General features: G+C 33.4%; 1 protein-coding gene across 1 annotated transcript; it reads right to left on the bottom strand.

Moving 5' to 3' along the window:
* Positions 1–37,453: 37,453 nt before the first annotated feature.
* On the bottom strand, positions 37,454–78,512 carry LOC149425136 (lachesin-like). Its single transcript, XM_089650974.1, has 9 exons — positions 78,372–78,512; positions 70,434–70,544; positions 68,441–68,547; positions 65,792–65,977; positions 61,385–61,577; positions 57,335–57,463; positions 54,934–55,053; positions 41,787–41,957; positions 37,454–39,785 (listed from the first exon to the last, which is right to left on the bottom strand). Exons 2-9 carry the CDS (start codon positions 70,492–70,494, stop codon positions 39,442–39,444), a joined length of 1,311 nt encoding a protein of 436 aa, XP_089507100.1. The 5' UTR covers positions 70,495–70,544; positions 78,372–78,512; the 3' UTR covers positions 37,454–39,441.
* Between the last annotated feature and the right edge of the window lie 65,667 nt (positions 78,513–144,179).

Raw genomic sequence — 144,179 nt, 5'->3', positions numbered from 1 at the left:
TTTTTTATTTTTTATTTTTTTTATGAACTAAATAATAACATTATTGAAAACCTAAGATTAGTTGAAATGTTTTTTAACAATCTAATCTTAATATCTCACTATACATGAACTATCTCCAAACAGTTTTTCCTGTAATAAATTTAACGTTTCATTACGGATCAAATAGTCAAGCGTAATTCGAAAAAAAAAAATTGCGTGTAGCTACCGATTTATCACATATAACATATTTTCTTTGACTTTGATTTCATTTTTATAAGAGCTTTTAATTGTGGTTATACAAAACACGTATTTTCATGAAGGAAATAATTTGTCATGACGCTTATGTACCGCAATGAATATATTTTTAAAATTATTTCATGGCGTAAATTTATAAGATAATTATTAAATCTTATTCATTTTAAGTTCTGTTTATTTGATTTGGTAATAACATATTATGTACTATATAATACCTGTTCATTTCATCCATTTTACATTCCATAACGTAAATAACTTTCCACGCCAGTAACAAGCCCGTGTGTGACATCTTTAGACTAGATGATTTATTCATGAAGTCTCCAACAAGGAAAAGGGGAAATTTTGAATAAAAGGTAATTCTAATGGAAACACAAAAGTAACATGAATCACAATTTTTGACTCTGCGTACTTTCGAATGAGACATATCAATTTTATTCATGTGGGAACGTACCGTATTATAATATTATTGTATGGGTACATAAAGTTTGATTATTATATTGGAATATATATTGAAGTAGGCAATAGCTTGTGGCAAGTGCCTTATCTACCTTACTATTGGTGCACCATCAGATAATTTTTATAATTGTTTTGTTTGCCAGTTGTTCAAAGAAACAGTAAGTAAAATGAGATAAATACGGCAAGTATGAAGGTTGGTGTAATAACGTATTTGGTGTAATTACTCTCATATAGCGAAAAGCTCGGAACGTTTTCAGTAGATACTTCTCGAGTTACGAATTTACCAAAAACTTTTTTGAATATGTCTTCCTGATACGTGATAGTGCTTCAATATTGTTAATAATGTCATAGAGCGCTTTGCTTTGCACTTCTAAAACGTTACAGAATTCATTTTTATTTATTTCATTTTTATATACATATATATATATATAAAAAAATGACAGTGCCTAAAATTAATTAGCGGAATGTTTTTCTGTTCTCTCTGAAAATCACAGTCAAGAGTCAAAAATCAACGTAGGCGATCGTAAAATATATTGTATGAACTCCAAAGTGCGTTATATATCCTTAACACTTCCTTAAAAACCTACTTTTAAAACATATGGGCATATTCTCTAAATCAGTTTTCCACGTCGCAGCAAGGTTCGCTGCCACCGAGTCGTTATGCATGGAAAATTCTAATACTTTTTCGAGAATTATTGACTCAGGAAGGAGACGACACTACGTGCCAAAGCTGCTTTATGGTCTGTTAACACGAGGCCAGTGTTTAATTGAGTGATTTATTTATTAATCTTTGGGAAATCAACAGCCGAATTTTATCAATTTACAATTTTTTTACATTATTTAAAAGATACAACCAATTACATATTTGCTCCTTGTGATAAGAAATTAACAGAACAGAATTGCATACAATAAAAAAATCAAAATTTTATAATATAACTCACTCAGCTCAGCCATACACAATTAATCAAGGTACTCGAAATCATAGGAATCCGTGGTAAACTTTTTAAAAACAATTTAACAAATATAAAAATGTATGTAAAGATTTTGAATGTAATGAGTAATTTTAGATTTATTAAATCAGGAGTGCCACAAGGGTCCATTTTAGGACCAAAATTATACATTATATATGTAATTGCCATGTCTAAACTTTTTAAAATAGCCCGTAGATTCATTTTTGCTGATGATACTGCACTAGTTGTCTCTAATGAAAACCCTGAAATAGCTATTCAAGAATTACAAATAGACTATAACGAGCTACTTAAATGGTCTCATGATGTAGGAATAATTATTAATGTCATAAAAACTAAATGCATGTTTATAAGATCACCGAGCTTGAAAATGTGGAACTTACCTAAAATAACTGCACATAATTTTGAATGTATACTTAAAAAAATTAATAATATTTGCTGCTGTGAAAAAATTGATTTTACAAACGAATATACTTAACTTGGCATAATCGTTGACAGTAACTTTAAATGGGACAAAAGTGTGAACAAAATTTGTAACCAGCTTCGATGTTTGGCGAGTAATTTTTATAAATTAAAATTTGTATTGCCTCGATGCACTATCAAACTTATATATCATTCTATGGTCGAATCAATACTTACATATGGAATTCGAACTTGGGGACACTCGAGTAATATTAATATTAAATACATTCAAAATTTACAAACTGCTATAATTAAAAAAATTGTTAAACCTAGCATTTACAAACAAAGAAACAACTTAAAATTACTGTATGGCTCTTAGGGCCTACTTCCAATTAAAGGGCTTCTCTGGTTTATTATAATTATGGATAATGCGGGAGAAAATGCGTAAAAAAAGTCATTGGTTCATAGTCACAAAACAAGATTTACTAAAAAAAGGCCTAAAAATTCCACTAATATCAAATAAGTATGGTAGCAGAACACTTGACTATTTGATACCTATGATTTATAACAAATTTAACGAAAACTTTAACTTTAAAAAAAAAAGGAACGCTGCCCTAAACTGACAAAAAAGTGGTTAATAAATGAACAAAACGTTTATCTATCCTAAACATTATATTTGGTATTAATATTTAAAGTTAAGCTAACGTGTATTATGTTATAACATTAAATGGTAGAACCTACAGACAAGCTGATTGTCACAGCTTTGTGGGACTACCCATATCTTATATTGTATTAAATGTAATTATATTCAATTTAATAAATAAATTAAAAAAATAAGAAAACAAATTCATAACAGAATTGTAAAGACAACAACAGAAAACTTACAAATATGTTACAAAAATACTATTTTATTATCCTTTTGTTTTCATTCAGCTTGCAATTGACGATACCAATTTTCATAGCATGTTATAGTGGCATGGTTTATTCATGCTAGAATTTTGGTAACGTTTTTATAAAATATTTATCCATTTTGAATAAGACAGAAAAGCGTATGGAGCGCGCATGTACATTAAGATGAACTTACGAGTATCAACTCGGGAATAATGCATCTATGTGATGTCTTCTCAAACTCATTTAATCAATTATAATGATAATTATAATAAGTATGAGGCTGCCTAATTTAAAATTATTGAATCTTACAAATGACTTGTAACAAAGATATTTAAATGAATTGTTTTAATTGTTTCGGTTGTGTCAATATGTAATTTAGTGGCCACTACATAGCTTTGACGGTGACTTACTAACTGGTACCAAAACACGCGGACGGGGCCTTAAAATCAATTAAACCTTTTAGTTGCCACTACATCTCCCCAATAAACAATGGCATCGTGTAAACAGGCCTTTATTGAGCCAAATCTGCATCTGCAGAGAAATAGCACACTTCAGTGGACGTGTTATTTCAATACTACGAAATTAAGGCAATAAAACACTTACGTTGGCTTGTGTTCAGTGTAAATATATTTTGAAAATAATATTTTTATGTGTCGAGATATTTTTATGAAATAAAATTACTCGTTTTACTATAGTAGAAAAACCTAGTTTTGTCATTTTAACATGTTGCTAAACCATTTAACATTTTAGAATCTTAATAAATACACGGATTAAAAAAATAATACACGTTTATCGCTCATTTGGCATCTTTGAGTGAAATTAATTGAACCTTAATACATTAAAAAACTTCCGATAAATTACGTTGAAATATTTGAATCTGTTTTACTGGCAGATTTTTTTGAGCTTCTTAATTAATTGACGTTTCTTAAAATAACAGCTTTATGTGACTGACTAACACAAAGTGTTGCAACTGGTACATACGCTGGCGTCGTTCCACGGGTTTGATTGTCTGCAAACTTTGACCTTAATTATAACACTATCTACAATATTACAGATTTTATGATGATGATGGTGATGATGATGGTGATGGTGATGATGATGATGATGATGATGATGATGATGATGATGATGATGATGATGATGATGGTGATGATGGTAGTGATGACGATGATTATGATTATGGTGATGATGTTGTTGATGGTGATGATGGTAGTGATGATGATGATGATGATGATTATGGTGATGATGATGATGATGATGGTGATGATGGTGATGATGATGATGATGATGGTGATGATGGTAGTGATAGTGATTATGATGATTATGGTGATGATGATGATGATGGTGATGATGGTAGTGATGATGATGATGATGATTATGGTGATGATGATGATGATGGTGATGATGGTAGTGATGATGATGATTATGGTGATGATGATGATGATGGTGATGATGGTAGTGATGACGATGATTATGATTATGATTATGGTGATGATGATGATGATGATGGTGATGATGGTGATGATGGTGATGATGATGATGATGATGATGATGGTGATGATGGTAGTGATGATAATGATGATGATTATGGTGATGATGATGATGATGGTGATGATGGTGATGATGGTAGTGATGGTGATTTTGATGATTATGGTGATGATGATGATGATGGTGATGATGGTAGTGATGATGATGATGATTATGGTGATGATGATGATGATGGTGATGATGGTAGTGATGATGATGATATGGTGATGATGATGATGATGGTGATGATGGTAGTGATGATGATTATGATGATTATGGTGATGATGATGATGATGATGATGATGATTATGATGATGATGATGATGATGGTGATGATGGTTATGATGATGATGATGGTGATTGTAATGATGATGCTGATTATGGCGATGATGATGGTGATGATGGTGATGATGATAATGATGGTAATGATTTTTACCACTCATTAAAATATTTCGATTTTTTTTCTCACATGAAATTATAATATTTGTACTCGTATCTATCGAAGCTATTCAAAATGAAAATACAATGATTATGTTCTTCCTTCATTATAACAAGAATGGATGTGGAGCTTATAAGCTTAAAAGAATAATAGTGAGACAATCGTGCACATAAAACTGAAAACTTCTTTCGTTTAGATTTTCCAAATAAGATCGTATGTCTTCCACACAAACTTTATTTGACGTTAGTGGAATTGAAGACGTGCTTCTATTTCACCTTTAATAATGTGAATATCTTAACATACACAACACATTTCTTTCGTTGACTTATTTTTCGTATTACTTATTTATTTTCTATGATGTTCAATTCACACAAATTTTTTAGTAGAACTTTCAATTTAATGAAACATTTTTGAATACATTACCATTAATGAATAATTATTTGCTGTAGAGTCTGCATACAGGTAAGCGCATAAATTAGATAAGTAATAGTAGCATTATTATTTGTATTACCAAACAAACGACTACCAGACCTAGCATATCGGATAACTGGCGTACGTAGGACTGTTTCGTATTATGAACATTATTTTGTAACTCCGTAACAAAGGGTTACTTAGGACAATTAGTGATTAAAGGAAAACTGTTAATTTTGAGCGAGTTTTATTTATATTAGCATTGGTTCAAAAATACCCAATAAACCATTTTTGTATAAATAAATTACAAAAATGAATATCACACATTAAAGATTAGTGACAAGGTGTGTTAATTGGTTAGATTGTCAACCCTGCAATATTTTTAGGACTTTTTTTGCTCTATAAATTGACCATATAGACTTATGTATCAGGTAGATATACAGGGACAAACATGTTAAAAGTGTTTTCCTTAGTCCTGTTCTTAATGTATTCCTAAGCAACTGATCTATTCCCCTTGCACACTTTTATATTACATAAATATATTTAATTATTCTAGTTTTGCCGCATTCTCGTGGTGTATTGGAAAACAGCAAGTATATAGGTATCTACTTATTATTTAGTTTTAAATTTCAATTAGTTTAACTTGTTGTTATTGATGTTTTGTTTCGAAACAACGGATCAAAAGCTTAAGAAAACTAAGTAACCATTTATTTCAAATAATATTTTAACATTTTTCTTAAACATTGGTGCAACGTTACCCTACGTTCCCAGTTATATAGCGATACATACACGGCCGCGAGGAAAGCAAGCGCCAACTAAAGTATCTATGAATTTAGCGGCAGATGGCGCCATTGTGCTAGTTTAAATTCCTGCCATCCAAACAAACGAACCTGCCTCCTGATATACCTAAATAACTTCCACAGTTACTTGTACCCGCGTATAAGATTTTTAAAGATGCCTCCAGTGCATAATAATCAGCTTGACTTCAAAAATATTATAGAGTTTGAGCAACTTTTAAAATTTTAATATTCTTAATCGTTTGTTGTATTCTTTTCGAAAGTAATAGTACACAAATATAATGAGCGCTTAACAGTTTACAAAGTTTAAGAAATAAGTAACAAACGATTGCTACTGTCGAGTATTCCTAAGTTAATGAAGTGTACTAGATCTTCTATACATATCGTACATACGAGAATGAAAACGAATCAGCTAGTATATTTACTTGTGGCCGGGATGATTCTATACTCGACCAGGCGTAAGTGTGCCCTACATAAAGCGGCTATGTCGAGGTCCCTAGTCAGTCTTCAAGCCCTCTCCGAGACCCATTCAAGCGTCCAGCTGCAACTGACAACGGGCGGCCCCAAGCGCCCGCCCCAGCACCCGCGTACTGGGCACGCGCACCTCGCTCCGATCTGGTATCTACAAGCGTACCCAGTTTCGCATGCGGTTCGAGCCCATCGTTAGTTAACCAGGTCCACCACACCTCCGGCTCTTTCCTCACTGGAACACCTAGAAGACCCATGGTCTTCACCACCAGTGATTCACCTACAAGTCCGGTCTCCGCTTCTAAGCATTCGAACTACCTTCTTCACCTCACTCTACCACCGTCCATCTCCGCTAATGCATTGTTGACCATCGGCCTGGTAAATTCATCACCGGCAATGTCCACCAAATGCGTTGAGCATCGGCCTGGAGTCATTGGAACATCATCACATCTACAGTAATTTCAATAAAGGATGAGATATTACACACCATCTTTCATTCGTCTCGTCTTCTTGCCAACACACAAATTACAAATGTTTCTGTAGAATATCCGGGGAGTGATTATATAAATTTTACCGGGCGGGGTTAGCAGACGATAGAATATGTGTGTACATGTGAATGTGTGATGTGTCTGAATTGTGTTAAGTTGTGGTGCGTTGTGAGTGCGCATTGATTAAATTACCAGTAATGTTTTTTTTTAATTGACCGGTGGGAGTTAAAATTTATGTCGAGAGTTGAGTTATGACAAAGAATATATGATAGAAATGAACGATCATGTTGATAGTTGATAGGAGGAAGATAGGAAATAGTTGATAATTTTGCGAAAATGCTAAATGCGCTCATCTCAAAAGAATACTGACATTTGCAGTTGACTTATATGAATATTTGTACTAATCTTGTTGTCAATTGAACAGTGACATTTTTATATTTGCACAGTGATTCTGCCTTTTAATTACGTAATGGGACATTGATTTTAATTGGATTGTCTGCGAAATAAAATGTGTACATATTTTCATTATATTCATTTAAAGCTAAGAAAATTTTACAAACAAGTCGGTGCGCGTGGCCTGATCAATGTAATCAATGTTGGTCAAATCAAGATTCGTAATAATAGATATACTATATGAAATTAGGTACGTGGCACGATGTATGAATGTGGACAAAACAAAGGGTGTGCACTAAGAGAGAGGAATTCAATAACGTGATTGATAGTTATTCGTGGTAATTGAGTTTTTGACTAGCCATATTCACATTCCTTTTTTTATTGTTTGACACCTCACAAGAGCGCCCCCTATCTGCACAGTGTAAAAGAGCTATGTTACAACGCGGTTGGGCAATGTTGTGTGGCAGGTTAAGGTAGAGGCTGCAGCAAAGAATTTATTGATGCGGGTCTCAAAGAGACCCGGATTATATGAAGAAGAAACAACAGATGCCGGTAATTCGTTCCGGTACCGGTGAGCAATGCTGCTAGCCCCTTAGAGCAGGCTCCATTAACATACCCGTAGAATAGACTCAGTATGCTGACATTGCGTCTGTGCATTAGAGATGGAAATCGGTCTGTTAACTATGGATTGTCAAAGAGACGGACCGTCCTCGTTTGCACAGTATCACGCAGGTTTATTTAGTATTGTTGGCTCCAGCCCAGAGCTAAAATTCCTCACAATAATGATTCTTAAGTAGAATTAATTGTATTAAAGCTTTCTTTAATATTAAAGTCTAACTTTTAATATCAACGAGTATTTGAAAAATCTATTTCGAAACATCTCAAGCGACCCTTGATTTTAATCCTACGCTTGATACATTATTTAAGTGAAAAGTGTCCCTTCTCGAGAGGGAAATGAAAAAGAAAAATGCGTTGTTTATGTTTAAAAGATTAGGATAATATAGCTGTATATTCACGGATCATTAAGAAAGTGATATACTTTCAACATTTAGAGCACGAAGGACACACATTCTCTTAACGTGTATTCGCTAAATAAAACCATTTGGCTAGCAAAAACCTTTTCTGATGCGGGTAATGTCAAAAATAAGTGGGTAGCAGCATACGAGTATATATACACCCAAGGACTTTCTTTAACAGATTTTCTGTATTTTTTTCAAGACCAAAGCACCTTGATAATATTTTTACTAAGCTCTTCCTACCAACACTTTAAAGCTTTTGTATGAGACAATTTGTCAAAAGAACACACCAAAATAAACCCAGTGTTTTCATATAATATTATAACACGTGAATGAAATTTAGAAAAGTTTTCCTTCGCTGCTATTTTTTCACTGTTGGTAAAACAGACAAGTGTTCAGATAAAATAATGTTGATTTGAAAACCAAATTCGTGCCATGTGGGCTAACATTTGAAGGGGAAAACTTGTTTATTCCACAAGAATAAAGAATTTTAGCAATAAAACACAACATAAACGCACAAAAAGCCAATAAAAAGTTGAAAAAAAAACTCGTGTCACTTTGCCATCGCTCAATATTTCATACAAGATAGATACTCAAAGAGAATTTTGATAAGTAGCTACATTTATTTAGACTTTCCAGGAAAGAAAATGAAATGTCCTCTCCCTGAAATGCCAAATTAGATTATGTTTTTTTTTGCGTTTGTAATTCTGTAATGAGATAATTTAATCCAAAGCGTCTGATAATGTTTACCCGAGATTTTTTAATGCGAGAAATAAAAATAATAAACAGCAAACGCCGCAAAGACTTCTGGAAACATTTCGCGTTTTCAGGAAACTTTTAAAAACTTTTCACCGAGCCCTGGCAGTAGGGGTGTAGCCATTATTCAAATATATTATTTTAAATATCTTGACACGTTTACTTTCGTAATCTTTTAACATACTTCTTTGCGAAAATGAGGTCAGAGGGAGAAAATTTTGTGAAATCACTGTACCATTCTACTAATGCATGGTAATATATAACATTGGCTACCAACGCAATGAAGCATTCTCATTTTTTTGTGAAATCACTGTACCATTCTTCTAATGCATTTCAATATATACATTGGCTACCAACGCAATTTAGCACTCTCAATGTTTTGTGAAATAACTGTATTATTATTCTGATGCATTGTTATGTATAACATTAGCTACCAACGCAATGTGGCACTATCAATGTTTTGCGAAATCACTGTACCAGTCTTCTAATGTATTGTAATATATAAAATTCTAGTCCAGGGTTCATTCTTGATGAATTCAATAAAAAATCTGTGCTAGTAATTACTTTGAAAAAGCATATTTATTTGAACACGGATTTTGCTTTAGGTACTAGTTCGGTAATTGTTTTGTTCTATTCATCGGCCAAATTTAGCTAAATTTGTCCTAGTCATCCTCATCAGCCAAGGAAGTCAGTGAAGACAAGAAAGGTAGATGACATTTTAATATTGATAAAATATTCTTTACTAAATTACAAACAAATCAAAAGCAGAAATGTATTTTTCAAGATGAACTCGAAGATGAAGATGAAGATTTCATGTAATGAGGTTAACATCCCCAAAGATCATACCAGCCCTGTAAAAAGTTATTTATCTCAGGGTCGGTGCAGAGTTAATATTAAAAAAACTGAAGAAATTCACCCGAACAATTTTTGGCTTATCGTGGCAAAGAAAATAATTTCTCTCAGGGCCTTTGTCATATTTGAGGATGCTGTGTGGAGGGTCTTTTTTAAGAAAAGGAAGGAGAGGAAGTTCTGGGAAGGAAAAGGGTATAAGGGGTGGGTAGGAATCTAGGGATCAGTGTGTTCGGGAATGACGGACGTATGAATATATCCTTCCCGCTGCGGCGCAAGGCGATGGGTCGAGAGATCAAAGGGTCTCCCCAAACCAGCCTCTCCCGATCTGGCACGCCACGTAGCTGATGGGCAGCCGCATCCTGAACACACCTCACCAGATGAACCAGGGCACCTGCTAAATCACCAAACCTGGGTTGAACTATGGCAGAGGTATTGTTTATCCAATAAATAATTCCCAGGGCGATGGTACCCAAACCCACCTCCAAATTTGTAAAAAAAAAACATACGAATGTTAAACACGTAAGATTAAAATGATATATTATTTAAAATAAACCCGTGAAAAATAATATTTCGCATAGGAGCAGTTACATGTAAAAAAAGGCTTGCAAAAGTTAGACATATAAATTACACTATACCTTACTAATAAATGTGATTTAAATTTTATACAAGAAAAAAAAAAATTGTTTCGTAAATGGCTGTTTATTAGATGTTTAAACTTTAAAACTCGGTTGTTTAAATAAATCCATAAATGAAAATCGGTATTTTTCAAGTCCTACTTAACAAACTATAACTGAACTGTTTGCCGCAAATCATTACCGATTTACGAGACATTTCCAAATCGAGTTACGAAGACTTGCAGGCGGAATCTCGGCTGTCCCAGTCTCTGCTGGATTCTAATCTCGGATACCTGGCATCTGGCGACGCCTGCCAAGCCACGCAAATCGAGTTTATAGTGACGGATCTGCGGGATACGTTTAACTTTACCTAATTATTATAACATTTCAACTGAATTACTTTTAGGAAAATGGAACTTTTGTAAGCGGGGGATGGTAAACGGATGATTTTCTATTTTGTAATTTTTTTTACAAGATGTAAAATAAATAGCTTGGGATGGGAATACATGAATAACCATGTGTTTTATATAGAGACGGATGTGATGGAGATGTTTAACTTCACATATTTTTTTTGAAGGATTATGTCATGTAATTTGAATTACTTTGTGGAAAATTGAACATTTGTAAGCAAAGGTTTTTGAATCGATGATTTGTTTTATTTTTGTAGTGGAAATTTGTTTCAAAATGTAAAAATAACGTCTTTGGCTGGGAATATACGGAGTACCGTGACTTTTTGATATTTTGTTAAGAGAGAACTGCAAATCACAGCTATACAGTCTCTGCTTGAAGCAGTCGATATCGACTGCTTGCAGCAGTTTTACCAGTTAAGACTAGTTCGTTAAAACGAACGGTATTATAAGATACAGATGTTGAGACCTAGCTATTCAAATATAGTCAAAAAATATGGCAAAAGCCATTGAAAGCAACGTTTCAATCTCTTTCTTTCACCAGGGGGACATAAAGAGTACATACTACAACGAACGTACTGCAAATAAACTTCACAATATGTTTATGTAAATATTACGTATAAAATACCCCATTTATAATGAATTAATTAAAAATAATTTTCTAAGACCCCCTGATCGTATCTTAATCATTTATCCACGGTTCGTTACTCATTGAGAAAAATGAGTATTGCTGATTTATTAAAATCCTGGTATCGAAATTGCAGGCCATTTCCAAATATACTTTTAGTACATTCATAATATCAGAACACGTGTTCATCTACCTGCGTTCTGACAATGTTCAATGAAGAAATGCGAAAATATTAGAATTTTTATTAATACATGTTCTGACGTTGCGATAACACATTCGTGTTTAACTGAAAGTTTGTTGTCAGAAAAAGTCATATTTATAAAAATCTTAGGACCGGTTTCAGGTTGTATAATATATAATATTTATTATCAAGCGAAATGTGTTCGCCTCATATGTTTAACCTATAATTTTTAATCTTTAAATATATAGGGACTAAATGAAAAATATTAAAATAAGGAATTAGTTTTGAACATCATTTATCACTTTTTTATAAAACTATTGCGTTCGAAATACACATACGCATTTCTAATTTCCTTACTATCGTACACATTTTTTATAAAACTATCGTGATCGAAATAAATAAATACATTTTAAATTTCTTCATTATTATACAAACATTTTATAAAATTATAGTGTTCGAAATACATTTTTAATTTCCTCATTGTGATGCACTATTTTTTAATAAACTATGGGTGATCGAATACATAAATACATTTTTAATTTCTTCATTATCATACGCTATTTTTATAAAATTATCGCGATCGAAATATATATAAATACATTTTTGATTTCCTCATTATCAAGCACTATTTTTTATTAAGTAATCGAATCTAAATACATCTTTAATTACTTCATTATCATACTCTATTTTGGTAGATCACAAGGTATTCATTAATATTCAATTAAGTACGAAGTGTTAATTTAGACGCCATTAATATGTCATTATTGTTTATGCGATCAAAATGAAATAATAAACCAATTTGCTAACAGAATATTATGTCCGCATCATCAAAATGAATCTGTTTTAAACGGTGAATTCAATCGACATTCATTTTTATAAATAGGTCACGCATTGTACTAAATTATTTTGCGATTGGAAATAAATTTTAATCAACCGAATAATATCAACCGAGAAAAGGCATATACACAACTTTTTTATGATGATATGAAACGTGAAAATAACACATTAATTTGTGCGAAAATATTTAATTTTGTAGTAATATCTTTTTTACTTGTATCCATCAATTTAATATTTAGTAATTGAAGAAGATAATGTAAATAAATCTATACGAAATATGAAACAGAATAAGACAAAATAAATAAATAAGGTAACGGTTGCAACTGGGAAACGAACCCAGGATCTATGTCTTACCGGCACTTTGAGATTAAGGTCTGATTATTTTACGTAATTTTTGTCGATTTCTCAAAATTACCAATATTACTTCAAATGACAAAAATATATGAATTACGAGAATTAATAGGGGTTTTCCCAGTCAGACAGAGATCCTGGGTTCAATTCCCAGTTGCGACCGTTATCTTTTTTTTATATTTAGTGTCTTGTTCTGTTTCATGTCTCGTTTCAGATTAATTAATGTTATCTTCTTCTCTAGAGAAAATATTTAATAACAATAAATCATAGGTAAGAATCAACCAGTTTTTGTACTCAAAATGCTTTTTACTTAACTAATATCAGGTAAGCCAGTTAACTCCGAAAAATCTTTGGTTATGAGAAAGCTATAGCATTTCTCAATTAGCTTTAACATTAATAGAGGTAAAATAAAAGGAAAATGTAATAGCGCATCTATGGATCTTACGTTTTCCTATTTATTTTCTTATCGCGTTAATTAATAAAGTAGCAATTTTACCCGAATCTCTTATATTAAAATTGATAAGTTTACACATTTACACAACGAATGTATAAACGATAATAATATAATACAATGTGTAATAAATAATAATTAAAAACAATAATTTTTTTCATTTCTGGTAAAAATATATGAGTATGTTGGCTATTTTCTTTTGCTTTTCACGGTCGATGTAGAAACATTCGCATTCGCAAATTATACAAAAAAAACTTTCAGGTTGAAAAAGAGATAGAACTTCACACATTAATATAATAACCAACGTAACTTTTTTATATATCCTTTCTTTATACCCATTTTGACACACGTTCTACAAATTCAAATGAGTTTTTCTGTTCTTTTCTTTCTTTCAGTTAAAGAAAGTTAGGAACTTGCACAGAAGCTGAAGAATTCTCCACAAAAGTAAGTTCAGCGCGTTATCACATATTATGAAACTATGCATGGATAGAAGATGACAAAAACCATTTACGTATATTATGAATGTGTAAGTGTAGTGCAATAGAAAAAAAATAAAACAAATATATCACTTTGCGTATTAATTGTAATTCAAATGTGAGTTCAAATATGCGACTAAAAGTTCTGGCGATAGAAATTAACTCAATGAATTAATATTTTTTTGTTCTGTTTTCAATCGAAACATTTCCAGATTTGGGAACAAATTGGTGGGCTCCGAAAAACATAAGCTTTCAAGAAAGTTCAGACAGTTTGACTTTATCTTTGTTAGATTGCGCCACACTCGCGAAATAAGACAATTTTCATTTTCAAGGCTGTCCTAATAAAGATTTTCTATGGTGACTAATGAAATCACTAACAGAGTGTACACAGCTCAGAATCCAGCCCCCAAATTTGATTTGAATAGTGGGGCGCAAGTAGTGTAAACTATTTGTTGGCAATTAAGGATAATTAGCATGGAATATGGCTATGGGACGAGGCGCAATTGCAACGCCAGCTACTGCTACTGAGTGCAAACGGACGACAACAACACAGGAGGTCATTATCTGCCGGTAGCGGGCGCCGCGCCGGGCAGCGGGAAGCGGGTATAGCGAACGAGCGAGCGGCGGGGCCCAGTACAGCGCAGTTTGGGTCGCGCTTGCTATGGCGAGTGATTAGGTGGAATGGGGAGGGGTTTTTGGCTTAGGGCAGGGATGACCAATACGCGATGCAAGCCGAAATGTTTCTGTTTTGGTTTAACACTAGTTAAACGCCGGTCAATAATAGTTTTTCTTTTGACGTAGGAGAACTGGTGGAGGTCAAGGTGAGATGCTAAGGTTATTTAGCTAGTCGACGGCATCGTGAGTTACTTGGTTTAGCACGGAAACTGATGAAGGAGATATTTTATGTTAGAATTTATCCACATACACACAAATCAGAACCGTTGGTACTCCATTTGTGAAGCGCACATCTCGCACGTATATGGTCAGCTGCTGTTACGGATAAGATTTAACAAGGTTTTTTTTTTATTTTCACTTCTTCCGAGGGAGAGAGAATTCTTAATTATTATTAAAAATTATTATTAATGTTTGCTTATTAAAATTTATTTCTCAAAATTGGTTAAATATTTCCTTATTCATAACATCTTACAATAAAGCAGTGCATTTAATTTATTTATGAAGTCTTTAACCAATTAATTTCTTTGTATTGAATAAAAATAATATCTTTTCCACATAGCTCGAGATTCAACCGCATTGAAACAAAGTTAATGAAAGAATTTCTGTACTAATAAGTAGCTTCAAAAAACAATTTTTAGAACTGAGATTTTTCACGTAAATGTAAACAATTAGTTCCTTTAGTGGAAAGATTTCGTGCACGCATTTCACCAAGATGTTAAAAATAATAAATTATTGCACTATGTTAGTAGAATGAATCGATTAAGAAAATGTTATGGTAATGTTTTAAAAATATAAACAGAACTTTATTGTGCAAATGACAAAATGATGAATTTTCTGGATTTCAGTACATATAGAAGTTTTTCATGGCATTGGAGATATCGTGTTAATTTCGTTATTTGTTGGTAAATTAATTGCATTTGAAAAAAATAAATAAAGGGCGAGGATGTAAGGTCAAGTGTACAATACAAAAAAAGTTTGTAATCGTTACAATTAAGTATTAAATAATTACAATAATATTCACAATTATCAGGAATGAGGAAAAGCGCAAAAGTGAAAACATAATATCTTAATATTTCTCTTCCAATTTTACACTTAACTTCAAAATAAAACTGAACCACATTAGCGAATGAAAAAATTAAATAGTCCATAATAAAACTTACGTTTGACGAGTCAACATTGTGTGTTTACTAGTAAGAGTTTTGAACTCTTGTTCAAAACTGCAGCGCACACGTTTTAATTCACTCAATCTCAACAATATTTCCTTTTTGCTTTTTGAAACTCAACCCTAAATACGAATTAAACCCAATTGTAATTCTGTTAGCAAAATGATTTTGATATTCATCATCAGTTGTATTATTATATATTTTTTTGAATATTAATTTAATAAAAATGTACCACTCTTTGGGAAAATGCTTTCTCTGACATAAGAGTTCAGTGAACCTAGTGTTTATTTTGACAATCATCGTGAGATATTTCACTTTTTTTTTTCTGAATATGAGTTATGCAAAGATATATCTGCAATTTTATACGTATTTTCGTCATTTGCCAGTTCTTTTTTTACGACCTGAAACATGTTTCTTTTTGGATGGTAATATGACTGAGAAAATTTTATGTAGGTACTTAACATTAAAAAAATTAAATGTAAAAATATTTTCCTTTTGAAAAGTTCTTACCTTATTTTATCTTACGAATGTACAAAGAGATTTTTTGTACATTCGTCTGTTTTTTGTAAGTCTCTTTTCGCACAATAAAAAATCCAGTAAAATAGAGCGTCAGCTGTCTGCGTTATCACCCTTATTACCATTTTCGCTTTATCGATCTCGAATTAACCGTTACGAAACCTTTAAAGATTGATTGAGTTTTTTACCCCTGAGCTATCGTGCCAGCACAAATACATGAACGAGACAGAGATTGAAGCCGAGAGATAGAGGGTGTAACTAATGATAGGGAAGGAAAGCTGAAGCCAGTGGACAGAACGTAGGACGTAGTGTATAGTATAGTCCGCTTAGACATAGTGGCGGTTAGACGAATTTAGTACCTGGATGCAATAACGACCTTTGTCCGCTTAGGTCGTTTTAGAATTCAACTGATCATTTTAATGAACAGAATTCTGTTTCAACCAATCTCTAATAATATATTATTTAAGTATATTAACATAGACGGAGATAGAGTTATTTTTGAAAGGCATTTAATATGTACCTATATGCATTATATTATTGAGCGTATTTTAAAGTGAATTTTTGTAACAATTTTTCCGTAATTTGATTTAGAGCTGTTTATTGACTCAATCGCCAAAAAGGCATTTCACATTGTTTATTATTACCAGGTTGGTAGCCTTAACAAAAAAGTGGGTATTTAACTAACATTAACAGTATTACTAAAAAAACTACCGCACATTCGTTAAACGGTATTTTGCTACACAATGAATAAAGAATGTGAAAGTTAAAATTCGAGTTGGTACCAATAAAAAATATCTTCGAATCTGTTTTTTTTTTAATTTGGCAATAATGTTTAATCTCACGAGCACCGAGTTTACAATACCTTTTCTCATTGTTTTAATAGAAATTATAACCGAATATCTTATTGTAAAGCACAGTACCTCATATTTTGGTTCGTTATGGGTACGATAGATAGATACGGTTATTTTTCTGATAAGTGTTTTAAGAAAATCGGTACACCAGTATGATTGTCAAACAGATTGCGTCGGACGTGAACGATTAATAAAATATAAATTTTAAAAATTTTCCTTGTTTTTGCACTTACATCGTTTTTGGAATCAGTTGCTCAATTTAGGGGAGTATGCATGGAGAGGATGTTGTAATTTTCAAGCTTACGTAGAATCTGCTCTGGCCGAAATAAATAATAACGTAAGTTCGCCCTTTCAACTCAAACATATCCAAAGTGCGCCGTTTGTACTACATTATTCTGGCGACAGAAATTTAAGCACCTAATGCAGGCTTTGCATCGCAGTGAAACGGAATGAAACATATTCGTACGTATTTTATGATGGAGTTCCGCTAGTTTGTTCAGAGAGTACTATAAGAAGGGCTATAAAGAATTCATGACTGTATTAAGGTTCAAATAATATATTATGCTGTTAGATTGGAGTAAAGTAAACTTTTTTGTACTGAGTAGTTGAGAGCGTGGCTAATGAAATGGAGAACTTGCTGAAGGCATGACAAATGAATTGAATTAGTTACGGATAGTTAGTTAAAGGCGTAGCAAATGCAGTACCTTGTTGATTATGTAAGAGCTTTTCGATGTTTGGTGCTAGGTAGGTACTTTTCCATATGTTTATATTTTGGTATCACATAATTGTCCCAAATGCCTGGAGCCAGTGGGATCATGGAATCCCCTAGTCAGGCATGGGGAAAACTTACTGATATAAAATATTGCTAATTTTTTAAAAATCGGATCGAAATATTCGAATTCCGTTAGTGAAAGTGACTGCAGGCCTTTAACGAATAAATTGACAGATTTCCTAACAAAGTATCAGTAAAACAAATCAAATAATATAATGTTTTATGAGTACCTACGACGGAGGACGTGTTCATAAAAAAAAACAATTTGTCGCAATTCGTCATTATATTTATCAGGAAAAGGACACCTGCATGAACATGAGTGTTCCGATGTATTCCTGAATGGACTGAATTAATATTTTATCAGGAAATGGATTGTCATCATGTTTTTAACAGGATTCCAATAAATTGCAAGACTGAATGGCTTGAGGGAGATCGGGAAGAGGAACGTTGCAAATTACCTAGCTTTCAGATCGGTCACCAAACATAACTAAAGCCCCTTTACAGCATCGTTTCGATTCGGAATTGTGATCTTTCACCATGTTACTACTCTGTTACTAACTCAAATATAGTAAGTTATATGATTTTATTTTAATTGTGGATGTAATAAAACACATTAAATATTTGCGAACGCTGGGCTTAGAATGCAGGTCCACTGAATTTGATCGAAGAACATCTCGGCCACGAACAATGTTTTTGTAAATCAATAATTTTGACAAGTCGAAAAACAAATAGAATTAAATAAAATACCACAAGGCTTTCGCAAAAACAAAATCTTTCGGTAATAGTTAATTGGTCTCGTAAATAGTATTGTAATAATTTAATTTAAATAACAAATATTATTGGGTTTCAATCAAACTATTATTTGAATTAAAAAAAATTATTCTTCACACAAACACAAAATGATACACGTCAACCTTTTGGAACTGTAGTGCTGATAAATAGTTGTAGTTTCAATACCGCGCAATAAGTGTAGTTTTAAGAAGTCTCCATGGATGGAAGTAGTAACGCAATATGACAGAGACAACATCTCGGCCATACCTGAATGGTTACGAGTACAGTCAACGATAGCTGATCTTCAGGCGATCATTTCAGTATGAGTTCACTCCCGCAACAGAATAACTTCCTGTAGAACGGACGTAAGTTCAGTTAGAAATTCATTGTAATAATAATAAACTTACTCGTTATCTCAGACAAACGTAAGTAATTATTGAAAATCTCCCATCATCAGGTGTATACCTAGATAAGAAGAGAATTAACAGTACACTACAGAAACAGTTCATCTCTGTATAAGGATCAGCGCTAAACTCACCTACAAGCAAACTTTTAAAACTGGGGTTGAAAAGAGTTGCGGCGTCAAGTGTTTTGATAGCTGTAAGAGGATTAACTCGACCACAAGAGTTTAAGGCTGTTTAGCGATAGCTTTCCGTGATTAAAAGCCACTGAATCCGCTAACCGTAGGTTAATCAGTAAGCTTATTTGTATACACATTTAGGTTTTTGTTATTGAAATTGTACAATCATAATATTATAAAATCTGTACTCACAATTGTTTGTTTATTGTGTTTATGGACTATTGTTCAACAATAAAAACACAAATAACACGAAATGAGAAAAAAATAGAAGTAAAAATTCGGTAGGTACGTACCAATAAAAAATAGAAAATTAATGTTCAAATATGTATTAAAAATATAATCTCAATTCAATGTTTGAATAAGGTTTTGATGAAGAAAATAGAAAAAAAACTGATGATGGACAATGTGGGCTGTTCGAAAAGTAGAAAAAGCGCAACACGTCACAATAACCCCAAAATTAATCACGATAATCCTTTTAGTCTTAAAAATCTCAAATAATATATAAATATACAAAAAAATTATTATAAAATTTATATTATTAAAACTGACAAAAATCAATTGGACTTGCACCTAAAACTTCAGGTAATACTTGAGCTACATTTACATTTACAAAACAGAATACAAGAAAGCTTATGTTAGATTAACTTTATTTTATTATGAATAGAAAATTGTAAGAAAGTTTTGAAAGCATTTTAATCCATAAAAAAGTCATGTAAAATGGAATTCTACCACAGATTTAAAGCTTTTAAAATTAGGTACATTGGCTTGGGTTAGGATAGGATATGTATATGTACGAGTAAATTATATTAATCAATCTTTCAAAAGTCCTAGATGTGACCATATCCTTTTCTGATTTTTCTGTTTCAAATTTTTGTTTAGAAATCGCTAATATTGTCTTCATTAATTAAATATTACAATTTGAGGTTAATAAAGTTATTCCAAAAAATAAAAAAAAATAATTTTTCCATTTTTTTAATGTTCTGTTTTGTCATGGAACCCCAAAAGTACTCGTACATTTTTATTTTTTATTTTAAATATATTTATTAAACAGATAAAAAATTAACAGAGTAAAATCAATAATGTTAACAAAGATAATTAATACAAATAGTATAATTAGTTTTCACTGCTTTTGATTTTTTAATGTTCCTCTTCTAGAAGAGTGGTGAGTATCAAGATGAAGAATATAGTGTTTGTAATTATGAATATTAAAATTTATAATTAATTACAAAGATAGTTTCATCATTTTGGTATTTTTACATTGATCTTCTCTTTAATTGCTTTTAGTAGGTGTTTATCGTTTTCTATTGTTCTGATATTTTTGGGTAGGCTGTTGAAGTATTTTTCCCTAGATATATGTAATGATGTTGAGCAAAAGCGTTTTTACATTTTTGTGTTGGAAATATATAATTTAGACGGGTACAAGTTTCATGATTATGGCATTACCAGAACCAAGTTAACTCGAAACACCAGTTTTTGTAGATAGGCCCCTGTGATCATAAATCCCTGAATAGAAATTTCGCACTACAAAACATTTTTTATGGACCTGATACTTTTTTTCTAGGTTTATGTACTCATGAAAAGTTCTTCTGGATTTCGGCAAAGGCTAAGATTTAATCTTCTCGCAATATTTAATTAAAATACATTCAACCAATGATGCAATAATAAAATATATATAAACGCGCTGTAGAAATCTTAAAAGGACGTTAATTGTAGGCTTTAATTTTTTTTAGTTTAAGTACTAAACTGTTACGCGACACGTAGGGTTGTGTGCTACCTCTAAGTAAATTGTTTTACATAAATACTGAAATATCGTGTGTTTGATTTTGTCATTTTTTTCGATTGTAGTAAATAATACAGTTGTGTCCCGTCCGAATATTTAACGCGCCGTACAGAAAATGCAAGGCTGACTAGAGGAAAGGTCGCAACAGTCAGTGCTGTCGCCAACTAAATTTCACTGTTTAAAAAAGTCTGATCACACTGTTTGTTTATAAAATTGCGGTAAAACAACACACAAACAGCAGTAACAACGAGTATAACAAAAATCGCCGCCCTTTGCAAACTGTTGTATCTCGGCACGTCGCAATCATTTGTGCCCTCAAAATCCGTCTAGATTTGTAACTCTAGTCAGCATTGAGTTGAAAACGCCATCCGGTCTAATCGTTTATTTACATATATTTTTTAACGTTATCTGTGTCATACATAAGCAACGTTTGAATTAAGAATTAATTGGTGTTTAAACGTAAGGGCATTTCTTGCTTGCCACATTTTATCTTAATTTTGTGAGACAAAAACAAGTCTAGATATGTTGTAACGTCTTTGTCTATAATTATGTTATTCTAAGTGATCAAATTTTGAAACCAAAAACACATGATTTTGCATACTTCGCATAGCATCGCATGAACGTTCAGAAACGTTGGCAATCGCCCTGAAGCAGACATGGTAACTAGATAACGGGGTAAGAGGCATATTATGTTTTCATTCTTAGTGCGCGTTGACATCCAGAATATTTCAATAAGTTTTCAGTAAAACGCTCATGCAAGAATTCATCAAAATAAAAATGCAATGACAGTCCAGAAAAGCCAATATGTTAGGAAAATCCTTGTGACTGCAGACAGAAATTTATTGAAAATTTCTGCAAATATTTAACTATCTTCAGATATAGTTATAGAACTTATCTGTGCCTGGTAGGCATGGCATACTGCTACTTTTTCAAAAGTTGGTAACTCGTAAAAGAAAAGAAAAAAAACCTTTAAAATACAGTCCTTGAGTCCAAAAAAACTTTAAAATAAAAAGAGTGCTTGAAGTTGTATTATTGTGGTTTTAAAAATATTTTTCCATATAAGTTTTCAAACAAAGAAATATTTCCTAACTTTTTAAAATTGTTTTACATTCACCCTCTCAGGGCCTATGTCATCATTGGGGATACTATTTTTTATTTTTTTATTTATTTAATACATGTTACATTGTTTTGAAATTTACATAAAGTAGATATAATGAATCACCATACTAGGCGGCTGCCTGTTTCATGGTGACCAATTGAGTGTAATTACTTTGTATGAAATATGAAATCTAGTGTAAACATATGAAATTAGTAACTATAGATGAAGCTAAAATTTTGGAAAAATTGTAATAAAAAGTAGAAGATAGAAATTAGAAAGGAGAAATAAGTAAATTAGCATTAGATTGTAAAAATGTACATAATTATATATATAATTTTTAATATGTGTGCATGCAAGCACACATGTGTATATAGCAGCAGACATACCTATATACATATAACAACACATGTATACATACACCCATATGACGCATCCTCACGCATATAAACAATATATACACCTCTATCTGAGTACTTGGAATAGGCTACTAACACTATAACAATCACACATCAAAAAATCCCCGAGCGCTTTCCTGAAACTGTCGTATTTGGCTATTGATTTTATTTCTAACGTTAAATTATTGAATATTTTTGGAGCAAGAAAGTTAAATTGTCTTTGTGCCATTGAGGTTTTTATTGGGAGAATAGTATAATTGGATTTGTTGGAATATCTTGAATTTATAGTAGGAGGATATGTTTTTGACGTATAAGGATTTTATGTTGAGTAAATTGAAGTCGTTAAATAAGTCCTTCGTGGGGTGAATATAGTGTACTTTGTAAATAGTCCGCATTATCAATTGTTGAGCTTTAATTAATGGATCTAATATCGTGTTAGAGCATCCTCCCCAGACTACTATACCGTAAGATATAATTGATTGGCATAAAGAAAAGTATACCGTTTTTAGTGTATTTTTATTTAGAATATTTCGCAATGACCTGAAGATATATGCCAGTTTCCGTATACGGTTTGTAACATTTATTACGTGATCTTCCCATCGTAGTTTATTGTCAATTATTACACCCAAATATTTAATGGAATCTACTCGTTCTAGTGGATTGCACAGACAACTAGAGTAATCTCTACAAGAATGTATTTTTAGTGTACGATTGATACTATGTGGAGGGTCTTTTTAAGGAAAGGAAGAAGAAGAAGTTCTGGGAAATAAAAATGTATGAGAGGTGGGTAGGAATCTAGGGATCAGTGTTTCCAGGAGTGACGGATGAATAGATTTATCCCACCCACTGGGTCTAGAGACCAGTTGGAGAGGTCAAGGAGTCACCCCAAAAGAGCTAAATATTTAAAAATAAAACATTCTCTATAACAGTAAAGTTAAAGAGCTAATTAAAATTTGAATACGTAATAAATGTTGTCATTCATAAATAATACAGTTTTATTACAAATTAAAGCTCCGTATAAAGAACATTATGGTTTCTGAAATCATAAAATAGTCGACAAAACATTTGAAGCATAAAAAAAACTGCGAATCGTTTTTTTTTATATATTCTACCAGATACTGGTATAAATTATGATTGTAGCCTTTGTTTCAATATTAGATTTATTTTTAATTAGCATTTCCATCCGAATCGCTGGATTTCAACTATTTTTAAGATAATTTTTTTGCATCGTCTTGTCTTACTTTTTTGACAGTTTAATGTTTATATCAAAGCTCCATAGTTCATGCTGTAATTGGCATTCTGATCTGAAATAAATAAAAAACTTCTTTAAAAACCGTTCAATATATATGCATTTTTCATAAGAAGTACGATTTCACGTAGTCTACAGTTCTTTGAATACAAAATGTAAATAGGTATACACATAAAAAAACGTTAAAACTACAATTTAAGCAAATCGGCTTAAACATAACAACGCCTACTTATAAATATAAGAAATAGATCAAGATAAGTTTAAGTTTAATTAAATTGTCTGCATTTATGATTGCACTGCAGCAATCAATTTATTTCTTTTGAACTGAGTAAATTGAAATTACCCAGAGCTACACCTGACTATTTTTGAATATTGCACAGCAAAAAGAAAACCCTAATTACGTATGATTGATGTTCCACGCCTATCTCGTTGCGCCAGTTTGGAAGTGTAATGCCGACAAGCACCGGTGATTATTCCTCAAATGTATGTAAATAAAGCTTGATTTCCCAGGCACTTCTCCGTTCGGTGCCACTCCCCGCCACGTAAGTTGGCGAGTACTTACTGCCGTAATGAACTGCCGCCTAACAATTTGCCAACTAATTTGGGATACCGTGTTAACGAATGAAGTTGTTACGCCGTGACGGTGTCGCATCTTGACGGTAACTACGTCGTTTGATTGTTTAGAATGATTGTGGCTGTCTTTCATGAAGAACTAGATTTCTTTCTGAAAAAAAAAAATTTAACATTATTACAAAAAATGGCATTTTCCTATCGGCAAAGACTAGTAAATTGGACAAGATTAATGGGAATCAAAGTTGAACAAATGTGTTTTATACTACCATCATAAGAAAAAAGACAGCTAGGAATTCGTAAAAGTCACATTTTGATTTACGAGACTGCTGTCTTTTACCTTAGGTCAGCAGTATATAAAGCGCATTTTTTTCTGTAACATCAACTAATATTTTTTTTAGGAGTGAATAAATCACTACGCGCCTTTATTTCAGAAAACAATCCTTGTTTCAATTAAATCCACACATCTGTTTATCATACTTAATATAACAACCATCAAGAATTTGATTCACTCTAGAACCACTTCTCAAATTATACCGAATCCATTAAATTTCATAATTTTAACTCCCTCCAATCACGACGTCTAATTTTTGATCAAATATTATTGTTTGAAATCGTAAATAATGGTCTGGACTCACCAGAACTTACCAACTTAATAAATATTCATATTCTGTCTAGATCAGCCCGACAATCTGATATTAATTTAACTTCTTATTTATTTAACTTTTTTTTTTGTATTAGGCAATTCACCCTAAAAAGAGTGCTATGTGCCGTTAAAGTTAGGGGAGATGGTTATAATTTTATGGGAAATCTATACGGAAATAGGAAATCTCAAATATTGAAGTCATTCAAGTCTATGAACTTGTATAGAACTGAGAAAATGCGAGAATTGTTGAGAGAAAGTAAATAAGGAATACTAAGGGGAGATAGGTGGGTGATTTTTATAAGTAAACGATAAATGCCTTTGAAAGATGAATGATTTTTACAATTAAAGAAAACATGATCAAGAGTCTCATTTTCCATGCCGCACTGGCAGAGTGTTTATTTAATTTCGTGTACAACAAATATTCGAAAAAATTCTTTGTGTATCTGCTCAATATAATACAAAATTTTACAGTATTGACATTTTAAGTCATAACCTAAATAAATGTCGATATGAAATAATGCGTACGATCGATTATTAATATGAAAGTATGGAATGTATCGGTAGCATCTCCTATCCTCTTCCTATTTTCCTCTTCCTCTCCCCTTCATTTTCCCCAAAATTAATTTTAAGACATTAAAACTTCATTTCCAATTAAATTTATCATAAGAAATTTCTGTGGCTTGACTTCAGTTAACTTGTATATTTAGCATTGTATATTATGTAAAAGCTGTTTGTTTTTTACAAATAAAAAAATAACCTCATTTTTTTAGCGGCTTGTCGTTTTAGTTCACTCGCTTTACATATCCAAACCGTCAAAACTGTACAAAACATTGTCTTTTATTCTTTAACGAATCATCATTTTTCGACCGAGTTCTGTTTTAACTCGACCGTTTTGAATTTCGTCTGTCCGTAAATTTGTTTGAACGTTCCGTTTAAGGTAGCAACCGATTTAATGATTCATTAAAGATTCTTTTTTCAAATGTGAAGTCGTGTTTATTTGGACTTTCTTGTTCACATTTTATCAATATTATGATACCTTTCTATCTGAAGAAAGATTGATAAAAGATTTGTCAATGAGAAAGTGACGTTTTTATCGATGAATTGTACAGTTCCTCATTTGAAACAACGTTTCATAAATTTAATGGTTTATAATTAAGTAGGTAGGTATTTATGTCTGTTTTTCTAAATATTATGATTTCAGATTAAATATTGGTTTTGATTTATTAAATAAGATAAAATATGAAACATACTTTTTTTGAACGCGAGGTCACTACTGTTCACAGAACTACAAACAGTGTCATAGATAGAAAAATAACGCTACACAAATTAGAATACAACTGAAATTTCCATTAATTCCTTCACAATGCTACCACTGTGCTCAAACAACGGCATAATATATTATACAATAATTGTTGTCGATACAAATTTCGCTCAGATTGCGGCATATATTGCATTAATGCGACAACGCAAATCATCCGAGACCCATCCCCTTGTTCTGTCTGTACCCAGCATCCTTCCTGTGCCATATATTATCTCACGCAGGGGAGAACCGGTGGGTGGTTCTACTAATTCTGAGCTCAGTCTATTGAAATTCATATAAAACATTTATCCACAGCGATATTAGCGTTCATTGCGAACGACACGATGTTTTGAAAATTCTCACAACATGACCCAATTATTTTAATGATCATTTAAATGTTTCATTAGCTATGAATAGGTAGAAATATTTATTTCAGAATTTTATTTCTGTTATAAATAATTTTGAAGTATAAAAGAAATAATATCATTATTGACGATACAATTTACAAAAATAAGATTTTTCAAGAAAAAAATAAATTATTACGAAAATAGAATCATTGAAAACTTAGCGCCAGCACACCAGGATTTTGACCATTATGCCGGGTAAGCATACGAAAATACGCATACCTTAGAGTAAGTGTATAGGTTCGTGGTGCTTTCACACAAAATAAGTATGGAATTTCATAAGTCACAACTTTAAAGCATACAGTTTACATCCGCGCTATGCGATCGGGTTCTCTGCAGAGCATCTGACCATCCCGCACGTAAGCCGACGCACCCTGTTTTTATTTGCTCTTGGTTGTGAAATGAACCTTCCGGATACTATCTTCCTTTCATGCGAAATATTTCACTAAATAAATAAGAGTTGAAATATAATGTAGAAATCTATAATAATTTTATATGTAGGGGTAAGCATACGCGGTTATATGGGTGCGCAACATTTACCCTATCACACATAAAAATGAAAACTAAAGTTTATCCATAAGTTTATCCATGCCTCTTTGCACTCGTGAAACTGGTATTATTTTACCAAAAATAATTGTCATAGACTACGCCGTTTAGACATAATAGGCCACTTGCATCACACATTTTTTCGATTAAGCTATAAATTCTATTACGTTCCGCATTATTTTTTATGGTATTTTGAAACCATGGTGATATTGAAAAAAAATTATACAATTGACGAATATCGCTGCATTTTTAATACGCAAAAATAGGATAACTAGCACTTGCTTTCAACTTAATTACTAAGAAATAACTATTTATGCCGTAGATGGTAAAAGTTGAATTAATATTCTATTTTTTCTCAATCAATGTTATGTTTTAAGTTTAGGAAAAACGTATAAATTATTACAATAACCCAAACTAACACCCTAAAAACCTATAATGTGCATGTTTACTTCAACCCTCGACTTAAAATAGTTGTCTCCGTTAGATTTTTAAGTTCAAATCAAGTTTGTGTTTTTTTAAAGAGCTTTTGCACGCAGCGGAATTCGACCAACTATATTTGTAAGCTGCTAAGAAAGAACGCCAAAGAAACGTACGAACTTCAGGTCAAAATATTTGTCAAAATTCTGACAGCTAGTGGACTTTGTTTTGTAATTCGTTGTGTAAATTTGGATACATTATTACCTACCGTAGGATCTAAACTAATCTAAAATTCACACGAATTAAGAAATAGTCTCTTGTGTGTGCATCTCTATGTACCGTAATGGGTTTTAATGCCCGCAACTGTCTCCGCAACTGTTTGCGGGCTGTCTGACTAAAAATATTGTATATTTTTTTATGCAAAAATACTTCTGCCAAAAGAAAAAGAATTTTCGTTTTACCTGGAAATGCAAAACGTCAAAGCCAACTGAACTTCAGCGTTCTTCTATATTTATAAAAAAACACTGTGGAATTATACAGTAACGCCACTAACTAAAAAATGGGTTTGTTATTTTAAAAAAAACTTTGTTTCAATTCTTCAAAAAAAAATTAACACGTTTATTTATATTTCCTACATAGTGCTAATTGGTACACGTACAGGTACACATGAACTGCTTTAAGTTAGCCCAAAACACTATAAACGAATGCTATCATCATGGGATAACCGAAAGTTACCATGCAGGCAGCGGCCTGGTCCAATATTTGTTCGTAGGTTTCGAAGTCATGAGGTTTAGCGACATCTTTTATGACATCTCCCACCAGTTCTTTCCCAGATTTTCAGTTTAGAAAACTAGTGTTGGTTGCTCCTCATTACATAACACAGAAATTCAGTTTTTTTTAATCCTTATTATTTTTCCGTATGCCCAATATATTTCTTGAATACATTCATAATAAATAAATTCCAATGGAGCATAATAATTATGCAGAGTCAGTAAATATCTAAATTTTTTTTAAGAAAGATAAAGAAATATTTTTGAATGATTCCCGTGTTACGAATAACCTGACAATATTTTTAAATCTCCTACTACCACCACAGTAAGCGGAAAATGTTGACTGTGTTTTGTTTGAGGACTTAAACAGTCTAGGAATTAAAAAAAAATACTCCTGGGTGGGAATCAAAAGTGATGTCAACTCAGCTACCGACCGGTCGGTGAATACAAAAGTTTGTTGCTGGGGACGTTCAATTATGTATAATTGTTGGATTACCTATGTAAATACTCCCCAAAAAGGGCGTTGATAATAAAATTAAATAATATTCATGAAAAAAAATTTATAAATATTTTTTTTATCATAATGATGATTCATACGTCCGTCACTTCTGGACACACTTACCCTCAGATTCGTACCCACCCCCTTTCGCTCTTCCTTCCTAGAACTTCACCTGATACATTTCCTTTAAAAGACCCTTCGCAGATATGACATAAGTTTATACATTTTTTACTGCCCTAAAGGATACTATAAGATTAATTTTCACAAAACAGAATTAATTGGTCGAGAGTCACTATTTTAGAATGCAAAGCGTAACATGATGATATTTTAAAAGGGAAAAAATGCTATGTAAGAGTTCACGACAGCAGGCAAATAAAATTCCCGACACCGATGTTTTATGCTTGCATCAAACAACTAAAGAGGAATGCGTCTGTCGGACAAAAAATAGCAACTGTTTTAATGATTTTTTCACGGCTATTTTAAGGGTTGCTTAGCACGTAGCACTTTTACGTAGCAAACATGCGATAATTGATTTACAGGAATAACAGATTAGCTTAGTTGACTGTAGTTTGGTAATATTTTTAAATTGATGTTTTTATTTGAATACCGTGTAAGAGTACCGACTGCTCCCAACGGCCTGGTACCAGTGATACTATGAAATCCTCAATGTTGTGAGAATCAAAAAATCAATGAAATAAAATTTACTTGCGCACCACAGGATTTTGACCCGCGACCCCCGGATTACTATATATATATATATAGTAATCTATAGTAAATAAGATATATATATACTTTCTTATTCTCTATTACCATATATTATATATCCCACCTCTAAAAAATACATAATTAATATATAAAAAATACGCTGCTTCAAATACACAAAGATTCAAAGAAGTCACACCACGCCATGGTAAGCGTAGAGAGCAATAGACATAACACAGTGGGTCGCTTAAGTACGCCATTAATGCATACCAGTTTTGCACAACACTTCTACACATACAATGGAGTGATGTGGTTTAATCAATTGGAAAATGAACTGAGATTGGAACCTGACTATAATAAATTCAAAAATAGACTAAATAATGATATCTTAAATAGTTTGGCTACCTAGAATTGCATTGGCAATTGATTAAGAATATTTAATTGACAGTTTCTTTTTTTGAAATGTATTTTTTATTATATATATTTATAAATATTATTATTTTTTATCTATGCACGTATTTATTGTGTTATAATTTTTTAACTTTTAATTTTAATTTTTAATAAACTTCTCTATGTTCCCGCCTTTACACACGAGTATTTTAACTCTCGTAAAGGTTATATATTGTATACATATATGTGTTTTTACAGTTTTTTAATCAATGTTGCTGGCTTAATTACTCATGATTATGTTACATATGTATGTATACAAAAAACTAATAAAAAAATAAAAAAATTATAACCTAACCGGTGAATCACGAAGGCCGTCGTTTTGAGAGTAATATTTAATGACCTTTCTCGATCATTTCTAATCTTTTCGCAATTCTCGGAATGGAAGATTTATTTATTTTTTCATCTGGAAAAGTTTTGTATACTATCTATACTTTACCGTTTTTTATTAGCTTACCTATCATTTTGTGTAAAAATAACTTTTTTCAACCGTAACAATTCGCATATTGTAAGATATCACGGAAAGAATGCACGAATAGCGAGTAACATAAGGTAACTAGATACATAGAATTTTTGTATCGCCTTTCTTGGTAACAACCTCAAAGTGGAAAAATACCATCTCTTTAGAAGATAAGATAATTTAAAAAAAAAAGAATCAGGAGACAATAACTGTCACTGAGGTGAACGGAAAGCAATACAAAAACAGAGACTTAAAAATATAATAAAGATAAGTTTTAAAACTTTTTTCCACTATATTTTATTTTTTACCGTAACCGGTTTCATTCTGTCAATGCCATCTTTAGACTGGTACAAATATTTCTTAACCTATTGCTTATATAAAACATTACATTTGTGGGAGGGGGTAACAGGAGGTGTCACAAAATGGGTTTATTCAAATTATGTGGATCATCTCCATTGTTGTGTCTTGCTTTCCAACTGAAATGATATGGACTATATATATAATGTTATTTTACCTATTCAGTAAATTTATAAATAACCTCGGCTTAATTAAATTGAACAGGTTTTGATCAAATAAGGTATTCGCCATATAAATATTAATCTACAAAGCAAACAAACCAAGGTAAATAGTAAAATTTATTGAATTAACCCTTGTATGACACCCCCTCTTACCCCCTCCCCAAATGTAATGTATTATATAAGCCTTAGTCTAAGAAATATTTATACCTATACAAAGATGGCCTTAGCACGCTAAAACCAGCTTCATTAAAAAATAAAATATAGTGGAAAAAAGTTTTCAATCCTTTATTATATTATTTCAATGGATTCTATCACGAATTGTCAATATCAAAATAAAAAATATTAAATAAAAGTTCTCTTTCTTTATTTCCTCGTGGAGGATTTTATGTTATTAGTTAACATGTTTATGACATGCTTTAATACTGTTAAATATGTTGAGTTCATACCACCAGAGACACCACGTCCCCTTGAAGCGATTGGTCCACAACTTTTTGGCGAAAAAGGAACATTTCACAGTTAAAAACTTAACAAATCAAAGTTAACAAACATCAAACGCGTCAGATCCACATCCGATCCCTGCGTAAACACGTGCGCGATCTCTTCTTAATCAATTTCATATTGTTTTTCGCTAAGTTTTGAGGCGGAATCAGGTTTTGAATAGGCACACGTTACCCGTATATGGTCACAGCAGATGTTGCCTTTACTAGACACTCTTTGCTGGGGGCTGCGATCGGAATATTAAGGATCGGATTTCAGGATATCAAGGACCATGGATTGTGGGACTATTTTTGAAGCTTTAAAATGAAAAACAGGGTCGGGATCCATATAAATTCCATGAAAATAAAAACTCAATTTTTGGCGTAAAATATAGCAGACAAAAAGATGAAAATTTTTTTTAACAGATTTATCAAATAGTATCTAACGTTTACCCGGCGTTGCTTGAAGTTATTGATGATTTGAATTAAACAGGGACTTCTCCTTTTTACCGCCAGCGGTAAAATTAGCTCTACTGCACTCTGGTAGTAGAGCGGCGAATCAAGCGTCAATTAAGTTCTTATCTTTACCGAGATTTTGTGATTCCTGTCGGCGGCATTTATTTTTACTCGCGAGATATTTTCAATTTGTATTGATATTACAGGCGACTAATTATTGCTTATAATAATTTATTATCCTTTATGCTATGCATAAAAACCTTGTGTTATAAACATAAGTTAATCACTAAAACAATAAAAAATATATTTATGATTTGTTTGAAATATCCAAAACAAATCAATTTTAATAGCCATATTTGTATCAATCAGTTCAAACGTTTGATGAAACGTAATATTATGTGATTTAAAACCTATACTTTAACATAATATTTTAAATGCATAATTAATGGTTATCATCTTACATTTTACTTAAAAAATATCAGGATTTAAACGTTGTAAACATAACGTCAATGCAAATCTCCGAATACTCTCCTTGCAGAGTTCAGTCGTTGTCCATAAAGTTTTGGCAAATGGGGTACTAAATATTTCCCTGTTAAAACCTATCCTAAAGCATGAAACGGTGCAACCAGTCGACGGTAAAGAGTGCACCGTGACACCACAGGACAATAAAAACCTTTGTTCACAGCGTTATTTCAAAGACGGGTGTGAATTAGGTACCTACTTACCAAAGGTGTGCACAATATGGCCATCTTTCTTCAGAGTTTTCGTGAAAAAAGTATCAGGTTGGTACGCACAAAAAAACTCAGAACTCTATTTTTAAGACTAGAGACTTTGCGTGAGTTAAAAATATTTTTTTGAATCCTTTCAAGATATAAAGGTAAGTTTAATGATGTATTTTGGTGTTTTTTCAGACTTATACAACATCCCATAAAACAAAACAATTGCATTGGGAAGTTGCGCTTGGTATGGTTTAACGTAAATTGAATCTTACTTTTAAACGTACTAATATCGGTTGTCGGTATATGGGTGAAAGATTTGAAATTTTATTCCTTCATAGTGCGAAAAATTATTCAAATTTAATTTTCATAATTGAAACTGATAATTATCCAATTAATAATTCCTTATTTTATTTAAATATTTGATAGATGCTTAATTAAATTCATCGAGTAACCATACGTTACTGAGATGGCGCGCTTGGTTTTACTGAATTTGGCCCAGTGGGCATTCTTTAGCTTTAGCGGACTGTTCACATAGCTATTTCATTATGACATGTGTATTATTTGAAATTTTTCCATAAGCGGTGCTACATTTTTATGACCATAACTTGTATTGTATTTTAATAGTGTCATTGTATAGATTACAAAAGGTAAATTCCTTTTTTCGGAAAGCAGTGATCCTTAAGTCAAATATTTTATATATGTCTGTCTTTCGTGGTCTGCGCAAGTTTAATATATTTTTTTAATAAAATGGGAACAATCACGATACGCCTTTGATATTCATCCATGCGACTCACCAGTCACCAACCCAACACTTTAACATTTTGCATCTACGATATTTCCTCCTTTCAATTCTTACCTCTGAGTAAAAATGATCGCTCAAAAGCTTGTTTGAATGCTGGTGCAAACTTTGAATGTACTTTTTGCAACGATTTCTGCAGTTTTCTGTTTTTGTGTGAATTCTGTCTTTAAAATAACCAAAACCCGTTATTTTTCATGTCTAATATCTGGAGCCAGTGAGACTACGGCATCCCGAGTTGGGGTATGTTGTGAGGCTGAAATTAGTGGGAAGGGGAAGGAGATGGGGAAAAGGAGTGTGAGGAAGTACCTGGCTATTCACATCTGGTCAACAAACATGGCAGAGCAAGCAACGTTTCAATTCTGAATGGTGGTCTTACACCAGGGCGATACTGAGAGTATTTACATACTTATTATACACATTTAAATGACTGAATTGTAAAATAACACAAATCAATCAAATTAAATGTATTATATTGGGTTTTGAACCCGTGACCTTCGGATTGGAAGTCGAGTGGCTTACCCCTCGACCACGTAGGTCGTCAAGCATTTTTACATATTTCTAAAAATATATGTATTTTTAAGATATGCTTAAGATAATGAACAAGAATATAAATGAACGCTCACATGGTATGGCACACTCACAAGTGGAGCGTATGAATGGAGGAAGGAGTTGCGGGAGAAAACACGATATGCAATTCGACTGATTGAATCTAGGAATCAAGAATATTCCGAGAATAGTAAGCGACGCGATCAAGAGGATATAATATGCATGAATAATGATTAAGTAAGAAGTTTTTTCGAAACAAGATTTGTAGGTGTTCCATCCACTCGATATTCCACTACGGTAAACTGTCATGAAAGTTGATGATTAAGCTTGCACTCTACCATGGTTATTGAATGAACATGAACTGTTGAAAAAACTTTCAAATTTTGTGATGGGTACATACAAAAAAATCAGTAGATTTTATTTTCAACCAATGATCATTTTCTTTCAAAGCTCTTTTTTTTCGGGTAACATCTTAGAACGCCATTTTAAACTATTGTGATATCACATAAAATTATTTTATACAATCTCTAAGTGAGAGTACAAGCTAATGTAAGTGTATTTACACCCATTTATTTGCTCCTCGTGTCACCGTGCCTTTTGCGGGAGAAAATAGTAAGGCGAGGTTTACTTCATTCATTTCCTCGGTGGCAGGTGTGTGGAACTGCGCAGTGGCGCATGCCTACACTGCCTACCACCTACCGCCTACCGCCTACCGCCTACAGACTCGCAAGAAATATTCAGCTATATCTCAACGTTTGAACTCGGCACGATAATGTTTTATCTATTGCTGAACTATGCGATTTTAAAATTAACTGAAGTTGGTTAAATCTAAAAGAAATATAAATCAAATATTATTATTAAAAATCTGAAGTAAGGAGTAGTGTTTGATAAATATACGATTAGGTCACTGGATAGTGTGGGAAGAAATACACCAGTTGTAATTTTTTTTTATATATATTAACTCCACACAGGAGGCCCTGAAGAAAATAATTTCCCTCAGGGCCTATGTCATCTTTGGGGATGCTGTGTGAAGGGTCTTTTTGTGGAGAGGAAGGAGTGAACATGGGTCTTAAAGAGTCCCATGTTGTAGGAGGGAGGAAACACAGAGGCCGGCAGTTCGTTCCACAGCCGAGCTGTTGAACTTAAGAACAAATCGTAGAAGCGACCCGTTCTCATGTGACAAATGTCAACCGTGTACAAATGTTGGGCGCGCGTTTGGCGTGTATCCCGACTACGCACCGGTGCCGAAGGGATCAATGACGCTAGTTCCTCAGAGCATCTTCCATTGTAATACCGATAGAACAAGGACAGCATACCTACCTGACACTTGTGCTCTAAAGATTGCAGTCCGCTTGTTAAGATTGGGGAATCTATCAAACGGACCGCCCGTTTTTGCACAGAGTCAAGGGTTTTTTTCAGGTATTTTGGGGCTCCGGACCAGAGATGGCTGCCAAATTCGACAGTAGGGCGCACTTGCGATTTGTACAGGGTCAGCAGTTGTGTACTATTAAAGTATCTGCGGGCCCTGTACAGTACGCCCAACTTCTGAGAGGCCAATTTTACTCTGGCTTGTAATTGTAAGAAACTAGAAGGAGACAGCAGAAGTTGAGTCTGGAGAAGTTTTCTAGGGAAGACTCTTTAACGCGAAGATATCAGTGGAACATCAGTGGACCTATGATCAATCTTTACTACGAATTGGCTTGTTTTGAGAATACCGAAAAAATACTTTGAATAAATTAAAGGTTTTCCTGTCGTTTATTAAAATAAAATAAAATAATCCACCTTTTAAAAAATATAAGCGTAAACCTCTAAATAATATTTCATAATACAACTTTTAAAAATATTGTATTATGGCTAGTGTTTATTAGTTACAGTTTCCCTTGAATGTATTTTTTTTCTATCTTTAAAAATATTCACAAAATAAACAAAACCCTTTGTATCGTTCAGTGCGCTTAAAAAGATAATTTCTGGACTCCGTTTGCCAAACGATTATTATGCTTATTACCTTTATACGTGGTGATTTATGATACACTAAGAATAGACATATTTTTGGCTTGTAGATTCCTCGTCTATGATCATTTTTATTTTTTAATGACACTTTAAAATATTTTTTTCTTAAAATATGATTTGATAATACGAGCCTTACTGGGAGGCCCTCATTTTCGTGCTGAGTCCCCCATTAAAAATGTCTTAAAAATAATGTTGCACATTAAAGGTTTAAATGATATAATATTTCTGTTATGAAAATCGGTTATTATAGTAAATAATATTATTTATGTAAATTTGGGGGAACAAATGATACAACATAAAATAAGACAACATTTTTCAAACTTTACATTGTTTAATAAAATTGTTTTACATAATGAGTGGTAAATTTGGCTGCACTAGAAAACTGACATAATATAAATGAATAAATAACATGTTAAAATGGGGCGTAAATAAATTTCATTAGAGAAATATTTTGCTTCTTAAATAACTAATTTATTGAGAATACATTCGTGAGACATCTCTGAAATAGACACGTGTATATTATCTGCCTTTGTTTAAATCTTAATATTATGTTCTATGGCAAAGAAATATTATTCATCAGTAAAATATTAATAATTGATTTAGTTTATTATTGTCACTTATATTTAGTTTAATAGTTTTGCAATTTTTCCTTTATATTTCTATTGGTTATTGTTAGAACTAAGCAACAGTATCATTCTATCTACTTATTTACAATTTATTTAGGGAAAAATAGTTTTTTTTCTTAACGCGTATTTCAGAAGAAAAACTCTATTCAAGAAAATCAGATATATATCAAGATATATTTTTCAATTTATTTACAGTTCGAAGATATATTGGTATCAACGTTTTTAATTCATAATACTATTTAAATTAACGGAATAGTTATTGATACTTAACTAAATGATCAAAACTAATACGCAGATTGGAAAATGATAATAGTAATTTCAAAGCAAAGAAAAATATTGGCACTACAACATATTATCATATATATATATAGGTATAAATATATTAAATAACTATAGGTATTATATCCTTATAAAATATTATGGCTACGTAAATATAAAACATGTCTATCTAAAAAATATGTACATCGTTTCACTGAGTGGAAAGCAAATTGCCATGCAACAAACAGCGTCTTTGGGAGTTCACATTTCTCTATTATCAATAGTTTCAATGTGTATATAGAAAAAAATTGCTTTTATTGTGTGAAAACAAAGATAACAACATATGATTGACAACATTTTAAAAACTAACAATGGAAAAACATTGCTCTAACTACTAAGTTATTGGGGTAATCTTCCTTGTATCTGTGTTTTTCGCACATTTTGCTCGTGTACGGCATTTGTAGACGATTTTTTATTCATTAAATGCTTAAAATTGATGTGTTAAAAAAAACTTGTCCCGTGAATACTTTTTTTTAATATTTTTGTAAAATTATTTAATTAATATATTTTTAAGTATGTTGTTATTTTTAAATATGTAACTACACATAAATGTAGATATGTATGTTGCAGTCAAAAAAGGATTTTAGTTAGAACGCGTTTTCTCTAGTTCGTTTTTTCTAGTTCTAACTAGCAAGAACGCGTTCTTACTAAAAACGGGGTTCATTGTAACACATATATTTTTAATTTGAATACCTCACAAGTATTACAACAGTCTGAAGCTAGTGGTGCATACTATGGCACTCATAATTTAGGTGTTTTGTGAGGCTCAATGGAGTAGGAAAGGAAATGGAGATGGGCAGGAGAAAGTTTGGGAAGTACCTCTTTATTCAGAACTGGTCATCAATCACGGTTAAATCCATTTCAAGCAGCTTTTCGATGATGAATGTCTTTCACCATTTCACCAGGGAGATACTGCAAGTAGATATCTACCACTTTGAAGAATATAGAATTTATGCAACATTTCCACCATTATCATCAATATCATTATAAACCTTTAACTGCCTAGTAACTAAGCACTTATCGGCATTAACAGAACGATATACGTAACATTATTATACGTATCATTAGTCTGGATATAAAATATTTATCAATGATATATCTTAAAACAAGCACATTTTCATTCTTTTTTCAAATATTTCATACATTGGAAAGATTCACAAAAAAATGTGTATTATCCTTCGTGGAATATTTAAAACGCGAGTACGCGACATTAAAAATCTCCGAGCAGCCAGCGATCGCTCGCGGTGTTATCGCAAAGCCATAAACACACAATACTCCGCACAGTTTTGCACTTTCCTCCCCCGCAGTGTTTGCTCACGGGTATATGAGACCGGGTACGGGGTATAGTAGACATGAGGGCGCAACCTTCCCTGAACTGCCGCCGCTATCGTCACCCCGTGACGCTTTATGGGGAGGTTACGCTAACGGTGATGTCGGAAAACGCTCTCTGAACCGTACCACTTATAAATAAATAATGCTAAACTTTTAGTAGTTTACAAAAATACGTTTCACTTGTTAAGACAAAATTATATGGTTGAATAATTTTTGGCAAGATAAATTTAATTTTTATTATTTATAGTGGTTTCCAGCTGGCTTTGGCCGAATTTCGAAACATTTTTCACAATGGATTATTGTCGAAAAATGAGCCTTTTATTTTTGACACTTAAATGGATATTTCGAAGCTCATAACGGAAATAATGTTACACGAAGGTAATTGCATAAAATTAGATATATCATTAAAAAAATCTGTGCGAATTTCATGTTTCAACACTCTTTTGCGTTTTAGAACATTTGAATCTTTATAGATACGAGTGAATTTTTTAGTTATTTTTCTTGATTAAATAATAAACACCTACAGGTAGATGTAGATACATAATTTCATAATGCTACTATTAAACAGTTAATTTTAGATATCCAGCTTGCTTTTTGTTTTACTTGGCCAAAGTTCTTATTTCGACAGTATATTTCTTTAATACAGGCCTGATATTAATTTTCTGGGTTATCCAATTAGACTTAACCTGTCACGAGGGACAGGCGCTTTAAACCGCTTCCCTTCACTCCGCTGTGCACAACAAATTTTCTTCTATTTTCTTCTTTCTGTTTGCAGATATTTGTTTTATTTAACACTTTCAACTTTATATGTATCGAAAAATTTTCCACGATTTTAAAACTATTAAGGTCTGATATACTGATGATACTCAGAGTTATTACACAATAAACTATTTTGCTGTCCATTGCACTTCTAATAATTGTAATTGAGGTGAAGCCAAAAAAACATCAAAATTTAAAATAATATTCATAATATAAAAACGGAAAATTCACGCGATTGTCCACAATCCAGACAGCATACAGCTCATAACTACGAAGAAATGATCCACAATTAACACGTTACACTTGTTAGATTCAATCTTGACGTGGTTATCCATGTGATTCTTAGAGCCTCCCTTGCCCCTCTGTGTGCCTGGTACCTGCTTCCCCTGGGCAGGCAAGTTGCGACCTTTGCTGACGATTGTGACGTCACGATCTTCGGTGTCGTCACCACCGTCCTCATCATCGCCGATTTCTGCCGATCCGAACTGGTTGCCGGGGCCGGAGTCATTCTCGGAATAATCGGTTTCTTCGTTGTCGTAGTTTAGAGATTTGCGGGTGGGGCCCGGTATTTCTAGAAAAAAAGATTTTTTTCCTTTATTGAGATAAAATTTAGGGTTATTAAAATTTAGCTTTTTTGGGGCCTTAAACAATAATCACTCAACCACAAAATACCATTTAAATGAGAATGGTTCAAAGTAATTTGATAAAGATAAGTTTATAGATAGAAATGTTCGATAAATTATTTTTAGTGTCGCATTATATATATAAAATAAATAAAAAATAAAAAAATATACCAGGAAGAATGTAATTTAACATTTTTTTTATTACCAAGCAGGATTGCCCGGGTTCAAGGGGGTTGAGGTTTGTCCGGCGTCTGTCCTTCTAGACCGGATTTCTAATAACTGGTTGAGAGAGACCCTTGACCTCTCCAGCTGGACTCCCTCGACCCATTGCCATGCACCGCAGTGGGAGTGATAGATTCATACGTCCGTCACTCCTGAACAAACTCCTACCCACCCCTCATACCAATTCCCACCTAGAATTTTTTCTCCTTCCTTTCCTCAAAAAGACCCATCACACGACATTTCAAAGATTACATAGGCCTAGAGGGAAATTATTCCTGACTAAGGCATGGTTGTGCCAAAACCGGATGAGATGTTTGAACAACAAGCGATGTTCATATAGGTTTTTAGTATGTAATATTTATCAAAACTAATATTTAGTATTTATTGCAATAATTTAAATTTTTATGGAAACATATAGAGGCTTCTTTAAAACCCATTAAAAAAATCTGTTGAGAATATGAAATCAAATGAGGAAATGCGTGGGAAAAACCAAATATCTGAAATGAACATAATTTTTTTACATTAACCACACACAGAAGGCCCGGAGGAATATAAATTTTCTCAGGGCCTGTGTTATCTTTGGGGATGCTGTATTGAGGGTCTTTTAAATTAAAGGAACGATAGTGAGTTCGGAGGAAGTTCTAAGGAAAAAGGTAAGAGGGGTGAGAGAGACACAAGTTGGAAAGGTCAAAGGATCTCCCCAAACCAGCCTCTTCTGATTGTTGGGCAGTCGCATCGTGAACACACTTCACCCGATGAACACGGGCACACCTTGCTAAACCACCAAATGTAGTGAACCACTTGGAGGGACCTATGGAAGAGGTGTTGGTTATCCAATAAATGGTTCCCGTATCGGCGGTAAATAATTTGGAATTAACATAATAAGAAACATCTTATTTTTATCTCTCTTTTTGCAGTGATAATTGATTCAGGGTAGCAAAGTCCTGTTTTGCTCTTTGCATTTTGTCTCTCTGTTAATTTGTGTGTTCCATGTCCGGTCAATCCTGTCAAGATGGTAGCTGTATTTGATAGTACCTTTTTATTTCAAGTCAGAGTACTCAACATTATTCAAATTAGAGAGTCTAGATAAAAGACGAAACATAAATGACCTCTTAATGATTTACAAAATTGTGAATAATCAAGTAGATTGTTACATAATCCATCTAATCAAGTTAAACGCCAGGCCCAAATTCACTAGAAACCTTAACATATTTTGGACCGAAATTTTTGCCAATAACAATGGATATTTTAATCCTATGTTTAGAATCTCTCGATGATACAACGGTCTAGCTAAAACACATCCTAGCATAGATATTTTCGAAAGCAACATAACTTTGTTTCAAGAGATATCTCCACGATTTCTGTACCTAGAAAAAAAAAACCAAAATATTGTTTGTTGATTTTTGATGGTTTGATATTTTCTTTTATATACCTACCTAATTTTAACATATTTTTAAAATTATTTTGTCTTTTAATTTTCGTAATTTTAAGCTTTGAATAAAAAATACTGATATTGTTGTGTTTGCTTCTGTGATTGCTGCAGACACATTAGTCTAAGGAAATTTATATTTGTATGTAAATTTAATTTATACTACCCACAAGAATGTATTTAAATGTCTGCTTGTGTCTCAAATAAAATTTAATAAAAAAATAACATGAAGTATTTTCAACTATTTACAGAACTATTAAGATTAAAAATAAGTAAGTGAAAGAAAGCAGATTCTCACCATAAAGACGAATGTTGCTTTCCACCTCCCCGAGGGAGTTCTTGGCGATGCAGCGGTACCCGCCCACATCTATCGCCTGCAGGCGGCGCACCGTCAGCGTCATCTTGGACTCGAACATCGACTTAGCCGAATTGTGCACCACGTACTTGCTCGAAGATATCACCATCTCATCTAAGGAATACACTATTCATTACATTAAGTCTTGAAAACTCATCTGGTATGCAAATTATCATTATCTTATTAAACGTTATAAAAATAGTAATTTTTAGTTTATTTTTTTACTAGTTTATTTTAAATTCTACATTTAAAATGTAAAGTTAATTTAAATATATAACCAACTGTTTACTTCCTTTAGTAAACTAAAAAAATACAAAGAAAAATGTTTTTATTTAATTAAAATGATGCCATAAAAAAAAACTATACGAGTATTGGAATAGTTTTTTGAGGAAACTCAGTAAACGCCAGAGATGTTTTTATCATCCAAAAGAGGTGCCTACGAAAAATTACAAACCCTGATCACTGGGATTCATGAAAACCAATTTTTAAAAATCTCAAACTTCTAACAGTGACGGACATATACATAATGGAGTAATGACTGTTATTTATTGTTATTAAGTTTAATTTGTAGAACTCCATTTTATTTTTTTATTTTTTATATATACAATAATATTATTATTGGGTTTATAAAAACAGTTTATTTTTAAACAAGTTCTGCTGTGTAATTATTATTACGCGTGACAGCTGTTTCGCCCTCTGAAGGCATTATCAATGATAATGCCTTCAGAGGGCGAAACAGCTGTCACGCGTAATAATAATTACACAGCAGAACTTGTTTAAAAATAAACTGTTTTTATAAACCCAATAATAATATTATTGTATATATAAAAAATAAAATAATGACTGTTAGTTCTCCAGAAAAGTTTCCACAAAAAAACTCAACACATAAACACGCTACAAGGTTCACAGAAAACTTATTAATTCCAAAAGCAAACAAAACTATAATTCAAAAAGGACCACACTACATGACCAATAAAGTATATAACAACCTTCCACGTAGCATCAAACAAATAACCGACATACTTCAATTTAAATCATCACTAAAAACATTTATTTTAAACAAATGTCACTACACCTTAAATGAATAACTTACATAAATTAAACCTCTGTTTTTTTATTTTTTGTTTACATACATTCGTTAACATTTAATTGTTGGTTTATGTAATATAATGTGTATTTTTGGGTTAGCTGGAAGAAATAGGATGTACCCTATAAGCTATACCCTTTGTACTCTGTATTTTTGGGCAATAAATTATTTTTTTCAATTTTTAATTGTGAAGTTTTCTTTTTTGTGAAAACTTCACAATATGTCTTGCGTAAATACAAATTAATAGTGGCATACATGATACTATCTATGTAGAACTTTGCGTACTAATAATAAGATGGGTAATCGAAAAAATAATTTAAAAAATGTTTTGGTAGCTCATTTGGCAGAGACACAAATACACTCCAGGATAAAATAGATTTTCTAGTTTGAGTTTCAATCGCGATCTTTTTTTTTGTATCGTCTTCCATTTCATATTTAATTGAAAATAAATAATTGATTAGCAATATTAGTTACCTTTAAATGCCTTCGCTTAATTCAAATACGAATTTATTTGCATTCTAGTAGTTATTACCGGTTTGCTTGAGTATGAACACCACTTTTCAAACATAAGCAATAAAGCGTTTTTTTAATTTTATTTTAATGAATATATCAAAGCTCCATATCTCATGATCGAAGTGCCGTTGCGAGCTGAAAATTACGTAAAATTGTAAATTATTGAGAATTTTTTTTCAAATTGCATGGTGTCAGAACTCACCATTTAGAGTTCTTACTTGGATGAACATATGTACAACAGATTTCCCATTGAAACGTTAAAATAGACACTATTATAATTCAAAATTTTATTTTCATTTATTACTAGTGGTAAATCACTGTGAAGTTTCAAAATGCTTAAATATTTTAAATTTACATACTACTAAGTAATCAATAGAAAAATTATTACATTTTCTACATTGTAATATAATTCATTGACTTTTCTGGAATTTGGCAGGTGTGCCACAAGGAATATTGTCATACCCTCTTATATTATAATTATATTATGTCAATAGCCCTTAAACGTGTGAATATATTGTGAAGGGGCTTTTCGATACTAGATTGTTTCAACTTCGTTTAAATAAAGAGATTTAAAGTTTATACAGGACTTTTGGTACTATCAAGTGTTTTTTCGTGATAGAGCGAGAAGCTCGCAGAATCACATGTTCAAATCCAGCGTAGACAAATCAAATGTTTTAGTTTACACTCGTTATTTACCCGCCTATCTGATCTGATCTGAAAAGCCAGAAATTTCCTCCAACCATATTTGTCTACACATCCAACTACTCCCCACTTTCTATAGCTTTATAACATTTCCAAAATTGAGACGTCATAGTACTTCATAATTCAGTCAATTCATAATACAATATCTTTGGCAAATCGATAGAATCATCGTAATGTATGAAAAAGTTCAACACCTATAAAGTGATGTTTATTACTGAACATAATAATTGCATACATTGTTTCATAACACTGATCAATATTCGAAAATTGATGTAAATTAAAAATATTTGAATTTCTTTTTATCGCGGTTTTACAAAAATGGTCGTTTGAGTACGTATTGAAAAATGTATCTCTCGTTGAAAATTTGATATTCACCGACCAAATTATTTCTTTACAAAATAATATGTTACCGTTTGTTATATATCCTACGCAAATCCATCATACTGCGTCAAAGCTACGAAAAAACGTATTCCATCTTCAATTCTCCTTGGATTTATTATAGTTCCAGCCCTGTTTCTGCGGAATTTATTCTAGTCTGTAAAAGAATTATCAGATTTTTTTAAAGGAGAACTTTTTAAGCGCTGGAAAGTTTGTAAAGCAATGGGCGGAAAGTTAATCCCACTTGCAAATACAAAGATATCGGAAAAGATTAATAATTGTGCAGTCAGAGAATAAAAGCATGGTGGAAGGAGCCACAACTGTTTTGTTTTTTTTTTAAAATAAGCAATATAATTACTTGAACTTTTGTATTCTTGTAATACCTTGAAGATAAAATTTTACAAAGTGGATTTTACCTGCATTCATAAACACCCAGCGATCTATGAGAACATAAAATAGCAGATTATCTTCAAGTTTACTTTATTCATTGATAATATGCGATAAAAACACTTAGATCGTTTTATTTTAATAGGAACTTTAATGTGATGATGATTAAATTTTGAAAATACTGTACTTAGAAAAGAGGGATTGATCTTTTCTAATCCACTGAATACTCCATTAATTTTTTTTTTAATATTTAATTAAAATCAAGTTCAGCAAGTATTTTTTGGTATTTTTTATTGTTACAGCTGTTTCGGCTTTCAAGGCCATTTTCAAATTGTTGTTATAGCCACGTTTAAATTAATTAATAACTGCTACATCATTATTAAACAATTAAGATGACATTAATGTGGGGAAAACAGACTTACCTCCACAGAATATGAAAGCTATTGTCACAATTATTTTATCAGTAAATCGGTTTTACCGGTAATAAATCATTTTAAATTGGGAGGGGGTAAAATAGAATCATATAAATAAGTCGTCTAAACATGGCTAAAACCACAGTTTGAAAATGGCCTTAAAAGCCGAAACAGCTGTAACAATATCAAAAACCAAAAATACTCGGTTCAGGATCTTAATTGAATTAATCTATGACTTCATATTTTTTAATACTTTGTATGGCTCTGTGGTATTTTTTTAATTTTTATTTTTTATAATCAATGTTTTTGTACGTTTTATTTATTATAAGTTCAAAAAGTGCATTTGCATTGGAGTGTGCCAATTTTTTCAACATCAGAAATTAGAAACGCATGATATCTCAAAAGTTGCGTCTTGCAAAGAAAATTAGAATTGCAATTAATTTTTTTTGATGTTATAAGCTCGCTAAAATGCCTTGAAAAAAATTAACAATCCAAAAATATATATTATTAAATTATTTTAATTAATTTGTTATTCACAACAATTTTACTTTTAATGTTTGATAACTATTTAAAACCGTGTTTAGTTGTCAAATTCAAACACATTTTTTCAAAAACATAAATACAAAGTAGTATCATAATAAATCTGAAATTTACAAACATCTGTAAAAATTCATAAAAACTTATTCTGTCACCACTCCCAGTTTAATTTAATTTCAACTTGTAGGGTTTAAATTGATATAAGAAGTCTCAAATAATCATCTCTCCTTCCTTCTCCTGTGCTCCACCACCTCCTCGTCCTGCCGCTATAATGATGATAGACATGTTTGTCATATGGAAAACATAAAACGCTCGTGCAGGAGCCAGGATCAGTGTATCTCGGACACACTACGATATCATCTGGGACTTCTAAAGACAGTGAAAAGGCTGTGTGTTCCCTTTTGAATTATGAAAATCGGCAAATTGTGAAACTCGTTGCGGTGGGTTGTGGTGTAAGCTGCAAACACCAGCTGGAAAAATAAAATTATTTCAAGGGTGGTAAAGAGACTCGGGAGGCCACTGCAATGGTTTATCTGCCATCTGCATTTCTAGTGTCTTCTTTAGATGGACCGACTAGCGGACATGTTGCTTTCTCGGGACCGATTATTGTAAGAAATTCAATAATTGTGGAATTTATAGGGTTTGTTCTAATTCGACCATCCATTCCATTAAATTTAACGGTAAAATAAAGCAAAGACCAAGATTGTTTACAGAATATATATCTGGCTGGGTCAATCGGTGTGAAAACTGCAGATTTGACAACCAGGGAAAATTTCTCATGCCAGGTGGCTAAAAACTGCAAAGATGATTTTAAGATTGTATTTTATAACGAAAGGCCAATACAAAATTTGCAGATTTGGGCCACCTTTATTAAGTTATTATAATATCTAAGATGGTTAACCATATAGTGAAATATTTATTTTGTAGATTGCGTCCGTACTCTCTGAAAACGTTAAGCACTTAAATACTTAAATACAAATATTTTTCAGCAGAATTGAAAACAGTTGTCGATACAAATGAATGCGTATTTTGTACACTCAGAGAGCATTATTCTATTAATGTTAAACGATGAAAAAAGTTCATAAGAGAGCAAAGCTATGCAGAAGGATCACAAGGTGGAATCCTTCAAAATTTATGAGAGTTCGTCATTCCGAAAATAAATTTCAACTGCAATAAATGCATTGAATTAATTGACTGACAGGCCACACATGTCATTCTGACACATCCTCCACTTCTGAACAGTATAAAGACGACTGAATTGTTAAAATTATATAAAAAAGTAAATGTTAAAAGATTCCGTTTACCTACATTTCTTTGCCACACCTGAGATGTCCGTAGTTGACTACCGACGCATCTTCTGGCATTATAGCCAGCTACAGAAGAAGATTATTATATTTGCGCCAAACTACATTTTATAAATATAATGCCGAATTTAAAGGCTAAGCAAGATTTAAAGTAATAACTGTCTTTATACTACGATAACATTGAATTTAACGTATTCTTTATTTTTTATTTATTGTATTTTATTCAAAAATATTGGTGTACGTTATTGTTGAATATTTTGATTTTATCCAGAGATCGTGTGGTTTTTCCCTTTTACAATTTTATCAAATAGATCACGTATATTTCAAAAACTATTTAAAGTGTGGTTTTGTTATATTGTAAGTTTGCTAAGAAATATGAAAATAGATGCATTATTTAATTTTTTTCTCAAATAACGAAATCTCATGTTTTTCAAAACTTCAACCCGTTTTAGCGAGCAAATAATGAAAACTAATTGAATTTATTTTTACCTTTTCGAATATCTAAAGATCATACGCAACATTTGAGACGTCACCCGTTTTAAAATAAGGCATTTTTTTCTCTTTCTGGAGAGCGACGCAGGCTAATTTGCATGCATGTACGTCAGGTCTCCCCTTATAAAATATAAACTGGTGAGTTTGTGGACCTTATAGAAAAGGCAATCTATTTGTACTTGATAGATTACGTGTAGCATGTTATGAAATCTCCTCTGACGTCTGGGTGATTAATAATGTAGGTATATAGTGTTTCTCATGTAGCCTCTTGTGAGGGTATGACTAGCCCGTATTCGTACTCGGTTTTGCATTTACTTTCCGTAATAACTCCGAACGTTTTTATTTTCTATTTGGCACGATCTCGTATTTCTAAGGAAATATGGCGTAGAGGCGAGACTCCATTAAAAGCTTTCGCGGAATATTTTGCAACAACTTGATGCAATTTGTCGAAGCTTTTGATAATATTATTTATTGTTGGTTGAAACTGGCAGTGTGTTTCTGATTGTACCTGCAATCTAGTTTCTATTTATTTAACTTTTATTATACAGTTTTTTCAATCTATTAACAACACGATACATCAAACTTATACAATAACTACTATTTGTAAGACTTGTAGTTGATTCAGGATCGGTAAAAAAATAATGAAGTTTAATTCCCTGGCAAAATCCATATTAATAAAAATAGTTTCAGATTTTTAAGCGGGACAAAGTAGGCATATTATTTGCTTCTATCTCGATAGAAAAATCGTCATAGTAGAAGACAAATTTAAATAGTTAGCTACTTCTCAATTTTTTTTTACTTCTTCTCCCTTCCTCCTCTACTTCTCGCACTGTTCATTGTCCGCACCAGCTTCAATGTAGACCCACAGACTCCAGGCGATAGGGCTGTACGGCATAAAAGAAAAATTGCAAAATGACTTGTAAGCAAAGATTGGTTAGCAGACATCTCCACGAGTTGATCGATATAAATTGCCACCAGGCAAAAAGCTTGCCTATAATAAATTGTCGTATATAGTAATAATTTATTTACAACAACTAAGATGAGTAAACTAAATTTAAAAAAAAACTATGGAGGGACTCTCTTGAATAACTCCTTTGTTTGAATAATTCGCGATTGCCATGGAAATGATGATATCAAGTCCTACATTCAGTCGCAACAAAGAAAATCTTGGTATAGCAGTGCAACAAAGATACCGTAGAAATATTATGACATTATATTCATAAAATTTCCATAAAAATGTGCTTGTGTTTTCTCGCGGTATTGAGAAATTAAACGCGTTGTAAAAAAGCCTTTTTATGACACATTTTTCCGGTTCTGCTATCGTGCGATCCGCACGGGCAAAACACAACCAAGTGACACGTTCCGATTAAGTAAACTGTTGGGAGGCAGTAGAATGATGAAATAAAATTTATTTCGACTTAGTACGACGAAAATGCAGAAGAGAAATATTGTATGGGAATGTTAATTTTTTCTTATTTCTTATTTTTGTTCTTATTGTCATAAAAAATATTTTTCCCCGTACACTTTAAATTGTTAACTGTGTACTGGGCGTTGACAACAAAATGAGAATGCCGCCATAGTTATAGCGATTATCAACTGTTGGAAATAACGCCAACCTCCTAATAATATTAAGGAATTCCTTCGTTAGCGAGATTTAACTGTTGGGATGTATTTTTAACTTTCTAATGATAAAACAAATATTTTAGATTTGTAAAAAAATGTCGCAATTTAAATGTACGTCATTTAAATAGCAAGGTTTTTAATAGTAATTTACCTAAACGGTTAGGTACTGAACATGTTCTCTCTAGCTCTGTTATCATAAGTGACACGTCTATTCGCAGCCGAACGCTGGCAGCTATTTGCTTTATAAACTGAATTCTATGATCAATGGCCCTATTTATTTTCTCATTTTCTTGCATTTAACATTTACGACTTCTCTCCATTATTTCCCTGGAAATTATCAAGCCGGGTATTCTGGTTCGGTTACTTTATTTTTCCATTAACGGGAACCTTTGTAATATTAGAATATGTTCGGCGTACACTCGCTTTTAAGGAATATTTATCGTGCGAGGGTGCATTTACATTATTATCAATTGATGGGAATACACCCTGAAGTTATATTACGAGTTATCTAAACATGACATTCGAATACGATTTGAACCCATGTTTGTAGACATAACAAACGATTGACGTAGAATATTTGCATTACTTTGATAAGATGACTTATACATTACAAACAGATATTTTCAGCATGTTCCTAATGACCCTCAAAATGAATTTTATAAGCTGACCAAACAAGGAAATACGAGTAGGTTTCCTAAAATCTTAAGTAAACTACTGCTTTTTGGTCAAGAATAAATATCCTCATTGACGTTATCCGAATAGAGCAAATCAACCAAAAGTTTTTAGGGTTCTTTACGCAAAGCAAAACTGGAGATCTGTGCTTTTATGAGTTTGAACTTTCACACAACAAGTCACCCTTTATACATGTTTTGACACGGAATTAACAAAATTTACACAAATTATAATTATTGAAGAGAATGAGTTTGTATTATAAAGTATTTTGTACTTATGTGGTTGTGTATGAAACGTGGATAGTAAAAATGTTCAAAAGCTGAATGTATCACAACGTTGGATGGAAATTTGCTTGCAAGACATCAATCACCCAAAGAATTCTTGAAATACATATAAAGAGTTATTAGGGGACATACATTAAACGGAATGATTAAATTTGTTTAATGTTACAAATCAAAATAAACGAAATGCGTTCATTTTAGGACACCTCATTACTAGGTAAGTTTTTATATTCTCACGGGCAAAAGCATTTTTGTTGTTTGTTTTTGGGGTGTTATGCCGTGTTGCGCTAACTCCTTCTTTAGCCGGCGTTTCGGACAGCGTTGCAGTGTCCATCATCAGGGCAGATCCGGTAGATCCGAAGATGTGACATCTTGATGATGGACACTGCAACGCTGTCCGAAACGTCGGCTAAAGAAGGAGTTAGCGCAACACGGCATAACACCTCAAAAACAAACAACAAAAAAAACCTCATTATTAATTTGCAACGAAGAGGATATAAATAGTGGTTGTAATAAAACTTGCTAAATTGATGAAAATACACAAAGTAAACACTGTAAGGATAAAATATATTAATAAATAAGCTTGGCTTTAGATCGAAAAACTGCCTCTAGTTTCATACATGAATCACTTTTTGGTTCTTCAGTTAAGTTTCTCTGAATATTTAGATTCATCAGAACAAGTGATAAATGAGTAAAGTAATATGATAGATTAGTAAAAACTTTCATTAAACAATTCGTTTTATACAAACGTACTGAATCAATCTCACAACCAAATTCTACGAATTAATGGACAGAAATGCTTTAACAATTTTTGATTATGTTCTTTACCAGGAAAACTTGCGTACGGTAACCTAATGGGATACTGAACATCTGTGAACCGACATTAAATAGATAATAGTAATTTAAGTTCACTGAGAATAATCTAAATGTTCAAGAAACAACACAATACAGCGTTAGCAATAACTTTCCTAAATTCCATCCTGAAGTTTACCTTGTGTGATATATTTGATATCGATCCTTTGAGCCATTATACCGTGAGCCGCCGTAACCGAGTCGCTTCTCTCAAACTTGCAAATTTAGGTGACAATCCCATCGGAATTAGGGAGTAGACTTGTTTGGATCAAACAGCCTGCTGCTATGTTGGCAGTCGGCAGTCGGTAGGGCAGGGCAGGGCAGGGCAGGGCAAGGCAGGGCAGGGCATATGCTATTCGGGCGGAGAACCAGAGCCAAATCTCCGCTGGATGTTGGCGCCAAAAGCCGTGTTTGAAAGCTTCGCGCCAGATGCGACCGCGCGAGCTTTCGATAAATATTTAAATAGGGGAACTTCTAACATCCCCGAACCACCTTCGCACTTAATAATTACTGTTCCAGGTAAAGGCGAAATGGTAATTGATTGGCCCGCGGGATGGAAACGGGAATTCAACTGGGCTGATAATTTTAAATAGATTCACGCGGAGAAACTTTATGAAAGCGTTTTTTCTCAAGTTGAAATAACTTGACGCGAAACAGACAATGATTCTGAATATACAGAGAATGAAACTTGAAATTACTTGTCCCAAAGGATTATATTTTAAATAAAGGCCCGTAAAGCCAACCACTGAGTGTCAACTTGACACTTCAAAAAAAATTAAATTCGTGTATTTTTTGACATTTTTGTTTTTGAGAAAGTTTTCTGTAGTCATCATTCATATTTTAAAGCGCTCGTAAAATAAACTGGATAAAGGGTTGAAAATCAGCAATCCGACAGTCTGAGTCAGAACTTCACATCCGGGAAAGCTTCGGGCAACAAACGTGTCAAAAGTTTCCACGCGTTTAAGAATACGCACTTTAGATTAAGAGTTATCTGTATTTTAAAATGTGAAAAGCTTAAAAAAATCTACTTAAAGGGGATCTTCCCACGGCGAAGTTTTTTTTATTCTAATCACCATATCAACGGAAAACAGTCAACTTCTAAGTGAAATGTATTGCAATCCTGAAATCATTTAAAAGTTACGACTCAGTTTGTGGTTCAAATACTTTCTTCGTTTAAACATAACGTTGATTATTATATTTTGTAAACAAGACCTGCTTTTTTGCTGAAAATATAAATGCAAAATGGAAATAACAAATTTGACTCTCTAAATTTAATGCTTGAACTATCGGATTTCAAACAATTCACAAACAAAAATACCCTTGATACACAAACAAGATGTTTATAAATAATGTTAAAATAAAAACATTGAAATGGAATATTAATGACCACCAAAGTTTTTTTATTTACACGAATATATTTTTACCAAACACATGAGCAATTATTTTGGATTAAATTAATTTAAATAACGTTTCAAATGGAGCTTCAGACGAAAATGATTTGACTACAATAGACATTTCACATTGATTTTCGAATATTAAGATGTATAAGTTTATACCAACGTAACAAATTTAAAATATGCGTACAAAATTACTCCCAAATTCGTTCAGATTTTAAAGTCTTGTGGTCGTGATACTAGTGATCTTGTTCAACAATTTGAGAAAATGTAAAACTTTATAAAGCCGAAATTAAATAAATACTTTCTTAAAACTAAGAATTGTAGTAAAATTGTTATGCATACCTACTTACTTACTTGGCACGATTATATGATTTGAAGAGTTTTCATAAAAAACGGCACTATACGAATTTTACAATTATCATTATTATCATGGGATAAAAGATTATTTGCTTTAGTTCATGTCAATCAATTCTTTGGCTTATTATGAAAATAAAATGGTACTTACCGTAGACTAAATTAGACTAGACACGGCATATTCATTTAAAAATAACCCCAACACAATTTTGGTTTGGTTCACGAGCACATTTTTGAAAAGACCCACGCATTGTGTCGCAATACGAAATGGGCACTGTGCATTGCGTTTTACCTTTTGTGGGCCAAGAGTAAACTATATTGCTTGTCAGCTATGCTGGGCAAGTTCATTTTTTCAATCTCAAAAATAACCCAGTTCCAAATATTTAAATTTGAATTATGTCCATATTACAACACCTCTGACAACAAATTCTCCGTGGTTTCGCTTACGTTGAACGTTTGTACAAGGAGTTTAAACAGAGTTAGGTTGTTAAGTTCATCTCCATATTTGTAACGTACGCTACTTGGCGTTATTTTTAAAATGAATTTAACTAGACAGGGCTAGTGACATCAATGGTACTTACCCTACCCATATCATATATTTCACTACAAACACTCAGACAATAGAAACTAATACCATCGGTTTAAGTGGAAGCAATGCCCCCATAACAATATGATGGTTTTCGAAAGCTAACACCCATTATTATTATTTGTTCATAATGCACTGGGTTGGAGAACTCATGAATGTGGGTGGACGATGGTCAACACCATCGTGATATATTATTGGTACGAGAATATTCACTGTTCATGCACCAGAATTATTTAACTGGAAACAATGAAATACGATATAAGATGCCAATTGTATCGAAGTGCATTGTACATAAACCAAGGAAAATTGTGCAAATTTTCTTAAAATATTTAAATGTTCTCCGGTCGAGAGGTTTGTATAAAAGTAAGTGATTATATGTCGCAGGCATGACATTAAATAGAAGTCGCAGAATGGCCCCTACGATTGTTGTGACATAAAATATGACCGATACCGTAGACCGAAAAAATAAGGCATGGTCCTCATGCCCTTCAGAACGCAGTTGCTACTGCTAACTACTTTTTTTTCTCTTTCTTATGAGGAAAAGCAAATGGTTAGTTTCAGTGGTATGTCAAAAGTTCCTTTATAATGTATCTTCTTCTCATTCACATTTTTTTTGTGTCAGTATTTACTGGTGGCATTCTAACATTGTATCCCTCCGCTCATCTGAAGATCATCGTTTCATCTCTGTTGATCATAAGAGTAATAATATTTGAAGGCTTTGTAGAGCGCGGTTTTTTATTAAAAAATCACCTTAAGGGCGCTGTGGTAATCTTGGTAGTTATTTTCTAGTTGCCAGACAAAAGCAAAAGGCACTAATTACATTGTGCATTTTCTCCTCTTTCCCGTTTAAGTTAGGTTTACAATTTGTTTAGCAATATCCGTAACGAAGACATGGTCTAACAACAAATTAGTTCTAGTAGATTAACTCGTACCGTATCGATTCTCTTATCCGTCACTGTGAGAAAGGCTAGGGAGGCCTAACTCAAGCTAACTAAGCAGTGATCGAGTTTGATTCCGAATCAAATTTAATACAATTTAACTAATATTTTTTGAAAATTTTTGTTTTTTCGTGGTACACATTGTAAAATTAATATACATGCATGATAAATTTTCATCTAGTTCACGACCATTCATTTTTTACAAAATGTTATTTTGATATATTATGTACATTACAAAATGGTTACTATATTTGTCTGTGATCATGACGTAGATCTAAATTCCATTTTGTCGTTGAGATAGGTGTTCGCTTACGTCAATGTACGTGGGTATAGAACAAAATACCTAACGAAGTAAATCTACAAATAATATTTTTGTAGCTACATTCGTTGGCTAGTGTGACGTCACAAATGCACCGCCCACGAACATATAGCTTTGGCGGCAAATCGGGAAATGGCATATTTTAAATCATCGTAGAAAATGTATTCATCAACATATAGATATTTTGTCCTCCTTTTTTCTGATATTTATAAAGAACAGTGGTTTAGTAAAATATTCTATAAAATTAATACTCACTATTATCCCTCAGCCAGTAGTTGATGCTTTTCGGCGAAGCCTCCACGTAGCACTCCAGAGTGACGTCAGTTCCCAGAGGGGCCCCCACAAGTTGGTTGGGAACTTGGATAACAGGATGGACTGGAAAATAATCTTAAATTGCATGTCATGTCATCGACAGAATGGTGAGGACGCCATCCGGCGGCTTGTTAGGAACCTTCAGCGAATGCAATAAGTAACAATAAGGCTTAGCTTGACGTTGCAAATGCATTTAGTGCACGGTTACAGTCATGTTTATATAAAAAAATGTTCTTTAAATGATTGTACTCATCATTTTTTGAAAGTTCCGTGAATTTTAAAAATTACAGATTTATTATATTTAAAAAAAGGATTTAGTTAGGTACTCAGGGGGTCTACTAGCACAGTGAATTAGATTTACTATGCACGGTTGCGCTGTAGATGGCCACATCGATACTGTTAACGCAATAAATAAGAAATTGACAAACGTTCAAAACACTGGAGATATTATTGACTAGTCGGTGGCTGAGTTAAGTAACAACAAAAGCAATACCTTTCGCTTACTGTGGTGGTAGCAGAAGATTTTTAAATATTGACAAATTATTCGTAACTCGGGAATATCTGTCTGTATTTAAAAAAAAATATCTATGAATTTACAATCCGAAAAGTCAAACGTCATACAGTTAGATAAAAACATTGATTAATTGTTAACGAGATCCATATTCACAACTAGTTTTGTGAACGAATTCAACTAGACGGGTGTACGACTTCTTTCAATTCTTAGAGCTTTGCTAGTTCCGTTCATTAATAAACCAGTAATTTGGCACCACGAACATTATTAAAAAAATGTGTTGTTTAATAGTTAACCGAAGCTTTTCTTAGCACCAAGCGCCACTCCTGAGTGAGCGCTGGGCCCAAGCTCATTCAAGACCGTTTATTTATTTATTCTGCATTTTCGCAAATCTATTGTACAAAAATATGTATATCTTTATGGGAAGTGTGGGATTGCGCTAACCTCCTCACATCCTGGAATTGAAATATAATTATTATTATCAAATACTGTAGAGGCCGCGCTAAAATTTGTCTGTCGGCCGTCGGAACATTTCTTATCAATTGTTGACTGTGCTCGAAAATATCGGTATCTGACCATAGATGACGAATTTAGTCAATATCGTATTGATATAAGGCTTTATCGATCGTCCGTGCTAGATTTTGTTCGTAACTTGGTCGTAATTCGGTGAGTCAATTATTACTTTCTAACAGATGAAGGTGCAATAAGTCGTTTGTTCGTAATTTTAAATGTTCCCCTGCCATTTACCAAACAAAAGTTCTACAAAAGAAGATATCCGTCAGATAAAAACATTTTCGCGAAAAATCATTCCTGTTTATTTATGTTCGTCGGAGATAGTGATAAATTGTATCTATCATAAAACACAGTCGGTTCATACATATTGAATAATAGATTGCAAAATTTTTTATTTGTCATATTCTTATGTGGTATTTTTTAAATTTATTTTTAAGTTAATTTTTTTTATTATTTTATTTTAAAATTTAAGAAATTGGTGATTGTAGTAACCTAAATACACTTATGTCTAGTGTGATAATATGTTTATTATATTATGTCTTGTCACATGAAATTTCAATTTGGGAGGCGGAAACGGGTACCGCCGCACCGGGAATTATTTATTGGATAACCATTTCCTCTGCCACTAGTCACGCCAAATTCGAAAGTTTGGTTTCTTAGCAGGGGGTGCCCGGGTTATTTTTTATTATTTATCCATAATTTATTTTATATTATACTACACATATGCATATACAAACTGAAAAAGTGTAATCTGTCGATTTCCCGAAATGCATATTTTTTTTTTCAAATTTTCTTTATTTAATATTAAATTTACAATTACATGTTATTGCATTACATTAAGTTTGTTTTCTTTTTAATACATTAAAGTACATCTCGATACACTTTTTTTTGAGCAAATGCTCGTGTTAAAAAGGCGGATAATAAATAAATAAATAGTAGGCGATAATCTACTGTGGGCCATTTGTGCATAAGACGAAGAACCTAATATCAAACGTCTCTTTTCTTTTCGTCGTTTTTCGTTCACTTTTTTCGGTTATCATATAAGTATAAGACAAGCGATAAAATTTTTCAAGAGAATTTTGTTGTCAAAGATCAGAGAGTACCTAAAAGTTATTTTATATGCAAAATTGTATCAGTTAAAAAAAAATAGGTAAGTTACGTACATAAAGCAAGTTTATTCTGTGCTGCATAATGTATGACGATATATAATATTCTCATCACCTGAATCTACGAACACCAAACAAATATTAGCAGTAGGGACAATATGAACAGCTTAACAAATAATTTACACTTATGTGTTGTATTAGTCAGAGAACTTACAGTGCACGCTGACCATAATCCTCTTGCTAACTGAAGGGGGGACTCCATTGCTGGCTATACAAAGGTAGGCACCCATCTCGGATCGGGTTATCTTGGAGAGCATCAGAACCTCCCCCTGATATTGGGAAACTGGGAACAAAACAATTCATAATTTTACAAATGTTATTTTGTAGTTATCCAACTAAATAATTAAAACTTTTCTTCGATGAGCGATTATTTTTACCAGTAATAATAGGTGATAATAAATTGGTAAAAACATATTGTTACAAATCGACCAAAAAGTCAATAAAACAATTGGTTATCGATACCGCATCATAAGATTCAATTATCCATTCGCATAGTAACCACAATTACGATGCCTTGTTCAAACTACACTACGTAAACAATGATACTTACCACATCAAGGCCCTCGATCATTGAATTTAATGATAATTATTTCAATATTATTACGATACATGCTGACAAACTGCTTTGGCAGTTTAGCGGGTATAAATAATAAAAATAGAAAGTAAAAAAAATCACAATTCGTTTTGTTGTAATAACGCCAACAAAAGCTATTAAATTATAATTTCGATGCCGGGTCTTTATGTCCATATGTAACTGGGGTTCAATTATCAAACTGCATTCAGAAAGCGAAAAAGTTGTAATACGTTATAATAATTAAGCAACAGAATTTATTATAAACCGCCAAAAAATTGTAAATTGAACAATAATATTATTTTCTCATTAGTAGCAAACACTTTGTGGGTATACATAATTATAATAATTAAAATAAAATAACTTTGTTTGAATACCACTTTATTGTATATATTTATAACCAACCGGTTTCAGTTCCTAAGAATAAATATAAGTACCCATACACCTCTGTAATTAATTTAATATGTTTTTATTGACCCTGATGAAGGTTCGGGTTGAACTGAAACCGGTCGGTTATAAATATGTACAATAAAGTGGTATTCTAACAAAGTTATTTTATTTTAATTATTATAATAATATTATTGAACACATAAAAGAAAAACTTTCAATTGATATGAAGTTCTACAAATTAAACTTGGCAACAATAAAAAAAGAAATTTACTTCGATTTTCAAAATTGGAATTATCTTGGAACCGATGATAAATGATAAAGCAGGCAACAATTTTAAAAAAACAATCTATATGTTAAATGAGTTTTCATTGTTTAAATTGTTAATAGATGTAATAATTTTTCAAGCTTAAAAAATTAAACTTGTGATCGTCTTATGAAAGGCAATTACTTTTTTATGAATACTTTAAACTTTATTTATTTATTGATACATTATAGGTATTTTTATCAGTATTATTTGGTATTTTGAACCCGTCCTCAGGCCCCAATTTGACAATGTTATGTGAAAAATTGTGAATGCAAATCTGAATCCTGATTAGAATCAATTTTATGATAAAATCCCACGGTTCTGCGCTAGTTAAAAAATAAATTTCAAATTTTAAAATGTAATGAAAAAGCAACTATGGTGAAGTCGAGGTAACGACATTTTTTGTCCAAAATATTTTTTTGTTGGAAACGATGAATAAACGAAAAACCGTGAATATGTCCAGAATTGGCATAGTACAATAATAAACTAATGTAGAAAAATATCTGGTTTTAAAATTTGTTTCGTGTATTTATTTTTATTTATGAAAAATACAAATAACTTTGTTGAAATCACTTTTATTTATATACACCTTCTACATGTAAGGTTAACGATGTTCACATCATCGGGATTAAATGTACACTAAGTATAAATATAAATTATATAAATGATAGATAAATTTGTTTATTTCTTACTTTATAAATTAAAACTTTCTTTCTTTTCTTTAGCTGTGTAATGGCACTACTGTGTATGTATATTAAAAATATTTTATTGTAATTAGTTTTTAGAACCATATGTTTTTTGTGTAAATTTTTCATATGTATGTATTTCAAATTTAAAAAAAAATAATCCTGATGATGTGAACATCGTTCACGCAACATGTAGAAGATGTATATAAATAAATGTAATGTAAACAAAGTTATTTTTATTTTTAATAAATAAATAATAAGCTTAATGAAGATTTTACCCGCGGAAAAAAAATTATTGCGCCAGACATAAGATGCTGCTAGCATCCAGAGAGGATACTATCATAACACTATGTGCGGACACGTCAAAAAATATGATCCAGAATGAGCAAACAATATTAATTGATGCACTGACCTGAAAACGACTCTAAAGAGTCGAAAGATCGGGGTTCCCATCTTCCCACCCGTGAATAGAGGGTTAATAAAGGGTTGTTAACACACGTTGAACCCTCTGGTTCACGGCGTTTGGCGGGGGTCGTGATCGTTAATATTGAGGTAATGTAACTAAGAAAAAGTAGGGGTTTTTTTTTACTATCCCGTTACCAAACAAGAAAATATTCTTCCGTTTCCAAGACGACATCTACGTAAATATATTTAACATTTGATATTACATGACATGCATGAGTGAGTGGTTTGTTTATGATAACCTTATTTACTTCTCTTGTGAAAGCGTTGTTTTGAGAAATTACAAAGAAATCTTACAATTTAAAAATTGCTGAAAATAGATTATTTGATCGTTCAGAAATGACACTGCATTTACCGCCCAAACTTATGTTAAGAGCTGTCGCGTCAGTCGCGGACAAACTTGCGAATGTCATTTCATTTTACTTACATTAAATTAAAAGAATAATAATTTATGAACTTTCATAAGATTTTTTTTACTATCTATATGTAAGTAGTTATGGATAAAACTGCAAATCTTTATTTCGCCATTGAGGAATCCAATGTACATCGCCCGATAAAAAAATTGATAAACTTGTCGAATTCCGCAACATTCAAATACTGAGAAAAAAACAGCAACTTATTTCAAAATTAAAATCTAACGGAGATAACTATTTACACATAAATATAAAACGGAGTTAAAGTTATCATGCACAAATTAGGTTTTTAGGGTTTAGTTTTAGTTATTTTAATAATTTGTTCGTTTTTCCTAACCTTCAAACTTGACTTTCAGAAAAAAATTAATATTTAATGCACCTTTTTCCATCCCCCACTACATAAATAGCTATTTCTTGGAGTAATTAAGTTGGTTTTGTCGAATTCCGTTTCATGCAAAAGCTCTTTAAAAATACAACAATTGTTTTCAACTTAATTATCGAATGAAGATAACTTAGTCGGGGGTTTAAGTAAATAGGTTATTTGGGTTATTTTAATGATTTGTGCCAATATCCTAACCTCCTTAAAATACGATTAAAAAAACGAAGAATGTCATAGAATTTTTTACTTAACCAAAAAAAAATTACATTAAATGTAAGTGGCCTATTTAAATTATTTTTATTTTATAAAGAAAGACAAACATTTCCAGGTTACGAATAAATTGACAATCTTTTAAAATCTCCTACTGCCACCACAGTAAGCGGAAAATGTTGCTAATGTAATGTAATGTAATGAATAAATTCACCCTCCATAACACAGGGTCATCCCTAGCATGGAGGGTGAAATATCACAAAAACCATATTATGTACCCTCTAAGTCTTGTATTAATAAAATAAATACATGTTGTGATGGAAGACTTGGCACCCGAGGAATTGAACACAAGACGCCTGGGTGGGACCCTAACGCGATGTGAACTCAGCCACCAAAAATGCCAACTCAGCCATCGAATTAATGTCATACATAAAAAATAAGCACATCTTAATCTAAGAAGGGGATAGCAAATTAAATATTTGGCAAACTTCGATTTTTTAAAGCAATGTGTCGGATTTCTCTTACCTCTTGGTGATCTTTTCTTGGATATCTTTGGATTTAATGACATTTTTTACTCGAAATTTAAAAATCGATTTGTGTAAACTTACGGAAATATATGATATTAAAGAGGCAAGATCTGGGTAACATCGAATGGGGCACTGGGGCTTGAAAAACAACCATATTGTGGATACTTATTTAATCAAGATGATTATAATATAAATATATAAACAAAAAAGGCGTTAGCGTAATGAATATTTATTATATTAGTGGTACAAGATTGATTTTTACCTTTGGACTTGGTGCCCGCTAGCTCGCGCAGCACAATGTCTTTGCCATCCTCCCGGCGCCACAGAATCTGCGGGGCGGGTGAGCCGCGCGCCCGGCACGACGCGCGCGCCGACCCGCCCTCCGGCACCATCAGGTCGCCCGAAGTCTCCTCAGGCACGAAGTCGGGGGGCACTACTACCTCCAGGGCACCAAGCTGCGGACAAGTAATACCATCATAAAGACCTTTAGATTTAAAGCAAAACTTTGGTGTTAATATCATCAGTAAAAAGACAAATCAAGATGTGAAATGACTTCAATCTTCAACTGCTTAGAATGTCATTCGTCTAAGACGGTCGAGAAAAAGAAGATTTTTTTGTAAAATTACCAAAGTTAAATGTAAAAGTTAGGATGGGTTGTTTCCACAGAAATTGATTAATTCATCAAATTTAAAAGTTAATTTTCTCGTTCTGTGAAAATTCTGTTTTTACTTCGGTTTTGTGGAGCAATTGGCTCATAAGGATATAAAAACAGAACTTTCACAGTACTTGAAAATTAACTTTGAAATTTGATGAATTATTCAAATTCTGCGAAACAACCCCTTCTTAGAAAAGTAGCCTTCTCATAAATTAGAGGAGTGACATCTATTAGCATATTAATAAGTATCATTATAAACTAATTCTGAATTAATACATGGTCGAATGTAATAATAAAATTTCAATAGCAAATGTTCACCACGGCCAAAAATCCTTTAAATAAAAGAGTTTTGGGACATAAAAGAAAATAAAATACGCGTTGGAATGAAATAAAGTATTTTTTATTATTTTAGATTTGTTTTGATGCAACATGGAATAATGGAAATTATTGATAATGGTTGAAATGTAGTTACGTATTCTTTTGTTTTGTTCGAACCGTGTTTCAGCAAAACCTCCTAGATCACAAAACCAGTACAATTAATCAAATCCGCCTCCTAACTTATATGAAAACCTAAACAGTATTTTTTTATAATTAACCAAAACATTTTAAGATGTTTTAATAAATAAAATCTCATTAAAGTTAGGAGGCTGCTTTGACTGAGTGTCCCGGCCTTGTGATCTGGGAGGTTTTGGTTTCAGCCCTAATGAATCTTATTATGAAAATATATAATTGTGATACCTTACCTATTCTGTAAACGGGTGAAATATGGGCTGGCTTGATATCCGTCCAATAGATCCAAGGTAATATGAAAAGCATTTCGTTCTTAACAAACGAAAGAGAATCTTAAAATCATATTCTTTACTATGTGCTAAATTAGCTACTTGACATCTTATAATACCCATACATTACAAATTGTACAATAAGATTCATTGTAATTAGAATAATACACAAATAACTTTGTTTACATCATTATAATATATATAACGATTTGCATTTGGATTTGCCGGCCTGATGAGACACCGGGTCACTGGAGCCAGGATGCAGCTAATGGCTTCCGCCAACACGTTGGTGACCGCAGCCTACCAGCACCAAGCGCCACTCCTGAGTGAGCGCTGGGCTCAAGCGCACTCAAGACCAAACCCTGCATAGTTTTCCTTATTTGATAATTTATTATATCTATTGTACAAAAAAAAATGTATATCTATATGGGACGTGTGGGATTGCACTAACCTCCCCACATCCTGGAATAAAATATATAATTATTATTATTATTATTATAACCTCTACATGTTTCATGAATAATGTTCACCTCATCAGGAGCATATACTAAAGTCAAAAATTAAATATGGATTACAATTGAACAATGGAAGAAGTGGGGAGGGGTAAGAATGGGCGGAGTTTTTCAGAATTTGGAATTACAATATTGTTTGACGGGAAAGACCAGTTTAGTGGGAAAATAATATTGTAATTGTTATAGATATTTGTATTTATAAATTCTCATATCATTAGAAAATTTAAAAAATAAACTTATTGGTTTAAGGCGGCTTGCGTTAATGATATTTCTAATAAGTCAAGAGGAGCGTTTTGCCAAAACTACACAACGATGTTTTTACTTTAAATACCTTGTTTAACTTGATGTTCAGTTCGAAGTACGAACGTCTAATGATCGTATCGTTAGTCAATTGGGACAGGATTGGTTCAAACTGTACATAAAATTAATTAATTAAAAATATTACCCAAAAAATTCCTTTCTGATATAGCAATTAACAATCAAATGTTCAAAGGTTTCTACTTATGTCGGAACTAATTATTTAAATGAAGGTAGTTTTTAATATTCCATAAATATTTTTTTTAATACGGGCTTGCCAAGATGAAAACAGAGAAATTTGTTTTACAAAATCAAAAAAATGGGAATTGCAAAATATGATCATATTCTTTTATTGTTGGATTCCACTTTATTTAGTTTTCTTGCCTGAAATATAATTTATTTACCCTAGCAAAAGGTTCCGAAGAGAATTTTCACTTAACAACAAAAACACCTAAATGGTAAATAACAAACCGATATGCACCACATTATAAAATATTTAGTGATTTTATGAATTATCGATTGAATATTCTAATTTTTTAAGGAGAGCTGATTGAAATACCCCAAATTTCATCTTCTCATAATGTTGATTTCGTTCTTTAATTTCTTTGGCAGTATTTTATTGCGTTCTTTATAAACTACATGTTGTCCACTTAATTCGAAAAAAAAACCAGTAAAAAAAACTTTATATTGATAATAATAAAAAATAAAAAATAAATTAAATGCGGCAGCCCTGTTTCCACAGTGCTCGAAGCAAATTGTCTACAGACAAAATAATGAACTTTGTCCCAACAGAAGTTTCAGTTCATTTGGAATGTTATCGCTATCGATGCGACCTTACTTACTTTATGTTTAAAATCGTCTCTCTCTTACTTCAGCCTGGCATCGGCAGTATTAGATTCCCTGTTTACAGTCCTGAGCCGTGTAAACGATCGGTTTACTGAACAACAAATTAATGACTGAGTACGTCATTTCCTTAGTACTGACTAGTAAGATTTCTCGATTACAGCGCCTTTTAACGAAGCGAAAATAAAACAACGTGCTTTCTGGTTTGATTTCATATGTTTATTGAATTAATTTGATTTTTAGACCTTTTTAGAATGCTGTGCTCAAAATCAAAGTAGTAATTAAAAAAAAATAATGAAAGACCGGTTGGATGTTGCATTAATTACAATCGTTTATTGATAATGTATTAACTTTCCTTTCAAACGACTCATTATGAAAAGATATTTCAATCCACTGATAGGGTGATAAATATACGGTATTCTTTGGGGTGGACAGGCCATGGCAAACAAGGCAAGCGGCTGCTATGTTCGCGAACAAAATACACACAAGATACGATTTTAATTCATTGTAATCTAATGAAAAGTCTTGTAGGCGAGGCAAGAGATAGCTTATTACTTATTACCCTAAACAAACGACCTTTGTTTTGTTTACTTACGATTTATACAGAGAGATTCCTTTTAGTAGACAAAAGAATAGATTTGTAATAAGGGAATCTATTTAAGAGAAGCAAAGGGGTAAGGACTGCGAAGGCCAAGAGGAGGCTAATAACAAACCCTTGTGCAAACTCAGGTCGTTTGTCGAGAGGCTGTGTTCTGTTTAATATAATTAAACCGGTGTAGGGAGATTACAGGACTATTTCAGTATCGGAATAGTAAGGGAATTAGAGCCTGAACATCTGAATCGTAAACCCATCAGATATGTTCTACTAACAGTGTGTTTCGTGTTTCGAGTAATTCCTGAAATAGGAACTACCCTCTTGTCTCCAATCTCTACTATCTACTCTCTACCCCGGGCGGGTTAATGGGGCGCTATTACCGGCTAATAATTAATAAGCGGTTTAATAAGAAGGAATCAAAAGGAAAACTCTAATTGATTTAATTGTTCTCACATTTGTACGGCTGTTAAAACATTCAAATTATTGTTATTATTGAATTCCGAAAACGCAAGATTGATTAAGGGAGTTGTAATTATTAATAAACATGATATTTAGAGCAATCTTTGGGTTGAAATCATGATTGTTGGAAAGCGGATGAAATACCAACAAATCTATTTGTTGGGTATTATGATTTCGTAAATGTTCGGTTTTCAATTAAGTAACCACATCATTAATTAAATTTGTCTTTAAATGCGAATATTATCCTGTAGAAGTAATGGGACTATCCGAAGAACTAGAGAAGGACCCAGCCACTCTAGTCCACCCACCGCATTGAAATGAATACATCGCGGCACACGTCGATAGCGGTCTGGTTTGTCAACCTTATTCCCGGTCTGTATTTTATTACAGCAACAGTGTTAAATAAGAGGTACATTTTTTCTCAAGTAACATATATTAGGAACATTCAGTAAAAATACGTGGTTAGTTCTAAATAATCATTGAAAACGAGAAAACACTAATAATTTTGGCGCACTAAAATGATATTTACCTGACTCTTCATGGGGTCCGTGTTGATCTGGCACATGTACTGTCCCTGGTCCTCCTCGGTGACTGTCTTGATGTGAAGGTTCCACGTGGTGTGGTCACTGTGGGACACAGATACACGTGGGTTGTGCGTGATCACGTGATCGTGGATGGCCTGTATGGCCTTCGTGTCAGCCTTCACCCAGCCCACCTGGTGGAGGAATAATATTGTGAATTAATTTGAATTTTCCTTTAAAGCGTTACTGTGCGAGCCGAGAAAGTTAAATAGGTGATTTAAGGATTAATAAAAAAATATGCTTTTTTTTTTTTTTTTTTTTTTTTTTTTTTTATTTTTTTATTTTTTTTTTTTTTTTTTATATATACAATAATATTATTATTGGGTTTATAAAAACAGTTTATTTTTAAACAAGTTCTGCTGTGTAATTATTATTACGCGTGACAGCTGTTTCGCCCTCTGAAGGCATTATCAAACTGTGGGTAGCCCACTTACAGACGATAAATTTATATTATTTCTAGGTAGGTATTTTAATTTCATTTACTGATTTCTTAATTGATTTCTAAGTAAAATATCAAAAATTATTAATGGTTATTAACCCAGCAAAGTTTCCCCAATTAGTGTAATGTTTAAATTTGACTGAATGTCTTTATGTTAGTTATTCCCAAACGATGACTCATAGGGTTATTTTAATAGCATAATTAAGTACTTCATAGTGCACTCATATTTGCATTAGGTTTGAAGATATCTAGTAGGGGTGAACGAATTATATTTGTTTGTTCATTAATTAGAATAGCTTTTGGATTATTAGAGTTTTTGTTAATTTCTAACTGCTCTAAAAGATTCAGTTTACGGCCTTTATTTTGTATGTGTAACGGAGTTGGTTTATTATTATCATTAAGTGAGTGATTTTCATCTAGGAGATGTTTGGCAAATTGAGATTGTATTTTATTATTATTTTTAAAAGATCTTATATGTTCTTTAAACCTAGTGTTAAAGGACCGGCCCGTTTGTCCAACATAAACAGCGTTGCATTCGTCACACTGGAGTTTATAAATGCCACTATTTTGTAATTTGAGTACCTTACTTTTTGAGTTTTTAAGAGATGATCCTAAGTTGTTATTTGTGCGGAAGGCAATATCTAAACCACACTTTTTGAGGACTTTGGCAATTTTATTAGATGTCTGTCCGATGAATTCTAAACACCCGAATTTATTATTCGTCTTATTATTAGTCGTTGGGTAAATTAATTTAAGGTTATTTTTGTGTTTGTTATTATTAATTATTTTTTCAATGTCTCTACCCTTGAAGCCATTATTTTTAGCAATAGTTAGGATTGTATTTTTTTCCTTCTCGTATGCTTTCTTGTCAAGTGGGATATTAGTAAGCCTATGTACCATTGAGTGGTAGGCAGATAATTTATGTGACCATGGGTGTAAAGATTTATAATTAATGGTCGTATCTGTAAACGTAGGCTTACGGAAAATTTCAAACGTATGTTTATTATTTTCTCTACCGATAGTTAGGTCTAAAAAATTAATTTTATTATTACACTCTCTTTCAACCGTAAAGCAGATTTTACGGTTGATGGAGTTAGCAAATGTGACAAAAAGATCTAATTGTCTGTTGGTACCTTTCCAACAGACCAAAATGTCGTCAACATAACGAACATAGTATATTATGTGTTTGCTAAAGATTGAATTTAAAATTTGTTTTTCAATGTAATCCATGAATATTTCTGCAAGAAGTGGACTGAGGGGCGATCCCATTGGTAATCCGTCGTTTTGTTGATAGAATTTATCATTAAACTCAAAGTAGTTAGTTTCAACACAAATTTTAAATAGATCGAATAAGTCTTTTTTAGTAACTGGGTTTATATTAGATTCGTCTAAAATATCTTCAATGATTTTAAGGCATTCTTGAATAGGGATATTGCTAAAGAGACTGACCACGTCTAAAGATATGAACTGGCAATTGTGCGGTAGATTAATGTTTTTTATTTTATTTACAAGTTCGAGAGAATTTTTAACGCTATGTTTTGGGTAGAATTTAGTATGTTGTTTGAAAAGAAAGTTAAGTTTTTTGGCGAGTATTGTCGTTGGGGCGTTTATAAAAGAAACAACGGGACGTATGGGGATATTATCCTTGTGAATTTTAGGTTGTCCGTATAATGCAGGAGCCCTTGGATTCATCACCATTGCACTTCTTCTAGCGCTCCCCTTTTTTGCGGTGCTGGAAGAAGTGGCCCAGTGGTTTTGCGGAAATTCAAGTGTGACAAACTCATCAAATGGCCATTCAGCGCCATTTTATTTTAAACTTGAAATATCTCCGTTAAACACTGATTTAAGTTACTTTTCAGCTTTTTATCAAATTGTAATAAGCTGACAACACGATCGTTGTCCTTTTCTGCTGATTACAATTGGTTCAAAAGCTGAAACGAACTTTGAATCGGCATTTAACGTCGTACTGTTGAAAATCAAGATGGCGCTGATTGATAATTTTGATTGTATTTGAATTTCTGTAAAATAAACTGTTCTTAATAAATATAAATAATGGGAATATCCGAATTTGAAAGATATTTTTAAAACTGTAACAGAGTCAAACTCACTGCAAGTAAATAAAAAAAATCTGTACATACAAATAAATAAATTAGTTTACCCTGTATCCGCCCAAATGCATGACAACGCACTTGAAAGTAGCATCTCGTCCCCGGGGGGTGGTAAGGTTCAAGATGGCCTCTCCAAACTCCGGTTGGAACGCTTCAACTAAAGTATATCAGATTCATTAATAACTCACTTTAACTGAGAGAATATCAATTAAAAGTCAAAAGAATCACATAAAAATTGACTAGACACCTCCATATATTAAATAGAAGCCTGCTTTCTGGTTAAAATGTAATTAGATCTTTAAGGCGATGCACTACGTCGTGTAATATTTTAAATTGAGCCACTATCAATAACAACCCTTACGTAGATGGCGATAAGGTTTAAATTCCCGCTTAACACCATCCGCCTGTTTTATTTATGCTATAAAAAAAAAACATTGCAAAAAAGTGCCTTTTATTTTATTTTGTGGATGTTCAGGCATAAATATTTTTTTTTTTTCGATCATTTTATAAACAACTTAATTTTTCACATTATACAATAAAATCATAACCGAAAAAGGGTTCGTAAGTAGGAGATTTCGAACTTTAAAGCAGTTTTCATAGGCCTTATACATTATTTTTTTCTGGGCTTACAAAAAGACTTATCTAAAAAATACTCGATCATTTCAAAAGCCAGGATGTATTCTACTCGCAGTATTTAATTAAAGCATCTGAATCATTTCTAGGCGACCAAATTTTCAAACCAAAAACACTTGATTTTTCATTACTACGTATGGCATCGCCTTAACAATTAAACCTTAGTATTGATCAATGGCTACGTCAAGACTAAGCCGCATAGCGCACTGAACTGCTACTAAATAGCCAATAAATATTAAAATTAAGTATTTAAAGGGCAAAATAAAGGGCATGAAATCAATTGACTATAATAATATATTCGGGGCTTCCCTTCAAAGATTGGCCTTTTTGACGCCAACACTTAATTTCCTAAGATTATATTTTTATTATTATTTCTGTTAATACCGCAATAATAAAAATAATTGCATGCCCTAAGCAAAAAAAGGAAGACGAATATACTATCTGTTACCAACCATTTCATACATTCTTTTGACTGTTTGCTGCAAACGTGTGTAGCTATTTTGAAGACTCTAAAATACTTTTTACGCCCTTTTCAAGATGATTGCTGTGAGCCGGGATGAGCGAATTTCGCTCAAAAGGTACGATTGTCACCAACGCAATTGCCATGACTTTTGCTAAGCCATTATCTCGTTAAAGTGATATTTACGTAGTTTTTTGCGGGCCGCTTCAACATTAAATGACATGAAGTTTTATAATCACATAGCACTCTTTTTAGGGTGAATTGCCTAATACAAAAAAAAAAAAGTTTTATAATGACATTGTGCACGATATGTTCTGGCAAATTATTAGGTAAAGTATTAGTCTTAAATTATAAACATATATACTATAGTATTAAATTAAAACTTAATTAAGCGGTGGCCTATTTTTATTTATAAAAGCAGTCATATTGCTTAGTAAAGCTAATGCTTAAAAAAATCTGAGACATATAAAAAATATATGAGACCTCTTACTTAAAATCCTTGTATTTTTAAAGGTGATTTTAACCCTTATGTATAAAGGAGATGTATAAAAGACAAAGTCAGAATCGTTTGCGCTAAATAACGGTTTTAAAATGACTTTTGTTTTAATTTTTGCAGCTTCTCTGATGGATTTAAATAAATTTTCTATGATTTCAATAAAAAAAAATGGTTTAGCATCCGATATTTGGTGCTAGCGCTTCTGACCTTGTCCTTCGTTTAGTTTACTTTATAAATCAGCGTCAAAATCGCTTTGAAAAATTTCAGATTTTTAGTAGTAGTACCGGTTGAAAATGTCAATAAAAATTAATAAACTTTTTGACTTGATAAATATTCTAAAATAGAAAATCAATTGCTTCAGTTCCTGGGCTTGGGATTAAACTGTTACTTGGACCTAGTTGAACAAATAGACAAATACAAATAAATCGTTATTTACAATGAGCATTGTACTTACTCCAAGCAATAAAGCAGGCTAGCCAGATCGCCCTAAGTCCGACACCATGCATCTGTCTCATGTTAGAAGTTGGGCGGTAACTTCATCCTCGGTTCCGATGCATCGATGTATCTAACGAGGGAAAACAATCCTATCAATTCAAATTAATCTTGAAAATAAAATAAATTCAAATAATTACATTTTATAGATAATTTTTTGTTTTAACAGATATCTTTTTTCGATCCTGGCTGATAAAGATGTAGTTGAGTGAGGTTAGGTTAGATCAGGAAATCTAGCACGGTAGATCAATAAAGATTTTTTTAAATAATGTCGGTAAGTTGTCATAGTTCCCGAGCTGCACCTACCTACTGTTCGCATCGAATAAATTAACAAAACTTAGTCATTGAGAGCTGTTGTTTGGTCGTAGCTGCTCGGTAACGATGAAAAGTTACCGACATTATCGATAAAACCTTTATTGATCGACCGTGCTTAATACCCTGGTCAGGTAAAGTTAATTTCTCTCGATTTTTAATGAACCTTACCTGACCAAATCTGTTCAAAATGATAACGGAAAATTTGTATTATCTTTTTTAATGGACATCGAAAAATATAGAACAAACTTTATAACTAATTGTCATGCCTATGTGGGATTTTTTTAATTACGCATTCAACATAGGCAAATTTTTTTTGTTTTTTCTTTATTCATAAAATATATTTGAAAACAGTTTTTTACATGCTTTTCGACTACCACACTAGACACATGTCCGTATTATTATATATATATACAAAATTATATTTAATTATTCTTTGATAATTACGTTTATTTAGTTTTATTTTTAATCTCCTTATTAGGTTTTTATTTTATTTTTGTCGCTTGTAGAGGAGGCTTGTTTTAAGCTATAAATACATGTAACGTAAAAAAAATATTGATAAAAAATAAGAAAACGGACTTACCCTATTTTATAACAGTTTCATTGATATGTCAAAGTTTCAAAATTCACAGTTAAAGTGAAGTTAAAAAATAAAATCCGCCGAATTCGAATTAAAACTTTCAGACAGGAAAAAAGACACCGTTCGAGAGTTTTGCTGAGACAAACGAACAGATTTTACCCTTTGTAGTAGTTAATATAAATGTATATTGTTTAATGTTTAATTCCCTATCATAAAAATGTGACTTGCCACCGTGACCCGCCTGCTAGAAAGCTCTCATGAAAATCACCCCCGTTACGTTATCCGCTCTTACAGAGTGAAAACGGTCGTTTTCTTCGAAAACTGCTCTTCGTAGCAGCGTGTGAAAATCTATACAAGCAACAAAATATAATATTATTTTATTTATCTCACACTAAACTCTTATGGCGCCTCTTATTATGTAAATGCGTTTATTGATTGTGTTTGACATTTTGGTACTGAAAATACAGTTTCAGGAAAGAAAAAAAAAATTATTGTTCGACAAACATTTTGTAATTAAAACACTATAAAATTTATATATATAGAAAGCTTATGGCGCAGACTATGCCAAATAGTGTAATGAATAAGCTCGACCTAGAATGCAGCCGGTCGGCTGCCGCTGACTAAGATTAGAAATACATATAAATTGCATAAAAACATTTTTGACTAAATGATATAAAAACACAATATTGCTTGTAATGAAAAATATCGAAATTTTTGAGAAAATTTTATAATAATAAAATATTGCTCGAAATAAGAAAATATTGAAATTTGTGAGAATAAAAAAAAATATTATATCTTTGCGAACATCTTAAGAAGCAAGAAATATAAAAATACATTTTCAATTGAATTACTTTAAATGCGTTGTAGCGACAAGTTGATTACGCTTTTTAACCTTTGGATCGTAACGACTCAATCGCTTCCTTATTAGATTTATTTTCAATCGATGAATAGGTACTTTTAAATTGCTTTTTTTGTAAAACCCTTCAAAGGAGACATAGTCGGTTCATTTCTTGAAATAAATTGTGATTTCCATGATTACCCAACATTTTTATTTGAAAATTTTTTGCTTGGAGTTTTTAAAATTGTTTGCATGTTTTTGTTAAATTTGACCCATTTATAGATACACATCTGCCCTGATAATGGACACTGTAACGTTGCCCGAAAAGTTGGCTAAAGAAAGATTTAGCGCAACACGGCATAACACCCCAAAAATAAATAACGAAAATACTTTTGGCCGTGAAAATCTTAAATCATATTTCATTTATAGATTTTTTGTTTTGGGGTAATTTTGCTTTTTGACATTCACAATTTATTATGCTGAGTGATACAAATAACATTTTAAAATTAACTTAAATAGATACAATAATGTGACGTTTAAGCATCAGCACAGATTCACACGATTTAGGAATTTTTAACCCCTGGATCGCCATGCTCTCGCGACTTGGTACTCCTTAGTGTGCTAGGGGTAAAACGCCAATTGCCCGCTGTATGTAGCTGACATTTTTTTTGTAATAACTCACTTGTTTTTAGCGAAATTATGTTTTTATAAATTATACCGTCTTAGTAGATAACGTGTTAAAATGTATATATTTGTTCATGTATCTATCTTATGTAGTTTCATCAGGATAGCTACTTATCCACTCGAGTGATTTTCGGCATATTATGCTAAAGTTTCGGACAACGTCTTGAGTGATCGCATTTAATACTTAATTTTCCATTTTTCTGTACCTTTTGTAAAAAAATTATTTTAATTTTTTCAAATATTTCCCGCGTATATCAGTTATCATAGGTAGATAGCTAATATAATGTTTTCGTATTTTGCCAATAGATTCTAGAATTCATAGATTTTTATTACTTTCTGAAATGAAGTTTTTTTCAAACGTAGGCTGTCAAAGGAATGCAAATGTTAGTTTTATTCAATTTTTATCACATATTTACATACCAGTATAATCGTAATTGAATTATAAAGAGGTTTTTATTCAATATTTATCTGATCAAAGAGTAAATTCTCTGCCACGTGTCTTTTATTTTGTGAAATGTCATGTAAATGGCTTAATCGAAGTAAATAAAGCAAGAATCGAGATTATTCGCACTGAAAATTGTATACAGTGAACATATGTTTCTAAAGCAACACCAGTTTTTTTGTGTTGGAAGTATTTAATATTCTTATTTATGTATTCAATTTTGACAGTTCGCAAACCTAAGTTTTACACAAAATTCTATAAAATATTTATTCATACAAAACTTTTGGAAAAGCTGTTTACGATTAAAAATTAAGTCTTGAAATATATATTTTTGTGATTATCAAATAGGCCATAAACAAACTATAGAAACATATTTAATTTTGACCTAAATAAGTGTTAACTACGGCATTGTAAAAGAACTGATACGTAGAATTCTTGTGTTTATAAAGAGAATAATTTTTTATAAATCCTAAAAATATGAAATAAACGGCAAAATACAGTTGAATTCATTGGATATATAGCACTAAAATCCGTTTGTATGTCTTCTTATTCAGAGGTGTAATTTTATTAATGAGGGCGGAAAATTTCAAAGTCGAGCACTTAAATAACACGATCGCTCGGCATATATTTTTTTCCCTATTAAGAAGACATTTGAAAATAGTCTTGAATTTAATTGTATTTCCTAGAAATAAATAAAGAACTATGACTTTTGAAAATTTAAATTATGACATGAAATTTAAATTAGAATTCATTATTTTCTTGCCAAGCCAATAAAATATTTTTCAGTATGCCAGCAGCATTATATAAGGTTCACAATTCTATAAATATAAATCGAAGAGTCGAAAAATCAAGGCAAATGCAGTGAGCTACTAACAAATCTACGGCGGATTAGCCGGCACAATAGAGGTTAACCTTTTTTTTAATTTTTAAAAACAGGTTTTTAGAGTAAAAAAATGATTATATCTAAAATTTATATTTTGAAGACAAAAATCTTCTAATAACATCGCCTTAAGCAATATCTGAGAATCAATATGGCTCGTTGTTATATTTTCTCTATTCTTATGTATTGCATGAAAACCTGGACCCTAAGCCAAGCATTGACGGGGAAGATTGTGAAATATGGATCTATAGGCTCACTTTCCAAATACCCTGGACAGATGGGGTGATAAATACAGAAATTCTATGAGAATGGCCCGAAATGGGAAAAATGATGCTGAATAATAATTAAATTTGTGAAAAAATGACAATTTTTCGAGGAAAACTTTGAAATAAAATTGATAAGAATGAGTAAATATTTTTTGGCATAATAATTTTTAAAACATTCAAATATTACTGTACATTAAACTGTGTTTAACAACATAAAACGAAATTATATACTTGAAATACAATTATTATTAAAACATGAAAAATGTCGCCAGAGGACAAATCCAAATAATGTCAGAAATCATTGGTTAAAGTAAGTCAAGTGTATCCTTTAACACCCTATATAAACCAAAGATATGAAACCTTACTAATATGATGGAAACATCACGAGGAGCGACAAATACAAGACTATCCAACTGATCGAAGATTTATAGAACACGTGGTTCAAAAAGTAGCACGCAGCTTCGAAACGTACGTCCCTAGTACGAGGTCAAGAATTGTTTCGCCTAATTGTTCAGCATTGTAACCTACGGGGTGAAAATTTCCGTGATGATAGTCAACCTCCGATAGAAGTTGGTATCATAAGAATTAAACACAACGTCCAGAAAATACTTATTGTGGTGAATTGTTACAAAACACGTATTTTAAGAAATACGAATAAGGGGTGGGTAGCTATCTACGAGTCAGTGTATCCAGGAGTGGCGGACGTATAAATCCAGTTCTCCAACTGCGGCGCAAAGCGATGGTTGAGAGAGTCCGGCTGGAGAGGTTAAAAGGCCTCCATCAACTAGCCTCTCCAGATCCGGCCTGCTACGAGTTTGATAAACCCGGTCATCACTTCTAAAGTCACCAACGTAGCCTATGGCAGTGATGTTGGTTATCCAATAAATGGTTCTCGAGATAGCAGTACCCAATGTTACTTCTAAATAGTATCTGGAAAAATGATTGACAGCTTTCAATGTCAAATTGAAAGTATTATTTGCCGTCCATTCTGTTAATTCTGCTTTTCTACCAATCACGGGATCAGTTTTAATCAACCTACAATTAAAACCGTGGAATAATAAAGCAAGTATTTAATTGGAAAAGGTCGCGCTGCTTGGACCGCAACGCTGAATCTCCGCTTTGAAGCTGAGAAATCTCGCATTAATCAAACATTGTTTCTACCTGGGTTATTTAATAGGGGCGGCATGTTAATTATACAGGCCAATTGAAATTTACATGACAGGAGAGTCCGCCCTTCTAAGAATAAATAGATTTATTAGATCTATTAGGAATGGAACTAAACGCTGAAGAATTTATTGGGGAAAGTAAGAAAACTATGTCGTATATTATACTTGATCGGTTCAATCCGTCGGCGTTTGTCTGTTGTAAGAATTTTTCCTTTAATTTTGTAGTCATTTTAGTAGTACACAAGGATATAAATATTGAAAACTCTGTAGTTTTTGCTTTTCAAAGTAGTAACTGCATTTAATATTTTTTAAAACTTTTTTGTCCTATATTTATAGAACGAGAAAAAATCAAACAAAATTAAATTAATGATTTAATTTCTTTTTCACACCAGCAATCTTGACTGTCAAGCAAACAAATAATTAATTGAAAAGAGCTCTGGCATCCTGAAATTTTGCACAAATTTATCCATTTAAAAATATTGTGATCGCATCAGAGCTATGGAACTTAGATTATCCAAAAAATTAGATTTGAAAAAACATTTTTTTTTGTCTTAGAAGTGTTTTCTTGAGAAAAGTCTTAACTTTTGTACATTGTATAAATATTAACAGCCTAACTGAAAAAGTCGCTATATAAACGTTAAACGGTGTTTTGTTACACATTGTATAAGGACTGTAAAATTTTAGATTTGAGTTGGTACTAATAAAAAATATCTTTAACTGGGTTCCGAAAGAACTGGCAACTTCACGTTTCAGCAAACTAATACGTGAAATTCACGTCTAGAAAAAGTGAGGTTATTTCGGAAAAAATATTTTTTAATTCACTGTTACCTCGTGAATTTAATAAGAATTCCATGAAAGTGTTGTTTTTAATAATATAAATATTTTATGTATGTCAAGGTAAATCTAAATCATAAAGAATTCAAAATTTAAGTTTCGTTATTGTTATAGAGTATCGACGAGATAAAAATTAAGGTGATTTCAAAATTTTGCATTCTCCACAATTTTTCGACGTTTGCCGTAAAAATATTTGTGTTTTTTTCATGTTTGAAATTAAAATATTCCAATTTATAAATATCAAATTATGTTTCAAATTCCAAAATCTAATAGTTAATTTTTCTAGTTTTTTAAAATGGTATTTGTTTTTACGAAATCTTAAAAGAGAAGAAATAAATAGAACATTTATAACACCTTGGATATATTCCGACATTTGATGAGAAATTTTAAGTTTATTCAACAGATTAACGACTATTTTTGGCTGCGCAAACACTGTATATATCTTTCAATAAACTATTTTATTTCAGTTTCTGTATGAAGTAATGTTTTCACATTGATTTCATTTGATTGTGTGCATGTAATTGCATAAATATGTCTAAGAGAGTGTTTAAGTACGCTGTGTGCCTTTGGGTGTGTGTATACCCATGAGTATATTGACTGTGTTGTATCTATCTGTCTATGTATTTTATGTCTTTGAATTGTAGTCCCTTGAAATGTTATTCTTCTGTATCTATTTTCTATATTGTGTCTTCTCATTAAATGGGTGCTTTAGTTTTATAATTAATATTGTGAACATGACCTGCTGACAAAACTGCTTTGGCAATTTAGCGGGGGCTTATATTGAAGAATTTAAAAAAAAGAAATACATAAAAAAACAAAAATATATATTAATATTACTCAAATTTTTTCGTGATATATTATTATGCTAACAATATAATAACGATATGATTGTTTAACTTACCATTTGATAAAGTTATCACTGATTTATTAGCTATATTCATGTAACAATGTCCCATCCTGTATAATTGTTATAACAAAGAGATGTATATCTTACGATGATGGTTCCTTGTCAGCAGTGAGACTGTGGCGTGGTACTATCATTCTGTGGAAACTCCCTGCGAGCAAAGTCCCACTCAATTTACTTTGTGTGATTGTATTGATAACAGAATGGTCTCTTATATTATATTGTAATGTTACTTGTTAGATTAAAACGCATAATTGATTTTACATTTAAATAGGTAATTGGTTGAGAAATATTTTTTTGTTTTGTGTTATATAATTATTAATTAATTAACATCAGTTTAACTTTGTGAAGCAATTATGCATTTATAAAATTATTAAATGAAATATTTGCAAACTAATTAAACGATGCTTTGTTTTAAATAGCCTACAGTTGAACGATGGTAAATATTGGGGTGTTTTTTTTGTTTTTGACCAATGTTCGAAACATGTCTTTATGTGCACTTTTTTTCAAAAAACACGAAGGTCAATTACAAAACCGATAAACAACTGTTTACCATACATGCATGTTTGTTATCAGTCATGTAAAATTTAAAACACGTTTATTAGTAAGATGGTTACTCAATTTATAAATGTTGTATCAAAACAATAGATAATTGGGATAAAAATAAATAATGAAAGTAAAATAAAAAATTAAATGAAATATTTCAAATAGTTTTTATGTAGTTATATCAATTGAAATTTTTAAAAATTCTATACATCTTAATGTTAGGTAATCAAAGACAGTAAATAAGTAGATAAGAGTAATATTATAAATCATAATAAGCACTTCTAAAATGAAAATAAAATTGTGGGTACAGATTTACGAAAATTAACATATAATTTTTTTGATTGGTACGTTTTGATGCACGATAAATTGTAAATATAAAAACATCCCTCTCGGAAATCTAGAAGGAGTAAGAAAGCATTAAAATAAGTAAAATGTTCAAAATCCTTACTCGTAAATCCTAGTTTGCAAACTGCAAGCATTTTAACTGGTGAACTTCCCGATGCACAACTGCGTAAAAGTTTAGAAAACTTTCTTCCAAAAATTGCGAGTGTTTTATTATTACCTAATCCATTTCCGCACGCGACCTCCGCTCACGAAACTAGCGGGAGTACTGGCGGCGGAGCCTGAGTTTGGGCTTCTTCCAGATAACACCAGGAAGACCTCATCGGGCGGTTATACCTGGCCATCAAAAAAAGGTCACAAAACCAATCTGCAAAAAACATTGGAATCTTTTAAAATACTGCACATTTCGACGAAGCTCCAAAACTCTTAACGATTTTCTTTTGCTTTTAAATACAGAACTTTTGCATCCGTTCCTTTGAAAATTCTTCTTCAAGAAATGAAGAATTTTCAACAGTCATCACACACTTAGTAAAAACGTCACGTAGGTTTTCAATTCTTTTTTAAATTATCACTCCTCGCTTTACCCTTTTTGACAGGTTGGCTCATTTTTATACGAGTATTTTCCAGTTCTTTACGTGATCTGTTTAAGAAAGGATTTGCGACCACCCCTTCCGTTTGAGACCCCGCCCCCGTATATGCATCTCTTTCTTTTTTATAGTCACTTGCATTTTGCCCGTACTGCTCTCTCTATCTGCAGCAGTGCATTATGATTTATGTAAAAGTTTATCGCTATTAATGAAGTTAAAAGTTCTTAGCGCAGTAAATATTTAAACCTTTGGTACTGCTTCAGGTTTGATTGAAATCAAATAAAAACATTTTATTTGTGTTCATATTATATGCAAATTGGTTAAATCAGCATATTAACAAGGAAAATCGTTGCAATCTTTAAAGTTTTTGGCATGTTAAGGATAGTATTTATATTATTTATGTGGATAAAAATGTTTCGACAGTGACATGTTCCAAGTTCGATTTTTGTCGAAACCAAATGTTTTTTTTTTATTTTTATTTTCTTTTCCTTCCTCTAATTCATTTTCTGTGCAAGTTTTTATACCTTTTCAGTTTTTTTTTTTTATTTCAACGAAAAGAAATTATTCATTATTGTTTAATATCTTACTCTCGTACATGTTCAAGAGATTTATTAGTATGAAAATACAGTACTCGCACACATTTCAAAAATAGTAGAATTTTAGAATACTTTTCTTTTGTATCAATTAATGTTTTGAAGTATGGTACGCATACTGTCTAAAGCCGTTATCTTTCAGCAAGTTTAAGAGCTTCTATAATATGAACGCATTGTACGCATATTGTCTAAAGCCATTATATTTTAGTAAAGTTTGAGAGTTTCTATAATATGAAAGTGTGCTACGCATATTGTCTAAAGCCGTTATCTTTCAGCAAGTTTGAAAGCTTCTATAATATGAAAGTATGGTATGCATATTGTCTGAAGCCATTATCTTTTAGCAAGTTTGAGAGCTTCTAAAACATGAAAGTGTGGTAGGCATATTGTCTAAAGCCGTTATCTTTCAGCAAGTTTGAGAGTTTCTATAATATGTAAGTGTGGTAAGCAAATTTGAAAAAAGAAGCTTTTACAAACCGAATTACCCAAAAATCTCTTTAAATATGGAAATATTTTCTTCTCTTATTCCACGAAAAAACATTTCCCGCAGCATTTTTAATTTTCCATGTGAACGCTCCGGGTAATGTGACATGACTCTGTTTTTTTTTCGGAAAAGAAACATTTCGTATCACGTGACGAGTACGTGACCACACGTACCCGACTCGGGGCTTTTTACACCCTTGTTATGTAAGGAAACGAGTCTCCGCTTGAAATATTGTTTACTTGTTAGGTACTACGACAAATTACACTGCTATTAAATTATGACGCACATTTTATAACATTCTTGTATTAAAAATACATAATTTTGGATTGTTTCATTTTTTTCTTTATTTACTTAAGTTAGGCATAATTAAAGCTGAGAAGGAAAATTGATTATCACCCAACTAAAACGTCCATGATAAAACAATAAAAGAAATAAACAAGTATATTCTTTTAATTTCATAAAATTAATTTATTACATAGTATCTGTATTATTATTATTTTTTGGTTTATAAATTTTAACAAATTAAAATTTTTTGATTTTCTCAACTACCAAACTAGGATTATGCACATGTATTTTTAGTCGACAGTCGTACATGATTTATGTACAGATAACAAAATAATTATTTTGTAGAAAAATAATACAACATAAGTAAAAAGGACATGTTATGGTCAAAAATGAAAAAAAAAACATTATAAAAACATGGTACATTTCGCGACTACCACGCCGACCATCTCCTCAAACGAAACGCACTTTACTGCTTATGATGATATTGACCCCATAATCACTGGAAACATGGTGAAAATGGCCATTAAAAACATGAAATCAGCAGGGCATGATGGCTTAAGCAGCGAACATATCAAACAAGCAGGGATAGCGATTTTGAAACTACTGGCAACACTGTTCACCGACATCATAAAGAGTGGTTATCTGACAAAGACAATTATAATACCGATAGTAAAATCTGTCTGACATAACTTTACAGGAAAACCACAGACCGATATCCGTCACCACCACCATCGCTAGAATATTTGAACGGGTTCTCTTAGATCAAGTCGGACCCCAACTGAAAACAAAAGACAATCATATGGGTTTTAAAAGTGAGTGCTTCACGAGCTCAGCCATATTTTGTGCAAAACGGACGACAGAATACTACAAAAAGAAAAAAAAAACACAACATACGCGTGCTTTCTGAACCTTAGTAAGGCCTTCGACAGAGTCTAGCACCCATTATTATGGACTTAATTTAAAGAAAGAGGTCTACCATGAAAATAGTACGAATTCCCGACACATAGTACCATCAACAGGAAAACCTCGTGGAATGGAAATACGGTATTTCAGATCATTATTTTTTAGGTAGGTTTTTCTTAAAAAGTGGGGTCAGATAAGGAGGTTGCTTGTCCCCAGTATTGTTTAACATATACATGGATGAACTAACTCAAAGGTTAAACAATGCTGGGATAGGCTGCCATATTGGAGTACAATGCATCAACAACGTGAGTTACGCAGACAATATGGTGTTGATAAAACCGTCAATAAGGGAAGTACGAATTTTCTTTAAGATTTGCGAAGAATTCGTACTCCAAAAAAATATAATATACAACGCGAAAAAACAGTACTGTTGGTCAATAAACACGGAGAAGGACCAACAAATATTCCCCCAGCCTTTTTGAACGGCGAGCCTCTCACAATAGTGAAAGCTAAAAAATATTTAGGGCATATTAATTTTAATAATTTGACGGATGATGACGACATCGACAGGCACTGAGCAAAAAAAGGTAATATGCTTAGTAGAAGATTTCGACTCTGCAGTCCGCAGTCCGATGGGGTTTCAATAATGGGGGGCCAACATCTTTCTCCAACGCTCTTTGATGCTCGATCCTGAAGTCATACTGGATTAAATGATTCGGACATTTCTGGAGGTGTTGATCCTTCCCCTCAGTCCTGCGACCTTCTAATTAGAGCTGCAAATCCGGGAACTCGCCCTTCCGTGAACATTGAAGAGGCACTTCAATGCCTGGGAAGTCCAAACATCATACGGTATGCATTGTTGTATTGCACCCAAAGCCTTTTTATGGTTGGCTCTTTTTGAAGTTGGCCTACAGCTCACAAGTATACCATGTAGTACAAAAAGCACAAAAGAGCGTTCTTTTCACCTGCGCTAAAATCAAGGTGGTTGAATGTATGAATTTAGATTTTCACGGCCAAAAGTATTATGGTGATTTATTTTTGGGGTTTTATGCCGTGTTGCGCTGCCTTCTTCTTTAGCCAACGTTTCGGACAGCATTGCAGTGTCCACCATCGTATTTTGTAATTTTCAGTGTCAGTTTACAGTGTCTATCATCCCTAATGATGAACACTGCAATGCTGTCCGAAACGTTGGCTAAAGAAGGAGGTAGCGTAACACGGCATAATACCCCAAAACAAATCACTATTATACCATCACTAATTACAGAAAAACACAACATTGATGAACACAACACTTTAAGTAAAGAATAATGTACATGTATGCACCTACATGCATACATGTATACACACATACATACACTTACATATACATTTCATAACAGCAACAGTAATTATTTTTTAGATCAACACGATAGGTAGCTTTAAGTCTATTCCAAGAGAGCTACAATGACAGTTGTTGCGTATGTATTGGTTGATATTTTTTTTTTTTTGTCTTTAACACAGGTTAATCATAGTACATACTTATCTAGAAATGTAACTATGTACGATCACGCTGTCACATTTGAATTTATTGATATAAAAAGTAAATGATAGAGTGAACCCTTTTTTAAACAGTGTTAGGAACTCATGTATTATTTAAAGAAAGCTCATCTCATTATATGCTAATCATCTTATATGTTTCCCCCTACTTAAATTATCTTACAGGTGATTTTTTTTTTGCATTTACACAAACAATCTCTGAAACCATATTATACAAGGATCTACCATCACCAATGTCCTCAAGTTTTGTTCCTCCCAATGCAAAATGATGTTTTTATTAAAGTCATATTTATAAATAAATATTATCACTTACCATTCGACATGCTTATTTATTTGTTCAATGCCCTGGCAGGGGATTTTTTATCCACCCAAATAAATCAACCTTCATAATTAAGGGATATTATTAATGCTTCCTGGCAGCCGCGCGTGACCGAACATCGCTTCTGCATTAATATTATTATTATTTCCGCAGTCACATTGTTTGGCTTTGACGATGTACATATTGTACATTGTACAGCAAAGTTTGAAGGCTTCGGAAGGCGCACCTATTGTTCTACGCTGAAACGAAACATCGACGTCATGTTCCTGGCGGAATAACCAGTACACTTTTATGCTCGCCTGGTAAATACTTGCACGAGAATACAATGGTATATGAATACTCTAACTTACCCATTATTGTAAAAATGATAAATAATATTACTCGCTATAATAAGTACTCTAACTAAGTATGCTATAATAAATCCTCTGAAGAGATAAGCTGATATAAGTATTGTACCGTGAGCATATCTAGTTTGTGAAAATTGAGGGATTTTTCAAATAACGAAATTCTTTCTGGCACAGAGAGTCAATGCCTTTTACTGTCTAGGGCCTGCGATTTGAAGGGTCTAATGTAAATTATCCACATTTTCTTTAAAATTGGTGAAGATGACAATTTGAGAGTTTATCTGTTCAGAGTTTTCAATGTCTAAAACTATGTGTATCAAAAGTAATAATTATTTTGAGTTTCCGTAAAAGGGAGTTATTACATAAGCATAATGATTAAAAACAATACATAACTTTATTTTCAAATTTATTTGACTAGGTATATCACTAAATTGCAATCTGTACTCTCTCGCTGAGACCTCCATTGTGGCCATGTTTAGAAAGGAGTAGAGGTTATCAGCGGTACCTACATTCCTACAGAATTTTTAAAAACAAAAATTACACCAGAGCTTTATGAAACAGTAAAAACTCTTGAATGGTGAACTTCGGGGCTTTGAACTTTCTAATTAACTATAAAAAAATATAAAGAAGGCTGTTAAGACTAAATGATACGTATGTTTTGCTATATAAAGAAGACCGGTAAGATTAACTGATTCGTATGTTTTGTTATATAAAGAAGACCGGTAAGACTAACTGATACGTATGTTTTTTTATATAAAGAAGACTGGTAAGACCAACTGATACGTATATTTTTTCAATTACGAGATATGCTTGAAAATGCACTGGCATATTTAAATGCAGACAAACACTGTATTTAGAAACCTCTAGCCTCTAACAGTAAGAACTTGAAAAATAATAAGTATTCGATAAATGTATTGACTATTTAGGTATGGTGTATCAATAATTTGCCTCGATAGCTTAGTGGTTCAAAAACAAAGCGTAGTTGTGGTAATAATCTTTTTTGGGAACTTGCCGTTTCAAAATTGAAAATGATATCGATATTTAAATAGTGCAAATGCATTTCCAGCACCCTTTCATATATTTTACCGTCCTTTTTCAGCCTGTCACATCCATTTTATTAAAAGCTTTGAAAATTGGCAAAGGATCAAAGCATTTATCATATATGATAATTTCCAATAATTTAATTAATTTCTTTTCATAGTTTATATGAATAGCCTTGTTCTCCTAAGGGCTCAAAAATCGCTATAAGAAAAGATACAAAATAACACAATAATAAAATATAAATTAGGTTCATTTTTTTTGGAAGTATTTTTTCCTAAAAATATTTCAAATATGTAAACAAAGATAAGTATGGTTTTCTTAAGGAAGATACAAATAAAATGTTCAATTTTTTGGCATTATCATACTCTTTGTTATAGTAATCCGAAAAAAAATTTCAAAAGTAAAAATACGTTTGGATTTTATGCCATTTTCTTAGAAAACCTTCGCTTATAATTTTATTTCACTTGTACTTACTTGCACGCACTCCATTGTTCTAGTCATAGCTCTTGGTAGAAATAGTAATAGTATTAGCATTTTGTACTATAGTGGAGTTAGATGCGTTCGTTCTGTCAACGATTACAATTTGTTATCAATCAATCGGACTTGATGTTTAAAGCTTTGTATCGGTAAGGCACTTTAATTTCCGTGGCATGGTTTTGCCGTTCCAAATTTCAGAAGCTCCATTCCATTCTACAGCCTGTCACCATTGATTAAGCGCATTATTCGGATTTTACTTCAGATGCCAACAAAAATACCATCAATCGTACTGAATTGCATATCGGCATGACTTTTTAATCGAGTCTGGGTTAAATTTTACATCCTTTATCTAAACAGCGTTAAATCTAAATAAGAGATATCTGCAGCAAAACAAACAAAACTTACAATATTTATTTTGCTTCAAAAATCTGTTAAAATTCCACAAAAAGGGGTTTTTGGAATAGTTTTTTGTAATCTCTGGCTAAATTTAAAAATATTTATGAAAACATTATTGGTGTACTTCAAAAATCTGTGAAAATTCCACAAAAAGGGGTTTTTGGAATAGTTTTATGGAATCTCGGGCTAAATTTAAAAATATTTATGAAAACATTATTGGTGTACCTATACTTGTTTTACCCTAAAAAAGCTTATGGTTAATTATTTTTTATATAAACCTTGTCTTCTTAAGAGGGTAATAAATTAAAGTGAAAAAAGGTTAATTTTTTATGTGATTTCAACCCTTAGAATCTCAGATCATTAACGTTTGTGAAGTATGAATGAAGATTAGTATTTTGGGTAAAATTATCTCTAGTGAGCTCAGTGGTGTGCCGCAGCAAGTGCCAGTATGGGTGGGAAACAGGGTATAGGGCACAAGATAGTCAGTATGGGTGTCGTCTAACAAATCAGCACTTTGCTATGGGCTTGATTGCACTCCGGGAACAGAAGACCTATTTAACCTAATTACCCGGGCAGACGTCCTTTAATGTATGGGAGAGGGTGGCCTCTCCATTAAGGGGACATTACTCGCAAGAGTTGGTCTTTCAGCGGTACTGCCTCGATGGGAAGCAGAACTTTTAAGTGATTTTTCATGACTTAAATCGTGAATTCCAATTTAAACGTTTTTAGGCAGCAAAATGAAAAGTGTTAGTCTTGGTATTATATCGTGTGTTTTGAAAGGCTCAGTGGTACACAAATGAATTTCTATATAGTATATATGCACTTCCACCGCCGCCCGTGACGTAGTTTGATACTCGACCCATCGCGTGTTACAAACAATTATTCAATATTCAAGATTTGACCACTTTCCAAAGAACGTTTATGACGGATTATAACAAAATATATTTATTTTTGCACAACGGTAACTGGAAAAAAAATATCTTCACAAAAATGGCTTACTTAAGTGCAACAACCGCCGCGACAAAACACCACATAAGATGCACACTTACTAACATCGTCAGCAGACACGTGATTCAAATTGAATTCGTTTGATCCAAAAATTTCTACATTTTTTCTCATACTTGTCCAGCGGCATAATTTCACAACACTTGCCAGCAGCATAGGCATAATTGTATATAATATATTTGGTATGATAAATTTCAGTGTATCTCGGTGTTATTATGTACGTCGACACAAGACGTGAAAACGACGTAAGACTAGGATTACATGCGTGGTTTGCACGCTAACTATTTGTAATGAACATTCAATATCACAGTCAACATACTTGTGGTTTTCTTTCTCGAATAATTTCCTTACAAAATGAATGGAGGTATTAATGTTTACCGTCTGCTTAGGGTGTAAAAACTTGAACTAATAACATTACATCCCATAATACGTAATTTAACTGAGTCACATAGGTCACTACGACCTCTACAAAAAAGTAAAGACATTATAAAATCGGAAAAGCTACAATTATACATATTCCGCTGGACAGATCAGGGTTAAATGACAATAACAACAAATTCCACTGCGTCTATGAATCCTCCATTTAAATGCAATAAGGGTATATTGTAAAGCCAATGGAAATTGAGGAAGTTGATGAAGAAGAAGTTAAGGAATACTTGGAAGAACCTCGATAGTCTATTAATTATTTTCATTCCCGGGCAACGAATAACATGACAATATTCGAAAATCTTTCACTACCACCACAGTAAGTGGAAAATGTTGCTTGCATCGGGATGGAGGACTTAGCCAGCCGAGGAATTGAATGCACGACTGGAACCCAAATAGTGAAATAAGTGATGCCAAGTGAGCCATTATGTCTGGTAATTTTAAATCGCTGAAAAAATTTAAGCAATATTTCAATGATTTGTTTTAAACATTTTGAATTTGGTCTCTTACTAGAATAAAGTCATTCTTAATCTACTAAGTGAAAATATAACAAGTATTTCAGTGAACATAGTAGACTTAGAGCGCAATTTGACAGCTCGTGTGCCAAAACAATAAACACGGCAGCCATTTTGACAAGATTGACAGAGAGACGAAATGTAAAGTGTTCGAGTTGAAACAGGACTTCGTTATGCTCAGTCAATCAAACTCATCGTCACCATAATATCTTTGTGTCATTTGTAAGATTAATAACTATGCAGAGGCAGCTTCATACTTAAAATTGATTTACTGAGTGTACGGATGCATCATAAGGATGCACTATTCCTGTTTAAAGTTGTTAACAATAATATTAAATGCCCAGAGTTGCTAAATAAGATTCAATTCATTGCGCGTTCAACACGATCTTGTGTCCTGTTCTGGGTGGATCAATGCAAAACGAACTCTAAACAGAATTCTTCCCTGAACAGACTATGCAATAATTACAATAGCGCATTATCGAAGGTGGATATTTTCAGCTGCGAACTTACCAAATGCAGGAGGTCCATAAAATCATAGTTCTATGATGGTTTGTGAATAGTGTTATGTCTCTATTGTTTATATTTCAATTATGTTTTGAGTTATATCTACAATCTATCTTCATGGCTATAAATGTATTGATGAATGTTTTGTTTTGTAAATTTTTCGTTTTATATAATCTTTTGTTTTGTATAAATTTTTGAATTCATATTCCTTTCTTGTAAATATAATATTCTTATTACTTACTTATTCCTTGTTATGCTGTCTCAGTAGAGGTAAAATAACAAGGAGGAAATCCATAATTGGTTTTATTTTGTCCATATAAAACTTATGTACAAAACTAAAATAAATGTAAAATGTCGATTTCCCGAAAATTAAGAAATAAATTAATAATATTTATTCAAAATTTTCCCAATGTATATTAAATCTTATTTTTTTCTGCCATAAAAATATACTTTTAATGCAAATTTTCTTTCTATTTATCGTACTTCACCGGGTTTGAGCTTACAAACTCTGCACCCAGAATTAAAACTCCCTCAGCGCTCTCACGGAGCTTATTATTTCTTACCAATAAGTGACAAAAACTTATCATCGCCGATACTAATTACCCTACTGGTTGTTAAGCGTCCAAGTTTTTTGTATTATTTTAATAATCATTAAAGAGTTTCCCGAACAGTTTTCACAATCTTCGTACAAACACTAATGGGAGTATCGTACTACGAAAAATACGGCTGTTCCTTCGGCAAGTTTTCCTGTTAATAAACTTTTCGACCGACAAAAGTAAACTGCGCAACAACCGACTTCTTTTGAGCAAAAGCTGGATTGTTTCATAAACAAATATCGCGTCTTCCATTCCGTGTGGTACGCTGTACGCTTCCGGTATATTTAATAGATTTTCTTTGCATCTCGAACTCGTATAATATTGGCTGCTTTACAGAAAATACTTCGATGCACGTGAATATAATATAATATTATTCGGCTCTTCACTAGCTTGTTTGTGAGATCTTAAGAATTCAGAAAAATTCAATTCTATTTCTAAAAATTGTTGATTTTGTTTTCAAAGAATGCTTTTTTTTTATTTTAATGTGTGTAAACTTTACTTTGATTTGACTCGACATTTACAACGATAAATATATGTAGATGATATTTTTTGCAAAAATACATAATAAATGGCATAAGAACTGCTATATAATTAGTGGCATCAGCAGCGTTATCAATGAGCGTCATCGTTATCTAAGTATCTGTGTGAAAGCCCCTTTGATGAGGAAAATGTTCGAACAAACCACATAATATTTTTTTATCTTTCCAAACGACACAGATTCAGAGAAAAAATTTCACATCAAAAATAAAAAGGCTTCGTCAGGAGATAAAGCAACTGTACTAGGAAGATCAAAAACTTAATCTAGCTTAACCTGGAATATGTGATGATATATTATTGTGTAGTTTACAACCTGACGTGGGTAAACGACCCAGTTATTGCTGAAAAGGTGGCTTTTGGTTGTGCAGTGGGATTTCCAAGATACTGATTTATAATTAGTGTTGTGTAATATAATAACTGGCAGGCTCCATGTTAGCCGCCAGTACAATAATTTCAGGAAGGACGAGAGCTGTTTTCCTAGGTTGGTAGCCAGCGCAACATAAATTATAGAAATAGGATTTGAGTACCAGTCGATCAACATCACTTTTGACTAGCTCATTTGAAGGTACGATATAGACTTTCACTCAAGCCGGGAGGTCAGCTATCATATTTCGCTCCATTATTCAGAGCGAGACAGGGGTTCTATTATGTCAGGGCTACTTTACAACAATACACAAAGGAGTAATCAAAAAAGTATTAAATCATAAAGGACAAGGTAAACATCACAGGTACAAAGTAAAATCTAATCTAATTATGATTTCTCTCTCTCTGAATTTAAGTTATGAAATCGGCACTGAATTTACTATAGCACATGAATAGGGGTAGAAAGGTCAAGCTTACATAGTTTTCTAATAACGGTGATGCAATGTGAGGCCACCATTTTCCACGTGCCCGAAACACGTTGAAACATGGGCGATAATGGTTAGGTTCGCTGAAAAATCCGGTCAGGAGTTTATACTATACTCAGAGCAACGTGTTGTTATCCTGAGCGCGGAATTACAAAGAGGCCGGCGAACGAACTGCGTCGGGGACGGTGTGCGTGGTTAGTTCGGAAACTTGCCGTGAGGACGCCGATGGAGTGCGTTTAAGCCGACAAGTTATGCTTTTTGGCGGCGATCGCAAGAACCAGCTTATGGCAGATTTAGTTATTATTATTTCTTACGATTCAAACGGCTTCATAACAGAACATAAACGTGACATACATATTTAAAGTATTACTAAACCAATGAAGTGAAATAAGTCTTGAGCTTGTTGTTGGAGTATAAATTAATATCAACTAGTATAGGATGTTGTAAAATTAAATAAAAAATAAATATATTTCGAGTGATGATACGAGTATTCAGTTCTTAAAAATTATTTTACTTTTCTTAATAAATACCAACTTTATATATTTTCAATTTCTTCGGAGAAACTATATTCTTTTGTAAATATAATTATTATGCATTTGTTGAGTGTTGAGTCTTAACGATGAATTAAGTTTTAATTGTTTTAATGTATTATCTTAGAAAATTTATTATTTTTTATAGATATCTTCAATTTTTGTATCTTAGAAAATATTGAACAATTTTGCTGAAGGGAATGTAGATTGTTTTTTTTTTAACTACTTTAATGCTTAGTCTTTGTAACACCTTTACAGGGTTTAAAAATTTCAATATGCACCTCCCCATACAATAATTTCATGCTGAACTAATGACTGCACATGCGCGTAATTTTTTTTTTTTTAATTATATCTTAGGGCTTTAGATCATTTTATTTTTAAAAAGATCTAATACGATGTTAGTACCTACCTATATTTTTGGCAAATAACTTATAATTATAGTATATAATAAACACACACATTATTGGCTCATTTAACAATAAAAAATGTTTACTACTAAAATAGCACCGAATAGCAACTTCAAATTTGAAAGATAGTAACCACCGCCCCACGAACTGCCAACTCTGCCATTTTTCACCCCAAGTGGTTTGTTATGTTTGGCAAATTAGCAGAGGTACACGGGCTCATGGGGTTAGGTTTATCTAGGTCTTGGTGGTGAATGCGTCTGCTCAGCGACTAGGCTGGCCAAATCGGAAAAGGCCGCTTTTGGCCGAGGGATGGATTTGTTTATCAGTCATTCCTGGATTCATTGACATACCAACCATTTATACCTTTTCCCCTTCCAGAATTTTTTTTTCTCAAAAAGGCAATTTAAATACAATGGGCAATAACAATAGCAACAACAACAACAATCATAAACGTCAGACAACTATTTGAATGCTCCAATATTAATCTAATCAAAAGTGTGGTAAAAAGTTAAGTGGATCACTTCAGTTTATGAAATACAGTGTAGTTTTTCGCGCACTATCATCGCGTGATGTTAGATCCTCAACTGTAACACTCGAAAGTATCAAAATAGTGTTTTGAAATTAAAACAATAAACTGCCTACTAGATTGCACAGTTTAATCTCATTAAAAATTAAAATTATAAAGTCTGTATTTTGACAAGAAGCAAAACAAAACAAAGAGAACAATACTAAATAATTCACAGTTTTTCGGTGAAGATAAAAAAGTGAAATAACAAAATAAAAAGTGCTAAAAACGTAACAAGTGCAACAATAAATACATGTGTATACCCAAGAGCATAAACAAAATATAAACAAGTTCTAAATGAACTTTACTCAAGTATATTTAAACGTATCCCACAGCTCTCACCCAAGGCTCCATAGCTCAGTGGTCTAAAACGTCAGCACCGCTATTCTGTCGATCCAAGTTCAATCCTCAGACCGGCGAACAAAAAAAAAAACTTTTTTTTAATAAATATACTCAACCCAGAATATAAAACTATCACTTGGATTTTAAAAACAGCTTCACAATCAGCTACCATCACGGATTCAAACCAAAACATAACCGGTGTAATTGGTTTTTCCTGCCTTTAGACGCTAGAGAGTGTGCCATTGTTTTTGCCCACCAACAGGAGCAACCCTAAAAAAAAAAAAAAAACGACAACACAACATGTCTAAATCTCGCAGTAAATTCTCCAGCGCAAAGAAAACCACATCTGTCGGCGACACATCAATCTATGATTAATATAGACAGTGAATCAATATTTGAATTCATCAATACGAAATTCGAGGAAACGAAGACAGTAATGCTCAATAAAATTGAAACAGAGCTGCAAGAAATAAAAAACTTCACGAACTTCATCAATGACAAATATGATGACATTATACAAAAACTTCAACAAATCATGGAAATTCCAAACACCGTCAACAAAATCAAGGAGGAACTAGCGGATAAAGAAATCAGATTGTCTACGGTAGAAATCCACCTGGCGAATATAGAACAAGCAGCCCTGCTGAACTCCATAGAGATAAACGGCCTAAAATTACAGGACAACATATCCCCAGTCCACGCTGTTACACGGATCGCTGAACTCGCAGGCGTTACGATGTCCCCAGAGGATACATACAAAGTCACAACAAACAAAACAAATGATCAAACAAAAATAACGATTAATTTTAAGGATACCACAAAAGCACAAACCATGTTAGCATCCAAACACAGTGACCCGATAAAAAAATTCAACGGAGAAGGAGCCAAATATGTTTATCTTAATGCGGCATTAACCCAATACTACAAAAATCTGCACTGGAACACCAGAAAAAGAGCCCAAGAAAAAGACTACAAATATGTTTGGGTAAAATCGGGAAAAATTCTCGTCAGAAAATCCAAAGACTCAAAGGTTATGGAAATAAAAAACCTAAACGATATATCTAATAAACTGACATAAACACGACTGTACATCTAACACAACCTCACATCACATACTTACACAAATACACACCAACATGGCAGATTACATGGAATATATAGATTCGGACAATCAACACTAATGTGAAAGTACAAATGATATTAACCTCTGGACCAACTTCACAAAAGAAAAATATAGAATCAAAATATTACACCAAAACATTAGATCAATCAATAAAAATTTTGATGAATTTTTTATATGCCTCCAACAGCTTGAAAATAATTTCGATGTCATTGTGCTGACAGAATGCAGGTTGAATGACAACTACATACCAAAAACAATCAAAAACTATAATACACACCATACAAAAATACATAAAAACTAAAATGATGGTATAGTTATATACATGAGTGATAAAAATTACACAACCATTCAAGAAATAAACATCATAGACTCCAACTGCATACAAATTACATATGAAAAAGAAACATGTATCCTAGCTATGTACAGATCTCCATCCAAAAACAACATCACAAATTTCTTAACTGATCTTAACAATACATTAAATGATCTCAAAAAATACAAAAATATCATCATCATAGGAGACCTTAATATAAACACTCTACAAAACGGACACCCACAAAACATAGAATACCTAGCAATACTAGCACAACACGGACTGGAGCCAATAATAAATGTCCCAACACGGGTCACACAAAACACTAAAAGCTGCATAGACCATATAATGATCAAGACAAAACTAAAAACCAAAACAGTAGTACTTGAAAGCACAATCACTGATCACTACATGAATATGATAGCAATAGACACCAAAAACACTACTTCGAAACAACATAAAATATTTACAAAAAAAATAATTGAATACTCAAACTTAAAAAAAAAACTCCAAAAAATAAACTGGAATACAATATACCAAATAGATAATGTCGAGGAAGCCTGGAATACATTTACAAATACGCTAACGCAAGAAATAAATAATTACACTACAATAAAACATGTAAAACTTACACACAAAGCAAAAAAAATTAAACTATGGATAACACAAGGAATATTAAACTGTATTCGTAAACGAGACAAAATTCACAAACAAATTAAACAAACACCGTATGACATGGAACAACTTAATTACTATAAAAGATATAGAAACATATGCACGAAAATTATTAGAGTAGCTAAGGAGTTGTACTACAAAGAAAAACTTAAAAAAGCAAAAAATTACCCAAAGGAAATATGGAGAATATTAAAGGAATTTACATACACACAAAAATACAAACAAAAAAATACTATCGAACATCTAAATATTAACTCGAAAAAAATAGATGCCAAAACAAATATAGAAATGATGGCAAACCACGTCAATAACTTTTTTGCAACTATAGGGAAAGTTTTAGCGAATCGTAAAAAACACAGCACAAACACACTAACACAAACAAACAGATCAAACATCGATACCCAACCAACACAACACAGATTTATATTAAAAACAAGTTTGGAAATGGAAATTAACAAAATAATAAATACATTAAAAAACCGGATTGCTCCTGGATTAGATGAGATAACAACGGATTGCATTAAAATAATAAAAAATGAAATATTAAAACCTATAACACACCTAATCAACCTTAGCATAACACATGCCTGCTTTCCTAATACTCTTAAAAAAGGACTGGTAATCCCTATGTATAAATCCGGAGATAAAACGGAAATAACTAACTATAGACCAATCACTTTGTTAAACTCTCTATCAAAGATTTTCGAAAGACTATTAAAAAACCAAATAATAAAATACCTAGAAGAAAACAAATTAATCTCGGACAAACAATATGGATTTAGAGAAAAAAGAAGCACAAAAGAAGCTTTAGCAAGTACAATAGATTATATACATAGCAACTTAGATCAAGGGTTTAAATGCATAGCGATATATCTAGATTTGGCTAAAGCCTTTGATTCAATATGCCACAAAACACTTTTTAAAAAATTAGAAAATATGGGTATCAAAGACAAAGAACTACAAATATTAAAAAGTTACATGAGCGACAGAACACAACAAGTCAAAATTAATAACTATACTAGCAAACCACTGCCGATTACACACGGAGTTCCACAAGGAAGCATACTAGGGCCCATTCTTTTCACAATTTACATAAATGAACTTTGCAGCATGGAAATAGATGGAGAAATAATTAGTTACGCAGACGACACAGTTTTACTATTTAAATCTAAGGATTGGAATAAGGTTTATAACATAGCAAATCTAGGAATCACGCAAGTGAAAAAATGGTTGGACTCAAATACACTCACACTAAACATATCGAAAACAAAATTCACAACGTATAGCATAACCAACACAGGACAGCCAAAAAACAATACAAACACCATAAAAATACACGAATGCATAAACACCAACATCTGCGATTACCCCCCTCTAGAAAAAACAGAACAAATAAAGTATCTAGGAATCGTAATTGACCATAATCTTAGATGGACACATCACATCAAACAAATCACAAATAGACTCCTCAGAACAATACACATTTTCCTAAATATAAGAAACATATATAAAATAAAACAATTAAAAACAATATATTATGCACTATGCCAATCAATAATAGAATATGGAATAATTGCTTGGGGAGGAGCAACAAACGCAGCTATCGCTCAAATAGAAATCGCACAGAAAACGATATTAAAGGTAATACTCAAAAAACATAAACTAACCGACACAGACCAAATATTTAAAAGCAGTGACATACTTGATATACGCCAATTATATGTTAAAACTCTACTAAACTACATTTTCGAACAAAAAAACAATCCCCAACAAACACAAAATATCACTAATAGACCGGTCAGAAAAGCGTATAAAAAAAACATAAAAACTCCGACGGTAAACACTACCTTTGGACAAAGACACCATAAATACCACGCTATTAAAGCATTCAACAGTCTTCCACTTGAAACAAAAATTGAGGAAAATAAAAATAAATTCAAACACAAAATGAAAAATGGATTAAAGAACAAAAAAGACAATATTTCCACAATTCTATAACATAAGAGAATAAAACATATACACGCAACACAAAAAAATGTATAAGGCAAGCGGCACGCACAAGCACATAGATCATTGTAAGTGCCGATTTCCATTCCCTTCTAATGTTTTTATTTTGGTGTGAGAATTGGATTTTGATTTCTAATCTTTATTTTTGGTGTAAATTTATCTTTATTTTAATGTTGTTTTTTGTTTTTGTTTAAATGTATAAATTCGTATATTTTAAAATGGGGGCCTCAGCACGGGTGAACAACCCAGTGAGGCCAACGTTGCTGAATTGAAATGTGAAGTACTGTAGAGTAATGTATCAATAAATAAATTTAAAAAAATAGGCAAAATACAATGACATAGACTCCGAAGGAAATTATTTTCTTCACTGTGTCCTGTTAATCCCCTGTTGGGTTAATGTTAAAAATCTGATATTATAAGTTTTACAAAAACTTGTTATAATTTTTGTTTTTCTAACTAAAGTCTTTTTATTTAACAAAAAATAAATTATTCCCCAAAAATTTTTACACTTTGACAAAAATAGGCGCTAAAATAGTTTAAAAAAAAACAACTCGGTAATGATGATTCAAATAAAATGGCTACTAGCCAAGATCATCCCTTCCTGGAATAAAAATAACAATAAGCCACTGCTACTGATTTTGCAATTAAATTTTTATTCCTAACAGTTTTTCTCCCATTTCCACAAAAATTAAAAGTCAACAATGAGCGTACTTTTCCTCCTGTCTATGTTCGGCCGCGCTTTGTCACCAACTTCTGTACGGCCATATGTCTCGTTTCCAGTTCGTACGTCAAAGTTTCTCGCACAGAGAATTGTTCCGCAGACAACGGGCCTCCGCCGCCCTATGCCGCCCTTGCCACCCGCCCTGGCATCTGCGCGTCATCCCCATTATGTTCGTCATAACGAAGGAAAGATCCCATTGATCATTAGCGCACAATGGCCATCGAACTCGCAATATATCGCCGAAGATACGCTCCCAACACCATCGAGCCAACAACTCGAAAAAATATATTACACGCTATTACTATTAGAGCCTCTCAAAGCTTTTGATTTTTGTTTTTTTTATTTTTATTTTTTATTTATTAACATTCAAAACCTGCTAAACTACTTATGTAGTTTGTCAGCAGGTACATAATGACAACATTTTTGCAATAAAATGGTACAATGGTAAACAGTATGTAGGCATGTATAATGTTGATGATAAATTAACAATAAAGATAAGTTGGTTAAATTACAAAATTGTATAAATATCAATATGTAAAAAGCAGTATAAGCCTCATATAACAAACAAGCACAAATACGTTTAAAATGAACAAATGAATATAATCAACAAGTACTTCTATGGTTTTAATATACATAAGGTACCTAATACAAATTTATAACGATGTTCCATTTCCTTAAATGTGAATTCCAATTAGGAAAACAAGGTCTTCAGTAGGGCATCAATATAAATCCTCAGTATCTAATAGCCATTTCTTTAGATTATATTTGACTTTAGCTGTAAGAACGTTTATATTTTTAATTGTCATTGGTAGTTTATTAAATATTCTCGGTACAATAAAGTTTAGGGTTCTTTCACCGTATTTATTGGTACATTTCGGGACCGTTAATCGTTGTTAATCGATATATTGATTTCGCATCGAAGTGTGATGAGGCATTTAAGAGACTATTATCTAAGAGGTCATTAGCAATCATACTTATATGTGATGCACGCAGAGCCGGCCCTGAGCCAAACGGCGCCTGACGCGAGTAATATTTTGGCGCCCCTAAATACCCCTTTACCAGGAGACGCCTAGGTAGGTAATCACTGTAATCAGTAATATTAGGTTGATTTGTATTTTTGTCAAAAATAAATTTTAAGGTTAGTAGGTGTTAGTTATTTTCAGCACCTTGAAGAGTTTCAACTGCTCCGATTGCACATGAATAGGGCTGGCCCTGCATGAGCTTTTTTCTATGAGCTTAATTTTATGAATACGTTATTATTGTTTTAATTTTATCCAGCTCTATGCATTGGCTCCAGAAGAAGATTAAGACTTGTGGTCAGATAAAAGCTCGACTAACCGTGAATAAAGCTTTCGCAGAAGATAGATTGTTGTAAAAAATTCGTATTTTCTTGTGTTTTACACATTGAATATACAAAACCTGGTGCCAGTCCCAGAGTAGTAGCACCATTAAATCCCACCGAATTAAAAAAATAGTTTACTTTCACCGTAGTAGAGCACATATTAAATGTAACTTTGACGAAGAACCACAATCTAAACGTTTTAGTTTTTTTCATTAAAAGCAATGAAAAAATCTATAAACTTAACATAACGTAACCTTTAACGTTTAACATAGTTTCCGTTATACATACATAACCGCCGCACATACGTAGATTTTAATGATTTAGACGGCCAAAAGTATTTTTTTTTAAATCAATATAATGGTAAGGTATCTATTTAATTGGCGAGTCAACAGTTCTATGTACAATATAACATCCCCTCCCCCCTCCTTGGAAGCGCGGGAGTCGACTTTGATCAGTCGGAATTCGATAGTGAACAAGTGTGTACGTGTCGGCTCTCGGCGCTCTCCTAAACTTATAAGTTTCCAAACGTGCATTATTCATTTCAAGCTAATATTTCCGTTTTAACTGTGATGGATTGCGATAATACAGGTAAGAACAATTTTTTTTCGTTACAGAAAAATTTAATTAACATTCTCTGTCATTCATTTTTAAAACGACAAACATCACTCTGTCAATTTTTTTTTTTTTTAATATATTTAAATTCGAGTGCCTTTTTAATGTACTTATGAGTCCGTCCCTGTATTAATTTTCATTATACTATATAGTGCATATATGTAACTAACTAATTCCATAAGAAATAGCCGCGCAAAATCGCGCTTTTTTGAGCTAAGCCCTTTTGAAAGGCTCTTTGTCAAATATAGGAAATATTGAGTGTGCGATATTTTGTATTAAAATTGTTTTTTATTTGTTTCAGGTCTACCTACTACCTCGGGTACTAAAGTAGTGACTCATCAATACATATTTGACCAACTACAGAGTCAAAATTTACCAACTTTAAATGAAAAACTTGACTATTATGAGAATTTTCTCCTTATGCGCTATGGGCACAACAAAGAGGCTAAAGAAGACTTTAAAAAAAGATTTTCTTATGTAAAATCACAAATTAAGCAACGATGGGTAAAGGCGAATAAACACCAAGATGTTTTCCTGAAAATAAACCAATCATGGTTAGAGGGAACATTCGAGATTCCCATTGAATCAGCCTCCTCGCAAGGTTGACCACCCAAGTCTTTTGGAGAACTAAGTGAGCGTATTAAAAGTAGAAAAACGGAAGAAATAAGGGCCTCCGCAGGTGATGAAGTTATTGTTCACGCTGCTACATCTGTGTTGCAGACAACGGGACATAGGACCGCCTCGAAAGTGCTTTAAGATATTACGATCTCCCCAACACGGGCTAGTAAATATAGAAAAGCCTACAGTAGAGTTACCAACAACGATGAGGTACCTCAATTGACGCCTCTGCAAGCACTTAAGATGTTCGTTGAAGCTGATTTTACGAGACGACAGTATGAGATAGTAAGGGCAACAAATCCACAATATTTTCCTTGCTATGATCTTGTTTTGAAAGCAAAACAAGAGTGCTATCCGCCGAAAGAATCCCTAAGAATTACGTCTACTTGTGCGGAAAGTAATCTACAGTGCCTAATGGATCTAACTGTAACACGATTATCAAAATACCTAGAAGATGTGATAATCCGGCTTAACGAGCAAGAAAGGAAGTCGTTAATGATAATCTGCAAATGGGGTTGTGACGGTTCTCAGCAATCCAAATTTAAACAAATTTACGATAATGAGACTGATTCCGATGCCAACATTTTTATGAGTTTCTTTATGCCTTTGCGCATTGTTTGTGGAAAAGAAGGCAGTAAAATTGTTTGGCAGAATCCAACTCCTTCTTCGTCAAGGTTTTGCCGTCCGATTCGATTCCGATTTGTAAAAGAAACAACGGACACAACTAAAGAAGAGATAAAATATGTGCAGGAGTCCATTAAGCAACTTAACAAAACAGTTGTTACGTTGAATGAAGAGGAGTTTTCGTTCGGGCACCAACTCAAAATGACTATGATTGACGGAAAGGTGTGTAACGCAGCCACAAACACAAAGTCAACATCCCAGTGCTACATCTGTGGAGCTACTTCGAAAACCTTTAATGATCTATCGAAGAAAAATAGTGTAAACCCTCAAGCTTTGGAATTCGGCTTGTCAGTATTACACGCCCGGATCCGCATTTTCGAAAGCATTATACACCTTTCGTATAAACTGCCAGTAAAAAAATACAGGGAAAGAAAAACCGAAGAAGACAAGGCATTAGAAGCCCAAAAGAAGTTGGAAATTCAGGAGAGGTTTCGAAATGAAACCGGTTTGCTTATTGACATGCCAAAGGCCAACTTTGGCAACACCAATGATGGCAACACAAGCCGGAGGTTTTTTGAAAACCCCGAATTGGCTTCAGCCATCACAGGTATTAACTTTGAACTGATTTACAGATTCAAGGTTATTTTAGAAACTATTTTTAGTGGCCATAAAATTGATGCTGAAAAATATGATAAGTATGCGTACGACACAGCAAAATTGTACGTAGAATAGTATGGTTGGCACCCAATGACGCCAACTATGCACAAGATATTGGTACATGGAAGCCAAATCATAAAAAGTTCGGGGATCCTTCCAATTGGACAGCTATCGGAAGAAGCTGCAGAAGCCCGGAACAAGCATTTCCGATCGTACCGGCTAAACTTTGCCAGAAAGTTTTCTAGGGAAGAATGTAACTTAGATGTATATTATAGGCTTTTGTTAAGTTCAGATCCCTTCATTAGTTGCTTGAGACAAATAAGAAAACCTTCACGTAACGCATTTCTACCTGAAACGGTTAAACTTTTATTACCTGGTGACCCAAACACAGAGTCAGTAGAGACATCTGGACCTGAAGATACCGATTTTTAATGTATTTTTATATTTAAAGAAAACTTGTTTAATTCTGTTTCCATTCATTTGTATTTTTTAGTGAATTTAGCTCTGTTATATATGACTGTTCTTTATAACCTGACAAATATATGTATGTTTTTATAAATATATACCTTTTCTTTATTTTAATTGAACTTAGAACTAAAATAACCCCAAAAATAATTTTGGCCGCCTAAATCATTAAAATCTATCTATGTGCGCCGTTATTGCCGCGTACACCTGGTATCATCATCATCGGTCCGGAGTCATATCACAACTGTGCTATTGACTCACGCAAATAAACGCTATTACACAACAACCACATCTTTCATTTGTCTCGCTACCAGATCCCTAAATATATATAAATATATACATTCGTATTCCTTTATATTTAAATTAAAATAATTTATCGTTACATTACTATCTGCATGCCCTATTATTTAATTATATTTCATAACATTGTTGTTAAATTAGGTTTTTATATCGTGCATTAAAATTTAAACTGTAATGGCACTACTTTCCATCTTAAATGTGAGATAGATTTCTCAACTCAGATTTGTAGTACCGTTACAAATATATATATATATATATAGGTCCCACAACATTTATTGCGTCCGTGCGTAAATCCGTCTTTGGGCGTCCAGCACTTCTAGTTCTTTTTTTTAGATTGTTTTTGTGAATATTGCACTATGTTTTACTCACGATAATCGCTAATATCATATTTTTTTAATATTCATAATAATGCAGGTTTTGATGTTTATTACACTCTCATACATTTCTAGCGTCACGTACATACTCACGTCCGGGTGTATATTTTTTGTATATTGAAGGTTCCTTTTAATATAGGTTTCACGTCCGTTCACTCTAATTTAATTGTTACGTCTGCCGTATATTGCTGACTATTCTAATAAAGGTTTCACGTCCATACTGAATAATATATTCTTGCGTCCGAGTGTATATTATTTGTTTGTTACATGGCGTTTTGAAGGTCGATTTAATTTTTACGTCTTCCGTATATACAGCCCTTAAGACTCTTGGATTTGTTTTGAGAGTTTCAAAAGGTAAATTTAGGCCGTTGTTATGCCCCTTATATTATTACCCCTAAGGATTACATGACTTATTCTGATATGGGAGATATATTTCACCTTAAAAATAATCAATATAAATATTGTTTATTTTAATTCTTTTATATATCGAGACAAATAGACATCTATAATTTTTGCAATCTTTTCTTTATTTTGAATATCTACTTATGTGAGACTTCTTATCATTTTTACCAATGTATCTTATTTTATTATACGCTTTTGTTGTAACATTTTACTTTTTTTCATTCTATTTTGTTTTCTCTATTGTTTTAATTTTGAAGAATTTATAAGAACTGCGATACTCAACTATTTCTTATAATTAAATTATACATAAATAAATGAAATCCTCAGCACGGGAGATCCCAGTGAGGATATCATTATATCTATTTGTTACACAAAAAAAAGATAATAAAACTTTTATTATTATTATTATTAAACTAGAATGTAAACGTCTATTAGGTGTAATAAATAAATTAACAAATAAATAAACAACACAAAATATTTCTTACTTTTTTAGTGAAGTTTTCACGTTCATAGTGAATCAATTAATTAATTACAGCATCTGTGGTTGAGAGATAAGACTCTCGACTCGCAATCCGAAGCCCGTAATCTGACGGTCAAACCCGGCGTGCGCAAATAAATTTTTGTTTGTTTGTGTTATTTCACAATTAATACATTAAACATAATATAAAGTGTGTTTGCAGCACGTTCCAGAGTGAAATATACTCTCAGTATCGCCCTGGTGTGTGACCACCATTCCGAATGGAAACGTTATTTCCAAGCTTTTGCCGTGTTTGGTGACCAGATATAAATAGCCAGGTACTTTTCTACATTTCTCTTCCTCATCTTCTTCCCCTTCCCAATACCTTCACCCTAGTACTCAGATTGGACATGCCACAGTCTCGCTGTTCCAGGCGGGAGCGGTTGAGACTCTTGTGCGGTATATAAAAAATATATGTATATATATTTATGTTTTATTTTTTTGACATCCAGAAACACACCAGACCTGACAACAAACTGTCTATTGATAGTGAGAAGTTTGAATGAATATCTTGTTGCACCTTGTATACAAACGTACCTACTGGGCGCAGGCGTGCGACAATTTTTTTTACAACGATATCCTTAGTAAAAATGTATCATTTCATAACGCGCCAGTTCGCTCCATTGCAGAGGGCGGTCGGACATTTTTAGGTCGGGATATCAATTTACCGTCCACTGTAAACCATCTTACAAAAATGTCCACCCGCGCAAGGCGCTTTTTAGTTCTGAGTGCTAAGTGGCAACGTTGTAAATGAACTGAATGTTGCCAAATCTGGGGTTTTGCTTCACCAAGGACTCAAACAATACATAAAAATGTACAAATTCGCCAACGGCCATGGGGACGCAATACTATCGACGAAATGCGTGGACGCAGCACGGCCGTCGTTATGTATACAAAATAATATCTACTCGTGATTGGTCACGAGGATACAATACCATCGACGCAGAACTTCTGTCGTTACGTATTCAATATAATAATATATGTTTTTATATTTAACTTAATTAGTTCAACCTCAAATTGCAATATTTTAATTAATGAGTTAAACTTATTAATACCATTAAGTTCAAAATAAAAATATATTTTTATTTTTATATCTTAACATCTTTAGTGTTACAATATTTACAACATAATATTAAATAATATTTAAATCACTTTTCTGATAAGTAAGATGCTTGTGCTTAGGAGAGGACAACAATATATTTTTACATATTTATATTGCAAATATTATTACAAAAACTATTAGAAGCCTTACAAGAAAATACAATAAAAGTAATAAAAACAGGTTAGTTATAAATAATACCAAGGAATGATAAGCAGAAACATAATATGTGGAGTTTATTAAGCAGAATTGATTTGAAAGTACCTACACGGCACACACGCTCATGTAATCTAGTAAAATAAAAATGCTTGTCTTAGAAGAATATGTTCAACATATGTATAATAACATTATCTCTGATTCTATTTTCAATGTAACCAAAATAAATATAAAAACTATATTAAAAATGTATTAAACGTGTACCAAACTGCATAAAATGTTATTATATTATGTAATGACATATATTATGTAGTATTACGTTATAATAATCTTCTGTTTTAATAATCTCCTGTTATAATAATCTCCAGTTAAAATAATCTCATGTTATAATAATCTCCCTCTTGAATAACGTTATATTTTTTACAAAATGAAACAATACTATGTTTTAAACCACTTTATATTTATTTTATACAATATTTGGATTCAATCCAAACCGGTCGACGAAATATAAATAAAAATAAAGTGGTTTAAAACAAAGTATTTGTTTCATTTTGTATAATGTCTAGCCACTAAGTGTTTGCTTTCTTCGATAAATTTAATATTTTTTAGTTCTTGTAAGTATAGTTTTTAAATTTTTACATACATAATAGAATAGAATATTGCAATTGGAATTGAAATCTGCAATTGGTTTCTCAGTTAGGTAAATTACACGTGTATAAATGAACCACATTGTAAACTGTTGATTTCCCTGAAATAAAATAAATAAATAAATAATTTAAAACAATAAGAAAATTTATTAGTTGGTATTAGAGAATTTTAAATTGTTTTTTTTGTAACTGTCATAATTTTCCTTAGATATATCCAGGAGTAATTTATTGAATAATTTTATACCGTTAAATAAATAATGATGTTTTGCTGTTGTAGTTCGAACTAGTGGTACGGTTAGTCCTCCAATATAAATAATTATTTAGCTTAAAATTAATTATGGAATATTATTTTTATCAAATAAATCTTTATGTAATTGAAGTTCTTAATGTACGAGTATTTTTGTCATAAATTTTTGTGAGAAGGGGAACCGGGAAACCTTGGAAAACATTTATTGTTGGATAGTTATATGGCTTTTTTAAATATGATTTTTATTAATATTTTTTGAATTGTCACAAGTGGACGTAGGTATGATTTATACGCACCCCCCCCCCCGCAAACCACGATTTCATATTTGAGTAGTGTAGAATGTGCAAGTGCAAAATAAATACCTTTAAGTATTTTTAATGATACAGTATTTCTAAGTCTAAAAAACATATAGATGAGTTTTCTCATTCTGTCTACTGTGGAGTTTATTTGACTTTTCCCTTTGATGTTATTATCGATAATTATTCCAAGATGTTCACAGCCTAAGCACCCTGATCAAGTTTCTGAAGGAATCGCTTAGGTACCTACTGGACTATAAGGGTATAACGAGCTATGTATTCGATACATGCGATTATATTAATTGGCTTATTATTTAGATTCATTAAATGACAAACAGTTTGCGTTACATATTGGTATTTCGTTAACATTGATATCAGTAAATTTTTCTTTAGCATAGACTAATTGGAATTGTTTCCACTACTTTTATTTTTGTGATAATTTGTGACATATTGTTTGTAGTTTGGAATACTTGGTATATTTTTATGTATTGCATGCCAGTGTGCCTCGAATAGTATTAAAAAATCTGGTTGTGGACATAATGTTAAATACATAGGTATACCAGAAGTTCGTTCATGTTTCAAATTATACTCCTTATGTTTAAGTGCAAGATTGTTGGTAGATTTATTATATTGTTCTAGATTTTAGTGCATTCGCTGTATGTTTCACATACGTATTCTTCTATATTTTGATTTTTTGTTGAATTCATTTAAGTTAAAGTTTTCATTGCATTTATGAAGGTGTGATAAAATATATAGTTATAATTCTATGAATATATTAATAATAATCCTCACAATTTGTGTTACGATATTCTTGCTAGATTTCAATTCATATCTTGAGGTTTTTATTTTATTCTATAAGATTTATTTTATATTCAGATAATATTCGGGAACTTATAAATTGTTTGTTTAATTGACAACAATATTTAATTTAAAATAAAACAATAACTTTGTAAACACCACTTTTATTTTTTATACTTTGTGCCGACCGGGTTTCGCTCCCAAAAAAACGCCTTTTCTTTTAAAAAAAACAACAACGGACGCAATACTACCAACGTAATGCGTAAACGCATCACGATCGTCGTTATGAATTAAAAACTACGCAGGATGCTTCTTAGTTCTTAGTGTCAAGCGGCATCGTTGTAAATTAACCCAACGTTGCCAAATCTGATGATTTACTCAACCAAACGCTCAAATAATTTATAAAAATGTACTCGTGAATGGCCATGGGGACGCAGGACTATCGAAGTAATGCGTGGACGCAGCAAAATCGTCGTTATGCATTAAAAACCACGCAAGACGATTCTTCGTTCTGAGTATCAAGCGGCATCGTTGTAAATTAACCAAATGTTGCCAAATCTGATGATTTACTCAACCAAACGCTCAAATAATATATAACAATGTACTCCGAATGGCCACGAGGACGCAGTACTATCGACGTAATGCGTAGACGCAGCAAGACCCTCGTTATGTATTCATAATAATATTTCAACGTGATCGGCCAGGGGGACGCAAAACTATCAAAGTAATGCGTGGATGCAGCATGACCGTCGTTGTATATTCAAAATAATATCTACTCGTGATCGTTCACTGGGACGCAATACTATCGACGTGATGCATGGAAGCATCATGATTGTCATTATGAGTTAAAAATAGTATATTCTCATGAGCGGCTACGGGGACGCAGTACTATCGACGTAATGCGTGGACGCAGAACGACCGTCGTTATGTATATAAAATAATATCTACTCGTAATCGGTCTTGAGGACGCAATACTAACGATGTAATGCGTAGACGCAGCATGATCGTCAATATGTATCGAAAATTATATTACTTCGTGGACGCGGCAAGATCGTAGAAATGAATAAAAACATACACTGCTCGATATATACATCGTGTAGCGAACCTGTCGGCAAAATTTCAAACGTTCAATATTCGTTTCCAGACATTCTGAGACATTTTTTGCTTCCACAAAAATTTTTGCCATACGATTCTACATGGGGTAAGCATCGTTCTGGCCAATTTTGAGGTCAAAACATTGCAGCGTCCGTATATCGGACGCTGTAAGTCGGTGGACGCTGCAATGCTATGGAGTTTTTAGGGGTCGGACGCAACAAATGTAGCGGGATATATATATATATATATATATATATATATATATATTTTGTAGACAGTTTTGAACGATAATTTTGTCCTTATACAAAATCGAGTATGAATAAATAAATAATTATTTTTCGGAATAACTTTATTGAGTAAAACCTCAAATTGTAATATTTAATTATTGAAGACAATATTAGCGATTTGTAAACAAAAATCTGAAACAGATAAATCAGAAAAGGATACGGTCACATCTAGGACTCGAACCCAGGACCCTTGTCTTTCCGGGACACAGGTCCCGGAGACTTCTAGACTTTCATTCATTCTAGACTTGCAGAAAAGTCAATAAAATAAAAATAATAAGATAGGTTTATCTAAAAAGACGCTTTCTAGATTGCATTTACAGTGGGTTGCCATATTAATAGGGACAGTTCCAATATTTTCAGATTTTTATGTTTACGTTGTCTCTACTTCTAAATAACTTGGATATGATGGCCATTCCTTCGTTATTTTAGTTGCTGGTATCACCACTGATACTTTTAAGAAGTGGCAACACTCGCAAAGTGCCACATCCCTCGAAAATTTAAGGTTTTTTCCATGTGGCCAGCATTTTTGTGAAAATTCGTGATTGAAGTTCTGGTAAATAAATATACATAATAATTATATTTAAGAGTTTTAACAGTTTAGCTGTACCAAAATGTAAGTAATTATTAATTATCTATTAATTTTGTAATTTTTTTTTTCATATCTTATTTCAGTGAATAGTTTTTCCATATTGAGTCCAATGTTCTGTTTTTTCAGTATTGCTAGGTCTTCAGACACGTCCCCAAGAAAATGTCTGAAAGTAAAGACACTATTGTTAAACACTTAAACATTCCCAAAAGGAAATAGCAACCATTACAGGTATTTTAAAGTCTGTGGTTAACAGGATAAATTATAAAATCAATCAAAACCTGCCCCTTGAATTGGATCACAATGGGAAATGTGGCAGAAAACGAATCACTACACCTCGTACTGACCGCAAAATCAAAGACTTCTGTCTCCAAAACCGCAAAAAGAGTGTGGCTCGTCTGACCTTGATGATCAACGAAGATGATATCGAAGTCTCCCAAAGGAGAGTCCAGAGGAGATTGGCTGAGGAGAACCTCATTGGTCATCGGTCAGCTAAAAAACCTCGCCTCACAGTAGATATGAGGAAAAAACTACTGGAATGGGCCAACGCACACCAAACCATGACTATAGAGAACTGGAATATGGTAATTAACAATTTTGTGGTTATCAAACTTGAAAAAAAATCCATTAGTTTGATTATGGCCTTTTTTAGGTGTGCTTCTCTGACGAGTCCATATTCCAAATTTTGTTGGATAAATCATCGTTCGTCCGACGACGCTCAGGAGAGAAATTTCATCCGGACTGCCTTGTAGAGACGATCAAACACCCTACCAGTATCATGGTGTGGTCAGTCATCTCTTCCAAAGGGATGGGGCGCCTCCACATCGTGCAAGGGACTATGAGGCAGGATCAGTACAGACAAATACTGGAAAATCGATTACTGCCTCAAGTCGGAGAATGGTTCCCTGGTGGCCAGGAATACGTTTATATGCACAACTCCGCACCCTGTCATAAAGCCAGGACTGTCACTGCACTCCTGGCTGAAAAAAATGTGCAAGTTTTACCTTTGCCGGGGAATTCCCCTAACATGAACCCTATTGAAAACCTGTAGGAGCTCACCGAGAGGGAGATTGCCAAGGAGGTGGTCACAACGAAGCAGCAGCTCATCGAAACCCTCATCCGGGTGTGGCATCATTTTCCTGACCTAAAGATTACTGCAAAATTGTGCATTGAGAGTATACCACGGCGTGTACAAGCTGTTAATGCGGCTAAAGGCGAAATTACGAAATATTAACTTTTTGTTCGATAATGTTTAAAAATAATAAAAAAAAAAAAATAATCGCAGATTAAGGACAAATACGGTGTACATAATTTTCAAAATTCAATGTCCTTGTTAATAAATAATAATAACCACACCTAAAATTATAAACATCTTTGTTTTATGAACACAAAGTGTGAAAAACACATTTTCCATAGGTGTCCCTATTAATATGGCAACCCACTGTAGTTCGGGTTGAATCTTGCGATCATACATAAAGATTGTTGCCAATAAAAAAAAAGTGCGGTGAAAAAGACAATGTTGGTAGATCTTATTCGAAGTATGATACAGATAAAAGTGACCGAGGGGGATAGGGTCCCATTAGCTCAGTTGGTAGAGCGTGTCCCGGAAAGACAAGAGTCCTGTATTGACCGTATCCTTTTATATTTTTCTGTTTCAGATTTTCTTTTAGAAATCGCTAATATTGTCTTCAATAATTAAATAAATAAATAATTAAATTTAAGTAGTCACGTATTTCTTAAACATCCTCAAACCAATCTCCCTTCCATACTTACATTGTCATACTTAGTTTAAAAAAAATAGATTTAAGGAGTCAGGTGACTCAGACCAACCTTCCTTTCATGCCCACTTTTTTGAGTATCACAAAATAAGAAGTCAGTACTTCTTAAACTTCCAAAGACCAATCTCCATTTTATGTCCACATTCTTTAGTATTACAAAATTAGATATTTCTGAAATATTCTAAAACCATTATCTCTTCTATACCCATTACATTTAGCAAAACAATTTTTTTCTTGAAAATGGGTATTGTAATTGGATATTTCGGTTTACCTACATTTATTGCATGTTCAAAATAAAATCATTAATTGGCCGAAAGCTACGTATAAAAAATTAGCATTCAATGAGAAACAAAAATAAAAATCAAAATGACATCCTCGTAACAGGTGGGTAGGTCGACTATAAGTTAAATTTTAATTTAAAAAGATTATTTTTTATCGAAAATAGTACTATAAATGTATAGTACAAGTGTGTACACGTGTAGTTTTTTTTAAAGTACATCTAACAAAAGAATCCTAAATACACGGGTAAAATCCCAGACGAATTTTAGTATCTTTCACCTTTCATACACGTTTGGGGCCATAATATATCCCACAATCCCCAACAGCAAAATACTTTGTGGAGATTGTAGCAGACACTATAAAAACACGCCATACTAACTGGTCCTCGGGAGTGTAGGGGTGGGAGAAGTTGCTACCAGCCGTTAGTTTTACTGCTTAGGGAAATATCTATATATCCACGCTCTTCGAGGAATATGAACTTTTAGCGATATGGATATTTCCGAACAAAAATTAAATAGAACTTTTTGTTTGTTTTTCAGAATTATATCGGAAAAAAATATTTTTATGAAATATTTAATGTCAATCAGTATCAGAAAAGGCCTTTAAAAATTGCGAAATTATTCAATTTATCCCGTTCAAAGATTCAGCTCTTAGTAATTGCTTTATTCTGTAGGTGAATTTGATACACACATATAGCCGCCTCAGAACCGATTTTACTTGGTGGGGCCTGTAAACCAAACCATGTAATAAATAAATTAAAAACATAATAAAATATGCGTCTGGGTTGCCGGCACTGAAACTGAAAATATGATAAAGAAAACACAGCTTGTAGTGAATGAACATATGATAACTCTAAAGAAAAAAGTAACAAATTTTAGGTTACCCATTTAAAAGTAAATATTCTAGTCCACAAAAACAAATTCCTAATATTATCAAAGAAGAAAGAAAAAAACACCATTACATCACAAAAACACCAAGCTCATTACATTGTATAAAAGCGACTATACCAATGTTGTAACGCCGAATTTTGGAAACTTTATAAGTAAAACGGTTGAAATATAATAACATCAAAAATGAAGTCTTTTAAAAGCGCCTCACCGAAGTAAGGGTGCGTGGGTTTGCGGCTTTGATGCGCCACAGAATAGCCGGAACGAGTCAGCGCTACCAGAGATCTGGCAACACTCTTGTCCAGGCCGTTGCCCAGTGGCAGGGAGCGCCCCTACAACAGAGATGGAGAATTTCACTCAAGCCACCACGAAGTGCTAATGTGTTCATCAATTTATTAATTTTTTATTTATTTTTGATTTTTAATGTATTAACTTAAATTTAAACTTTTTATGGCAGGCAAGAATGTTAGATACAATAGAATGAAAAAAAATGAGAGCTAGTATGAAAATAAACACCAATGAAAACACAAAAAAATAGTCTTCATGAATAAGCATCGACCAAATATCGATATGAATAAGTAATAATAATTATATTTATTTAGTATAAGATATCCATATCGTATATTTGTAAAATGTTTTGAATAACCAACTAGGAGGTATTCGGATATTTGAAAATTCGGATGAATCAGACCACACACATTGTGTACAAAAAAAAGATAAAAAAAACAATATTTAGATACTATTTTAGGGAAATCACAAACACAAAAAACTGTTTCCCCTAGTTTCACTTGAAAATCGCACAAATTATCCTTCAATACTCTATTTATCCTGCATAATATTTTTTTCTTCTTTCCAAATACAAAAAATTTTATGGATTTTAATTTCGCAATTATTTTTTACTTTGTATAACCTTAATGTAATGGAAGAGTAGTAAAACAGAAGCTGTGTAAAACATGAATTGTTATATTGTATTCAACGTTTAATTTATAAAAAAATATTTATATAGTTATATATTTATATGTATATTTAAATAGATTAAAACAAAAGGCAAACTGATGAATTAAGTTAAATTAGCGTTACAACTTTAATTTACAGGAGAACATAAGTGTTGATCAGAATTGTTGACCCATTGACCTCTCTTGCTAAAATTTCTTGACCGATCGCATTGTACGGCTTGGGAGGATTCATTTATGTCCGTTCCTCCTGGACACACTGACTTCAAAAATTTTACACGCCCATCAAACTCCTTTCTTTCCCAGAACTACTTTTCCATAAAAATACCCCCCGAACGGCATCCCCAAAGATGACAAGGAAATTATTTTCCTCAGAGTGTTCTGCGTGGTGAATGTGAAAAAATATTACTTCCGACTAACGCGTATCACCAGCCGAAGTGTTTGCACGCTTTTGTGATGCGCGTGGAAAACGTATGCCTATGTACGTGAACCGTTAATTTTTGCTACCTGCTGCTCACTTCACGTGATTAGGTACTGAAAAAGATAAAAAGTAAAATGCCATCATTCTCAAACTCCAGAAAAGATCCCTGGAAATTAAAATATTCAGCGTCATTTATTTTTATAACATAATTTACAATAAAGTGCATGATGTAATAAAGTGCAACTATCCGAGGGTTTTACCCCCCTGCGTAGACACATTTTCACTATTCCAACTATACTACGTACAGTGGGTTGCCATATTAATAGGGACACCTATGGAAAATGTGTTTTCCACACTTTGTGTTCATAAAACAAAGATGTTTATAATTTTAGGTGCGGTTATTATTATTTATTAACAAGGACATTGAATTTTGAAAATTATATACACCGTATTTGTCCTTAATCTGCGATTATTTTATTTTTTTTTATTATTTTTAAACATTATCGAACAAAAAGTTAATATTTCGTAATTTCGCATTTAGCCGCAATAACAGCTTGTACACGCCGTGGTATACTCTCAATGCACAATTTTGCTGTAATCTTTAGTTCAGGAGAATGATGCCACACCCGGATGAGGGTTTCGATGAGCTGCTGCTTCGTTGTGACCACCTCCTTGGCAATCTCCCTCTTGGTGAGCTCCTACAGGTTTTGAATAGGGTTCATGTTAGGGGAATTCCCCGGCAAAGGTAAAACCGGCACATTTTTTTCAGCCAGGAGTGCAGTGACCGTCCTGGCTTTATGACAGGGTGCGGAGTTGTGCATATAAACGTATTCCTGGCCACCAGGGAACCATTCTCCGACTTAAGCCAGTAATCGATTTTCCAGTATTTGTCTGTACTGATCCTGCCTCATAGTCCCTTGCACGATGTGGAGGCGCCCCATCCCTTTGGAAGAGATGACTGACCACATCATGATACTGGTAGGGTGTTTGATCGTCTCTACAAGGCAGTCCGGATGAAATTTCTCTCATGGGCGTCGTCGGACGAACGATGATTTATCCAACAAAATTTGGAATATGGACTCGTCAGAGAAGCACACCTAAAAAAAGGCCATAATCGAACTAATGGAATTTTTTTAAAGTTTGATAACCACAAAATTGTTAATTACCATATTCCAGTTCTCTATAGTCATGTTTTGGTGTGCGTTTTTTTTTTTTTTTTTTTTTTATATTTACTCCACACAGGAGGCCCTGAAGAAAAAAATTTCCCTCAGGGCCTATGTCATCTTTGGGGATGCTGTGTGGAGGGTCTTTTTGTGGAGAGGAAGGAGTGAACATGGGTCTTGAAGAGTCCCATGTTGTAGGAGGGAGGAAACACAGAGGCCGGCAGTTCGTTCCACAGCCGAGCTGTTGAACTTAAGAACGAATCATAGAAGCGACCCGTTCTCATGTGACAAGTGTCAACTGTGTACAAATGTTGGGCGCGCGTTTGGCGTGTATCCCGACTACGCACCGGTGCCGAAGGGATCAATGACGCTAGTTCCTCAGAGCATCTTCCATTGTAATACCGATAGAACAAGGACAGCATACCTACCTGACGCCTGTGCTCTAAAGATTGCAGTCCGCCTGTTAAGATTGGGGAATCTATCAAACGGACCGCCCGTTTCTGCACAGAGTCAAGGGTTTTTTTCAGGTATTTTGGGGCTCCAGACCAGAGATGGCTGCCAAATTCGACAGTAGGGCGCACTTGCGATTTGTACAGGGTGAGCAGTTGTGTACTATTAAAGTATCTGCGGGCCCTGTACAGTACGCCCAGCTTCTGAGAGGCCAACTTTACTCTAGCTTCGATGGAGCCCCCGTACCTGAGCTGGTCACTTATAGTTACACCAAGCATATCAATGGAAGGCCTGTTCGGAAGATTGCTTCCGTTGAAGGAGACTAGATTATCATTTGGATCCCTTTTAGACGTAATCAGACAGGATTGGGTCTTTGAAACATTAAATTCGACGAGATTATTTTTACCTCAGGAGGAAATACTCTCGAGATAACCGTCCATTCTCTGCTTCAAAGCCCTCCGAGCCGTTGGAGTTTGTGTGCCCTTTGGGGGCTTGTCAAACAAAAAGCTATCATGAACTGTACTGTCATCCGCGTAACAATGAATCGGTGCACATGTCAAAAGGTCATTGATGTGCAACAAAAACAAAGTCGGAGACAGAACCGATCCCTGTGGGACGCCAGCATTTATGGAGTGCGAGGAAGAGGTGAAACCGTCAGCAACCGCCTGAATCGACCTATCCCTTAAAAAGTCAGCAATCCACGTACACAGGGATGCGGGAAGTCCGTAAGAATGCAATTTGTTGACAAGTCCTCGGTGCCAGACCCGGTCAAAGGCCTTGGATATGTCTAGTGCGACCGTTTGGGTCTCACCGTGACGTTCCAGGCACCGCCCCCAAACATGCGTCACATACGCGAGAAGATCACCGCACGAGCGGTTCCGCCGGAATCCGTATTGACGGTCGTTGATAATTTTGTTCTTCTCGAGGTATGTGAGCAGTTTGTCGTTGATCACACGTTCCATCACTTTGGACAGAACTGATGTGATCGCTATGGGGCGGTAGTTGGCTGGGTTGGAGCGGTCACCTTTTTTGGGAATAGGGTGAATTACCGCTTTTTTCCAACCAGAGGGCACAGTGCCACACTTCAGGGACATTTTGAAGAGCTTTGTCAAAACTGGAACTATTTCCGCAGCACACCTCTGCAATACCAGGGCAGGTATTCCATCAGGTCCACTAGCTTTGTTAACATCGAGCCCCCGTATGACGTGGAGTACATCCCGATGCCGGATCCTCAGCTTTTTCATATAGAAGCCGCAGTGAGGAACCGACGGCGGAACAGCACCCCCGTCGTCGAGGGTCGAGTTTTCCGCAAACATTTTCCCTAAAAGGTTTGCCTTTTCGGTGGCGGTGTTTGCTAGTGAGCCGTCAGGTCTGGTAAGAGGTGGCAAACTGGGTTTGCAAAAATTTCGACCAATTGAGCCCGCAAGCGACCAGAATGCTCTGCTGCCATGCGGGCAGGCAGCCAGCTTTTTGCTGATCTGCAGGTCGTGTTCGAATTTTGACCTATTGATGATTCTCTTGCATTCCTTTGCCGATTTGTTGTATGCTGATCTGCTTTCGGGCGTTCGAGATGTGTTGTAGGCTCGGTAAGCCGCGTTTTTTCGTCGAACTGCTTCGGAGCATTGTCGACTGAACCACGGCTTTGAGCCCACACCAGTTTCTTTAGTAGTCGATTGTATGAAGCCATCCATCGCCGATTTGATGACTTCACCAATCTCCTGGGCACATCTTGAAGGGTCCGAAGTCCGAAAACAAACAGCTCCCCACGGAAAAGCATTGAAATGGGCCCGCATACCGAACCAATCTGCTGACCTATAGTGCCACACTTTTCTCCTCAGCCTCTCATTGGTTGGTCTGAGGCTAACGGGGATTGATGTCGTCACTAGGCAGTGGTCAGATGATCCCAGAGGCGCTGTGACGTCAATCTTATAACCGTGTGGCACAGTAGTTAAGAATAGGTCTAACAGATTGGAGCGGTGAGTCTGGACATCAGGAACCCTTGTAGGCTCCTGAACCAATTGCTCTAATCCGTAGCAAATGGCAAAGGATTCCGCCTGTCGGCCAGCCGAGTCCGTTGGGCCTGAGAACTTCAACCATGGTTCGTTATGAACGTTGAAGTCCCCCAGAACAACAAACTCGGCCGAAGGGTAGCGGGGCAAGAGATCATCAATAGTATCGCTCAAATGTTTGAAGAGCTCGGAAGTGTCTGATTCGCTATGGTTCGGTGAGCGGTATAGACATGCGTAGAATTTTGCCGTACTGGCAAGATTGACGCGCACCCACATTACGTCGAATCTGGAGTTTTCCAGACTCAATAGTCGCACACAGTTGACGTCAGCTCGACTATAGAGGCAGACTCCTCCTTTCAGTCGGAATTTGCTTGCGAGGGTAAAGCCCGGGCAGTCCAGATAGGAGGAGTCTGGCGGCTCGGCTATCTGAGTTTCGGATAGGAAAAGAAGGTTGGGACGTTGGGACAGAAGATGGTGATGGACGGAATTTAAATTTGTGTGCAGGCCGCGAATGTTGGCAAAATTTACCAACAGTTTTGGCCCGCACCGGGGACGCCTGCTACTCGCCGCTGTAAAGATGTTATGTTTGTTTTTATGTATATTCATGATTTTAATTTTTTTTTTTTTTTTGTTTTTTTTTTTGTTTTTAAGGGTATGAAGTGAAAGGAAGGTCTGGAATGGAAAGGTGTGAGGGGTGGGTAGGAATATGGGGTTCAGGCTGTCCAGGAGTGATGAGCGTTTGGTTCCAGCCCACCCACTGCGGTGCTAGGCGATAGGCTGGGAGAGTCCGGCTGGAGAGGGCATCCAATGCGCCCCAAACGCTGCTGCTGGGTCCCCTCCGGTCACGAACCGGCACAACAGCAGTGGCGGGGTTTTTACACTCGCTGATGGGGCAGCCCACCCTTAGTCGTGAGCCTGAGGGTCGGGCCCCTGTACTATCGAGCGGCCCGGACAGCGGTAACCGGTTGTAAAGGGTCTCCCTCAACCAGCATCTCCCAACCGGCCCGCCACGCAGAAGGTGGGCCGACGCACCCGCCACCAAGACCTGGGCAAACCTTAACCCATGAACCCGGGCACCCCTGCTAAGTCACCAAACGTAGCGAACCACTTGGGGTGACCTGTGGCAGAGGTGTTGGTCATCCAATAAATGGTTCCCAGGGCGGCGGTACCCATTCCCGCCTACCAAATTGACGTAGTGCGTTGGCCCATTCCAGTAGTTTTTTCCTCATATCTACTGTGAAGCGAGGTTTTTTAGCTGGCCGATGACCAATGAGGTTCTCCTCAGCCAATCTCCTCTGGACTCTCCTTTGGGAGACTTCGATATCATCTTCGTTGATCATCAAGGTCAGACGAGCCACACTCTTTTTGCGGTTTTGGAGACAGACGTCTTTGATTTTGCGGTCAGTGCGAGGTGTAGTGATTCGTTTTCTGCCACATTTCCCATTGTGATTCAATTCAAGGGGCAGGTTTTGATTGATTTTCTAATTTATCCTGTTAACCACAGACTTTAAAATACCTGTAATGGTTGCTATTTCTTTTTGGGAATATTGAGTGTTTAACAATAGTGCCTTCACTTCCGCACATTTTCTTTGGGACGTGTCTGAAGACCTAGCCATACTGAAAAAACAGAACATTGGACTCAATATGGAAAAACTATTCACTGAAATAAGATATGAAAAAAAAAATTATAAAATTAATAGATAATTAATAATTACTTACATTTTTGTACAGCTAAACTGTTAAAACTCTTAAATGTAATTATTATGTATATTTATTTACCAGAACTTCAATCACGAATTTTCACAAAAATGCTGGCCACATGGAAAAAACCTTAAATTTTCGAGGGATGTGGCACTTTGCGAATGTTGCCACTTCTTAAAAGTATCAGTGGTGATACCAGAAACAAAAATAACGAAGGTTTGGCCATCATATCCAAGTTATTTAGAAGTAGAGACAACGTAAACATAAAAATCAGGAAATATTGGAACTGTCCCTATTAATATGGCAACCCACTGTAGTTCGGACGATACGACCGGACATTAAGCTATAAGAGTATTAAATAATGTGTCTAAGTGTATCATGTAAGTGACATGTATTTATCCAAAAAGTTACCTCTGGGATTACGCAGATGATTAAACTAATTAAAGAGTAAATCAGGAGTTAATATAAGCATTTACTCTAAAAGAAGTGATCATCGTCTACGGAACATTTGTTTTAAAGAAAGAAACACCTTCCCGAGTTACGAATAACCTGATAATATTTGAAAATCTCCTACTACTACCACAGTAAGCGAAAATGTTGCTTGTTTTGTGATGGAGGACTTAGCCAGCCGAGGAATTGAAAGCAGTACGCCTGGGTGGGACCCAAACGCGATGTCAACTCAGCCACCTTTATTTAAGTTATTTGTCTACAACACAAAGTGGTTGGAAAAACGTTTTTTCAAAAATTACAAATCTGAAGAAAATTCAGTGAAAACAACGGACCGTTATCGCTTTTTAAACTTTTATATATTTCTTCGTTATTTAGTTTGTGGACTACAGAAAAAGTTCATATAACCACTGCCGACTATTCTACCTATCCCTACACAGTAGTACAAAGACACAATAGAAGTCAAATGCATGAAATATAAAAATATTTTTGTCTTTTTAGTTTAAAATGTTTTGTAAAAAAAGAGCACTGTTTTACCAACAGACTGTGCCGCTATCATCATCATCATCATCATCAAAACTCATGAAAAGGAATAAGAAACCTATAATATGTTTAAAAAATAGATCAAGCATGCATCACTCACACACAAACTCACAAACCTCAGTGTCTGCCAACTTGACACACTCGAATTTATGTTGCCGTGCCAAAATATCACCCACATTATCAATATTTCATTTGGAGAACATGAACTATGCAGAAAGATATCTGTATTTCATTTACCATCGACAAAAGTTAAGAAAGGGAAGAAGGCCCGGACGCCGTTTACGATTCGGAGTCTCGTAACGTTTTTCCTCACGTCCCTCGTACTCGACTACCCTAACATTCCCCTCCCCCACCCCTCCCCTAACAGCCCTTGTAACCTCCACCCAAATCACTATCTTCCCCAGAAACCTTGATTCACCCCACACATTTGCCATTTTATTTCGCATCAGGACTGCGGCGGTTCCATTTGTGATTTTTCGTAATGACTGAGAAAAATCTTCCAATACCAACTGGGAAACTTGAGATCTTTCGGCATAAATTAAATTAATGCGTAAAATATATTTTGGTTGTAAATTCGTATTTACGAGTTGGAAGTTGTCTCAATACATAATTTAGTTACCAGTATAGGAATAATATATATGTAAGTATGGATATTATATTAGAACGGGTTGTTACGGAGTATTTGAACAATTCATCAAATTTCAACGTTCATTTTCGGGTTCTGTGAAAGTCCTATTCAAGTTCTGTTACTATATCATTGTAGGCTAGTTGCTTGACAAAACTGAAATAAAAACAGAACTTGAAAAAATCTTTCACAGAACTTGTATATGAACGTTGAAATTTGATGAATTGTTCAAATTCTCCGAAACAACCCGTCCTTAGTCTTCAAGGATATGAATTTGGAAGGCCTTTTTACTAATAAATTGAGAAAAAAGGTGCATGTACATTTATAAAATTCTCATTTTTCGATCTTTACTGACTGGTTTTAAACAATTTTATTGTTAATAATGCTTCGCTCAGTATTAAAAACATGTCTATGATTGTCACTGAAAGCTATTTTCCATTGTTATATTTTTCTTCATCTGACAGCTCCGTGTCAAACGTATTCTGATAAAATCAGTATTGCTAGTAAGCCACGGATTTACTATAATCATCACATAGCCAGGTACCTGCGTACCGTATTAAAAAGTTAAGTGCTACCCGTTTCTTGTATAATCTAGAACTTAAATGGCCTAATATATGGGACAATCAACACGCCTTTAATGGCACAAAAAGAGCGATAGAAAATGAAAATTTCACAACTGGAAATTTGATATTGAACTTTGTCAATGAATAGTTATAATTAAAAGGAGAAGATTTTCTTCTCCTGTTAATTATTTTCTTCTTCATTGCTCATACTTAGCAGTACTTACTTTTTAAAACCTTTTTAAATAAATAATATTTTTTGTACATTTTATACTTTTAGATATTTTAACATTATACTTGTTGCTTTGTACTTTTCTTTGAGTTGTTGTACTTTTAAATTTTATATTTTTTATTTTATTTGAATTGTTGTACTTTTACATTTTAAACTTTTACTTTTATTTGAGTTGTTGTATTTTTCCATTTTATACTTGTTAGTTTACACCTTTTTATGCTTGTTACTTAATACTTTTGTTTGAGTTTTTCGAACGTTCAATATTCTGAATTTTATTGATGGCAACTTTATGCCGTATAGCTATATGAAAAATAAAATAAAAATATATACCGATATAAGAATGATTGGTGAATAAAGTATGAAAACAATAAACAACATTTTTGTAATTGTTATAATTAAAATAAAATTATCATAGTATCGTACAAAGCAATCACTATGTGGTTTGTCAAATTTAAAAAAAATAAAACAGTTATTTGATTGAAAACTTCAATATTTTTATTAATTTACTTACCGACCGGTTTCGTTAAGCTCAAACATCATCAGGGTGCAAATTAATACAGAGTATGCTTGATGTCATCATTTTGATGATATTCGAGCTTAAAGAAACCGGTCGGTCAATAAATTGATAAAAAATCGTGGCTTTGAACAAAATAACTTTTTTATTTTTATTATAATTATCATCCTCGCAACCCATTTCCGAATAAGATCGGTAAAACATCTGATATTATTAATACTCCAGCGTCTGGACGGTGTAGGCCCTCTGATTGGTCAAATTTAAATTGTCTGTTTCGGTTAAATTCCGCTAACTTGAAAATTAAGACACCATTTGAAAATTAAGACACGATGCTCATATAATCGAAGAAAATATGTTTTAGAAAGTTGACAATCCATTGGATTCATTACATTACAGTAAAAATTATCCACAATTACGTATTAAAATTTGACGTTTATCATTATTCACGCGAAAGACAGATTGTTCAGTGTTGCCAGCGTATATGGATTTCCAATCAATGTAAAAAACTTTTATAGCCATTTAGTGTCAAGCAATGTCAGTGTGATTATTTAATGTGAGATAAATTATAATTATAAATAATAAATATAATTATAAATCCACCATTACCACCATTATAAAGCCGTCTGCAAAAATAACCAGCTCCACTCGATACTTTACGTAATTAATTATTTTTTGATATTACAACACCGATCCCATGCGCTATCATTTTTAATATCTAGGTAATTACATAATTATTGACGTGCTAACCTAGAAATTTGTTTTAAAAAGTTCCTGTGAGTCACTAAAAATAAATATTTTGTTTTCAGATTATTATTTCAATTTAATAACTATGGCTAAAAGGAATGTGGACAATATTTTACCAGAATTGGCCGAATTTCGGAATGTTCGAATGAGAGAGGGACGTTTACCGAGCGATCGAAGTGCCCGAAGACGAATAGAATATATGACTGATAATCAAATTGAACACAATAATTCCAGAAGGCGGTTTTCCACAGCAAATAGATGTAATGTATTCTTGAAGTGTGCTTTAATCAATAATCCAAATTATGTGCTTCCAGAACAGAATTATTTCGGCGTCATGTCAAAAGAATGTACAATCGAGCATTGCAAGGCGCTTCATTTTGAAGTTGAAAAAGGTAAACTGTTACATTCTTGTTGTCATAATGGAAAAATAATACCACAAATTTTAGCTTATCCTCCAGCACTTAACGCATTATTGACAGGAGATTGTAGTCAATCTAAAAACTTTAGGAATTTTATTCGTCAATATAACAGTGCTAATGGATTTGCCTCATTTGGAGCGCAAATAGCTAATATCCCAGGTAATGGTCCATATTGTTTAAAAATTTCTGGTGAGGTTTATCATTTGACTTCCAGAAGTATACATGTTGAAGGTGAAATACCTTCCTATGCCCAGCTTTATGTATATGATCCTGATGAGGCTGTTAGAGTGCGTATGAGTCATCCATCTAATGCCGATTGCTATCAAAATATAATGCAAATAATTGATAGCGAAATACGCCAAATAAGCCCTTATGCTCATCAGTATAAGAAACTAAAAGAAGCTGTCGAGGAAGAAGAATTACGCATTGCGGCTGACGGTGGGCAGGTGAGAGATATACGTCTATTATTTACACGTTCATCAGCTGATGACCAACGGAGGTACAATGCTCCAACCAGTTCTCACGATATCGCCATGGTATATGTAGCAGACAGAGACGGGAATTTACCATCGGGTATAGATATCGCTGTTTATCCTAAAAATGTTGAAGGACTTCAAAGGGTGGCAACTTTATCAAAGCATTTAGATCCTATGGTTTTCCCACTACTATTTCCATCAGGTGAATGTGGTTGGACCCCAGGCTTTCAGCATCATGCTGATTTCTGTACTGCTCAACGTCATACTGTAACTGCCATGCAGTTTTATGCAAGTAAATTAGCAGTGCGAAGAAACATATTTAATCCAATCCATTATGCGGGTAAACTTTTTCAACAGTATTTAATTCATGCTTACATTATTTATGAATCTGGTCGCCTAGATAACATTAGGAAAAACCAACGACAACTCGGAGTGGAATGCTACCAAGGTTTGCAAGACCATGTAAGAAATTTAGCCACTGATAGAGGAGTACGTGCAGGTAATATAGTCATTCTTCCATCTTCATTTACTGGTGGACCACGCCATATGAATAAACTTTATCAAGATTCAATGGCAATGGTACGTAAATTTGGTCGTCCTGATCTATTCATAACGTTTACATGCAATCCCAAATGGCCAGAAATACAAACCGAATTGGAACATTATCAATCGGCCGCGGACAGGCCTGATATAGTAGCCAAGGTTTTCTATCTAAAAGTCAAGGAATTTATTCATGATATGACTGAGAAACATGTTTTTGGAAAGGTAATTTGTTGGGTTTATACAATTGAACAGCAAAAAAGAGGACTCCCTCATCTACATGGCGTGTTTACACTTTGCAGCCAAGATAAGTTGTATACAGCTTCTGATATTGATAATGCCGTATCTGCAGAACTACCCCATCCGAAGAATTCGGCTTTGTACCGTATTATTTTAAAAAATAACATTCATGGACCATGTGGCGTACTTAATCCAAGGTCAGTTTGCATGGTAGACGGTAAGTGCTCTAAAAAATTCCCCAAATCATTTAAAGATTCTACTGATAATAATTCCGCAGGCTACCCAGAGTACAGGAGACGTGATAATATTTCTGAAAATCACATTGTTCGGGATATACGTATCGACAATCGATTTGTTGTTCCATATAATGCATACCTTAGCAAAAAATATGATGCTCATATTAATGTTGAAATTTGTTCCTCAGTGGCCAGTATTAAATATATTCATAAATATATATCTAAAGGTTTTGATTGTGCTAGAATCGAAATAAGACAAGAAGCTGGAAATTTGGAGAGTGCGGTTATTCAATATGATGAAATTAAGCAATATATCAATTGTCGATATGTAAGTGCCCCTGAAGCTGTCTGGAAAATTATGGAAAATCCTATACATGATCAATCTCACTCAATTTTACTTCTGGCTTTACATTTACCCGACAGCCAATCTGTGTATTTTGTAGAGGGGCGGGAGGAACAGGCTCTCAGGGAAGCATCTACAAGGAACACCTCTTTAACAGCGTGGTTCCAATTGAATCTTCAAGATATTGAGGGACGCTCTATTCTGTATCAAGATGTACCAAATAATTATGTCTTTTCAGCTGGTAAAAAGTGGACGAGACGACAGCGGGGAGGTGGCAAAATCATTGGACGAATACCTTCAATTTCTCCTAGAAATATAGAACTGTATCATTTACGGCTGATTCTTATAAAGGTGGCTGGAGCTACATCCTTTGAATCTTTGCGAACTGTTGATGGTAATTTACTAGCTACTTTTCGTGATGCGGCGCGTGAACTGAAGCTCATTGATGACATAGGAGAATGGACGCAGTGCATGACGGAGGCTTCATTGTATTTGATGTCTAAAACTCTTCGACATCTATTTGTTTTAATTTTAATACAATGTATCCCTTCGGACCCGTTGCAGCTGTGGAATGATTTCAACAAATGTATGTCTGAAGATTTTTTCATCATGGTGTTGCTGAAGAAACAGCTATTAATCTTTGTCTTTTAAACATACAGGATATGCTTATGAAGGAGAATTCATCTTGCAGAATGCAGGGCTTACCTGAACCTGATGAAAGTTGCAGTTTTGGACAAGTGACTGATTTTAATGTAATTTCTGAAAACACTTTAGGTGAATTGATGGCTGCCAAACTCAATGACGAACAACTTCAAGCATATAATTCTATTTTGAATAAGTTTTTTTCAGATGAAAATGATGACAATAAATGTTTCTTCATTGATGGCCCAGGAGGAACAGGGAAAACATACCTTTACGAAACTTTAATTCACACTCTAAGAGGAAAGGGTAAAAAAGTTTTATCAGTCGCTTGGACAGGCATTGCAGCTATCTTGCTTCCAGGTGGGGTAACGTGTCATACTGCTTTTAATTTACCCCTCAGTTTACAGGACAATACAACATGTAAGGTCACATCAAAGAACCGGAAAATTATAACAGAAGCAGATATTATAATATGGGATGAAGCACCGATGGCTCCAGGTGTAGCTTTAGAAGTAATTGAGCGTACTATACGTGATATCATGGGAAGTGATTCTGTCTTTGGTAACAAAGTTATTGTTTTGGGCGGAGACTTTCGTCAGATCCTTCCAGTGTGTCGACGTGCTTCACGAGGACAATTAATTGCCGCTTGCATAAAAAGCAGCATACTTTGGTACCATTTCAAAACTTTTCAATTAAAAACAAATGTCAGAGCTTTAGAAAGTGAAAACATATTTTCTAAATGGCTTTTGGATTTGGGAGATGGAAAACTTCCTCCCGTAGAAGGAACATTAGAGTCATCTGTGCTTATTCCCAATGTAAATATTTGCCAAGATATTATTCAATGTATATATGGTAAGACACATACCACTGCTGATGCCTTAGTGATGAGTCAACGTACCATTTTGTGCCCCAAAAATAGTCATGTTTGTGCAATCAATGAGGATGTACTTCAACGATTAGAAGGACAAATGAAGACTTTTCATTCTGTTGATACCATCATTAATGAAGAAGGAAATTTAGATTATAACGAGCAGGCTAACTTTCCTGTTGAATATTTAAATTCTATAAACCCAAATGGCTTCCCACCACACATATTAAATCTTAAAATTGGTGCCATCATTATGTTACTTAGAAATTTATCTGTTGGTGATGGCCTTTGCAATGGAACAAGAATGGTTTTTTAAAGAATTTGTCATTTTTAAATTTAAAAAGATTGTGTTTCAAATTCATATAAGAGATAAATTAGTAGACACCCATTCTATAACATTTTTTTACCGGAAAATTATTTTACTTCTATATTGGAAACATGTATTTATTTTGTTTTTTAAGGTTAAAAGTTTTGTCAGATTTTGTGATTTTTCAACGCTTTGCACTTTTTTACTGACAGTGACATGTCATTATCAATCCAACAATTATAAGTACATAGTTATCGACAGTCATAGTACAATATAGAAATATGAGAGAAAAGAAAAATTATAAGAATATATGTGTTCGAAAAACGAACAGGGGTTGGAATAGCCGCCCTTTACAGGGCTATTCCACACAGATAAAGTTTAAAAATTTCAGCTGTAACTTAATTCAAGCCGAAATCATTACGGGGAACAGAAAAGGTACAGTACATTTCATTCCTAGAATTTACTTAAACACTTTGTCTGATGTTACAATACAATTCAATATGTGCAGGAAACAGTTTCCAGTTAAATTAGCTTATGCAATGACCATTAATAAATCTCAAGGACAAACTTGTGAACGGGTTGGACTGTTACTTCCTGAACCAGTATTTTCTTATGGACAGTTGTACGTTGCCTGTTCCAGAGTACGAACGCAGTCATCGTTATTTATACAGATTATTGACGGTTCCAGACAAGGGCAAATTCTGACTGATTGGTATACGGACAATATTGTTTATAAAGAGATTTTTTCCTAATGAAAGTATATAATATTATGTTGTAAATTGTAAAAAATAAAAGTATAATAAATTGTAGGTACTTGCTTACAATAGTTTGGTTTTTCAGGTCAATTTATCCCACATGTAAGGTTTTTCTGCCTAAGAATTTTTTCTTTGAAAAATTTTTAAGAGAGTTTTGTTGTATGAGTATTTACTTTGAAAATCTTTTGGTAAGAGCGTAATACTATTTCACTCAAATGTGTAGATTTTTAGGAATTATCCCTATAAAATAATCCTTAATATATTTAAAAAAAAAATTATTTACTTTGACAATCTTTTGGTAAGAGTTTATTATTTCAGCAAAGTTATATGTAATATTGTAATATGTTGATATTTTTTATTTCCGAATTACATATATTATATATATATATTTTTTTTCAATTTAACTTCGATTTAAAAATGAAATCATTTCGGTGGTATGGGAGAGGAAACATTTTTCTCATTGACGAGATTTATGTTGGGGTGAAGGGTGTTCCTCTCATTGTCCGCGCTCGGGCTACTACATAATGTCTTACTATTTTATATCTACCAATTGATCTAATATCTACTTATTAAATGTAACTGTTGTTAGTAAACTGGGCGAAGCCCAACGAAGTGCCGCCCGCAGGGCCTAGCAGCAAAAACCCGCGGAGCGGGTTTTTAACTGCTAGTTATAATGAATAGTTCAAAGCTTTCCAAAGACTATATTGTGTTTTTTTCCGTAGTTTATTGATAATGTATTCTATCTTCTCACAGCCCAACTGATCGCCTTCCATCTGAAAATACTTATAGAATGCTGTAGACGTTATACTGCCATTTTTAGTTTTTGCCTAAACCACATGATCTTGAATTATTTATGTAACAACATCAGGCAGATATTGAAGCCGACTGCTTTTTGAATAGTTTAGTTAGTTGCTTACTCTTTTCTACATAAGAAGGGAAACAAAATTATACTATAATAGATAGTGCAGATTAATCATGAAATGATAATTTTCATTGAAAAATCTTTTAACTATAAGCGCAAACGAAAAAAAACAGCCTTACAGAATCAATTAAAAATTTTGGGGAGAATAAAAAATATTCAAAAGCTGCACTGCCAGGACCGCGAATGAAAAAGCTTCAATTAATAAATTTTCGCGTTTGCATTGTATGAAAACTAAATGAAATTCTACCAATTATGTTTGACAGTAAAACAGTTTTTCAGCTCTGCGCGGCGTTTGCTTCTCGGCTCATGGCCACATGTTGTTTCAGGATTTATGAAAGGTTGTTTTAGCGTTTGGGATGCTGAAATAACCCCCGAATGTAAAGGCGTTTTTCATGTACCGCAATTGCAAAAATGTCCTATTTTCACGTTTACTAAATGGATAATGGATGACGCATTGTGTCAACAAAAACTTGCAGGAAGCGAGCGTGAATAATATTATTACTTTTAACAATAGAATAAAGAAGGCCGCTATAAATGCCTTCCGTTTTGATTAAAATAGAAACCAACGTCTCCATTGACTTAGTATCTTTTGGAGTCCATTTAGAACGTGATCTGTCTTTCCATACTTGTTTGATATTGTTTATCGAAACACCATTTGAATTTTGTAAAAAAAAATGTAAATTAACCAAACCCCTCTTATTTCTTACTGCTTTTCCCTCTCACACTCTCCTTTTTCACCAATAATCCACCTTTCAAAACCACCTTATTGCTTTTTTTTAGTGTACATAAAAAAATTAAACACGTTCAAACATGTGTGAAAAAAAAGTGGGTGTGTCAAGCCTACGCAAGACAGAAGTGAAACTTCTTTTGTTAAACCGTATGAACCACAATCAATTACGTATTTCACTCGTATTACACTCACGACGCAGTATACTAACCAAGCAGCTGATGCTTGGCGTGGCGCAGTTCGCTGGTGTCTGAGAGAGAGGAAAGAAGAGAAGAGAGAGAACGTTCGTGAGCGGCTCCCCCACCTCAACAAGCGCATATGGTGAGAGAGGGACAGTGAACGGTGAGCGGTGGTGGGGGTACCCGCATTTTCGTGTCGATCCTGACTCGGTTTTACTCCGTCCATCGAAAATCCATTACGCGCCTAAAGAAGTTTCACTTCAAAAAATATTACACAAAAATACTTATCATCTCTCTTTAGAGTATTATTTGGCACATCTTTGGTCTGAGTGTGAAGCCTTGAATGCGGCAGTATGCTTCCGGTTTCAGCATATGCATGAACAGTGACAGTAGTACTATTTCTGCAGTAGTAGCCTCGGCGGCTTCCGGCCATCTTGGGCATCTCAGCGCCGGAAACGGCGTCACGTGGCCGGGCTTCCGGTCGCCAGACTGAGCATAGACTATAAATGAGAAGATTGGAATGGAATCGTACTAATGTGTTTGCTCAATGATGTTGATCTTCATTCATTTCATGTAATTATTAACATCTTACAATCGCTATGAAGACATTTTGTTATGGTCATTAGACTTTCAAAAAGAGATTATCCGAAATTGATTAGCGTTCGTTTCTAAAATTAAACCCAGAATTTATTTTTATCACATTGAAAGCATAGTTATCATAACACCGCTATTTGAAAAAAATCAATACATTTTCTCTAGAATGAAAATAAACTTATGTAAGCAGGCTGGATGAATCCTGCATCATTTTTTTATTATCCACATTCGTCGTATATTCAGATTTTATATACAATACCTTCAAATCAGAAACCGCCATGATAAAAATAAGTCATTTTGCATCTAGCACTTTTTTATTCTTCATTTTGATGTCATGAATAAAACATATGACAAGATTTGAAGTATACAAAACAAACGTTTCAATAAAGCTGAAAATTGGACTCTAATAAATCTATTTTTAAGCACAGGAATTAAGACGCAAACGCAATTTATGTATCATACATTATCTCTTGAATAGCAAAAATTGATAGAGGTCTTGAATCTCTAGTAGCTAGAGCAATTCTTATTGGAGAAACACTGTGTTGTTCAATCTACGTGCTCAAGAAATGATATTATGAGCTGCAGTACCTTGAAATAGACTTTTTCGCAGCTTAGAGCTTTCTTGTTATATTTTTTATTATCATCATTTTCATAATTATTATTACAACTAAACAACTAGCATTTTATAGTTATTTGTTCAAATAAAGTAGATAATTTGTGACCTGACATTAAAATTAAAAATAAAACAATAACTTTAGTAAAAATATGACTCCTGACAGGGTTTCGCTACAAACGTAGTCAGTACAATATTCAACTGAAATCTAAAATCTTAATAACATGTGTTACCAATATACTAAACTTTCACATAAGATTGTGAAAAATTGGGCTGTCATTTCTATAATTCCAGTGCCTCTCTGAAGCACTAGAGTTACAGAAAGCCATTGACCCAATCAAACTAAGACAAAGAACTTCATAAATTGGTAACACATATTAGATTTTAGTACTGTATTGTACTGCCCTGAAAAAGCTACGGTTGTAGTGACACCCGGTCGTAATTAAGTATAAATAATATAATTGGTGTTTACTAAGTTATTGTTTTATTTTCAGAAATGCAGAATATACATCTGATGACTACTAAAAAAAACTACGTAACATCAATTTTGGCGTGACGAAACTTTTGACTTTTTCGTGACGAAAAAGGATTAGTTGTTTATATAAAGTCTCTGGCGGGTGTTACTTTTCTTACCACTTTATCATAGTAAAAAGGGCAAGAAGGTAGTCTTTTTTGCACGTTGAAAGTATTAAAACTATAAGCTCGCCAAATTGCTAGCAAAATTGCTAGCACCCTAGACTCTAGACCCAAGTTAAAATTTCTTCTTACATGCTCTGAAAACTAATTAAATTCATTTGTTCAGAAAATAAAACATAAGCACGCCAAGAGGTGCCGTGTCGAAGAAAAGTGTTTTTTTTCTGTACAAATTATTTACCCGAAAACTGGTATTCATATCAAACGTCTCACATAATTATAGCTAGAAAAAGTATGTTTTGAAAAAAGGTCATTTAGTAAAGTATTCTTTGTTCGTGGAATAAAAAGAGGAAACAGCAGTTACATCCATGAAAGGATACACTTCTTGAATGCTAATAATGCAATTACTTTAGTTAAACAGAAACTAGGCTAGAGTATGATTTAACTCAGAAGTTGCGTTGTGAAAAATTCACCGAACCCCAAATAGAAACTATGCCTCAAATTGAATGAATGATTCAAATTGACTTCGCGGATATTGTACGTAAGAAATTCTGTAATAATTTCTTTCTTTTGTTGAAAATCTCTTTGTTTTCGTCTTCTGAATTATTCAGGCCGAACGTTTCGCTCATTCGGGAGCTGAATACACAATACGGCATTTCTGGTCCATGCTTTGGATACACATGATTATCAAGGATAGGTACTAATTAAAAGGAGAAGTTGGTTTATAAATTTTGTAGGGTTTGTAAAAATTATTAATTATCGTGATGGAGTGGTAGAAAATGACCCAATAGTTGCGAATTCTAAAGCATTTGAGAACACAAAAAAATCAGGGTTTGGAAATTTGATTAATTGACAGCAAAATTTCTATTTCTCTCTTTTATTCAAGAAAATAAAATTAAAAAAAGATTTCAGATTATCTAATTATCGTTCTTGTGGAGGATAACTGATCATAACCAAAACAGTTATCTAAATTTAATAACCAGATATTTCATATCGATGTGTGGTAGCCAGATTATCCATAACGATGTTTAATGGACATATGTTTCGTAACCGGATACTTCGTGGCCCTTCCAATTCTTACTTTCCCATTTCTTCATATCCAGATTTTTTTTAACCACGCAATATTCCCGGGAGGATCTCATAGATGCCATTGGACAATAGACTTAGACGGCAGTGTGAAATCATATTTATAGAAAATTATAATATTATCATAACATAAAATTGAAGCGTTTCATATATATTTTTAAATGAATTACTATGTTTATAGAAGAGTGTTTAACTATCCGTTTTCCCTTGGTAAAATGAAGCAATAAATATGATTTTTAAAATCTTAGTTTACTAAGATTTTTAGTAACAATTTTTGTATATACCTACAGTAAGCATACGAAGAAAAGTTTCCAAGCAAAAATCTCTCCTTTTTGTTCTTGCATATATACAAACTCACGTTAGAAAATATATTTTTAACAAATTATTATAAGCAATAATTATAAGCCTGAAACACAATTATGATTGAAAAAATCTTCAGAAAAAAATGGATTCCACTGACGGGAAGATTTTTCAATTTATGTTTTGTTTCAGGCAAAAAATTATTGTTTATAATATTTTTTTATCATTTGTGCTTTGCATAAACACCTTGTCTTGTAAACACAAATTAACAAAAAAATATTATTATATTTTCAAATCAATTTATCAAAATAAAAAAAGTTTATTTTGCTTCATATAGTACAAGGCTATAGAAATATTTTGTGTTAATATTGAAGCTTTAAGATTGTTTTTTTAAATTGTATAATTAGCTTTTTGAATAAAATAAAAGTAAGTTAGCCAGTTTTCACTGTTGTGTAATTTCAAGGAGTTGAAAATAGTTGTTTTTTTAATGATAGAAATTTGGCTTGGAATTTCTATCCCTTAACCCTAGATTCCTAACCTTATCTAAGAGGAACATTATTCATAAACATTCGTCTCACAGACGACTAAATTTAAGTGACGAGTTTTGGGGTACTTGTAAATAAAATAAATATTTTAAGTATTGCACTCTTTAATATGTTTAATTTAGTAACAAAAAAAATAATAAACGAGTTAAAATTAAATTTCATCGCTACATTCCACACACATGAGGCCGCGATGGTCCATGCACATATACTTTTTGCATTGCTTGCATTGGAACCTTGTCATATGCCTTTTTTTATAATCACAATAACCACAAACCTTTTTTTGAGTACCACTAAGACCAGGTGTGGCAATGGTAGGCATTTCATCTAAAACTTCAGCGATTTTCCTTTTTAGGCATCTCTTCAAAGTTGGCATTTCGTGTCTTTTACGTAACCATGTCGTTATCACTGTCGGAATCTGTCGGGACCATTTCATCTGATTCCACATGATCTTCGACATCACTGATTTCTACATCCTTTTGCTGACTGGTAAAATCATCATCATCAGAATCAGATAAACGATTCAAATAGTCATCAATTTGCCGATCATCGATTCTTAAATAAAATAAAAAAATTTGATGTAAAATACACACAATAATACATTTTGAACGATAAAATATAATGTAACTATAAATAATAACTCATATAGAATAATATCATTTACTAACTTTTACTCTGTATAACCAGAACTCATCAAAAACAATGTTTTCAAAATAACTTGCAGTCTCGTCAAAAGTTACACTATTCATAAACATTCGTCCCTCAGACGTTCAAAGGTCAATAACTTGTCCACAAGACTTCACTACGAGGCAAACGCACCCGCGTTACTAATGAACAAGCGATCTAGGAAGGTACTTGAGAGGTCATCATTCTATCTCTTTCACTCGAGACACTATAAACAAATTAACGTTTTGCGCGGTCTGTGGGACGAATGGTTATGAATCTAGGGTTAAAGGCCTTACTAATAAATGTGTTTTAAAATGTATACAACTGATAAATAATATGTCATATAATAAATAATTCTTGAGAAACTGCACCTGACTTAGATTAATAAAATAAAAACAAGATCCGTGAGGTCGCTGCTTGCATTTCCTTATTTTATGGGTTACTTAAAATACACAGGCAACGTTAAAGATCCTCTAATTGTATTAAAATAACAACCGATTATTGAACAGTTCTGATTCAAAAAGTATTGCATTGGTAATCAAAACTTGTAGCACAATTACAGTTGAACTGTCAAATGAGACCGATCAAATGGTCACTTGTGTAAAAAAATACCTAAGTCGTGAAAAAATACAACATTGAAAACAACAACAAGTAGTCTGGCCACTTTTTCATGTAGCGGAACTTCACAGACTCGCTTGGTCAATAAACAATTCCATATAAGTTAAGAACCAGCACTTTCCAAAGGTAAAATTATAAACATTTTTTTTTATTTCTCGACACAAGTTTTTTTTAAGCCCTTCAGTAGTAGGTACTGTTATTATTTTAAGAAAATTATTTCAGTAGGCGTTCCTTTGATGCCCTTGATTCTCCGGGGATATCGGAGATAAATATGAGTTTAGAACAATGCCGAATCATAATCTCAGAGGCAATCGGTACTTTAGCTTAAAACCAAGAGAAAGCAATTATTTTCTACTTTAAAGGCCTGGCTTTCAGGCCATTATTGAAAAAAACAATTCTCTCCAAAGGAACAATTAGCTCTAAATAAAAAAATAACACCTTTTAAGAACCCATGGATGATAAATTATTCGGAACTTCTGTTTTAATGTTTTAATTTTGGAAGGGAAAAAGAATAATTATTAAGAAAGGTCGAAATAATCTGTGGGTAATTGAAAGCTAGAGACGATGAAAGAGGTTTTATATTCACAGCGTCTTTATTGGTAGTGAGTGTAGTTGTGTCGGTGTGATGTGTGTCCATTACAGTGGGATGTGAATTCGTGCTCGATGTGCAGCGAGTGGAAACTAAATGATAAACTCCTCGAGACCAATGCTCAACACTGTGGTGGAGATGATCGGTGGCGAATCCTCCAGGCCGATTGCTCGATACCGCGGCGGTGAAGATAATCGATGGCAAATCCACCAGGAGATGTTCAACATAGTAGACAGCGGAGATGAACGGTGGTAGAGTGGTCCGTAGCTCGACGCCATGCGGGCGGAGACTAAAATTGAAGGTGATATTCATAACTGGTGGTAAAGACCACGGGTCTTCTTGATCCTCCAGTGAAATTTTGTTTACTAGCAGATAGATCAGCGCGCTTTCGTCGCTAGTCCTGAAATATCCAGACTACGCTGCGCTGCTGATACTGCGTGTATCTATCTTTCTAGTAGCGTGCAGCTAAAATTCTTTTTTTGGTGCAAAAATCTGAAAATCAACTTGTTTTTCTGATCCATCCTAAATAATTTTTCGCCCAAGTAAAAAGTGTATTGAAGTTGTTTGATTTTCGACAAACGTTGAAAATTCATCAAAAAATCATCTTTGCACCGTTTCCTCAAAACATGAAAAATGCAGATATTTTTTGCATTACGTGAGCATTTAGAATGCCAAAATTAAATAAATAATGCATTCATAAATCAAAGTTGTTATCACGAGGGTGAAATTGATGGTATAGGTATATCTTCCATATTTATTTATTGTTTTGTGTTTAATTCGTAGAACTCCATTTTTTTTATTAAAATCATATTTAATAAAATAATTATTTTTTTATATTTATTTATTTTAAATATATTTTTTCGTTTTTGTTATATCTATTTCGGCTTACAAAGCCATTTTAAAACTTTGGTTCTAACCACGTTTAGACGACTTATTTACATGGTTTTATTTTACCTCATCCCAATTTAAAATGATTTACTATCCTTTAAACCGATTTAATAATAAAATAATTTGTGAAAATAGATTTCATATTCTGTGGAGGTATTTTAAAGTCCGTTTTCCAAACATTAATGTTGTCTTAATTGTTTAATAATGATGTGGCTGCTAATAATTTATTTAAATGTGTTATATTGCTTAAGTTAAATAAATATTTTTTTAAAAATTAATAACTTATTTGTACAACAAGGCTCAGCAAGATGGTTGTCGAAACCTCTGAAATCAATGCTTATCAAGGGAGACTGAAACACTCAGATTTCTTCTTCTTCTTCTTCCTAGCACTATCCCAACTCATTGCCTAGGTAGGCTGTTGGGGTCGGCTCTTCTCGTTCTCAGGTTATAGCTTCTTCGGTTCTGAGTGTCGCTTTCATCTAGGCCCTTTCTTTGTAGGATTTTGGAGCATTGGGTCATCCAGAAGTTCTTTGGTCTACCTCTGGATGACTGTCTTTGAAGCTCTATAGACATTGCCTGCTTCACAGTGTGGTCTGGTGGTCTCCGTCTTATGTGCCCATACCATCTTAACTGTCGTTCCTCTAGCTTACTGTTTATGTCAGTGACACCCAGGCTACCACGAATGCGTGAGCTTTTCATTTTATCTTTTAATGATACTCCTGCCGTCCATCTAAGCATTCGCATTTCTGCTGATTCGAGTTGCCTAGAGTAGGAGTTGTACATAGTCCAGCATTCGGAGCCATACATTATCGCGGGTCTAACAATAGTCTGGTATGTCTTTCCTTTAAGTTTTATTGGCATTTTCGTGTTGCACAAAATTCCTGTTACGGATCTAAATTTCATCCATCCCACTCCTATCCTATGGTTGACATCCGCTGCACATCCTCCGTCTCTGTGGATGAGTGAGTCCAGATACTTAAATGAGTCACAGTTGGCTAATGTTACTCCATCCAATTGCATCGAAGGAATTACAGCATTTGGGTCTTCAAATGGTAAATACAAATATTCCGTCTTTTTCCTGCTAATTTTTAGTCCATTATCCTCCAGGATCTTTCTCCACCTTTCCAGGCTATTTTGTAGATCACTATGATTTTCTTCTATCAGTACTACATCATCTGCAAAAAGCATAGTCTTGAGAATACTGTTCATTTCTTGACTCGTTAGGTAATTCATGACCATTATGAATAGCAATGGGCTGAGGACAGATCCTTGGTGTACCCCCACTTTAATTGGAAATGTTGGTGACATCCCTGATGTGCATCTTACTTGTGTTTCTACGTCTGTATACATATCTTGTATGGAGAGCACATATCCTTCTTGTACGTTATGAGATCTCAATGCTTCCCATATCAGGCATCGGGGTACCCTGTCAAATGCTTTTTCCAAGTCTATAAATACCATGTGTAAATCTTTTTTTGCATCTCGATATTTTTCAACTATGATTCTGACTGTTTGAATAGCATCTATTGTTGATTTCCCCGATACAAAGCCGCATTGATCGTCGTGTATTTTTACAATATTCCTAATTCGTGTGTTTATAATCCTCTCATATATTTTCATGGTGTGAGACATAAGCTTTATCCCTCTATAATTGTCGCACTTCCTAGAGTCTCCCTTATTTTTGTAAAATGGAAGAAGATAGCTTTTCCTAAAGCTTTCTGGCATTGGTTCTCCGGTCAGTACTTTATTATACAGGTTGCACAGCCATTTATGTCCCACTTCCCCACACTCTTTCCATAATTCGGCTGGAATATTGTCTGGCCCCACTGCTTTCCCCTTTTTCATTTGTGATATGACTACTTTAACTTCTGTCGCAGTGAAGTCTTCAACTGGCCCCAGCACTGGTTTCTCTGACACATGAATTGTTCTTGGAAATTCTTCGTTCAGTAATGTAGAATAATAATCTTTCCATCTTTCACATATTTTGATTTTGTCTGTGATCAACTCACCGTCAGTGTTTTCTATGTATTTGGGTGTTCTAATAGATTTGGCCCTTTCTCTCCTGTGTGCTGCGATTTTGTATATTCTTTGCACTCCGTTAGGTGTTTCTATGTCATCATACAGCTCTCTCAATGCCTCATGTTGTGCAGAGGCAAATATTTTCTTTACTGTCTTTTTGATTTGCTTATACACTATCCGGAGTTGCTCTTTCTCGTTATCGCACTTACATTGTGACCAGTTTCTGAAAGCAGTTTTCTTCTCTTTTACACATTTTTGCACCTCGTTTGTCCACCACCATGATTCCTTCTTTATTTTCAGTTTACCTTTGGAGACTCCCAGATGTTGTTTGGCTTCCTGTAAACATACCTGTTCAAATGCTTTCCACATTTCAGTTGGGTTTTGGGTCTCTTCATTTTGGAGATTTTCAAGCATCCAGTTTTGGAGTTTTGACGTTAATTGTTTTCCGTTTTCTTTTGAGATATTGAACCACTTAATTTTGGTTGTTGGTTTTATCTTGTCCTTATACAATTTATGTCTAGTTAAATGTAATTCCAGCAATAGTAGGCGATGTTGTGTTGCAAGGGGTTCACCAGGGATAACTTTACAGTCTCTGAGCATTTTTCTCATTTCATTTCTACATAACCAATAATCTATTTGTGTTGCAGCATTTCCACTTTTGTAGGTTATGAGATGTTCTGGTTTCTTTTGGTAGAATGTGTTCACGATAGTGAAACCGTATGCATCTGAGAAATTTAGTAGCTCATCTCCTAGTTCGTTTCGTGCTCCATATCCAAAGCCGCCATGGCTAGTATCATGGCCACTATTTGACATCCCCACATGCCCATTCATATCTGCCCCCATCATGATAGCTTCATTTTCTGGAATGTTTTGGATTAATTCTTCCAGCTTGTCCCAAAAACTGTCTCTTTCTTCTCTATCACATCCCATTTGTGGTGCATATGCACAAATGATATTGTAAATAGCGTTACATATTACCAGTTTTAACATTATAATTCTATCATTGGGTGCTATTAATTTTATCACATTTTCATGAAACCTTTGCTGTAGTACTATGGCTACTCCATTTCTGGTACTACTTTCTCCGTAGTAATACAGTTTGTAATCATTTGTCTGTGTTTCTAGGTAGCGGCACTTGTATATATTTGTATTTTTCCATTTGGTTTCTTGAATGCATGCAATATCAATCTTACGTCTTCTCATCAATTCGGCCAATTCTTTGCTTTTTGCTGTAAGCGTTCCCAGATTCCAAGTAATGGCTTTTATCTTTTCAAACCCAGAACGACTGGCTTTCTTCCGCTTCATTTTACTTGCCCCTGAAGTCCTGCAAGCTGACCCTAACATAATGTCAGTCTCTGGATCACCGAGGAGAGATTCCCCCTCGCTGCCAGACAGGGTAGTGCATCTTTGCGTATGTTTTTCCATGAAGCTTGTGATGAAAGGCTTTAAATCACAGTGAAAGAAAAAACAGATAAACCATAGCTGCAAGAAAATATGCAAATTATTTATGAAAACGGACATGCTAACGACATCTGGCGGAGAAAGAATTGATCCAGCTTGCTTGCAGTAGACTCCTGTAATAGTTGAAATTATATCGAGGTTCTAAGACGAAAGCAGAGAGGTCGTAAAATCGTCTAGGACTAGACAGGGCTTCCCCTTTTCTAGGCCTAAAAACAAATATTGAATTTTGTCAACCAATAGATCTGAACAAAGAGCTATAAAATTTTGAGTAACCAATCAGTGAACGAAGAGGCGTACACCAAATACAGACAAAGGAATGAACTGTGGATCGGGCAATAAAAAAAGATAATTAATGGCTTCTTCTTTCCCACAGAAATTAGAGGTGAACGCACTTTAGGGTCAACATCGACTTTCAAGGTGACAAACTCCTGGAAATGTTTACAATAACTGAGACGTTTATGGGGTATCGAACCATTGAAATCGGGTGCTTGGAAGTTTTACAAGTTGTAAAGCGCACACACAAAAATGCAATGAAAAAAATTATAAACGTGATAGTATAAAAAAGGACGGGAAAAGCGAAGGAAAATCACTGGCAGAATTTTCAACTGTAGTACAATTATTTATGATAGAAGGAGGGTGTCATGTTCGATAAAAATCGTACTAAAGAGAGGTGAGAGTTTTGGAAACAATGGAAATTAATCGTTATCAATTTAAGATGAAACGGACATATTGGTAAATCAATCTTGAATGAAAATCTCGCAAAAAAAATAGACATTTTAGAAAAGTGCGGCGACCGAATGGAAGGAAAATACAGAGATTTTAGCTGCTACGAAGGTCCTAGGGACGTGAAAATCGAGTATCAGAAGAAGACAGTAAAACTAAACAAATAGCGATAGATTAGATTCAGGAAAAGTAGACATTTTTCATGATTATTAGGTTAGATATATATTAGAGTTACCCAATATTACGGAGGGATCGAAACAAGATAAAAGGTTGGCGGTCTCATGTATATTTTGAAGGATAAACAATCGGAATTTGAACATGATTTTTATTTACGTTAAGGTAATAAACGATTAGAAAAGCGATTAACTTTAACGTTGGTCTTATGAAGTATTTAGATTAGTCAAAAGAGATTAAAATTAATAGGTTTGAAATTAAATTAAATTTACGAGTCTAGTACCAAAATTTTAAACGTAAACAGGTGTCCAGACATATAATTTATGTGAAATCTTGTAAGTGAGGGATGGAGGATGGGGCGGAGATTGGATCAGGCAATAAAAGTGACAGATATCCCAGAGTCAAATTAGGTATATCTCCCATAGAAGTGTGGAAAACTATATATTAATTAATAATAAATGAAGTATGAAATTTCCCAGCAGACCACACACATCGGGAAAAGTGGAGAAAAGATAAAAGGAAGGGTAAAGAACGGAGATAAAGAATAATCTAAGTGGAAAAAAGTGATACAATTCAAATTTATCCGTGAAATAAATAAATACGACTTGGAAAATGAGTAATTATAAGAGTTATGAGAAATGACATAAGAATCAAGAAGAAATTGTGCAAGAAAACGTCGCGGATAAAAATAAAATTCAAAGATAAAGGAAAAACTCAAATCTGCGTCATGGAGATAGAAAGTACGGGTGGAAATGGAAAAGCTCATATAAGTAACAATAAAATTAAGTAGAATTTAAACAAATCGAAATTCAAAAATGCGTAGTAAAGATTTCGACATGGATTTAAACAATTTCGCACGAGATGCATAAAATTGAGATCTGTATATATGTTATTGAGGACGGACCTATCGCGAATTGAGAAAAAAAAGGAACGCAAAATCATGAGATTTTAACTACATTTTTGTATGAACAGAGGACAAAGGGAGCTTGGGCGATTAACGCAGACTTACCTGATTCGGACCCTATCGATTTAGAATTGTGAGATGGAAACTGAACACCGCCTTGAGCCGGAAAGCAGAACATCTTATGGAAGCACAATCGATATTGATGGAAGGGGTGTTTGGATTTACGAGTTGATAGGAGATAGAATTAAGCATCAAGAGAAATTCAGATACGTCTTTTGGAACCTGAGAGGGGTATAAAAGATGGAACTCATCAGTCAGGAGACAGTCGCGCCGAGGGTTTGAAAAGTTGTTACATGGCAGTACTACGTCTATTGGTAAAATTCTAGTGAAATAATCTAAGTGTTAAATTCTGAACAAGTCCCTGGACTTAGAAAGTTTTGTAAAAAGTCTTAAATTCAGTTTCTAAATTCTGAAAACCCCACCAGTGAAGTTTTGTTAAATCAGTTTAATTTGGTTAAACAGTGAAAATAAATATAATTTAAACTCAGTGCTTAAAAGTGTTAAGTGAAGTGCAAAAAGTGAATTGTGAATTAATTAAAAATTTAAAAATAATTATTTCATTCAAAGTGAAAACATTCAAATTAAATTTAAGAGTTTGTTATCGTTAATCTAAAGTGAACGTGATCGCGTATTGATATTTAAAAATAGATTATAATTTAACGTCAATTTGGTTAAAAAATAATAATAATAGTAATAAATACTTCATCTTAGGTTAAAAGAAACACAAAACCAAAAAAAAAGGATTCGATAATAATAAACGTTAAACCTTTGTTCTAAAATTAATAGTAAGAGGAAAAAAATTTAATTTATTAAGAAGTTAATTAAAAGTTTGCACAATTCGGAATAAATTTTCTTATAAAAATATATAAAAAGAAATTTAGAATTAATAAATTGTTCAATTAAAATCCATCGTGCGTATAGCGACAGTGTTAAAAGTGTTTGTCGTTTTAACCGGAATTTTAATCATCAGTCTATCATTTCGAAAAAGAATTTGAAACAGCTATCATTCAAAAGCCTAAACTAGAAGGGTGTTATTAAATCAACGGGTTTTCTGGATTAGGATTTCGTTCGGAAGAAAAATTAAATATCAGCTAATTTATACGATTCAAGCGAGAATAAAATATTAAATAGGAATAAATAGTCGAAAAGATTTATTTTGAAATTAGTTGAAAAATACAATTAATTAGGTAGGATTTCTTCATCAAGGTTGTTGTGTACTACCCGACCGGAAATACCTTGACGTGGGTGAGTTTTCCTTTTATAAATAATTTTCAGGTCCCAGGAGACACAGAAGGGCTGTGAAGTGGAAGTATATCAATTGAATATTAAATTAAAACAACAAAACAAAGAATTACACATTAATATATGTATATTGTATATTTGTATATATATTTATAAATATAAAGTAAAATATTGTATATAAAGAATATATATATGAGTAATGTAATTATATATATGTATTTTATTTATTAAATCGAAGCATCGAAATGGTAGCGATTTTTAATACCTACCCGAGGACATATCTATATTATTGAAAAAGAAAATATGTATTTATTAATATTCAAGACCATGTAGAATCATATACCTTATATTTATTTATTAATATATGTAATCTTAGTTAACATATTTTGATAATCGAGATATGTGTACTTATATATGTATATTTATTCTTCAATTAAACCTAGTAAATTTACTAAATTCGGGAAATGAAATAAATAGTTTAACTTCAATAAAGGATTTAAAAATATTTTAATAAATAGTGCGCAATAAAAGTAAAGAGGCACAAATGACTTCTAAGGAATTTTAAAATAAACAAATCTCACATTTAGGTTAGTGTGTCAGGAGATGTTTATATTATTTGTTTACAAAACAAAGGATCACTGGAGAATTGGGTCAACCGCATAGTTTGAAAACGACCTTGGCCATAATTAGTTAGTCACAAAGGATTTTATTAATTACCCGAAACAGCAGGAAGATGCGTGTTCTCAAATACTTATCAATCACAAACGACAATTGAAAAATCACGGGTTAGCCAGATTTATATCAAAAAATTACATGAAACATTTAAATATCATTGATTAGATAGTCGCATAGATTTTTATTAATTACCCGAAACAGCTGGAAGATGCGTGCTCTCAAATACCTATCAGTCACAATCGACAATTGAAAAATCACGGGCTAGTAGGATTATATCGAATAATTATACGAAACATTTGAATTTTATTGATTGGGTGCTCATACAAAACCCCATCAGTTGCCTGAGATATTTGAGGGTCGAGTACTCTCTAATGTGGCAATCAACCACTTGAAACAATTGGAAAATCACGGGATAGGATGAACAAAAATTAATGTTGAACCCTGGAGGTAAAATTTAAAACAAATACAGTTCATCAATAGGAGGCAGTGGTCGCTCCTATAACAAGACCATTAACCAAATCAAATAGAGATGGCGATTCTCTTAAATAAAAACGTCAAAACCAAACAAACAAAAGCCTGGAGTTCGATAGCTCTCCAAAACAAACTATCAAATATGACCTTATTCTACTAGTATTTATTAGTATCACCTTATTAGTACGTATATATTCGGTTACCAGACCTAGAGCTTCGCAGAGTTCTTGGCGCGAGATCCGAGCTCGGGATGCGAGGTAGATAGCCTCGTATTGTGAGTTATAAACCTTTCCCAAACTGTATGTATACATATATTTATTCGTATGTACTGTTTACTGGAGAATGCGGACCTGCATACAGCTTGCATTTTAGGTCTTATAGACTACTCTCGCATTTTCTCTTAAACGTGGAATGAGGATTCACGACCCGTAAGTCCACACCAACCGTGAGTATATGATTGTATATAGGACGAAACCGGTTCGCCCTAAGTAAATTGTAGTCCAAGGAGGGGTCGGAATTTGGGGGTATCGGGACTCGAGGGGAAACTTGAATGCAGTACATGATGACGTGGAAGGCTTTTTGGGACGCGATAACTGAGGTATCAATCAAAGAGCCGTGTCAAAGGATTGTGCAAATTTCTTGTTGACTCACGATCATCTCGTTTACTTGCAGGAGGATTTGGAGCCAAATTATGCCAGCAAATGGGCTATTCCGAGTTCGTCAAATATGCAATTAACTAATTACATTAACCTACTAAATCAATCTTTATATGTACCTTATAGCAGCAGAATCATAAAGGAGTGGCGCCAAACTGACACAAGAGTTTACTAAAATCAAATTTACTAACAATTAACCATTTGAGTTATATTTAATTACCTGTCCAAATAAACATGTATAATATCTTTTATCAGCGTTTAACTACGACTTTGTTAGGGTGCAGGGAATCAGAATAATTACATTAGGAAAGTTAGCTCATTCAGGGAATTCATTTAAGTCTAGGTTTGCAATGGAAAGACCAATTAAATTGTGAAACTCAACACCTCGATCAGAACCAAGGGGGTTACCACAAAAATGAAGGTAATTAAAATCCTATATCATAAATCAAAAAAATTACACAACGTTTGATGGAATTTAATTACAATATAAATACGGAAATATTTGCGTTCAAGTTCGTAAATAACGTATTAATTAGTTGAGTACATATGTCTATGAAGATATATAGTACAAGAGAGCTTTAAGTAGCTTTCTGTAGATATCAAAGAAAAGGGTCCAATTTTCATGGAGGCTTATGTGTTGTAGGGGAGGAATTTTCCATCCCTGCGAACACATATGCAAAGCCTTAGAGGAAAAATTAAATATCGGTCATAGCCAAGAGAGAAGAAAATTTTATATTGTTTTAAACAAATAAAAATAAAAGAAAATGGTGAAAAGGCGAAAATATTACAAGCTTTGGTTGATTGACTATGGTTTTTATCCACCGATGGTCGTCAGACGTGGAACCAGAGTGACCCAACTAACTAGGGCTGGATCCGCTATCATTGCCCGTTTATGGTCAATTATCGGATTAAACTAATGAGCCTGGATACCCATTAGATATGGTGTATGCGACTAGTACCCGAATATGTCGAGTTGCCACACCCACCATTTGTGAGCCGCCACTAACATGCGGAACAGACGCTCACTGCTTCTCACTTTAGCCGTACTTTTGGGGTCCCCCGACGGATTGGTTACCATCAACTTCACCCTCCAGTCCGTTGCCCGTTGGTCACCGCGTGGAGGTATGAGAAGCGAGGGTGGGAGAAGCTATGTCGGTCCAGGCCCTAGGACCAATGTATTGCGCTATAACCACCCGACCAACTGAAACACTCAGATGCAGCCTAAATAATGGCATTGTTTTAGTTTCATGTCTTGTTCCAGTAACTGATAGTCTGAGACGAAGTAACACAGGAAAGTAGTGCTCTTTCCATTTGGAGACCACTATATACACTGCAGCTTCGCGGAAATTGCCCGTAAGTATTGATGTATCATGTCCTAACTTTGTACAGTTACCTATAAATTAGTGTGTCTAGTGCGGAAATTTATAGGGCAGTTTAATAATATATTTTAAGAGAGAGAGAGGTCATCTAACACGATCGTTGCAATGAAATTACTAAATTAAATTGCTTTAAATGGCTGAAGCTGTATTTGTTGACCAGATCTAAATATCCAGGTACTTCCCTATCTTTTTTCTACATCTCCTTCCCCTAATACCTTTACTACCTCTAGCCACACAAAATGCTCCAATTGGGGATGCCATAATCTCACTGGCTTGAAACGTTTGGCACTCCCGTACGATATTCAAATAAAAAAAAATAAAACAATACAATACATCTGTGGCAAAGCGGTTTAATTCTTGACTCCAAATTCTGTACAGACAATACATGCGGCTTCCATATATATAATTAAGCAATCAACAAAGGGCGCTAAATAAAGCGTATGCAATCAAATAGTGTCTCGTA

The sequence above is a fragment of the Hesperophylax consimilis genome, chromosome 3, assembly GCF_061612785.1.
Source record: "Hesperophylax consimilis isolate HC1 chromosome 3, BYU_Hcon_1.0, whole genome shotgun sequence".
Taxonomy (NCBI): domain Eukaryota; kingdom Metazoa; phylum Arthropoda; class Insecta; order Trichoptera; family Limnephilidae; genus Hesperophylax; species Hesperophylax consimilis.
The sequence above is the reverse complement of the archived record's forward strand: the minus strand, read 5'-3'. Positions and strand labels throughout refer to the sequence as shown.

Bases quoted from the DNA above. Each gene is read 5' to 3' on its own strand.
- LOC149425136 (XM_089650974.1), bottom strand. From the start codon at position 70,494: ATGAGACAGATGCATGGTGTCGGACTTAGGGCGATCTGGCTAGCCTGC. The intron at 68,548-70,433 runs GTAAGTACAATG...GATATACTTTAG, and splicing joins AGCCTGCTTTATTGCTTGGA to TTGAAGCGTTCCAACCGGAG. The intron at 61,578-65,791 runs GTAAATATCATT...ACTTGTCCGCAG, and splicing joins CGGACCCCATGAAGAGTCAG to CTTGGTGCCCTGGAGGTAGT.